The sequence below is a fragment of the Platichthys flesus genome, chromosome 3 (genome assembly GCF_949316205.1).
Source record: "Platichthys flesus chromosome 3, fPlaFle2.1, whole genome shotgun sequence".
NCBI classification, from domain to species: domain Eukaryota; kingdom Metazoa; phylum Chordata; class Actinopteri; order Pleuronectiformes; family Pleuronectidae; genus Platichthys; species Platichthys flesus.
In genome coordinates, this window is record NC_084947.1 from 3613964 (window position 1) to 3758142 (window position 144179).

At 43.0% G+C, this 144179-nt stretch overlaps 4 protein-coding genes across 6 annotated transcripts in view; 1 reads left to right on the forward strand and 3 right to left on the reverse strand.

The window, feature by feature from the left end:
* The first annotated feature begins 7629 nt into the window (after positions 1 to 7629).
* On the forward strand, positions 7630 to 9766 carry si:dkey-1k23.3 (heat shock protein beta-1). Its single transcript, XM_062380581.1, has 4 exons — positions 7630 to 7996; positions 8370 to 8433; positions 8594 to 8714; positions 9473 to 9766. Exons 1-4 carry the CDS (start codon positions 7630 to 7632, stop codon positions 9764 to 9766), a joined length of 846 nt encoding a protein of 281 aa, XP_062236565.1.
* A 1015-nt stretch (positions 9767 to 10781) lies between these two features.
* hspb8 (heat shock protein b8) lies at positions 10782 to 20744 on the reverse strand. Its single transcript, XM_062381428.1, has 3 exons — positions 20288 to 20744; positions 16577 to 16640; positions 10782 to 12777 (listed from the first exon to the last, which is right to left on the reverse strand). Exons 1-3 carry the CDS (start codon positions 20742 to 20744, stop codon positions 12603 to 12605), a joined length of 696 nt encoding a protein of 231 aa, XP_062237412.1. The 3' UTR covers positions 10782 to 12602.
* A 905-nt stretch (positions 20745 to 21649) lies between these two features.
* Positions 21650 to 73192, reverse strand: srrm4 (serine/arginine repetitive matrix 4). Its single transcript, XM_062381429.1, has 13 exons — positions 72291 to 73192; positions 39045 to 39179; positions 31930 to 32013; positions 31720 to 31800; positions 31604 to 31630; positions 31410 to 31460; positions 30328 to 30411; positions 29665 to 29809; positions 26304 to 26626; positions 25802 to 26068; positions 25330 to 25419; positions 25067 to 25225; positions 21650 to 24509 (listed from the first exon to the last, which is right to left on the reverse strand). The coding sequence occupies exons 1-13, from the start codon at positions 72500 to 72502 to the stop codon at positions 24215 to 24217; spliced, it is 1953 nt and encodes a 650-aa protein (XP_062237413.1). The 5' UTR covers positions 72503 to 73192; the 3' UTR covers positions 21650 to 24214.
* Positions 73193 to 136906: 63714 nt separating this feature from the next.
* Positions 136907 to 144179, reverse strand: part of suds3 (SDS3 homolog, SIN3A corepressor complex component) — an 8439-nt gene continuing 1166 nt past the window's right edge. For all 3 annotated transcript variants that reach the window (XM_062381760.1, XM_062381759.1, XM_062381761.1), the window contains exons 2-12: positions 143454 to 143523; positions 142457 to 142512; positions 141701 to 141772; positions 140907 to 140926; positions 140621 to 140777; positions 140278 to 140373; positions 139843 to 139904; positions 139717 to 139753; positions 139513 to 139618; positions 138595 to 138679; positions 136907 to 137846 (exon numbers count right to left, since the gene is read on the reverse strand). In XM_062381760.1, the coding sequence (XP_062237744.1) occupies positions 137748 to 137846; positions 138595 to 138679; positions 139513 to 139618; positions 139717 to 139753; positions 139843 to 139904; positions 140278 to 140373; positions 140621 to 140777; positions 140907 to 140926; positions 141701 to 141772; positions 142457 to 142512; positions 143454 to 143523 (860 nt within the window). In that variant the 3' untranslated portion in view covers positions 136907 to 137747. The remainder of the gene's footprint in view (positions 137847 to 138594; positions 138680 to 139512; positions 139619 to 139716; positions 139754 to 139842; positions 139905 to 140277; positions 140374 to 140620; positions 140778 to 140906; positions 140927 to 141700; positions 141773 to 142456; positions 142513 to 143453; positions 143524 to 144179) is intronic.

Genomic DNA, 144179 nt, shown 5'->3' on the forward strand with positions numbered 1-144179 from the left:
ATCTTAACAGCGATTACACCAATTAAGACACGGGGGGGGGGGGTCTCCTCATCATGTCTTCTCTCATGGGATCAGATACATGTTCATAAACAGTAGAGAGGGATTTCCTTTGTCCAGGGTGTGATTCTCAACATGTCACGACCACGTCCAAATTAGGAGGAGCAGGAGGAGGAGGAGGAGCAGGCGGAGCAGGAGGAGCAGGAGGAGCAGGAGGAGCAGGAGGAGGAGGAGGAGGAGCAGGAGGAGCAGGAGGAGCAGGAGGAGCAGGAGGAAGCTGTGGCGTGGACCAGGCGGTGTGGGACGCTCCGTGTCAACATCGCCGGAGACAAATGGAGACGAGTGCGACGACACAAGCTGCTGCAGTCATAAATGACAAAGTACCAGAACTCTCTCATTAAGCTCCGCGGCGTCAACCGGGACAGAAACAGAAGGAAACAGAGAAACCAAGCAGAACTCTCACGGTGGATAACTGCATCAGATCGGTTCACTCAGCATCCGTTTGCCAAGTTAACACATGGTTTACAGAACCAGCACGGAGAAGCTCCCCCTGATGGAAATGAAATCACGGTGCTGGTGCAGGAACTAATGTGTGATTCAGACTCTCAATCAAAAACAATAGCAAAAGACCCAGTTTGATGATGGGGTGGAGAAGTGAAGGATCATGGGAACACAGATCCTGCTCCTTGGAGTTTTATTCACATTATGAAGCAGAAGGTTATGAATAAGTGTGATTCATTTCAAAGGACAGAGTCAAACAGTGGAAGAGACACAAAGTTAAACCAGTTAACTTCGTGTTTCTCCTCCATCATACGCCATTTTGACAGGAAGTCAGGGAAAATGGATATGACACTATTAAAAGGAGCCTAAAATGAATTAAGGGATTCATTTCTGGGTTTAAACATTTTGGATAAGGCAAAAACAGGTTAGTTAACAACATAATATAATATAACATAATACCAATTATCAAAATGCCTTTATTATTGATAGTTATAATAATTATTCACGTAATAACTCAAAGACTTTGCTGTCAGGGAACATTTCTAATACTTATAATAATAAAAATTAATTTGGCATTTTGATGAATATAGTTTTCCTGCTACTTACCAAGAATATTAACAATACCTATTTCAAGTATTCATATTTTCTAAGCTTTACTGAAGTACTCACTGGGAATATATAATCCCCCCCCACCCCTGTGCAGCTTGTGGCCCCTTCATGGCCCCTGATTTAAAACCAATCGTGGATCTGCTGTTTCTAGTATTGAACTATTTTTCCTTTTATGAAAGTGGTCTGATTATCCACAGAAACACAGACATAGTCTCAGGATAAAAATGAATTTCCTTTTATTCCCAGTGAACTGAGGTGAAGCAGAAATGAACCCTGCAGAAATCCTCTCAGTAGAATGAGAACACCAGATAAAATGTATTTAGAGATCTGGGGGGAAGTGACTCCTGCTGCTGAACATCTAATAATCAAGTGGTTCATATTCCCCATTTATGAAATTTGATGTTGCTAGAAAACACGTGGTGGGGTGGGGGGGCAACCTTTCCCCATAACACCTGTATGCATAATGCAGCACTCTGGGCTCTATCAGAGGCTGTCAGAAATGTCAGCCGCTTCGAAGTACCCTTGGCTGCCCCCAGAGGAAGTTGTCTCTACAACCTGCAGTGGGGTTAGGGGGTTGGACACACATTCACACACATTCACACACACAGACACACACTGGACCAAATGCCACAGCCTCCTCGGTGCCGGGTCTCCGCTGCCTGCAGGACTCGAACCCTCTGAAAGCCGAGCGTCGTCGTGTTATTGTACAAATGTGATTTTTTTCATAAATAGCCTGTGCTCGACTCCACATATTTATACATCAACACAGCTCCATGCAGGATTAGTCATTTTTTTGAATATTTGATAAACACCCACAGATGTGACTCTCTGCTTCCTCCAGGAAATTATATCGTCTGTTTTTTGTCTCTCCTGCCTGCGTCTTAACAAATTGGCAAACTCTGAAAAGAAAGTGCAATGAAACAAAGATTATGAAAAAAAAAAGTTGAGTTGTTTGGAATCTCACAGCACTCCCCCCCCCGCTGAAGACTCAATCCCCATGTGACCCTCTGCAGAGGAAGCTGGGCAGCAGGCCAACAGCGGGAAGAGCCTCTAATGTGACATTATGGAAATGACAGATAATCAGGCAATTAATCTCCAGGTAATTAACTGCAACGAGTCAAAGAAAAAAAAGAACTCCTTAAGCAAGACAAACTGATGTTTTGTTCGGTGGAAATGAGAGCATAGGGTGTGTGGGGGGGGGGTCCACACCTGACTTCCTGCTGTGGAATCTGGAAGATCGCTGTGAACGGAGGATCTTTGCTGTGGTCAGACGGACGAGAGGCACGAGGTGGACGTGCTTCAGGATCTTTAGTTTGAAGATGATTTAATATATTTATGTTTCTACCATCTAACCTTGTTTTAATTTATGAAAGTAGCGTTATCTTCAATAGCAAACAGGCTAAAGCTGAACTTTTATTTTGCAGTAAAATCAGATTATTCGATTGATTCAAACCTCAGAGAACAGATCTTAGAACATTCGCAGTTCGATTCCCTTTTGTGGCCGTTTTAAAAGAATCCTTTAAACTGCACTGACCCTGTGGTCGATCCCCGATGTCTTGAGGAGCCAAACTCAAATCTGCTTACATTCATTTCTAATTCTAATGGAGAGTAAAAGTACCAAATGTATCAGGCAGAAGTCAATGGAGGGGTTCAGTTGTAAAACGTGGTGTATTGGGTTTTAATGATTTAATCAGTATAAACATGAAATACGTGCATTGCAGAGGTTTTACATTAAGATCCAGAGTATTGATGGTAGATATAATTAAAAGTGCTTCTCCCTTCAGGTTATAACATCTTTTTAGATTCAAGGCAAAGCTGCACTGAACTGGATGAGGACCCGGCAGAGCTCCAGACTTCAGGCTTAAACATCCAAAGGATAAGATGGTGGAAACGCCAGGGTCGTCATATTTCACCGTGAGGCTTCTCTGAGCGAGTCCTGCCTCTTCCTCCTCCTCCTCCTCCTCCTCCTCCTCCTCCTCCTCGTCATTCCCTTGTTTCGACACGCTTGTGTTGATGGATGAGCTCATTTGCGGAAAATCTCTTTCAAGTCAAACTGGGACAGTGGTGTTGCCCCTCTGCTCCACCAGCAGACAGAGGGAATAGAGACCTCGCCGTGTGAAGCACTGTACGCGCCCGTGTGAAAACACACAACCAAAGGAAATAAATACACACCCCGTTCACACATGTAATGGAAAATGGTTTGTTTCAGAAATGGTCTCTTAGCGTGTGTACGTCCTGCAGCGGCGGGGAGCAACACACCATCACCAATGTTGTTAGTATTGCATTTGTGTTAACAGCCCCGGAGAGAGCTGAATCAAAAACATCGTAAATGTAATAACATCGCACAGGAAACCACGGAGGATGAGATTGCCTCGTTTTCCCTCCTCGGTGATTTACAGCAGATTCTGGTCCTCGTTCTGGTTCCTCACAGAGACAATGGGTTCGGGCCAAACCAATTCAAACACCTCCCTTCAAGCAATTGCATTGTTTTGTGTTAAATCTGACTTTGATTCTTTTCCCGACTCGTTCCCGGCTTCGATAACTCGCCCGCCACAGAAAACGTTTCCTCAGATCGGCCCGTCGGTTCTGAGGCGTCGGTCTCGAGCCGCGTCTCTATTCGCCGGCCAGCTGGCCCGCCTCACAATAACTATGATGAATCCAGTGTCCACAGGAACAAACCAGCCGTTTGACACTTCATCCCCCTTGATGCATTGCTCTTATCCCCATGGATCCATTCCATGGCTGTTTGGAGCCCTGTGATTGGCTGTCGCAGAGCCCTCCCCCAAGCACAGGTGACTTAATCATGTTACAAATGGCATTGGAGGGGGAGGCGGGGTCGGACATGCCATGTTACGGATTAGTAGAGGTATTAAATGAAAGTGGGTCACGTTTGTGTTACGAGTCTGCATTGTGTGTTTTTGAAACTTTTTCTTTGCGACGTGCTTGAGAGTGAAGGAGGATCAGCGTCCATTAAAAGTAGATGGTAGTGAGTTGTACTGGGAAGGGACCAGTCCGGCCCAGGAGGAGGGTGGGGGGAATGGAAGATAAGAACCCTGCAGTGAAATTAAAGGATTCACACACACAGACATGAAAAATAAAAAGCACTTGAGAAGAGCCTGAGCAGGGAGCAGACGCACCGGGGACCATGAAGACGTTCTGATCTTTAGCAGCTGCCAGATTTCCTTCAGATGAGGCGTTTTATATTTCGGCTAAGAAAATAAAAAGTTGGGGCGATGTTTGAAGTGAATCCTGATGCAAGACATCAAAAGAGATTCTGAAGATGTGTTTTCAGGGGCTGTGGGAAAGTAATATTCTGAAGTTTCATATTCCCTTTATACACACGGTGTGGAATACCTGTCCCACATGGTGTCTCCTGTTCACTGGTTTCCAGATGTGACGGGTTCGGGTGGATCTGCAGGGAGCTTCTCGGCCGCGCTGCCAGATGAAGTTCAGCTTCTGGCTTCAGGACTCTGCAGCACCGGCTCCTGCCTCAGACTTCCTCTACCTCTGTGGTTCTGCCTCTGAACACCACCGCAGTGGATTAGAAATGAAGCAATCAAGATGTGATAGAAACCAAACTCTCCGCTTTTATTCAAGGGGTTTAACAAAATATACTTATTTGAAAACCAGAAGAGGTGGCAGCAGTGGGAGGAAGTGAAGAGAGAGAACTAAATAAAAAAACACAAACACAGAGGAAAAAGTTAGTTTTGTAAAATATCAACATTAGTGTGGACGAGGTCGAATTTAATGTAATTCTCTAAATCAGAGATTATTCATTAGTATTATTATATTGTTATTATATTTCCAGGAGGATGATCGTCACTCGCTCTTTGAGATCGTACAACACCAACAGTCCCATCACGGTGAAACCAGCCACTGATTCAATCCCGAGCCCCAGTCTGTGATATTTGGTTCTATCAGAATCCCTTCGTGCTCTCAATCAAAACTCGCAGATTAAGATAATGTTGCAGAATCAATAACAATCTCCTCTCGGTCCATTAATCTAACTTTCCGTGCTCCGTCTCTTCAGCAGCTGAAAAGCTCTCAGCCACAGATTATATATCAGAAGCTCTCGAGCCAGTAAGTGAATAAGAATTACACATTTATATGATCTGTTTTATGAGGCAGGGGAAGGAAAGTAAATATAAATATGTAAACATCAGGAAACAGAGACACCAGAGTTAAAACTGAGCTGAGCGGGTTCGACTCCGACCTCTGACCTTTATAAACCAGACGACGAGAGGAACTGGTGTTTGACTGGAAACCAGCATGTGCACGACCAAATGGAAATCTCACTTCATCAGGACATTTCACTCACTGAGCATAAAGGAAAGATGAGATTTAGGAAACTGAAAAGTAAAAAATTTGATCAGGAACCAGACAACTCGCTGGTTTAACAATCTAATGTGATCATTTCTATTCTACAAGATCATCAGCAGCGTTTATCACCATTTCTCTTCACTTTCTATTTCTGGAAAGTCAATCGATCATTAAGAATTAATCTGCAGAGCATTTGTCATAAAAACACAATCCTTCATCCGTGCACACATCCATTAACAGTTGTTAGTAATGAATGACTCGATAAAACCAGGAACCGAAGCCCTGACACCATCGTTAAATCTCATAACACTATAGAGAATTAAAGAGGCATTCAAATCTAAAGCTCTGACAAATAGCATGAACTGAAAAGAGTAAATCCAAAAATATAAAGGAAATGAAAAGGGAAACAATCGAGAAAATAAAAAGAGATAATAAAAAAAACACATATCAAGTTGTAAAACAACAAATAGTACTATTGAATATCAAATAATTTAAATACAATTCAATTAAAAGCCAGACTGGAGAGATATGTCCCGAGTTTGCTTTTAAAAATATCAATATTCTCTGCAGCCCTCAGGTCTTCAGGGATGTTTCTCCACAGACTTGGACCACAGTCATCAAAAGCTGCCTGAGAGACGTAGTTGGTTCTGTGGTTTGATGAAAAGGCCAAAGATCAGAGGACCTGAAGGTTCCCCGGATAAAAGCACATCTGATAAATTACCAAAAACCATTAAGAGCTTCACAAACCAGTGAGAGGAGCTTAAAATCAATTTTGAAGCAGACGAGTGGAGAGAACACAGACCTGCTGGGATGTTCTTCTCTCTGGACTCAGTCTGCATAGCTTGGATATATTCTTCATAAACAAAATGAAACAGGAAGTGAAAACATGAAACACACAGACCAACCAATATATCAATATATTTCTATTTTCTTAAATTGAGGTTTTTGGCTGTATTGTTTTCTTTACTTTTATAGTCCTTTATAATTAAGTTCATGATTAAACGTAAAAATGTAAGGCCTTGGTTTTATTTATTTGTCACAAGGGTGATAATGACATCTCAGGATTCAAATTATGAATATATTTCTTAATAAATAATATACTTTTACCCTTATTTTCACATTCACACATTCACATTTCAATACCCTGAGTGGAGCTACTGGGGATCAAACGACCGACCTTCTGTTCAGTGGACGACCCTCTCTGCCTCCCGAGCCACAGCTGCCCTCTGTTTTCTAGTGTGACGCACAAAACAGTGTTTATAGTTTCACGTTGTGCGTCTGCACCACTGACCAGGACTTCAGGTTCCTCCTGATTGAGCTGTAGAGCTTTCTCCACCATCCACAGCATGAAGCCTCGATGCTCTGTGGGCATATGAGCCTCTAACATGAGCGCAGGGGGGGGGGGGGGGGGGGGGGGGGGTATATCTAATGATGGTTGAAACCGAGGATACAGTTTTTCCAGTTTAACCTCCCCCAGCGTCTCCTCCAGACAGAATCTGCAGCTGAGGCCTGACACAGTGTCGGAAACATCTGTTCAATCTGTTGTTTCGTGCTCCAGTGGACGGTGCGCCAAGATCTCAGGGCACAGCGCTCTAAAAACACAACACTCACAAGTCTGTCACACTTGATAAAAGAGGGAACAACAATAAAAGTGTTGGGGGGGGGGGGGAGCTTTGTGCACATGTGTCACTGAAATGTCTGCGATAACAACCAGAGAGAGAGAGGAGTTTTCTCTCTCTCTCTCTCCCTGCAGGCCGAGGTTTTTAAATGCTCCAGAGAAACTGCTGTGTCCTGTGAGGGGTGAGGCGTGGGCTGGGGGGGTGGCGGTGGTGGTGAGGGGGGGGGATCACCAGCTCATGACAGGACGGAGGAGCCTGGTCACCACTGACAGAATAGAGTTCACTGGGATGTGAGAAGCCTTCAGGCAGCAGATGCAAAAGTTCAAACAGGAGCTGCAACCAACTGCTCGCTATTTGCCATCGCGGCCTCAAAAGTTATAAATACAAGTAATTAGTCCCCCCCCCATCACCTCCCGTCCACACACCCTTCTCACGGGGTCGCCGTTTAATTTGTGCCAAAACAGACAGCAGCGTTATATAAAGCCCCTCGCCGCACTTCCTTTAGCATTCCCTCACTGGCTACGTCGCCACAATAGAGCAGCCATTTTTCATCCTCTTCCAATTTGTCCTTTCTCCTGTAAACATGAGCGACCAGGCCAGAACAGAGCCGTCATGTGGGCCGCATGGTAGCGGGGGCCCCTGGTACCCCCTGAGAAAATGGTGGCGGCCCAGCCGGCCTTTCAATCAGGAGGTTGGCCTGCCGCCCTTCCTGGAGCCGGGGGACCCGTGGTGGATGAACGTGGACTGGCTCCAGAGGAGCTTGGCAGCCGCGGCTTGGCCGGCGTACGCAGCCGCTCCACTGTTTGTGCCTTACATCTCCGGGTCGATGCCTCTTCCCGGCCAGAAGACGAGCCAGGAGCAGAGCACGTGGAGGGTGAGCCTGGACGTGGCTCACTTCGCCCCCCCCGAGGTTTCTCTCCGTGTCAAAGATGGATTCCTGGAGGTTGGAGGTACAGAACGTTGGCTCGCCGCTCTGTTAATTAAAGTTCACTTTATTAAAATTGTTAATTGCTTTTACACGGAGGAGGAGTTTCTGCTGTTGGATAAAAATATGAAACATCCTTATCTCATATTATTATCCCAAAGAGAAACAGAGTTATCGAGATGGAGTTCTCTCCCAGTTCACAGAATAAACCTCCTCAAAACAGACGGAGAGGAAGCTGAATGTGAGGAAATTAGAGAGCTGCTTAAATAATGTGCTCTGGGAAATTAAAATCACAGCTCTGTGGCAGAAATTAATTTGTGTGTTGAGTGGTTTTCTCTGTGAGGCTTGATTCCTCTGTGTCCTCACATTCCCCCCCACTAACGGTAATCCGTCCCCAGGGAGACACGAGGAGCGGCGGGACGAGCACGGGTTTATTGCCAGATGTTTTACACGGAAATACAGGTAAACACCGATATTAACCTGCATACTTGAAGCTGCAGCATCTCACCTCTGGCTGCTCACTGGGCTGAGAAATGACATATCACATACATCAGTTTCACTGTTCACAGTAACCAGCACACAGTCTGTGGTGGATTTGTTAACATGACCCTGTCACCTTCAGGCTCCCGGCTGAAATTGATGCAACTCAAATCACGTCCACACTTTCTCTTGATGGCATCCTGACGGTGGAGGCTCCGGCCCCTGAGGCCGCGGCTCCTGCAGCCATTATCATCCCCATAAAGGTGAGGAGGGGTCTTATTCACATTAATACTAACAAACTGAGATTTTAATATGCGCTTATTAGCTTTCTTGCTGACATGGGACGAATACATAATACGACAACCAGCAGCTTCTTCTTCACATCCTCGTCTGAGCTGCGTTGTTCATGTGTGAAAGTCAACGTCCACAGGAAGTTAGGATCAAATTCTCCGGACATCCTCCGTGGGTCGTGTCTGTAAACGGCTTTAGCTTAGCATAGCATAAAGACTGGAAACTTGAGAAACACATAAAGCTAACAGTCTTTCAGCTCACTAATTATTGATTCATAATGGTTTTGTAAATGATGAATTATATCAGATTTGATGTGTTTTCAAAACCAGGCCTTTTATTTCCACCGGCCTCGGCTGCACAACCAGATAAATGCTGTATTTTTGTAGAAATGTCAAGACGATTCTTTTTACAGGAGATTTTTAATAACAAGCTCTGAACAAAAAGCCCTGATTGCATCCAGGTCCCCTCTCCTCCAGGCTCCACTTATGAGCCGAGCTGACATTCACACTCAGTATTGAGGTGGAGCATGAAAGCTGAGCAATCTCACATTTAATCATAACCACTCATTTCACCGCTGACATTTTCTCCATATGAATAAATGCAGGTGGAGGTGGAGGCTGCTGAAGAGGAGAAGGAAAAACACGAGGAGGAAGAACCCCCTGAAGCAGAGGCAGACAGCAGCAGAGAACCAGAGGCCCCGGAGTCCCTGGCTGCACCGGATCCTGTGAAGGAGGAGGAAGAGGAGGAGGATTCTCCAGCAGAGGTCCCTGGGGACCAGGCCCACCCTGCCAGTGCCACAGCGGGGCCTCAGCAGGGCGACGAGAGGAAGGAACAGGAGGAGGAGACCCAGGAACAGCCAGCTGGAGAGTCCCACCCTTCAGCGCCTGCAGATGGCAGCGGCACAGAGAGTCTTCAGGACTCCTCTAAGCAGGATGAAGCCCTGGGAAGCCAAGAAGGCCCCGACACAGACGCGCCCAAACAGCCGGAACACAAAGACCCAGCCGTGGGGGAGAGATCCAGGTAATGCCGGGCTCAGCAGAGGAGATCACCCAGCCCGAGGAGCCGGGGCTGGGCACAAGTCCACTGAGCGAGGCCCCGAGCCAGGATCCGGAGGCTCCCGACACAAAACCAGAGCACACCGAGTAGACACACACACAACACAGCAATGCACAAATGCTGCCCACACTAACACAACACTGACACAACACTGACACAGCCTGCACAGCTCGCCTGTAGCATCAGGTCTGAGGACGCTTTTTTAGTCACAACAGCCAGATAACTGCCGTCTTTGGAGCTCCAATAAAGCAACAGCATGTGAAAATGTGTTTGTGTGTCTTTCTGTCTTCATGCATAAACATCTGCATCCTCTGAATTCCCACGTGAGCTGCAGGAGAGCGACGGCACGAGGGAGCACCATGTTCACAATTACCTGAGTTTAAACAGAAGAGTTATCATGTTGTTTCAGCTGAGAGCTTCTGACGTCCATCAGATGCTCTACGTGTGCACAGCTGTTTCCGTGCGTTAGTCACTTCTACATGAGCAACATGCCAGAGGAGCAATGGCAAGGTTCCAATTATGCCAATTATGTCCACACGTATGTTCTAATACCAATAAATCCAGTTTGTGTGAGCTGCTGGCTCGACAACAGAAAGACACGCCTTCGCACGGCCACAACAGAAAGTTTGGAAACTTTCTTTTTAAATTCAAAGTGATCATCCCTTCTGATTCCAGCACACAGAGGAGATTACGTTATTTTGCATCACACACACACAGACACACACACACAGACACACAACATGCAATGGAACTGCCCCAATTTTTTTTTGCAGTTGCGTTCCAAAGCTCTGGCAAGTTTGTTTCGGCCCATTCTGCAAAAACACGGCATCAAACCCGCCGCTAATCCGCTGCTCAAATCCTTCTGTTATCCAACAACAGGAGCGCAGCCGCCCCGGATCCCTGGAACCGGGCCTGCGAGTGGCAACGGCTCTCAATTTGAAAAAAAACTAAACAAAAGACAAACAGATGTTGAGACACATGGAGACGCTGGCTGTTCATTTTTTATTTCATCAGCCAATACAAAGACATCAACAGATGATAAAAGAAGGCAGGAAGAATAAAAACGTCTCTTTGGCAAAACACGTCCGCTCCGACAACCATGCAACCATCTCTCTGAATTCTCACATAGAAAAAGAAAAAAAGAAAAATCCAAACATATTGCAAAAAAACACCTGCCACAGTGGTTTGATATCTATAATGAATCGGTACATATTAAAGTATATTTACAATACACTTTGGGAGAAAACAGTATCAACGCACACAGGTCACCTTCTGCTCCTCAAGCCACAGAACTCCTCATCAGTGGAAGTGACTAAAGGGTGAAACCGTGATCGGAGTAAATAAAAGAAACATTTGATATTTGGATCTTCAGTCTCCAGAGAAAACATGAAACGTGACGTTAATGCTGAGAATCATGTTCACCAACCCAGCTGGTCTGTGATCGTCTCGTGACAGAGGAAGTCGTGGGAATAAAACAGAACAAAGGAGCTAAAGTTATCGAGTACTGTTCAGGGAAACAGAATTTAAAATAATCTGATTTTAAAGCAACACTGAGCATCTTTTACTGAGCAACAGCGCCCCCTGTGGTTCAATCCTGCTGGACTCCCTGTAAGTACATTTTCCGTGGATTAGATGATCACAAACCAGTCCACGTACATTGAACGTGGAGGTTTTTTCTTGCCCCCCCGAGACAGATTCTTTAGAAAAGAGACTGTTCTCATAAGAAAAATTACAACTTTGGACATTTGTTCTTAAACCTAAAACAAAAAACACATTGGGTCGTTTGTCATCGTTTCGTGACGAATGGCAGAACCCTGACCTTCCAGCAAGAAGTTTCAACTTAAAGCAACACTATGCATCTTTTACTGAGCAGCAGCGCCCTCTACAGCCACACATGGGCATTAACTCTGTGGGGCTCTGTGTCCGATCAATTCAGTGGTTTTCATGTAGAGAAAACACTGAGTCCATCAATGTGTTGACTTTGTCGTCCCACTGAACTGAACTGAAACACAACTGAACGATGGATACTACCCATGATCCTCTGCTTCCTGGTGCGGCTGTTATAAATTCATCAAACTCTGTTTAGAATTCTTCATATTTTAAAAGGTTTCCTGCTGAATATTGGAGATAAACTCCGGTTGTTTTAATAGTTCAGCTTCACTCTTCAACCTGCTGGAGCTGATTCTGAAGCTGTGACTCAGTGAGTTCCTCTCACAGGAGATCGAACCCACTCACCAGAGTTACACAGAGACAACGAGGAAGTCAATGAACAATTAAACTAATTCTGAAGCTGCTGTTTTCAGGTGGAAAGAAGTTGCATAGTGCTGCTGTAAGCAGATTAAAAGAAATGTCATGAATTTCTATTTGATGAATATTTGTTTTAATCGTGTATCAAAGTAAAATAAAAGTCTTTGGGTTTTAATCTGCTTGTCGAACAGAATTAAAGGTTTGAACCTTAGATACTTTTCTATTTTGATTTTATGCATAAAACCATTAACTGGGGAAAAAAAACAGCAGATTAATCAATAATGAAAATGATTGTTTTAGCTGCAGCTCTAAAGTTTCATTTTGGGTTTCTTCTCCATTAGCTAGAAGATGAGGCTCTTCTTTGATAAAATGTTTTCTACATTGAACTCTTGCAGCTTTAACACGAACAATCGAACTTTACTTTATCCACGTAAAGTACATTTTGCACATTTTACATCCAGGTTTGTAACAACATGAAGCTGAAGGCCACAAATTTCATATCAAACTTGAAACCGATTGTGCAAGTGGATCCGTCGTGTCAGTCAAAACGTTGGGGCTCAGACCACGGTGGCCTCCTGAGGCCTGGGGACCTCCTCCTCCAGCGTGTCGCCGCCCTGGGGGCCCTCCCCACAGAAGAGGTGATAGGGCGGCGTCTGTCTGGCTTCGATGATGAGGACGCCCTCGGGGGACAGAGAGGCGAAGACCGCCTGAGGGTCCACGTCTCCCGGGATCCTGGTCAAACAGAGGAGGAGGGAGAAGAGGAGTTTAGGAGTTATGAGACGCCAGAAGTTTTCATGGTGGAACGACTTTAATCTGCTGTGTGTATTCAGAATGTGGGAGGAACCAGATAAGAGCAATGATGAGAAGGAAGCAGCCTCGAGGAAACAGTTAAATTCCTCCTTGGAGGTCATGAAATAAGTCTGTGTGATATTTCTCTATAAGAGCTGCTGTGCAAACACTGTTAAATACTGGGATTTGTCTTTATTGACACTTTGTCAATAGCCATAAACAGCCTCCAGCCGGATTATTCCTGCGCTGTACGTCTGTGAGACAGAAAAGAAATGACTTGGCTTCGGATTTAGACTTGTTATTAAAACTGTTCATCCTGTCCCTCTCGTTCTTAACTCACAAAAAAATAAATAAAACATCTCTCAGGCGCAGGACTGAGCTGAAGCCATCAGGAGTTTTCATTAAAACTCCTGCAGCTCTGCGACGAGGACGAGGGAAAGAAAACACACATCGATGGAGATGTGAGGTTCACACAAAAATAGAGATTCCAATTAATGCGAGTGTCTGTCTGCAGAACTTTGAAAACTTGGTATGAGGCTAATCTGCTGCTCTCATCTGTCACAGAGGCAACACCTCCTCTGGTGTCAGGGAAACTTCAAACTTTTTGACATTTCTCCGGCTGAAAATGTTTTTTATTTCCAGTATTTTCCAGTGAGATAATTGTCTCCTGGAACCTTAAGGAAAATACAGTTTGTGAGGATTTGATTTAATTATTAATAACTGTATCAGAGACGAGAAGGAAAGATGGACGACATGACAGCTCCTGGAGAGTGAAGGCTAATCCAATGGCTGACTGGAATGTTGGTCATAAACCTGGCCTCATCCATGTTAGCGGATATGGACCCATAAAATTAAATAAATAAATAAATAAAAGTAGTCGTTAAAGGCATTTTTCCCCAAAAATGTTTTTCTGACATGTTTGTTCCAGTGTTCATGTCTCTGATAAGTTTGGTTTTAATAAGTTACTTGAAGCATTAAAAACTCAGAGCATCATGTAATGTGTGATAGCCCCCCCGACTGCTACTGTGCAGACTGTGGCTCACAATACCCAAGATGGTGGCGTCCTGGGATATTTTATCTGCATCTCTGAATAGTGGCAGAATGTGTCGTCCATCTTTATTTGGAGGTTTATGAAGAATATACACGTTAGAACCCAGGATATTCTACGATCTAAAATTACAGATGGTTATTTGATTTTCAAGTTCATATTGAGCTTAGTTTAAAAATAAAAACATATGAAGAATTGCAATGAGTCCACACACATACACACACCTACACACACACGCACAGTTCCTTGTCAGACAACGTGACCAAATATGGCTACAGTGGGTTTTCTGTGTGAGCAGCCAAGTGTCTCGTGGAGTTAATATAAACACCAGGCTGCTCAGAGCAGGAGACTGTGGGTCTACCCCACATTTAATTAGAGCCGACTCTCCACTGGTTTCCCACTCCACTGAGAGGCACAAATCAAATGGGACTGAAGTCCTCAGCATGACACACCGGGGGGGTCAGGTCCTCGTGTGTGTGGTCAGATATCACGTACAGCGTCTCAGTGAGTTCTAAATGTCCCCGCAAGCAAAACGACCTTCAGAGTCAAGGTCAAGAAGAAGAGAGGGGAACAACTGAGGAATCACTTGGGACAGAAAAATCAAACAGTGATTCACCCCAATCCTAAAATAGCTAGATGTGCTGTAGTGGGTATAGATGGGGGGGGGGGGGGGGGGGGGGGGACTATTACACAAATAAAAGCTGCAGCAATAATAGAAATAGAACTCAAGGATTATAGTAAATCCAATTTAGATAAAACCAGACCAATACAATACATCCAAAGAGGTATGGTTGTTTCGAAGCCACTGCGTGAGTTAGGGTCAGTAGATGTCCCTTCTGCTAACATGGAGGAGGTGGTGTTGTTTAACCTAAACTCCAGCCAGCCACCAGGGGGCGATGCAGATAATTTGCTTTCCCTTTCGGGAGCTGTGTCATGTCGTCATCTTTATTTACAGTCCATGAGCCATGAGCTAGTACATCTAATAATAATAATGCACTCTTCAATCTAGAATAAATCTTGAGCTATTACTGGAAGTTGGTGTAAGTCAGTATTCATCTAGAATGTTCCCCCCCCCCTCCCCCTCCCCAATTGCTGCGAAGCAAAGTTGCTCCTTGTGACAAAGTCAAATACCTCAGCCGGCCCATTACCTGGGCCTCCAGCAGGAACCTTATCAGTTCGGCTCGAGGACTTTATTTACCTCTCGCCAGCGCACATTTTATCTGAGACATCGATTTTGCACGGCGGCCAAAACACTGTCCAATATGTTTTTCCCTGCAGAGACGGTGAGGCCAAGACAGACAGGGCAGTGAGGACAGAGTGTGTGTGTCTGTGTGTGTGTGTTCCCGTCACACACATGACACCACAGACCTGCAGAAGAGCGACGTGACCTTGGGTCAGAGAAGTTACACTTTGACCCCAAAACTGATTTATCAACAACATATTTGGTTAATAAATGACATATTTCTCAGTTGGAGCTCAACATAAACACTGGAGCCTGCTTTTAGAAACTTTCCCCTGAATCCTCTGTTTCCTCTGCTGCTGTTGAACCTGTTGTTGCTGTGGTGGGAATATTTATTCATAAGGTACTGATGGTATTTGTGTTTAATATATACACCTTATAATTAAACAACTGTGTGTGTGCGTTATGCATTATTGAGATTATTATCAATGTAAAACTGAACCCATAAATCTATAATTTGTTTTTACATGTATCTGCTGGTGGCTGCTGATTGTGATGATTCTTTATAAAGTGACAAACAGATAAAGTTTATTGCTGATATCTGCAAAAACAGAACAGAAAAGCAAAGCTCGGCCACATCACCCATGGAAAACAATGCCTGCTCCTACACTCTTTATCTCCCTCTCTCTCATAGTCGGTGGATTTGTGTATTGAGGGCAGTTATTTATACATGACCCCTCCCTCCACCTCCACCCCCCTCCCCCCCTTCCTCTTTACTCTGTCTGTGGTTTAAGGTTTTGTTTTGCTCAGGAGCACCAGCCTCATCCGGAGCCTTTTCCCAATTAAAAGGATGTGATATGACCAGCGCAGCGCTGACTAATTAGCCAATAGGAAATGAGTGACGCACCAGTGAGACGCCGATTCACACCAGCGATTAAGCGGCTGTCTGAAGTCCTCCCACTGCCCAATTCGAGCGGGCGGAGGCGGAGGGGAGAGTCGGGGAAGTTCTGTGCAAACTTCTGTGGCCCGTGGGGCTCGGGCGACTTAACGAGACGAGAGGCGAACTCATCTCCTCCTGGATTCTGGTGATAGAAAGTTAAAGTTTCTCCAGTGGTTACTGTCTGAGGCCGGCAGGTGTTGATTGGACGAGTGAGACGAGTCTGAAGCTGCTGAAAGGATCTCTTTAAAGTGAGAGATGTAGGCGCAGTATTGACCTCAACAATCTTTAGAGATAAATTAGTTCTGTTAGGTGAGTTCACTTGATTCTGGTCTTTGTGAAGTCACATGTTCTTCTTCCAATTTAGACTTATTCTTGTTTTTCAGTCGATCTTTCCTCTGGTGTGTTACAAAGGTTTTTTGAAGCTTTCAAAGTTCTGCAAAGTTATAAAGCCCGAACACAGGAGAGGAGAACAACACTGCCTCCTTTAACTTCAAGTTTTATTTATAACCCTTATTATTAGATCTGGAATGTGGTCGTGCACAGATGATAACTCATAACTTCAGATGATACTCACTGTATCTTCTTTGTGAAATTCTTTGTCACTATTCCTCCTTCTTCCTGCTTCTCTTCATGTTTCCCTGTTTGGAAACAAAACACACAAAGTTAGGAAGAGAGTGAGGAACTAGACGTGACATGATGAAGTTTGACATTGTACAAATACTTTACTTCATATAATTATGGCTGAGTAATAAAACATTAATTATCTGAATAACAGTTTCATCGATAGCAATATAACAAAGGTTCAATATACATCATGAAAAAACAATGTTTATCCACTTTAAAATTTACTTCAATGGGTGACACTCACAGCTAAAGTTATCAACTGTATTAATATACCATGTTAGAGCTCATGCATTATTAGAAAGGAGGAATAACACATCATTCATTGAGCTGAAGTTTATAAAATCTGTTTATTTAGTGTTTGTCTCAGCTCATGAAGAAGAGTTTGAACCAACCCTTCACTCAGGAGCAAAAGTTTATAAACCTCAGCAGTGCTTTCAATTGGAGCCTTAAAGGGTGTGTGTTGCCATGAACATGTTGAAATGATTAAGCTTTATTCCCCTCAGTGTTTCTCCTGCAGAAAACACTCTGATCCGAGGCAGTTCTCCCTGGAAACACCCCCCCCCCGTCTCCCCCGGGCTCTGTTTATGGTCGTTCCATCTCTCGGACTCGCTCGCAGCTGCTCCGCTGCTGTTAAATGTCAACCCCACTGCCGGCAGCGTGGCCTGACCCCCCCCCCCCCCCCCCCCCCCCCCAGTGACATCCCTGCCTGCCGGACAGAGCTGGACTCCACCAGAGCTCCAGGGAGGACGCAGCTCAGATCACCGGTGAAGTCATGAGATCAAAATGAAAACCTGATCATGATCTGCTCCCTCGGATGTTCGGTGAATAACGGAGGTTCAGTTAGAGATCAGGCAGACGAGGCCGCTCCTTCTTTTCTAGTCTCTTACGACACAGATGCCAAATTCCAGATGCTCTGTGTAATACTGTGTGTTCTGGAAGGGGGGGGGGGGGGGGGCTCAACGTGATGGATGAGCTGTTCTGTCCGGTTGAGTCTCAAGGACGAACCTGAAGTTTTCAGATGAGCAGACGGGTCGAGAAGTTTATCTGGTATTTGTTACTGTGACGAGGGGAGAGGCGTGTCCTCCGCTTCCTCCAATCAGAGTCCAGCTTTAACAGTGGTCATTACTTATCTGATTCATTTGGTTCAGTTAAAGCAACGATATGAAGCTTTATCACCTTTAAACAGCACTTTGATTTAAATAAGTTTGAGGTTTGAGTGACTGTGAGTGTGGAGAATGTTTCTTCTTTCTTCTACATGTCAAACAGAAAAATAGAAAACGGATTTGCTTGTTTCAGAAATAGAAATGAACTCGTTCTGTCTCAGTGTAACTCTGGTGAGTGGGTTCGATCTCCTGTGAGAAGAACCGACTGAGAGTCACAGCTTCAACTGTCAGAGGGAACAAACCTCACGTTGATTACCATGACTCAGCCTCGCTAACGTTACAGTTAACTCCGGTGGCAACACACTCTCCACATGGCTCTGGCAGCATGTAACACAAACCTACAGTTAGCTAGTAGCTACCTGAAGCTCGCGTCAACGCAACAACACAACATCTAAAGCTGCATGATGGAAACCGAAGCTGTATGTCACGTGAAAGGATTGTGAAACCAGGACGTGCAGCTAATGTCCAGGCAAAAGATGCTTGTTTGTGTATTTGCAGGCGTTTTTGTGTTCTCGTCTAAACGGAGATGTTTTGTAAATCGAAAGCCGTGTAAATAGATTTATTTCAAAACGTAGGGGAACATTTACGTTGAAAAAAGCGTGAGAATGTTTTTGTTGATTCACGACTAAAGCTGAGGGTCATCTGAAAGGATTCAGGCCTTAAAGAGGAACTTAACAACAATTTAAGCTCGATGACATCGTCTTCAGATGTTTAAAACTCAAAGTGTACTGGTTGTGTTTCACTATTTGTCATTTTCAGGGACGATCCAGTCGCACAACGATGGTCACAGTAGACCGTCTCTCAGTAAGCAGTCAACAACACGGCTGCATGTTTCTCTGTGGGTTCGTGTGCCGAGCGGCTCCATCGAGCTGGTGTCACGCTCCCTGTCACACTTTTAGAAACAAGGGTCGAGTCTCTGCGGCCGGCCGGCTCAACATGGCGCTGACTGAACCACACAACTGGCATACCAACGATGTGTTTATAAAAAACCCTGCGTCCTCTGTGCCCTCCACAGCCCCGGGGATCCCTGCGCCTCGGCCTTCAAAGCACCGAGGAATGTGGAGCCGTGAGGAAGCAGTTTCTACAACCTACTCCCAGGACAAGAGGCCGAGTTCGGATGTGACACCGGCCCTGAAGGGAGCTCGCTGCACCCGGGTCGCCGGGTCGCGTCCTATTTCCAGAACATTCTGCTGGGTGTTTAATGACCGGCGGGCGACTCCTCTTATTGTAAACAGAGCCTGTTGTCACGGGCCTGGCCTTAAATCTAAATCGAGCCCATGGACGTCTGAGGGAATGATTCTCCTGGAATTTGAAACAGGTGTCTAAGCTGGAGGATCTGCCTGCCAACCGGCCCCGGGCCCCGGAGTCCGTCCAGCTCGTCCACATCGAGACGCGTTCGAGCCGAGAGCACGTGACACCACAGAGGGTTCATCTCACAGCTCCACGTGAAAGAGAGGCTGCTTTCTGAGGACTGTTTTAAACTCTGTTGTGATTTTATAAGTATTTTACTTGGATTAACAAAGTTCTTTTGTCTCACATGATGCTTTATCTTATCCTGCTTAAAACGTTTACTCCAAATGTGACTATCTGATCAAAAATGACTTAAAATACAGAAGGTACTGAAGGGATAAATGGAAGTTAGTGAAGAGTTTTCGTGAAACATTTCCATTGTAATTAATGTGTTATAAAAAACTGGCAGTGATTCCTAAGATGTCGTATCAAACTCTTATGACAATGAAATGTAATTGAGGGATGATATTTAACAGTTTAACCAATAACTTTACAGTAAATAACCAAAATAAAAAGAAAGCATAAATATAGATAGATATATAGAACTTGAATTAAGAAAATTAAACGTATTTCTTGTTGAGTTATATGAAAATTTAAATGCACATCCTCTCTGCACTGTTTATTCTGTCTATTCAGTTTTCATAGTGCGTAAATACATCGTGAAAGGATATGTGTATAAAATATGACTATTTATATATAGAGAAAACAATTCAGGCTATCTATCTCTCTCTCTATATATAGATTAAAGATACTGACTCTAAAGAACTATAGCAGAACATCCAACAAACTATCTCTATTTTCAAGGAAGTCAATTGAAATAATATAAACCTTCTGCATCGTTTATAAAGTCGAATTAAAGTTTTAATATCGTAAACAATGATATTGAACTGGTTCCATACATCCAGGTCTAAAAGGTCATGGTTAAAGATATTGAGCTTAAAACAGAATAGCAGATTAAATCTAATAAAAACAAACCATTTGCCTTTACTTATAGACTCATTTTCTATAAACTATATAATATAAAGTGTAAACTCTCCAGTCTGAGGCGGTGACCTCGGAGTCTCAGTTTAACAGCAGTTTTAAAGGGACTTGGAGCAGCAGGTGTTTTTCACAGAGTTCTATAAATAAAGTCTTTCTCAGTTTGACTCCGAGCTCCAGACTTTAATCACCGACGCCTCCTGAAGAACAAAGTCACGGGATCAACTCACCTGACACTTCCACGAACCCATCCCTCGTTTTCACGTTTAATTCCTCTGGTTTGAAGCTGTGCACGTTTACGCACACTTTCCACGGCTCCCCCCCGGGGCTGCCGGCCCCCCCACCGGCCGTGCCCGTGCCGGTGGGGGAGCTCCGCGGGGAGGCCTCTCCGTACCGGCTCGTGTAGACCGCGGGGCCTCCGCTGGAATGACGCACGGGGAAACCGGAGCGTAACGTGGAGCTGAAGGGCGACGAGCTCAGGCGGGTGCCGAGCCGGCCCGGTCGAGCCCAGCCCGGCCAGTCCATCCCCAGGTCCTCGGGGAACGGGGGGATCCCGAAGTCATCCTCCATGAACCGGGAGGCGAGCTGCTCCCGGAATGGAGACTGCTCCCGGAACGGAGACTCTCCAAACGGATCCCGGGGAAACCTCTGTCGGCTCCCCAGCGTGTAGAAGTCTCCCTCTGCCATGAGTTCAACACCAGCAGGAAAACAAGTTCTTCTCTTTCTTTATGTTAACAAAACAAACCTTCAACTCAAACTGTTCCCTTTTCTGTGGAATCACAAACTCCCTGCGCCTGTTAGTCTCTGTTGGATGAGGCGCATCACCGTTACGCACCAGTCTCCTGCTGATCCAACAACACGCTCCCCAGTGCACACGAAGTTTCTGACACTCTCATGTGAACTGGTCTATTTTCTCCTGGCGGAAGGTTTTATACTGGGCCCAGCTTCCCACAGGGTGAGGCGGTGCACTGTGTGGAAAGATCTGGGAGGGTCTGGAGCTGCTGGAACCCTCCACCTCAAATTCAAAATAAACTTTTTCAAACCTTTACAGAATCAAAAACTGAATAAAACATTGATTTCTTCCATTTTAATAAGAACTTTTCTTGTGTTTCTTTGCATAAAAACATGATGTAAACTTTTTAAATTATGATTAAAGGTCTTGTTGATTTTAGTTTTGCAGTGTAGAAGCAAGAGACCAGCCTCCCTCAGACCAAATAAAGTCACCGTGCACATGACCCGCGCGCACAGACGCAGCTCAGTGACTCACTTCGTCTTTAATAGAAAATAACATGTCAGAGCTTCCTGTCAAACGATGATGTCATAAAACTAAACAGCAAACATATCGGGTTTGTGGGCGTGGCCTCTGTTTGCTGAGGTAAACAAGTAAACAGAGAGTTTTCTTCACTGAACCACAGACTGTTTATAAAAAGGAGACCACTGACATGACATGGGCACTTCAGGAGCCAATCAGATTACAGCTGCATGGGGCTAGTACCCCCCCCCCCCCCCCGCCCCCCCTTGGATCCGCCCCTGGTTTTTCCATCTGTTTCCACAACACAACACACGAAGGAGGATTTTTCATTTTATCCAGAACATGAGTTTATTGATCTTATTCTGAACACGCACGTGGAGGAGCATCATGGGGGACAATTCAATTTTCCGGGCGACACATTGTTACGACGTGAAGTTCACACTGACACCAGGAAACATGTGACAGCGTGAGAAACATTTGCTTTCTGCTTTTCCTCGCATTGGGAATAAGGGGGAGAGGAGGGATCATTTAACACTGAAACACTGGATCACTATTGCTGTATCACTGCTGTTATCATACGTTTTAAAAACAACAGAAGACGTGATCAGAGGGATCTTATACACCAACACATCTACGGTCCGCTGTTCGATGCCCAACTCCGCTGGGCAACGCGTCAAACATGTACACAGCCAACGACGCCGTGAATCACATTCGGCAAAATCAAATCATCACAGCTTTTTGTATAGTTTTTACAGTGCAGATGCGTATTTACATCATGGTAATATTCAAAAATCATTACGCACAACAGGTGATGTAAACTTTACATTGTGAGGTGGGAGAGTTATGAACACGACCAATCATCACCCGCCGGCTCCTCTTCTTGAGGAGTTCAGGGTCTGTGGAGAACGTTTGTGCCGAGTTCCTCTTCCGGCGTCTGATCTCCCTCATTCACCCAATTCAGTTGACATTCAGGGAAATAAGCTGAGAGGAGTGAAGTGCATAGAGAGCAGTCAGTTGGGCCTGGAGCGCAGAGCACGCACGGCCCCGATGATGGATTTGAAACGATTGAGAAATATTAACTCTCTCTATTATACAGAAAGGCAGTTTTCTAACTTTTTTTTTTTTGCAGATTCAAACCCTGGAGTCAAAGCACCCCACTGAAAATTAACTTTAAAGAATAAGTTTGACATTTAGGGGAAATATTGAAGTTGATTTGCTTTCGTGGAGAATTAGATGAGGAGATTGTGATAAATAAGAAGGCAACAAATCAAAGCCGATCAAAAGCTAAATAACGAACATGTTGAGATCCCTGACAAAGCCAGATACACAGCAGAACTTGTCAAATGCCTAATGATTGCATAAGAACTGTTATTACTTTTGGGCCTCAATAGTCAATAAGTGGAACATTTGATAAAGTTCCTGAAACTTTGTCTCTTTGCTACTTGCCAAATCTTTAAGAGAGAACGAAGATTGATTGGTTGGTTCCATGTTGCGAACAATGATTAATTAAAAGATGGAAGGATAGAAGGATTAATTAAGAACAACCCTTTGAACCACGTGTGTGATACAGTGACCAAACTTTTGGCCATTAGCAAAAAGTGGATTTGGAGATGCCATGAATGGGTTTTTCATTTTCGATCATGTGATATGTGATCATTAAAATAAAGCCCCTAACATCTCATAGTTCCATCAACACCAAAACTGATCAGACATTAAATTGTGGTTTAACAGGTTCATCCCACAGCTGACAAATCCTTCTAGAAACTCGGCGTCTCCAAACTAAATGCTAAGCTAAGCTAACGGGTTTGGTTTTATTCTTCTTGTCTGAATCTCGGCGAGAAAGCAAATACAAATATTTCCCAAAATGTCAAACTTTATATAATTTGAACATCTGCTCACTGGGAAGTTTTCCATGCACACTCGGTGCCGAAGAGAGAATAATTCACAACGAACCCCCAAGAAATAAATAACAGCAGTGTCATAAAAACCATAAACTGCCAGTGTTGCATAGAAAGATTGACAACTACTGAGAGAGACAGCAAACCAATAATAATAAATAAGTAATAAATATTGAAATATTAAATTTGACTTTCCATTTGTGATAAAACTCAAAAACACGGTTAAGTAGCTGAAAGAAAATGATTCAAGTAATATTTTAAAAGTTCAGGTTCATTTTCAACACGTTGTTGCTGCAAATACACAAAATTCCAAAGGTTTTGATGGTTTCCCCCAAAATAACTCCGTCCTCGTCTGCAGAAAGTTTTAATCGCTTGATCGGAAAAGATAAAATCATTTTAGACGTGAGCTGACAGCCGACTTGTGTTTCATTCTTCAGAGGGAAACTCGTCTGTTCTCCACCGTGTGAAGCGCAGACATCACAGCAATAAACCTTTCTCCTTATTCCTGATAACGATTCCTCTGAACCAGTTGAATCAAATGTTCCTTCAACACTTCACGGTGTAAAGTCTGGGGCAGTAAAAGTCTCCCGTCCTGTCACAAGTCTCATTTGTTCAGGATTTGTGGGATTCAGGGCCATTTATGTGCCATTTAAAAATAAATATAAAGAATTCATTTTAAAGAATAATCTAACAGGACGTGCACAGACATTAAAAGGAGAAGATGGACTTTGTTTATGTGCAGATTCTATGGTTAACATGTAAGAGATGAACAGTTGCAGGCTAATGTGAGGCGACGGGAACAAAACAGACGAGAACACATTCACTCTCTAGCGCCCTCTGTGGGCAGCGTGAAGCAGGACGGCCTCCGTGATCGCTGTGGTCTTGCTGGGACACTTCCAGAGCCCGGAGACGCACACAGCTGATCGCTCCATCCTCCACTGTCCTCGCCCTCAAGTGGAAAACCCCCCCGACGAGTGCTTCAGGGCCTTCTCGTTTTCTGGGATTCCCTAGCGCCTGGTCCTGCTGCGCTTTTTCAACGAACCGCAACTCCGGCTGCGACTGCGGCTCCCGAAGATCGAGTTAAAGGAGGAACTGCGACTGTAGCTCCTGTAGGAGGAGTCGCTCCAGCTCCGGCTCCTGCTCCGGCTCCGGCTCCGACTCCGGCTCCTGCTCCGGCTGATGCCGTGGATCGGGCTGCGGCTGCGGCTGCGGGTGAAGAGGCTGCTCCAGGACGACACGCTGGTGGAGCGGCTGCTGGACGAGGGACTGGGTCGGAAGTATGGGATGGGCCGTTTCCTGGCACTGTGGAGAAAAGGCCAGGAGGAGTGAGTTAGTGCTGTGAAACCGACCGACTGCAGTGTCACAGAATCGAAGATCAGGAAGATGCATCCATCAACATGTGTTTTCTAAAGAGGAGGTAATGTTTCTTCATGGAAATCTATAAATATATGAGTTTGTGTAATTTTCTAAAAACAAATTCCCTGAAAGGCCGAAAGATTTTCAAGGTCATTCGCTCACAAAACGCAACAGTTAACGAGTTAAAGTCCAATATTCTCTGAATTTAAAAACTGTTGTAATCTTTCCATATGAAACTTTGCAGAAGAATTAATTTGATCTTGTCATTTTTTTTTCTTCACCATTTCAGATTCCCTGTGTTTTTCTCCAGCTCTAAATCTGATGGTTATCTCGTCCTCGGGGCTAAACGCCGTTTCTCAGCACACCACTCATGAATAGGAGGGAGAGATTTCAGGCTGGGGACCCAGTGGGGGAGGTGGGTGTGACCAGCGATGCATCTTTTCTGCCTTTAGGCTTTAAAACATATATTGTAGCTTTAAATAACAGGGCTGGGAAAGCTGTACCTTGTGATTCGACGTGCTTCCAGATGGCTTGGCGAGTCTCTCCGTCTTTTCTTCATGGGCGAGTAGGATTTGCGTCTTCGTCTCTTCCCACTCACCTTACGTCCTGACGTCTTCACATCTGTCGCTCTGTGGCTCGGCGCTCTCTTTCTGTCTCGCAGTCTGGGAATCAGACGACACGGTGTGAAAAGTTAATCACCAGAGGATAAATATCTTCTTCTTCTCCAGTGAGGAGGACACGTTAGAGGCTGGATCATGTAGTTCACCTTCTGGAGTAGCTTCCTCTGGAGCTCAGGCTGGCCACACTGCCTCTTCGCCTCAGGTCGGCCGAGTAGCTTGGAGACCGCGAGTACGAGCTGGAAACAAGACACGTGAGAATTATCTGCATGGAAATGAGCAAAGCAGCAGCAGGTTTGATTCCACATATTGACGCACGTTCCCAGGTCGACTACAAACCAGGCTGGACACGCAACAGAGGCTGTGCAGATCATAGACTGTAAATAAAGATGGAGGACATGAAAGTGAAGCCAAAAGTGTCTCAATCGCCCCCTAGTGGCTGGCTGCAGTATAAGTCATTAACCCCACCTCCTCCATGTTAGTGGACATGGACCAAACTAAAAATATGGTTTCTGTAGATTTAGAACCCAGTCTCCAGCATAAAATGGCCACGTTCCATTCTGCACAACCCGAAGGTTTTGAGAGTTATTACATTGAACCAATAGGAAGTAGCTAACCCACCTGCAAGATGACAGTGACGGACTTCTCGAGTAGCGTCCGGAGTATCTGGAACTCCCCAACGACATGCTCCTGCTCCTGCTCCTGCTCCTGCTCCTACTACGGCTCCTGCTCCTGCTCCTGCCCCTGCTCCTGCTCCTGCTCCTGCTCCTGCTGCTGGACCTGCACGTTTTCCGTCGCTTTCGAGATGACCGGCTCTTCTTCCGCGAACAGCTGGACGTCTTCTGAGGTGTCGCAGCCTCCACCTGACACCCCAAGGTTATCTGCTCCCTGCACAAAGAGAACCCCAACAAAAAGAACAACACATTAAGACGCCTCACTGCCTCGAGTGATAAAGCCCCCAGTCTTGGGTTGGTGTTAAGAAACGCTCTCTCCTCTATTTTCTCGCTCACAGGATGAATATTTCAAAAGAGGAACCGGAGCGTGGAGACAGAAGATAAACAGCCGGCAGTTTTCCTCGGAAGCGTTCATTCACATGGATTATTTATTATGAACACAACATTACCTCTTGCTGTTTCCACTGAACACGGTTGTGGACAAGCTGTCCTCCCTGTACGGTTTGCATAGCGACGTGTAGCTGGTCACAGAGTTTCCTGAATCGGAGGCGTTGTCTCGTTCTGTGAACCTCAGCTTCTCCGGAGAGGCCAGACGCCGGCAGTGGCTCCTCGTGTTGTCGGCGACGCTCGACCGCGAGGCGTCGGTTTTGCTCGACGGCGGCGAGGACGTGTCATTCCCGGAGTCGTAATCGTGCGGAGCGTCCACCTGGCTGGATATTTGCAGAGACCCTTTTCCCTGTAAGAGCTCGCTTCCAGGTTGTGACGACAAAATCTGCAAACAGACAAAGAGGCTGCAGCTTAAAACTGAGCGCGCGGTGAGGACAGCAACCTGCTACCTGCTCTGATGCACTGTGAATACTCTAGCACAAAGGCACATAGTCCCTGGAGAACACAGAGATTGCTTTGGTTTAATCTCGCTGGACAGAAAACTTTGAAAGATAAAGACATCATGCAAATTTGAAAGCATGCGATTAACCTCCAAGGGAAGCTCGGCTAACGTCAGAGAGAAAAGCTCAACGAGAAAACAAATCCAGGAAAAAGTTAAATCTACGCTAGAAGTGATTGTACGAAAAGGAACAACAGAAAGATCAGAGAAGAAAGAAAAAACTATGTGTGGGTAAATCTACTCTATCGGCTCTAAGTCGAGTGAAGAGGAAAAGTAAGAAGGAAAGTAAACAATAGCCCCGTTGAAAGCCTCATTTAAAGAACATCGAACAAACATCACACAAATGTATTATTTTTTATGTAGAAATGAAAAAGGTTTGCAGACAAAGAGAGATCCCATCAGTCTAACTAAGAAAGCCCTCAGAACGGGACAGGTGATCTTTCTCCTGTGAAAGTTAATAATTAGCCTGCACCGACCTACAAGTAAATCCCTGAATCTGCGGATAGCATCCACTTACCAATCAAGATTTCCTCCTTAAGTAGGTAAGGTGTAAGAAAAAGGGAAGAGCGGGCAACATAAGTGCATCATTAGAGTTGTAAATTGCAAGAAAAAGACAATAACCCTCTCTTCAAACCCAGACGTTTATCGGCATGTTCCTTTTCCTCTCCTTAAAAAGGTTGTTTTGGGGAGCGAGACAGTTATTTTTCTGTACCGCAAACGTCCACAGATGGCGCTAGAACCTCCGAGGATCATATCCGACTAATCTTACAGAATTATGATCTCTCTTCACTATGTTGATTACGAGACATTCGGAGGTTAATCCGGTCCGTCCTCCCCGAGGTGTCCCACTATCTGGACTTCAGTGGACACAACAGAGACACCCTGAGGGAAATTAAACAAATCTCTGTGCTGCTGCCGTCGTCTTTTGGCAGTCGCCTCTACCCACAGTCTGTTTGTGCTCGAGAGTTCAAAAGATTTCACTCACAGAAAAGATATATTTTATAAACACAGACAATTCTTCAATGTCACATCCAGTTATTTTGGAAAAGACTCGTCTCTGCTTGATTTATTTATTTAATTTTGCAAATGATTCTTTGTGCTTTCTTTCCCTTTTGTTGCAACGACAAAATAAATTCACAACTCACATTAACAGAATAGAGTTCAAATATTTAAAAAAAATCATGTTTTGTAGGTTCTTTCTATTCCGTCATACCTACCTGTCCCTCTATGGTTTGCTTTTTGTTAGGGGGGGAAAGAAATTAGGATTACAGGAAAAGTTCATCCTGCATTACTCTTTTGTAATTACATGCTTTAAATAAATGCATATTCACACAAGCGACCGATACAGTGAAAGCTGACCCTCCACTATGCGACTGCTTGGTTCTCCTGGAAGTCTTTGGGGTGTTGAATACCAAACCATGATTCAAAATATGGATTAATTTATTGAATTTCAATTAAAACCCTGTGGTGTGTAATTAAAAACATCTGTCTATGCAATTAGCATAATTTAATGATTGCTGGAGAGAAATTAAATACTTTTATGCTCCAATAGGTTTGAGACACTGAGTTTAAGGCGGTAGCCGTGTTTACGAGGCTCTTTGGTAGAACATCACTTTAGAAATAAAACTAATAAATGGGTAAAATCAACTTAATAAACGGCACAATGTAAAAAATGCACAGTGTGTCGTCTGGAAGCTGTCAATCACACTTAAGATGTTGTTTGTCTCTGTCGGCTGGAAACACAACACACAACAGACGCAGTGACCTGAGAGGACGGAGAGCAGCCAAATCAAAAAGAAAATATATATTTATTTATTTGCCTGATGTCAAAACAAGTTCCAGGAGAAAATATCAATATGTGAGTATTTAGACGTCATAAAACAGAATAAGATAAAATTATGATCCGGGTGCACAGCAGGATTTTTATTAACCTCTTTAAACTGGAGCTGGAGCTCAAAGTGTTGTTATCAAGAAATGTAATTGAGGCTTGATATTCAACGTTTTAACCATTAATTTTGTTCAGATCACTATAAATATAATGAAAACATGTAGATTCAAAACAAACCTAACATGAATTAGGAGTTGTGCATCTTTCTTGCATTGTTTATTGTGTAGAATAAAAGTTTGTATAGCTTCAAACATGAACAGGGATACCTTTATGTCTATAGAGGTCTCATATCAGCTGATTTGTATCGACCAAATCCTAAATGAGGCCAGTAAAGTAAATCAAAAGTGTTTAAAGGTTTTTAAAGTTGTTTTTGTCCGAAGGGGGGAAATAAAAGCAAAATATTCATCTTTATGTCCTGTGTATGATTACATTAAATGTAAGTATTTGCACTCTGAGGAACTTTACATGTCCAACAAGAAACAAGTGTCAATTAAAAACAAAAACATCACTTCCTGTGCAGCAGGACAGTTCCTCACCAGTGTAATATCCAATGTTACATCCTGTAGGAATCAAACAAACCGGTTTCCTTCTCCACACACTGACCATAACACTGGCACGTAACAGAATATCAGTAACTTAGCTGTTATAATTTTTAATGGAAAAAGCATGTGGAGGGAGAAGCGGCTCTTGAAACTAAAATAATCACCGTTGCTGTTAATTTCCATTTGGATTTGATGCTTTTATTTTCAGGAGGTGAAGTAAAGTTCACTTTGCTGTGGTCCAGAGGACGTCTCATTAGAGTTACAACAAAATAAAGAATTCATCAAACGAGGTCAGAGTCGGGACATTAGCTGTATCTTTAAATTCTGTATATAATCGTCTGTTAGAGGATCGAATGTTAATTATTAAGGCAAGATTTCACTTATTTACTTTCCAGACCTGACTACGTCTCTGTGGGGATTTTATTTGCGACCGACATCAAGTTTTTTGACTTGGCCCGTGACAGAAATCAAACAGGGTCCTGAAAGTGACTTACTGTGCTGGTGGAGAGGATGGAGCGATACTTTGGAGCCGTTTTACACACTGATTTGGTTTCTGGTCTCCACTTCACGTCCTTGTCCTGTCTGACAGCTGCCAGGTCTCCTTGAGCCTGATGCACCACAGACTTCTGCAGATGGTGTCTGTGGGGAAACGCTGCGTTTAGTTTTCAATGCCGAGTTGCGGCACTTACTCAAATTGAATGTCAAGGAAGCACCAACAATATTTTCTTCTATGGTGGTGTTTTGACATGCTGGAAGCAACCTCCCTAAGTGCTATTGTCACTATTTTAATTGTGGTTTCTTCTGATGAATAGAAAAACTCCAGGCAGATTTTAAAATGGTTATTTACAGATCTTCACCCAGTTGAGTATAATAGAAAAACGTCTTCCACATAATCACACGTCTCAAATTGTTCTCTCTATAGCTCAATAATTGAGAGCATCAATCTGGAGAGTGATTTTGGGGCCATTTCCTGTGAAGCGCTGATAAGAGCTGATGATCAGGAAGTCACCTCTGCCTTATCAGTCATCGCTGTGGCGTGACCAGGAACACCACAGACACCCCCGGCAGGACTGATAAGATAAACCCAGGGAGTCGTGGCATGAGGAGGAGGGGGAGGGACGGGGGGACGGGGGGACGGGGGGGGACGGGTCTCTTACCTGTACTCTGCGGATGAGTGGCAGGAGGAACTGTACGACTCTGACCTCCGATAACGCCGCGTCCTCCGGGAGTGAGTCCGGGAGCTGAGGGAGGTGATGAGAAGAGCAGAGGGGGGGAAGGCACAAGTGGATTAAAGAGCTACGAGGACTGAGATAAGTTGACTGACAGAAAAAACACGTCAATAATAGTTTAAAATCGGTTAATCTATCCTGTTATTTACCACAAACAGCTTCTTAAATATGAAAACTAGCTGCTTCGATTTGCTGTAAATTTATTACATTTTGGAACTAATTCAAACATAAAACAAAAAATAGCTCAGGTTTGTTCAAACTCATTTTAGAAACTGTGTTACATCCTTTTTACCCATGATCCCTGGGTTGAATAACGTCCAACAGTGTCCTTTATGTGAAAGTATTTAATTTCCTGTGGATGAGCTTTAACCACATATTCATTTTTAGTGAATATTCAGAAATGGCAACTCTTTGAAATTATTAAGCCCCCTGCTTTTTGCTGCTGATGCCGTGTATACATGTTCAGATCTTCAGACGTTTGCTGTCCAAGATGACTAAAGCTAAATCAGACCAAACAGATGTAAAACATGTAGAATTCAAATAGGTTTCATCATAAACTCTTATTTTCTCAATCAGCATCTTTCGTGACAGGTCCTGAAATGTGGAGTAAAGGTCTAAAAAGAACATGAAAGCTCGTCAGAGATGTTGAGGAGGAGAAGAAAGAAAAAGAAGAAGCAGCCGAGGGAACTAAAGAAGAAAGAGGAGAACGTTGAAGTTGCAGCAGCGGTTTGTGTTGAACTGAGCAGCGACTCATCCACAGTCGAATTATAAAAATGCTGCAAGACCACAGGAGGAAATTGGATTATTTTACCCTCTCACTCCCTTTTCTCCCTATTTTTGTGAACTAACATTTTCAATCTGTTTTACTCTTTGCCAGGGTTTTTTCACTTATAGCTCAAAAAAGCACAAAACTAAAAGCTGCATGTTTCTAAATGCACGCAACATAGGTTTTTGAGACGTGACGATGGGGGGTGGGGGGTGGGGGGGGCAGCAGCCGCACGCACACTGACCTTTTCTTGTGCTTGCGTTTGTCCCTCCTCTTGTGTTTTAAACTTGAAGAGCTGGTGAGATGAGAGAGAACAGAGTCGTGAGCGAGGAGCATTAAAACCGACGAAGCCTGAAACAGACATCTTGCTGGAGGGAGAAGCTGAACGCCACGCGGCATCAATACGTGCAACTAGATCTTTCCAATAATGACACGTACCTGTGTTTGGATTTCTTGGAGGTGTATCTGAAAAGTGGAAGAACATGATTTGGGTCAGCTAAATATAAATGTTTTGCCATTTTTCTGTGAAAATTGTCACAGTGAGCAAGAGGTACCTGTGCCGCTTGCTTTTCTTGGAGCTCTTCTTCTTCTTCTTTTTCTTCTTCCTCACTGGCGACAGGCTGTAAGAAGGAGACCTGGAGCGGGAGACAGAATAAAGATGAATTCCTCCTCCACATCTCCTCAGTTTATTTATGTCAGGACGCATAACAAAAGACATCCGACAATACACCTCACTGCAGAGTCGTCTTATTTTGGGAACTGACCTTTTCCTCTTCCTCTTGCGCTCGGACTTTCTCTTCTTCTTCTTGGCCTTGTGCCGAGGGGAGAGCTCCTCGTCGAAGGAGGGGCTGCGAGCGGGGGACAGAGCACACGGGACACTTCTGATTAAATACAAGCGACGGAACATCAATCAATCAATCAAATTTTATTTGTATAGCCCATATTCACAAATTACAATTCATCTCATAGGGCTTTAACAGGGTGTGACATCCTCTGTCCTTAACCCTAAGCAAGAGTAAGAAAAAAAAACTACAAAAAACCCTTTTAACAGGGTAAAAATATGTAGAAACCTCAGAGAGAGCCACATGTGAGGGATCACATTGTCGGGCGGAGAAGCAATGAACAGAAAGAACTGAATATTACTGTCGTTATTAACATTTTATTTTAAATTCTATATATTTGGTTAAATTTGTGTTTTTGTTGAAACAGTCAAACATTAACCCTCAGTTACATTTCTTTGTCAAAAGGGTTTTAGAACATCCTAGAAATCATTGCCAACTTTTTTCAAAGCATATTTATCGCTCGATATATATCTTGGTATAAGACCTTGTCCTATCTGCCATGCACAGATAGTGAGATAGCAAGAAAGAAACATTATCAAAACTTATAAAACTAGAAATATCAAAGAACACGAAATCGAACTGTGGCTTTTAAAAATCAATCCCTTCTTCCTGTGCTCGTCAAGTGAAAGTACGAGTTTCAATGAAGGAGCTGAAAGTATTTGAAAAAGTACAACTGATCTGCTTTCGTCAGAAAAGTCCCAGTGAAACCAGCTGTGAACTTTTGTCATCTTACGCTGTGAGCACAACCCATTCAAATGAAACAATTTAACACAAGACTAATAAAATACTTGTGTTAACAGTAAAGAATGAAACCACCCACAGGTTCCATTAACAGCTGCAGTAACTCATGACCCTGCAGCGTGAGAACACAGCTTTCTTCACCTGCGTTTACTTATTCATAAAAAAAAACTGTTGCTTCGTGCATTTCATGACAGATATGAAACTCACTCTATAAAACTCCACACAGCCTCATCTGCTGGAGTTCTCCTCACGTATGTTTCCTCCTGAATTCTTCACAAACAAACCCCAACAGAATGGGAGGAGTACAATAATCCACATGACTCATCGTGGAGGCTTTTGCACGACAGCACACAAACACCTCCTGATTCCCTCTCACAACAACAATCGTGAGGGAGATTATCTGCGAGCCGAACGTCCCACATGAGATGATCCCCTCGCAGCAGAATGATAGAAATCCCATCCAGATTGGGACAAAGCACCGAGCAGATCTCGTGCCAGCGAGCGGAGCTGAAGTCAAAGTGGATTTCACATCCGGGCGGGAGGGGTTTGTTACATTGCATCCTCGGCCGGGTGGAGCTAACTTCACTGCAGCAGTGTCGGTGAGCACCAGGGCTACATCCATACTTCTACATGTTCATCATACTTCTACATGTTCATCATACTTCTACATGTTCATCATACTTCTACATGTTCATCATACTTCTACATGTTCATCATACTTCTACATGTTCATCATACTTCTACCTGTTCATCATACTTCAACATGTTCATCCATACTTCTACATGTTCATCATACTTCTACATGTTCATCATACTTCTACATGTTCATCCATACTTCTACATGTTCACCATACTTCTACATGTTCATCATAAATCTACCTGTTCATCATACTTCAACATGTTCATCCATACTTCTACATGTTAATCATACTTCTACATGTTCATCATACTTCTACATGTTCATCCATAATTATACATGTTCATCGTACTTCTACATCTTCACCATACTTATACATATTCATCCGTACTTCTACATGTTCACCATACTTCTACATGTTCATCGTACTTCTACATCTTCACCATACTTATACATATTCATCCGTACTTCTACATGTTCACCATACTTCTACATGTTCATCGTACTTCTACATCTTCACCATACTTATACATATTCATCCGTACTTCTACATGTTCACCATACTTCTACATGTTCATCATACTCCTACATGTTCATCATACTTCTACATGTTCATCATACTTCTACATGTTAATCATACTTCTACATGTTCATCATACTTCTACATGTTCATCATACTTCTACATGTTCATCCATAATTATACATGTTCATCGTACTTCTACATCTTCACCATACTTATACATATTCATCCGTACTTCTACATGTTCACCATACTTCTACATGTTCATCGTACTTCTACATCTTCACCATACTTATACATATTCATCCGTACTTCTACATGTTCATCATACTTCTACTTGTTCATTTGAAACCAGATTAAAACCGATTCAGAGCCAAAGCCCTCCTGTGGAAAGAGATGGTAGTAGTTTGAAAATGATGAAGTAAGGATGTAGCTTATATTTTCTTAAGGAAAGTGCTGAGGGCGGAAGTTTTTAATCTTAAACACTCCAGCAGTTTAAATCATCAGGGAGTTTACCACACAAGACCCGGCTGACCTGGGAAACTCCTTCCTGTCATTCAAGCTTCAGCCTCCCTGACGCAGGAGCTGTGTTCTACAAGATCAGGCCACGATTAATCAAAGAATGTCACTTCAGGGATTTTATTGGACTTGACAAAGCTCCTCCTGAGCCACACAGGACGTTACACAGCTGACTTCATAGAATCAGTGGTTCTCTTCATGAATGCTTAATTCACTGATTGAGGATCCTTTTGGCAATATACCCCCGTAGCCGGTTTAATATTTACACCTGGCTCCAGCTATCACAATCCCTTAGACTGGATACATAAACGGACGACATGACAACTCCCAAAAGTGAAGCCAAATTATCTTGATCGCCCCCTGGAGGCTGGCTGCAGCCTCCAGGCTGCAGCCAGCCTCACTAGAAGCCTCCTGCACTAGAAGATGCAGGAGGCTGGTCATGCACCCAGCCTCCTGCATGTTCAACATTTTTCTTGAAATTCTGTTGTGTTTATGTTCGAAAAGTTGCCAATGAGCGAGTGGGCATGTTGATGAAGTTCTGCACATGTGACGGACGCCAAAATGGGATAATACAAATATGTCAGGATGAAAAAGATGATCCATTCATCGCACAGACAAAGATGTGGATTGGAAACACAACAAATTGTCAAGATCAGATTTTCAGGAGTTTTAATAATAAAGAGATAGAGGAAACGGGTGGGAGCTGAACAGATTGAAACAACAGGGGCAGATAAATTGATATGGAGAAGATGTGGAGGACAAACAGGGAGGAAACTGTACAAACGCACAGACCCACAAGCCTCCATGACTTTACTTCAAACTGAACATGGTGACACTCAAAGAACACTGCACTGAGACCTTCCTGTCTTCCCCCCCGTTCCCCCTCTTGACAGCGTGAATTCATCATTACTGAGAAAGGAAAGTTGTCAGCCTCCGTCGGGTGACAGCTTGATTGCCGACCATGAGGTCCACTTCATTTGCTCTTTGAAAATAACGTATGCAGAGAAAAAGGGAGAAGAAAGGCCTGTGAAGCGCCACAGGCCACGGGCTCGGTGAACGGAACCTTTCAAGTACAGACGGAGGGAAATTCATCAGGAGAAAAGGCAGGAAGCAGAAAGAGAGAGAGCGTCGAGCGACACAGAGAGAGGAGAGGAGACGGAGTGAAGATGCCTTTGATTGTAATTCACTGGAGCAGCCTCACCTTGGCTTTAATAACAGGACAACTTGAAAAGGCCGTGTGGTGTAGGTTAAACCGGAATTGAAATGAATATCATGAGGGAGTGCGCACATCATTAACGAAGGGGTAGTTAATGAGGCGGAGGCGTGGAGACATTAGACACTTAGTTATTACACTGACAAGCTCATGTGCTCACACACAGACAGAGAACTATAGAAGCTGATGAAATGAAGAAATGGAGCTGATGGAAATAACCAACGTGGGATAAATCAACAGAATATGAGATATTGAGGTTTAGTACTCAGGATGCAAAGATAAAAATGAAAGGTTTCCATATTAATGAGAAAAGTGAGTAAATCAGCAGCCTCGTTAACACTAACTGATGCTGACTTTAATTAAGAAAAAGAAATGTCCATTTAAAAAGGTGTAACCATTACTGTCCACATTGTCCCAAGGAGGATGTGATGATGTAAATTATTAATAATGAGGCAAAAGCATGAGTTTATCCATGTTCCCGGGGGGAAGTCATCAGACAGAGGCCTCTAGCTTCTCAACAAGTCATTTACAATTAACTAATTTTCAGAACATGAGTCCCAGCTGAAACTCTGGGGCTGGAAACATCAAATTCCCTCCAACAGCAGCTACGACACCTCTCTTCAGAACCTTCACGCTCACTGGGGGAGTTATTTCCATCAAACTGTGGGAAACGCTCCTCCACCTAACACCAGCAGTGGGTCGTGTGCCCAGGTGAGTGTGATCACAACCGACCCCGACAGTGACAAACTGCCCTGCTTGACGAATGCGACCACAGAGCTCCTCTGGAGGCGGAGGACTGACTCGTGGTAATGAATGGCCCCGCTCGGCGCAGTCGGCAGTTTGGGAGCATTAGGAGCTGGAATGCATTAGAGCTGATTAGACAGAGCGAGCCCGAGTACCCTCTCCTGGTAATGAGAATGCTTTGTCACTCATTAACACCTCCACCATTCTGGCCTTGCTGGAGAAAAAAAAAAGCGAGCGCGAGCCCCCCCACACACACACATTTGCATTTTTCCTCTTTTCTTTCCAGCAGAAACTGTTTCTTTTGATGAGGTAGAGAGAATGAAAGGGAGAATGAGCGAGCAGTCAATTGCCGGCAACACTGGGAACTGGTGATTGTGCTGGGAACAATGGCCAATGAAAGAAAAGGATTTGGGGACATCTGATGAGTATATGCTTGATGCTGAACGCAGCCTGTTTTCCTCAAGAGCACGTCGGCTCATTCTCCTTTTTTTTTTTTTACGCAATCAAGCATTAAAACCATAAATGAATGCGTGTAACTACATCAAGAATATGTCGGCATTTAAAAAAACAACCTCTTTCTCTGTGTCGTGCTCTGGTCCCTCTTTGTTGTCGCTGTTGTTGTGTTTTGTGCGCTCGTGATCAGATGGATTTTCAATGTCTTTCTCTTGTAATTAAATATGTAACACGTACGTCCCAAAAGTCGCTGGCTGCAGCTAACGCACTTCTTCCTGAGGCGAGCCGGTGTCAGCGCCGTGTGGTTTCATGTTGTGATTAACATCGGTTGCTCTGCTAAATCGGGGCGGCTGCCGGCCAATTAGCAAGATAACAATCCACAGAACAAACTTCTTTTCTAAACACAGGATTTCTCTCAGGCAGCGACTTGCTGTGTTTTGTAATTGAGACAAAGATTTTGATTTGAAAAAAATGAATCTTTCACTGAATGGAAACAAACACATTGTGTTGTCAAGCGTCTCTTCTTTTCTTGCTGTTCACCTCCAGCGAGGAGCTTCTGCTTCTGTTCCCATTGATTTGTTTGTTCGTCAGCAGAACTGAACAAAAAGTACAGAACAGATGTCCTCGGAACTTGGTGGAAGGACGTGACGTGAGCCAATGAAGACCTGGACAAAGGGACGAATCCAGGATCTTTTGCTTCTTCCACTTCTACAGGGTTGAAAAATCCACTAGAGATGTTCCAGCATCGGAACTACCTCCACTACAGCTGAAAATACCAGGCTAGGAATCGGCAAGTGCACAAATCCAAGTGACAATCTGATACTATACTTCTACCTCCCAATTATTAGATCTCCTTTGCTGCTTCAAAACAGCATTAACACTGTTCTTCCACTGGCAAGGACTGTTTGTAGAGCGGCTGAGTCGTGATCTCTAGCAGGGTAGCGTTAGCCAGAACTAGTTAAAATATCAGCAATTTGATCAAATTTCACACTGAACAGTCCCACAAGTAAAATGGCCACATTTACCAACTGCAAGAAGTGGTACTAGTGTTTGCAATGACAACAACGCTGCCATGACCTAGCAACGCAAATTGCAGTGTAAGTAAAGAGCATCTCTGGTTACTTAAGATTAAATGAATCCACTTTCATGAAAGATACTTCTTGAGCAAAAGAAGCAGAGTTGGACCATAAGACAGTTAAGACGGCATAATTAGTAAGTATGGGGATAGCATAATTAATTTAATCCGTATTAATATATAAGTTCACTTTACTGAGGCTTCTGAATCCACAGTGCCTCTGTTTCATTAAGACTTTGTGTATCTCGCTGCCACTTGGAGAAGCTGAACACACAAATCCTCTTCAACTCACAGGAAACGCTCCGTTTCAAAAGCAAACACTATAAATCTCTCTCACCAGGCTTTTCATCTGATGTCTTTTCTTACATGGTGCAATAGGAATAAGAAAGATCCAGAAACATCGTTATGAAAAATGATAATCAGAAGCCGAGGCGTTCTCACCCGCTCGCTGTTAACTTAAAAAAAAAAGCTCATCCTAACGGAAGCGATTCAACTTCATGATCCTCTCTAACGCTTCAAAAGCAGCTTCGGTCGTGTTTAACATATCGCTGGCTGCTCCTCGGATGTGTTCCTGCAAACGGCTTTGAAGGCGTCGGATTAATTAAGAAGCTTTTTTTTTTTAAAGAAAATCTGCCTCCATCTCCAAACCTCGGAATAAAACGACTGGAAACTATTCCCAGTGTGTGAAAGAGACTTCAGGTGAGAGGTGTCGGTGGAAGAGAGGAATCCGAACGACACGGTGCCGAATTCCTCACAACATCTTTGTGCTTCTCCACCGGGCTCGGGCCTGATAACACTGTTTACATTCGCCACGCCAGAATATAGAGATTAGCTCCGTTCCTCCCAGCGAGTGGACCCCCCCCCCCCCGGAGGCGTCTTCAGGTGAACTGTGACAAGACTTTATCGTCGGCGCTGTAATCTACAAAAACACCTTCAGAAACAAAATAAAAACTTCAACAGATTCTTCATCAGAAAGGTTCCGCTCTGATCTACAGCGCTGCAACTTTAGAGCATATTGATTTCTGCACGTTCCCCTTGTAAACCTTTTGTTTCTTTGTGTTGTGAAAAAAAAATGTGTTGATGGATTTGGAGTGTCGCTGCTCAGTGTTTGTGACAGCGTAAAGACCGGCTCACCTCCTGGCCCTGCGCCGGCTGTGGTGTTTGCGTGCTTTTCCCTTGATGCAGCCGTTTCTGCCGACCGCCTCCACCGTGGTGTCGGCTGCTTTCCTCTCATCGGCCTGAAGTGGCTGGCAGAGTGTTGTCTGGAAGCTGTGAGGAGAGAAAAACACAAGAAACCGATTTAGTTTGAGTGTTCGACTCTTCAAGGCAACTTTTTCCACGCAATTATCGCCTCCATCTTATAATAGGAAGACGGTCGAAGTCCTGTGGGGGGGGGGGGATTAACATGCTAGGTTAGCTTTAATTCCCTCTGGTCGACTGGGTGTGTGTTTCATTCCCCTCCATTTCCCCCTGCCAGCCGTTCTCCAGGGGAAATTGCAGGCCAGCCATTCACCATTCAAATCAAGGGTGTCAATTGAAATGTTGTTATTTTACATGCTTCAGTTACCCTGACATTTTGGAAAGTGGTGGTTTCTATCTGGGGTCAGGCAGATGCAGCCAAAGGAGATGCACAGTTATAAGAGAAGTTCCATAACAAGAATCTATATATCTTTAGTTTAGACAACATATATATACTGACGTGTAGAAGCTAAATTAACAGGGAGGAGAGATCGGACCACGCCCCAACAGTAAACAGTAAAATAATGTAAATGATGTTTGATATTTTTGAGATTTTATATTTAAACTGAGGCAGACTACATCAGAATAAAGCTAATATAAGTCTGGTGTTTACTTATTCCACCGCTTCCACTTGAACCTGCCGGAAAAAAAAAAAAATCTCCATCCACAATGGAAGGAACAGAGCAGACGACTAAACAGACAGAACGCTTCTCTGCTTATTATCCTCTGTTTTAGTCATGGGAGATTTGAGCATAATTACAGCTTCTCGTCGTCTTCGAGTGGCTCCTGTCTGATTGTAATGAGGAGATAATCAGAGCCAGAGATTAGGCCGTCAACGCCGCCGCCGCCTCCCCCTCCTCCTCCTCCTCCCCCCCCCCAGCGAGGGGCAGGCAGGAGCCGTCCCTTTCCATCTTTCTCACCTTCGTTTTCCTCTGCTTCCCCTGGCAGGGAGCTAATAATATAAAACGGCAGACCAGGTACTCCGACATGACTGAGTGTTTGAAAGGTGACAGGGGAGATAAAGATGGCCTCCAGAAGGATAATTAGTCCGATCAGGGAGTATGATGGGAAAGGAACCTCTGAGTAACCTGATGACTTGTACAAAGTTCTCCCATTGTGTTTTCGAGAAGTGCTCGAGACGACAAACTAAGACATTCGATTTTCTCATCACACTGAACTGGATCGTTAAAACTGAATTCTGACACTGATAGAACATGAGTTTTTAATTTCTGAACTCGTCTTATGTCAAGACTGTTTGTTTTGGAGCCCAAAAAGATTATCCAATTCAACACTTAGTCAATCAAGGGGAAATTTAATACAAATAAATTAATGTAATTAACGATAATTGTTTAAGTCGTTTGTCTCTTTGCTTTATTGACTGTATTGTTTTTCCCAGTCATTGAGATTGAATTAGTTTGAAGTTAATTAATTGATTTGATTGAAAAAAACTGCAGAAAAGCAGCTTGATGGATCTCTGTCCTGTTTTCAATATCAAAAGGGGCATTTTAAACTTCAGCTAAAAATCATCTGGATTGCCCCCTAGTGGTGGGATTCAGATGGGAAATGGACTGAATAAAAAAATTATATATTTTTCCCAAACATTCTTATTTTCTGACTCCAAATGAGGTAAATCTTCTTTCAGGGCTCTATTTTGTACGTTGTATTTTGTTTATATTTTGTTAATACTAAACAAAAAGCTGAAAATATGAAACCACTAAACATATAGAAACAAGATTCTCTGAAATATTAAAATACTCATTAGGTTACCGACCCAGTTGGTGTTTATTGCAACAGTAAAGGCTTTTTCTAGTTTGCTGTTGACCCTCACTGCTCTAATGGTAATTTATCTAACCTTAATTATACATGTGGTGTACGGCAGGTTGAAAGAGAACAAAGATATTGATATTCCAGCTAGTGGAAACACAAGTGCCCTTCTTCCTGCGTGGATCTGAACAATATACACAATTTGCTCGGCTCAGGAGAACAAAAGCATGAAACATCAGCACTGGAGGACGTCCACTCTGTGTCCCTGAAAAGGAACGAGCAGAGGAAAGCGGCGCCCGGCTCCTTTCACCGGCACGCTCACCAGTTCTTTGTTATTTGCTGTCACTATAAGAGCCGCGGCTGATGAGTTCTAAATGAAATCGATTTCGTTATCACGGATGCACATTCCCTCCCATCTGTCCCCTGCAATTTCTGGGCTGCAAACTTTCCACGCTAATAGCACCTGGATTTAGGGAGGGCTGTTTGTATCTGTCAGATAGAACTCCTCTCTCTCACACATGCATATGCTCCCACTCCCAGGTTTGTTGTTTTGGAGTCGTGATAGTTCATAACCAGGCAGCGGCTGAGAGGATTTAAAGGGACAATTAAAAAAAACTAAAACTGGCAAAAGGTTAAAGGTTCAGCGTGTAGAATTCAGGGACATCTAGTGGAGAAGTAGCATGTTTCAGCTGATCACCCCTCACCTCCCCCTCTCCTTTTAAACACAAAAGAGAACCTGTGGTAGCTTCAGTTGTCATAAAAACTCAAAAGGTTTAGTTTGTCCAGTTTGGGCTACTGTAAAAAAACATGGCAGCCTCCGTAGAGAGGACCCACTCCAAACGTTAATATTAAGTATTTAAATATGAAGTATTTAAATATAAAGGAGTAAATGTATGGTAAAGAAAACAACAATTGAAAACATCAAAAGATAGATTATTCTATATTCAATTTTCCGCTAATAGATCCCTTTCACCTAAATCTTACACACTAGACCTTTAAGTGAGAGCAATCGATGATGAAGACTAACGTGGAAACTACTACTCTGAAATCCTGCCTGGTTTGTGTGCAATAAAACAAGGTAAAATGAAATCATGAACCAGGATCTCCTCCATTTCAATCCCTCCTGAAACACGACACGATGGCAGCGGCAATCCTCCCTCTCGACCTCTTCACCTCTCTCTCTCTCTCATCATGTGAGCATGAACATGTATGACTTAGCACAGCTCCCTCTGTGATGAGTAATCCTGTCACTGGAGGCTGAGACAAGCGACTGTGACAAGCTCTGGTTTCTGTCTTTGTCACAGAGCGACTCCCTGCTCTCGACGCAGGGCTCCTCTGCTCCGTCATGCACCGCTACCGTCACCCGACTGGTGGACGGGTAACGTTCACTGCACAAAGAAAATACGATTCTAACAATGTTTTTGTTTTCCAATCCAGGAATTATGATTCTCTTACACAAGCCTGACTCAAACACTTGGGAAGGAACCAAACCACAGACTGTAAATGAAGATGGACGACATGACAGCTCCTAGAAATAAAAGTGAAAACATCTTGATCATCTCCCAGCACATGTTCCCACCTCCATGTTAACAGATGGTACATGGGCCACATTTTTCAAAAGGGTTTATTTTTTAATTATCCTATAAAAACTCTGGCTTCAACTCTGGCTTCAAATGACTTCACCAGAACAAGATGGCAGCATGTGAGATATTTTGGCTTTATGTTCTCTACGGTAGGAGGCATGTCGGCCATCTTTACACACAAACAATGATCCTACTAACAACAACAAGTGATGGGCTTATTCCTCTGGTATATGGACCTCGTTTGTTGTCTGTCAACAATTAAAAAACCATGAACGACAGTCATTCAAAACTGCTTTAGAGATGAAATGAAGGGAAATTAATCCACAACCAGTTGGATAATTAATAAATTAAAAATTCCAAACATCCATTCAAGCTTCTCCTTGTGATGATTCTGATCCGATTCTTCTATTTGGACAAAACAAGCTATTTAAAAACAAAACCTCAAACTTTGATGAGTGTTTTTTAGACATTCTCCGTTTGTTGACAAACACGATTAATGGATGAAAATGAAAACTAATTGCCAGATCAATCAAAAAAGAAACAATAATTGTTATTCAAAGCCATAAATTAGCTGCACAGCAACAGAATGTTCAGGGGGCGGGATTGATCTATACATGTGTGCAGGAATGAATTTGTGTCACGTTATTTAACAGGTTGATTTAATCTCCCAAAAAAATCTGTTAAAAGTGAAATGAAAAACTGATTTTCTTTTTTTAACAAACCAGCTGCTCGTCTGATGAACCTCCAGCTCTGTGCTGTGATATCCATTAAAACATCTTTCAGGAGTCTGAGCCACAGGAGGATCATCACAGTTTGTGTACAGTTTCATTGTCCACACCCCATTTACCATGTAAAATTGAGATAAACTGCAGCGACAGTGTCTGCCAGGAGCCGCTCAGCAACCTGCCAGCTGCCGTACAGAACACCGGCTCGCTGTGGGAGAGAGCTCATGAGTCACAACATCAGCTGACACTGTACAGGTGTGCAGGAAGCAAGCAGGCAGCCGTGAAACCGAGCAGCGGAACACTGCGCCGGTGTTTGCATAAAAAAAAAAACGTGTGGAAATCAAATCAGTGATTAACACAAAGTGGGGAGTGTGTGCAGGATCTGTGGGGACAAACACACACACATACATAAGAACTCCAGCGCAACCTTTTCCTTCCAACCCCTTAATGTCTACAGATACCCCGCTGTGACAGAATGAGATCAGACCAGAGAGAGTTAAGAGGCGCTCGAGGGGCATTTGTGCATTTCCTGGCCAGTGATCTCTTCTCCTCCTGGAGGCAGTAACAAACACACACAGCTGTGTTGTACTCTCACAGCACAACCTTTGCTTCTTGGGTCCATTCAGTTTACTTCATTTAATTTAGCTTGATAATATGATTATTTAAATACTAATGAATTAAATACGGTAGAATGCTTGAAATTGATTATACTACACTGGTATGAGATGATGCTGGTTGTTACATCACAGTTTCAAACATCTGTTTCTGCACGTCCAGATTAAAATATAAACCCAGAGTTTAATTGACCCAAATCTGGGATTGACCATTGTTTGAAACATGTTGTATAATGTAAGAACACAAGTCATCAACATATATATCAGGGGTCCAGTCATGATCATGTGATCGTGTCTGCTTTATGTGGATAAACCCCCAGAAACTGTCATTAAGTATAGTTTCAGTGGAAAGCTGATAAATAATAAATAACTTAATAACAATAAAATACATATAAGGGTTCCAGCCTGAAAACAACAATATCTGTGGACCCGTTGATCCCTTGCTGTTGCCGTGTCATCCTCACACGTGCTACTTCCTGCTGAGGGCAGAACGAGAAGACTCACGCCTATTAGACCAAGTGAATAACAACCAGTGGAAAATGAGCTAGAGGACATTCGTAGAAGGATCAATACCTCTGACCCTACAGCAACAACAGGAAAACAACACCAGGGGATTGATGGATGTTACGTTTTAACAAGAGGATGCAAGAGTTAAAGATTTAAAGATTTAACGGCAAAAGACAATTTACTGTTCAATATTATTTTCCCAGATTTTATTAAGCAAATTTAAAAGTATAGGCGGGTTTTAAATTCAGATGAAAGTTTGACCACTTTCATTCAAGTAGTGATTTAATCATGGGTGACAATAAGTGAAGAGCTCTTAAAGGAAAGTTTACTTTAAACATAAATTGGAAAAAAAGATTTCCTCCGAGTGTCGTTACTTGTTACGATGGTCCTCACCATAACAATCCAAAACATCGTGATTATTCAAAGTGGATGGATGCCAAATTGTCCAAATTAGCACTTAAGGGGCTCTGTTCTCAGTCACAAGCTGGTAAACACGTCAAGAATATCCAGGCAGATAATGAAGAGCGGGGAAGGACTAGCATGACATTCATCCTCTCAGGAATCAGGGGGAATTTGTGTAAGTGACAGCAAAGTGTGCGGAGCAGGGAGGCTTTTCTATCATTTATTTTTTCATCCCATTCCTGCAGATGATTTAAGAGTTCCCCAGCCACTCGTGAGGTTCAGGGAGGCTAATACACTTTTCATTATCCCTGTCAGAGCGACCAGGAACAATCGATTGTCGTTATTATGGGAGTGATGATAGTTGAGATAATTACCGAGAAAAGAGATGATCTACTACCACAATTAAAAACACCAAACAAGGTGGTCCCAAGGCCCCACTGCTTTCATTTACACCGAGGTTGTTTATTCAAGTTTCAGACCCGAGTCAAGAACAACTTCATCACCTCCCAGAGGACGCGAGCGAGCAATTAAACCCACACCAAGCGAATCCAGCACATCCCTCACAATCCCTCACCCTTCGAGGAGCTCAGAACCTGCTCAAACTTTCCAATGCAAAGTGGATTTGTTTAGGTGAAGTGTTATTGATTAAATGTGAAGAGATTGTGCTGCAATCATTCAGACCCCGCTCAAACACAGGCTCGCAATCAAGTAGTTCCAGTCAATTAGGCAAATGAGCCAAAGATCCAAGCACTTGATCACCAAAGCTGCCTTTACAGCTCGAGTTAAATATCACTTGCTGCTGAGAGATTCAGAAACATGAAATGACATTTGGAAATTGAGGAAGTACGAGTTGAGGTTCTTAATGAGCTGGCTTTTTTTTTATTATGGTATTAAAGTCCGGAGCACGCTGTCACGATGAAACAAATCCAGTTTGCATCTCTGCTCTCGTTGCATGTGATCTGAGGATTTAACATGTCCTCTGGAACGGGGCTGCGTTTCTCTTCTTACGGGTAAAACGTGCACAGATGGGTTATAGATTTTTTTTGGTACTATTCTCTGCAGCCAGAATAAATTGTGAGGATGAATGCAAATCCTTTTGGGCGGTGGAGATCAGACCCAAATTGGTCGCCTCCTCCTTCTTTACAATGTATGATGGGAATGCAGAATGATAGAAGGGAACATGAAAGATGTAATGGCTGCTCAGGCCCGGTTAGGAAGTGTCAGGGGCTTCGGGCTATTTTCCATCTTTGCAAGTTTGCTTCAGAAGTGACATGCACCTTCAGCCGATGGAACTTTTATCTGTATTATTATCAAGGTTCGTGATTCATCTGTGATGAGTTATATACCAAAGTATAGCTTTGAGGTAATTTCATTAAATAAAATTCAATAAAAAACTCAGTGGAGATTTTGGGAACCAGCCACAAAACAATCTGAATATAAAGTACCTATCGACTAGCTCAAGCAAATGCAATAATGCAAAGCTGCTTTTGTTGAATCAGTATTAATAGTTTAGTAAATATCTTTTAGTAGGGTTGTCCTATCCAAACGAAAAAATGCAATGGCTTGTTCAATTCTAAGCTAACAGACAGCCTATATCGTATCAAAGCCTCAGTCAAGATTGGTTTTATTTTGAAATCTCTGGCTTAATTTGCTGGTGATACTTTATGCTGGAAATTAAATTCACGATTTTTACTTGTCATAGAGTTTATTTTACTTGAATCAAATATTTGCATACTTCTTCCTGCATTGTATATAAATGCAAAGTGGATGTGTTCTCCCTATGCAGAGTTAATGATTTGGCTCATCGGGGAAACAACTGGCCCTGATTATTCCAATCAGACCGACTACATCGTCTTTGAATATGAAATAACCTGAACGTCCTCTCCTCACTATCGACTAATCAGCAGTGGCGAGGCCTTTGCCCTTCCAGCGGCCGAGTGCACTGCAATGCCAGAGTGACTTTGAAGACAAGGGAGGTTGGTTCATTCAATTATTGTGTCCTGATGATAAAATGGGAAGGTGGAGGAGGGGGGGGGGGGGTTAAAAAAAACATAATGGCTTGATTAATTTCCTTATCACGGTGAGCACAAAGAGTAATTACAACGAAATCCATCGCTAGGTGAACGACGCATCAATCAAATTAAAGCAGTCTCCACTCGGCAGAAATCACTTTCAAACAGACCAAACGAGTCGATTTGGCTAAGAGCTCCGCCCTCGGGTCAGGGAAGTGATGCCTGCGAACTGTTCACGCCAGCCAAAGGTTACCACTGTGATTAGAAAGCTCCGAACACGTCGGAAATATTAATAGAAATTCTGTAGGAGCAATTACAGCGTCCAAGGGAAATGTTTTTTTGCCTAAAGCCTCGACTGACGCTCGTGACTGGCTTCTTCAAACCAGCAGGGAAACCGTGTGAATGTGGAGCTGCCTTCAAAACTCAATGCATAATAACACAAGAGGAACTCTGTGACCTTCAATCACATTCCACGACCACTTCGCACACAAAGACACGTTCACAAGGTTCACAACTTCCTGAGAGCAACGATTACATGACACTGAATTAATGGTGTAGTTACATGAGGCCAATATTTCACCTCTGTAAGGAGGAGCTTTGTGTCGGCTGGAGGAACGAGGCCGAACCGGTTCACAGAGACTTCACCAACAAGATCAGGGACAAACGACTCTGTGCCCAAGAAGAATATAAAATATAAAATCTGAATTATAAAACGACATGTGAGGGGCGACTCTTTAAATACTGGACAAAGTTAATATTAATCACTATCGGTCAATCAAAAAACTACACACACACACACACACACACATACACACAGGGTGAGTGAGTTTGCTGTATAGTGCATTACAGTGTCACAGCCTTGGCAACATTGACAGACGTTGGCCACAGAATGTGACCATTACAATTAGAGAGTTATTACTTTATTAATATCTACGAGAGCCAGAACCAATTCAACCAGTGGATATGAGCCTGTTACTTATGTTTCACAGAATAAACGACACAGAAAAGATGTTTATTCTCTTATTTCAAGTTCTATTTATTCGGTTGTATTTGTGCGTTTGTTGTTGTTGAGTAAGAAGACAGTTGTACTGAGGATTGTGGTTATGTTTATGAATATGTTGATGTCACATTGATGGGTTCTTTGCTGCTGTGCTTTCCTATTTATTTCTTGTACAGCCCCAAGTCATGTATGATTTCCTCTTGCCTGCTGTCTCTTCAATGTGGGAGGTGAAATTCAGTTTCCCCCTAGATGGATTCGTATAGATATTTAAAATAAAGTTTATATTTTTGGATTGATGCACATATTAAACAACCGTCAGAATATCAGAACATATATTGTATCAGCTATGGGAATATAACCGTCTGCCTGGTAAACTTTTGCTTGTGTGAGTTCAAGTATAAAATATAAACCTGGGCCCCAGATATGGAGAAAACAGGAGAAAAGAAAGCATTCATAAATAGATCTTCTCTCTACTGCAGCTCGATGGAAACACAAAGCCTGTGGTCACATTTTGAAGGTCTTACACTGCTGCAAATTTATAATCCACTCTTTTGGGTTAGACTTAAAAGAAAAGAAGAAAGAAGAAATTCTTTAAAACACATAACAAAAAATAAACATTAGCAGAGTAAAAAGTCAGAACATCTCATTAAAATTAGATGCTCCTTTCCAGAGTTATGGAAATGATAGCTGTGATGTCAACTGCAGGATGAACCCTTCTGGAAAATAAATAAAAAAAAGTTTAGCCAGTGAATCACAGCCTGAAAAGGCTTCATTGGACATTTTCGGGTCAACCTGCTGGATTCTTTTGCCCGGCAGCTCTTTCTATTTGTCGTCTCTCTCTGGAGAGTAGAACAATCAAATCACGGTGCTATAGTGCTAAGAAACACGAGGACTGATGGTGTTATGGTTCATTTAGCGATCCACTACAGGTTGAGTGGGAACCATGAGGAGTGGGCACAATTGAATAACATCTTAGAAAATGTCTTATTCGATGGGGGACATTTTAAATGTGGCCACACGTGTGTCATTGCCTCGTGGATGCTCATATTCTCCCGGAGTGAGTTCAGGACAGAGTTCAGGCTGCGGCACGTTCCTGTGAGTCGGAGGCTGAAGCTCGGAGAAACCGTGGCACCGCTCCCAATGGCCGCTGCTCTACATTTCACCGCTGGTACAAGCTGCCACTGACCGGAGAAGCTGAATGTTTGGCAAAGTTTATTTCCGAGTGGAGCAGCAGTTAAGTTCCAATGAGCGGACAAAGGGATTTCTTTTTTTTACACACACACATAAAAACAAAGCACGCCAGCAAACAGCTGTATGCACGACGGAGCACGCCTGATTCTTAATTAGCCCAAAGCTGCTGCCATCATCATCATCATCATCATCATCATCATCATCAGCGTTATGCCCTTTGTGGATGCTCTTCCAGAGGCATTTAGAAGAATAGCCCCTGCACCACGTGATCCTCTCGCACCAGACTGTTAACATCTAAACTGGGAGGATTTTTCTCTTTCACGCATCATGAATCTTACGTGTGCATCAATTACTCGCCTCTGAAATGGAGTTAGAAGTGATTAGAGGGTTTTTTTTTGTCATGCGAGGGCAGGAGGGAGGGAAGCGGGCATAGTTGGGTTTAATTAGCAGCTTGTGAGGCACACTTCCTCATTGCACTTCTTCCTGTGTGAAGGAGATTACTGAAGAGCCTTTCTGCAGATGCTAATGCATGTGGAGTGCAGGCGAGCAGCAATCATTGTGCGCCCTGTGTTTAATTAGCACGACCATGACACCGGAGAGGAGCGGCGTGCCAGGAGCAGAGCCTCTGGTTGGTTGGTTGGCATTGAGTTTTGAACAAAAGAGACAAAGAGAGAGTCTTGGAACTTTTCAGAGAAAGAGTCGGATCATGGGAAAAGTCTGCACTGTGAGCAGGGATTCGTTTTCCCCCGGCAAGGTCTAATTTGCTCACTCAGACATGCAGCTGACAGATGAGTTCCGGATTGGAAGATTTTCCACTTGCTCCATTTTAAAATGTGAAATTTTTGGCCCCACGTGAACTCTATTTCTTAAGCAAATATTACCCATCACCTCTCGCTGCACACCTCTCCCAATTACTACAGAGAACAGACAGGACATTAAACTGCCATCTGGTGGGAAACTTAATCAGCCAATTAAAGAAGTAATATCTACCAGCAACTGCAAAGAAAACCGTAAACAACTTGTTTTCCATGACACTGAAGCTAATTTAAAATCTGCTTTGACAGACCAGCAGCCTCAGCTCCGTGCATTAGAACCTCCAGAGCTGCCTCTCCTCATTTCTGCCTCTAATTATCCTCCATCACGTTTCCTTGTAGTCGCTCCGTGGGAATAATTCTCAGCATTAACTGAAGGGTTCCTCCGCACACCTGTCTGGATGCACTGCCCCTCGATGGGCAGACTGGGACCCGGCATTTTGCTATTTCAATCCGGCTCCACCGTCTTAACGAGCTGCTGCGGCGCCCACACTAATTTGTGTCAGTAAACATATCAGGTTTGCAGCCGGCCATGACAGGCAGAATGAAACTCAATGGACCCATCGACACTTTTTGTGCGGGAGAGAGAGCAAGAGGCAACTCCGACAAGATCTGGATTCGATGGTAATTAGAGGAACGGGTTCAGAAAGGGCCAACGTGTTCAATTACGCTTGAGCTCCCATTTCTCTTTTTCTTTTTCTGCAACAGCATCGTCTGCAGCGACGCCCCCTTCACATGTAAAATACCCTGGTGAATTATTCAACAAGGTCTCTGACTATGACCAGATCGTTCCCTCTGTCAGGAGAAGAGAAATTGGACCAATATTTTCCGTCCTGTGGAGGTGGAGGTGTCGTGGTGTGGAGGCAGCAACAAGATGGGGGCCAGTCTCATAAAAGTTATCAAACAACATCGGGATTCTCTGATAATGTTGTGCCTTCATTTTCTGCATCTTCTCGCTCCTGCCTGTTTTTCCACAGTCCACAGTAATATCATTTCAATCAGGCATGTGTTTCATATATTACCTCTCGGACAGAAAATATCTAAAAGCAAATTTGAGGACTGGATTCACCTAATTCAATTTATTATAAATTATATCCCTAAAAATGAGCTGCTTGCCTGCGATGTGAGAAAATGCTGAGAAAACTTTTTAAAGCCAGGAAACAAGATTTGCTCCAAAAAACTAGAGTTATACCCACAGCACCTTCTACAGGAGGAACACTAAAGCTGCACAGTATAAGACACGAATGAAGTTCTAAACCTTAAATTAAGGGACATCTGTCTTTCTCTCCCTGCTCCCCTTATTAAAGTTTTCACACTGTGCGCTCTCTCTCCTTGCATATTGCTTTTTTGGCGTGAAGACAGGAGCAGGTAAACTCAAACCCATGATCCTCCCTTCTGCCACCTACCAGGTGTGGCGTGCCGGCAGATGGAGGCGCAGCGTCAGAACATATCCAGCAGATCAGGCGCTACCGTTTGGAATCTATAAATGTACCAGGAGGGCACCGAGTGCAGCTTCCTGCCGTCTTACTAACTAACTAAATAACGTTCCACTTTAAATCATACGCTCGTGTCAGATCTCTGGGCTTGTTCCCCTTTGTTTATGTTCTGCTTTCACCTTCTGTCTCCGTCTATTTGAGTCACTTCCAAAAAGATGAGTGTTGTGTTTTTGCGATGATCACAACCTGACGGCTGCTCCACGGGCCTCGGGTGTCACGTCCTCTGTGTAATCTCTCCATTTTTCCATTTCTCTCTCTCCAGCCCTACTGGGTTCCATTCTTTGTCCCTCGCATTGTACTTCTCCCTCCAGTGTCCTTAGAGAAGCAATTGTGGACGATGTCTGGAGCAGAAATCTCCCAGCAGTCTTTGCATCATCTCCTCCAGTGTCTGGCAGCCCACAATGTCCTCTCCTCACACACAGGGAATGATCCTCACTGTCACCGCTGACACTGATTTGCGGAACGACCATGCTGCCCACTCGACATGACCGTGCGTGTGCATATAGACGCATGTGGGAGTGTGTGCAGGCGTCTGTAACATGTCACTGTTGGCTGTTTAGGACGCTTGTATTAGCTTTGAAGACCTAGCTTTCACATGGGAAAATAATCCTCTTAGATACGGAGCAGGGCATTCAGAATGTGATGACTCCACCGGCCTCCATCCACCTCCCCGCTCGATGCTAATCAGAGAGGGAGATAAGAACTGCTCGTACAGTGAATTACAATCAGAGGCCTCGTGGCTCTGTGGTTTAAGAGCGGCCACATTTTTTAGTTTTCGGTCATCGCAACTGTTTATGAACAAGAACAAGAAAGTCTGCACTATCTGTGAACTTTAACCTCTTCCCTCTGTTTCCGTTTGTCAGTGCTCAGACAAAAACCTGTACCTGGGCCTGAAGATCGGTTCTGAGATCAAACAGGTTGATTTCATTTGATAATGGATCCGTCAATTATGCTCCAAAACTCAAAGGGTTTTACGTGTCCATTAAAGGTCAAGGGAAATTGATTCACTAGATCTATTATAGAACCAAAGAGACAAACAAACAACGATGAAAACTCTTTGGTGGAGGAAATAAACATTGTGGAGAGAGAAGGTGACAAACAACAATGGAGGGAGCACCAACGTTTTTTTATAAACTGGGAACAATGGTGGGGGAGGAACGAGGAAAGATCGCCAGTGCATCTCAAGAGGGCACAATAACAGCAAATTGAACATTAATAGAATATAAATATTTGAAGATCTCCCTGTCACCATTAAACCAAACAAGTACAGAGAAAAAACAAGGGTTATATGTATCTTAAATGAACAATGCTCCACATACTGTACTTGCTCCTCGGGGGGGGTTCTAACCTGCTCCTGGGTGCTGGAGGTGACCTCGGCTCATGTTGGTACACATCATTATCATTTCCCTATGGGGGGGAAGTGGGGATCAATGAGAGGGTGACCTTCCCCCCCCCCACCCACGCACACCTTCGTCAAAGTCGGATCACAAATTGGTTCATCCCACCTCCACTCCCGTCTGTGTTATTTACAGGGCTATCCGGGGGAGTCCATTACCGTTTTTATGGAGAGGAGGTTCATTGAATTTGCCGGTGACCCAATAAGAAGTTGGGGAAGGATGTACGACGACGGGGCTCAAGGGCAAGTGAATTATTCCATTAGCCTTAATGCAGGGGAAGGAATGAGTCGTTGAGGTCCTGACGACATAACCTCAGTTCCCCGGGAGGAAACAATGAGAGTAAATATGAGGTGACAAAAGGCTCTTTCATGCTTATTCATGGAGGTTTTAATTGATTTCAGTGTCATATTCCTCTGTAAATATGTCCAGTTGTAGTTTTTTTAATAGACTTAATGTCTTGCATATTTTATCTCCTCTGGATTAGGTCATGTTTGATATTTAATTCATTTTACACGCTGCCAAATTCACACAACTGTTTTAAAATATCTATTATTGATGCCACTTTGTTCCATTGTAAAGACTGAACCACTTTAAACCAGCTGATCTGTCCTGACATCCCGTTAATTGCACGCTGGAGACGAACAGGAAACTGTAAATGACATTTAAGCAATCGCAGCCACATGGCTTAAAATAATTGGCTTAATTAAAGAGTCGTCTTATATTTGGCTTAAACCTTATTAAAGGATAATCCTGCTCAAAGTCAAAGGTGGCGTTTTAAGCATTCACCAGGCAGCACAGTCAGGCCATGTGTGTGTTGTACTGTATTAATGTGGATATAATGAGCGACATGAAACTTTAAAGGGACGTGCACACGTGGTCTTGTATCGTAGCTTATTAACTAACTGAAGGAGGGTTCTCAGCTCTCTGAAACATCCTTGAACACTGAAAAGCTCGTATTTAAACAGTTTCTTCACACACTCCATTGCTGGTTCTTATTTCCAATGTTTCCAAATTGTGACAGCCACAATCTTTTAAAAGAAGGTATTTAGGTTGTGAATTTCTGCCTCTGTTCTTTCTGCTTTATTTCACAAGAACCATATTCATTGTTTAAAATTACGTTTTTGCTTTGTTGTGGGTGAGATAGCTCACCTCTTGTGAGACACCCACATTTTAAAACAACGATAGATGCAAAGCTAAATGTTAAGGGGTCAAAGAGTCCTCCACCTCAGAGGACGTGGCCTCTGCATGCAGGAGCTTTAAAAGAGCAGCTTGACATTTTGAGTAATGCACTTGTTTGTTTTCTTGCAGGAAGTTAGAAGCAGCTGAGGGGATTGGTACCACTCTCGTGTTTTTCTGTAATATATAAAGCAACTGCCAGTGGAAGATTGACTTCGCATAAAAACAGGAAATAGGTGGAAACAGCTAATGCCAAGTTCAGACTGTACACGACAAAATTAAAAGTTTAAAAGGACAAGTTGAGCTGTTTCTATGGACAGCTCTGCAGTCTATAAAGTGAAAAAAAATATAAAGTCTTTCTTTATTCTCTTTTATTATGACCAGATAATAAAAAGGTAGCCAGCTGAGATACAATATTCCTAACGCAGAAACTCTCAAGGTGAAAACAGATTTCATCAAGGCAGCAGGACGCACAATGTATCAGCATATTGAATCCTGATCTATTTTGAGAGCTCCCTGAAAGCGTCACGTCTTCATAACATAAGTAAACAGGCGGAATATTATAAATTTTCGCACTTAATATCTTTTCAAATGTGCAGGAAATATCGGGAAATAAGATATATTCAAAAATAATCCCTTAAGGCGTTAGAGAGACATCTGGCGCAAAGCCTGTCAGCTGCTTCAAACGCCGTCAGACGTCTTGACGCCGTGTTTCTTTGTCACCTCGCTGGCAAACGCTTTCATTCCCTGAGTGACTGAAGAGCAGCGACGCCTCAGAAGTGTCTGTAGATGTGAACTTGTATCACTCTCCTTTATCACAGAAATCCTATAAGCACATTTTCCAGAGGAGGAATAACAGCGGAGGGGAAGGGACACCTTGAAAGTGACTCAGGAGTCCACTCTGTGTTCTCAGGGGGAAACTATAGTGGAGTCCAAGATTAAAGGAAGGTGAGTCTGATCCCACAGTGACTTTGAGCAGAAGCAGATAATGAGGAACAAAAGAGGCCTCATGAAAAGTGAATTAAGCGGTAGTCAAAAGTTAACCTCTGTTTCTCTGGATATAAACATTAAAATCCATACGTTTTTACTAAAGACTGCATTTAAAGATGGATGACGGGTCTGCACTTCCTCCCACTGAACAGAACTAAAGCCAAATACCCCCAGTGCAACCATCTAGCTGTTTGGATATCATTGCCGATCGTGATGTCGCAGTATCAGAACCACGCCGCGTAAAAACTGAAACTTGAAATACTTAAACAGACATCCCAGATAACCTTAAAATGACGAATCACAGATGTTAGGAGATTTTAGAAGAATGAAGGTAGCCACCAGGGGGCGCTCGAGATGTCTTGTCTTTGTTTTTGGGGAGCTGTCAGGTCTTCCATCTTTATTTAAGGTTGTAGATTAAAAATAACCTGTAGTATCTATGTTTTCATAAACACAAGTAAACAAGTCAAGTGATAATCTTATAGAACGAGTTCCTACACAGTGTTGACTTTATTACTATTTCATTTAAATGTACAGTATTAAAGATAAAGATAAAGTTTTCAGATGAAGGCTCGGTGACAGGACGGGTCATAGAAGGTCCGAGTTTAAAGCTCACGCAAATTGTGTCAGTAGTTAACAATTAGGACGTGGAAATTGATTCGTTCACACTTTTAGAAGATTGGGATTCTTTCATTTTTGTGCCCGTTTCAGCTTTAACAAGACTTTTGGATCGCAGCGTGCGGCGTGAGTAACAACGTCTCCTCCTGCCACTTTGATGCTCTCCCTGCTTGAAGCCTTTGTCGTGCACACACCTGCTCTTGTTAGAAGAAATCTGGTTATGTGTACACACACGGGTGGAGGAAGAGCAACTGTATCCTGACATCCACACGCCTGCCTCCGTTTCTCAGCAGCACCTTGTATCGTGCTTCACACCAACGAGAGGAGAATTAACACTCTGCCACACAACACATTCACATTCATTTAAAACTATTCCTCATTATGTTTATTTAAATAGATTGTGTTGCTTGGTGTGTCTCCTGTAATGTGTTTTCTGTTGACTGATTCATAATCCATTTCAAACACTGTATTAACAGTTCTATTTACATTGTACTATATAAATCACGGTACCTGTCACTTATCTAAATACAGGCAGAATAAATTCAGGATCCTTGGCAGATTCACACAAAATGTAAATCTCGATAAATCTTTGAAATATTTGCGGAACCATCTCACGTCCCGAGCGATATCGAACCTGTGGGACCGGGGGGGAAGGGGGCTTTGGGCTGGGATTAGCACTGATAGCTCAGGCGGTCATCCACCACCATGACCTCCAGGTTAAGACGGCCCGTTGCAAACTGGCTTTTAAATTTGACTCCTTCCAATCTGACATACTCAACCTTGGCGGCTGTCAATCACCGCGCCCGTCTGGCAGCCGGGCTTGGAAGAGCGTCCTGTCGCCTCGGAGTTTATGAGAATATAGATGGGCTGTCGGAGAGATTATTCCTCCTCTCCAATACCATATTAGCGGCTAATCTCCCGCCTCTCGCAGCCCATTCTCCATGTCAGGTGGAGAGAGGGATGGCGGAGGAGGAGAAGAAGTAAATATATCAGTCACTCCACTCACCGAGAGGAGGGGACGGTCAATAAGACGACTGCCCCTCTTCACTGAGACGTCACAACCAACGGCCCTGACCTAAAACCAACTTTCACAAAAATCTGAATGTTCTTATAACGATGATTTCAATCGCATAAATAAACACACACACATGCAGTTGTTTTAAAATCATGTGCAGTATCTGTATTTCAAAGAAATCCCTCCTCAGGTTGAATAATGAGGCAAATGTTCAGGAATTCAAATGGATCATAAAAACACAGCCTCACTCTCTGACTTTGATTTTGACAATGGCCCAGTGCATTGAGTTTGCCCTTCAGGCCATCATGACAAGGATTGTGTCACCAGTCAGACTGTACTTGTTTACACAAATCATCCCTTGATTGCAACCCCCCCCCCCCCACACACACACACACACCTTGGCAGAGTGTATCAAACAGAATAACGACTTCCTGTCATCAAGCTGTAGCTGGCAGCTCAATACCCATCACATGATATAATGCACTGAGCTCCATTCCACTGCAGTAAGTTCTGAAATCATACCCAGATATAAACAATGTGGGGTTAATGTGGAAGTTGATTAGATGAGGCAGCTGTTCCGCAAACCGCAGTGTATCAGACATTGTGATTTCTGCAAATATGGTTATTTTTCTTTTTAAAACATGTGAATCCTTTGCTCTCGACGCGACGCAGAAAAGGGAAGAACCGGAAAAAGTCAAACCTCTAGCACAATAGTAATAATTAAGGAGTCTTCCAGAGGAATAGGGAGTCGTTGAGATGAGGACAAAAGGGAAGTCGTGCATCGCCCGGGTCGGATCAAAGGGAAATCGTTCAGTTTTGAGCCTCACGTTGTCGTCAGATCTGGTGTTTTATTGCCACGGGATTTTCTTAAACTGTCTTCGGAGTGGAGAGAGTGCTGAGACAAAGCAGTTCCATTTCTCCAACCAGGACCGAGCCCAAGTTTAAATTGAACGCCCCAAAATAACTGTTTAATTACGTGGCGATCAGAGACGCTTTCATGTTTTCCAAAGCAATCATACCCGAGTGTGATAACCAATTCTTTCATTGATGCTAAATGGAAGAAGAAGAAGAAGAAGAAAAAAAAGATAGGAAGGCACTAAAATTAGCTCGTATTCCAGAGACATTAATTACATTTCTTATAACTAGGTGGAATATCCCCAGATCACCCCCGATCCCTCACAGATAAATTTAATTAGTGGACAGACTCGACATGCGGATCCTTCTGGGGCTGGAAGACGTCTTAGTCTTAATGTTTTGATGACGCGGTCAAAGACAGTTTTCCACCACACAACACAGGAGAGCTGTATTGTGTTGCATTATTATTAATTTAGTATAACAGTATTACAGTTGCAATGATTCATTTATTTTCAACGACTCTTTAAAAAACTCATGAATTATTCCATGTGATTATCAATCACTAACAAACTCTCAGAATGTTTTCAATCCTGAATATTCCACACACTCAAACACGTCCCGGTGACTTCCACGTGAACCGAGGGTTGTCGGAGCAAATCTGTCACCGAGCGAACGAGCCTGTGATTCACTTCTTGAACCCGGCCCATAGCTAATGAATCACCGGCACTGGGTATATGACAGATTACCTCTCCGGTATGACGAATAGGACCAAACTCTCAGGGCTGAAAAGTTAATTAAAATTGGACTTCGGAGGACTTGCCGTTGCTAATGACACTTAAACGTGGCTGATTCATTGATTATTTATGGATTTACAAGACAAACATGACAATATGTGTGCGATAGATTGACGGCACTCCACAAACAAGGTCTCATGTTGTGGGAATCTGAGTAGAGTAACACAGGATATAGGATTACCTAAGAAAACTTTTTAATGCTACCATTTTAATTGAAATGCATACATCAGCATGTATTTGGTCATAAATTTAAGTATTGAACAAGATTTTATTGCAATTATCTTCAGTCAGACAAAAGCAATGGATCACCCAACATTGGGTTTTGCTCTCCATAGCATCATGTCACTAGTAAATCAAATAAGAACAGGCTCAACTCATTGTACTGTTAACTAACTTTAACGAACAAGTACTCACTACAACAGGGAAAACCATAACACCATGAATTAAATGGAAAAATGAATAATTCATATAACCCTCCGCTCATCACCCCTCCCGCCTGACTGGTTCATCATCAAACCTCTTTATCTACTCCCCTGGAGGATTCATCACGAGTGCCGGTGGTAAACTGCATCTGCAAAGTCATTTCCACACTCAGCCTCCACAGCAGCCGAGCTGATTACAGTGACCACGTTCAACATATGTCTAATGACTGAGCAGCTCACACGGCTGCTTCCCCAAAACTTAATTAAGGAAAGAAATGAGCCATTCCCAGAAGCCGGAGCAACAGAACCAGTCCTGCCAGTTTGCTGATGTGATGTGAAAACTTTAAGTTTCTCTGTAGTCTGCAAATATTAAAAAACTGCAGGGACGATACTTGTGGTCATTATAGTTTCTGAGATCATCCACTCATGAAAGACAGAGAGGTTTGTTGTTGGGTCTTTTCAAAGATTGTGACATGTTATCAAACCTCCTCAGAAGAAGAGCTCCAAGTTTGCTGAAAGGATCATAACTCCTTCCTCCGCTCGCTGTGATCCGGCCTGACAGGACAGGAGATTTGGACTCTACTTCCTTCTCTCTCTGGGAACAACGACAAACCTGTCAGCTCCATTTGTCATAATCAGCTCTCAGTGGGATGCGTCGGACCACCGGGATGTCACTGGGAATAACACTCACGCTGGGAAGTGGCTCAGTGGGAAGATGAGTCGTTGAACAATGAGTCTGTGGCCTCTGCACGGCTCTCTGCCCGGCTGCACTCTCTCTCCTCGACCTTGATGTTACCCTTCACTTGGCAGCATCTTCCCCACCCCCCTGGGATCAGCTTGTTTCTTGGCAGTACCTGATCTAGGTTTGTCCGACGTGGCTCTGCAGAGTTGAAATTTGACTTAAAGCTCAATATCTTTTCTCCGAATGCGACAGCAGAGACACCAGCTCGTTGTGAAAGCTGCAACATTTAAGAAATTAATCCCTGAAATTCTGCACATGCAAAACGAAAATTTTTGTTCGCGCACCCTGGATCAGTTTGATTCATCACAGACCAAAATGATAATGTAGACATAAAAGACTTAGAATGTTGTTAGAGTGTGTTCAGACAAACTATTGCAGCAAAAACAAAAGCGCTCATTGGCGGATGCAGATCTGTCCGGCGAGGGTTGGCGAGGGTTGTGCTTCTGATTTTGTTGTTGTGGGAATGAAAGTTGCACAGAGCTTTTTTTGGGGAGGGTGAGGTGCACAGCCCCCCCCCCCTCCCCTGCCAGGAAAATGCTATATTGACACACGGCCTAACACGGCTAATAAGCTCCGATAGCCTCTCCAGGGTCAGATCTCTGCAGCACTCGCGGCCGGCGCTGTCAGGACCACTCGCTGATGACTAACTGCACAAAGTCATGGGCAGTGGTGAAGTTCTACCAAAGTGGAACATCAGCGCTTAAGTTTTTTGTGCAGATTTATTCACAAGTGCTTTTAAAAAAGACAGATTTCCCGTTTTTTAAATGTGAGGCTGCAACTAAAACTCTGAATTTTCATGTATTTAATGATTCTGCTCGGCAAACCTGGGAACAACAGGAGTCTTTTTACATGTAACTGAACTGATTCAGCCAAACAGGAGCTATTTACTGTGACGGATTAACTGAAGTGACAGAAAACAGACTGAACCGGGGGTAATGGACATACCTTCCCTCTGTGATCGTGTTAAACTGTGAAGGGTGCTCCACTACCCATGACACTGTGTCCCTGTTACATTAAAATCTTCCTTGAGCGGCAATAACTACACTAATGAATGGCTGTGATACCCTGGGAGTGTCCTACAGTGGGAGACGCTAGTATTGAACAAACAGCCCGGCCAACCCCCTTCGATGTAATACAGTCGTTTTACTGCAGAAAGGCAGTTAAATTATATTATTGCTTTAAAAAGAGAATGCATAGGAAATTAATTCTCAAAACCTGTGGGTCCGTTTTTATGATCACATCAGAACAGTAAAGCACAAAGCAACAAATCTGATTCATGATTAATAAGTGAATATTGAAAATAGGAATAATAACACAATAAAGCTAAATGTGAGGATTACTGAACCGAAATCGTGTGAAGTTTAGAAGTATAAATATGAAATGTAGACATTTTGCGGATGCTTGAAATGTTTCCAGTGATTGATGGAAAAGCTGTTTGATCGTGACAGTGTTCTCTGATGCAACAGCCCCACAAGCCTTTGCAAGAGAGAAACACAAAGTAAACCTGGAGTGAACCTTAAAGGTGTCGCAGTTCTGGAATGACACAATGACATTTCGTGTCAAGAAGCTGAAGGTGAGAGCAGAGCGGAGGAAAGGGAAAGGGGAGTGATGCCGCCAGCCAATTAGTTCCTCAGCTCCCGTCTCCCATCGCATTTGTGACATCAACATTGCCGCAGCTTGGGCCCTTAACTCTGCATCAGTTATGCAAATGGTGGCAATTTCGCATGAATGGCAGATTGTCTTTTCCTGAAATGAGGATGGGCAGGAAGCGAGAATGAGAAATGGAGGGAGGAGGCTGCTGCGACGCGGGAGCCAGTCAACCTTGAAATGATATAATTTGAGTGATGAGGAGTTGACTTTGATATGTTTGCATTTTAAATAATGGAAACTAAGACCGCTTCAGGGGTCCGGTTATGAATAAGTAGCATACTTGGCAGAAGGGAGGGGGGGGGGGGGGGGGGCAGTATACCAACAAGGCTGCCAGTCAGTCACTTAAAGGCAAAAGCCGAGGCTGAAGTTTATTGTCTAAATGTGTGCTGGTTTGTGTTTATGTGGACCTACAGTAAACAAGATGCTCCAGGGAGGTTTCTCTGACTGCAGAGTTAATTCAGGTGCCGGGGGGGGGGGGGGGACTTCAGCCTATTACGTTGGACTTTTTTTGATTTTCCAATATGCCAACTCTAGGGTATGTATGCATACTTAATGAGGCCTGGCTCTCAGCCTACTGTCATTCTGAGGGATCGTACTACCTCGTGGCGCTTTCTAGTTGGATTTGGCAATAACTATCTGTCTACCCCCCACACCCCAGAGCACCACTGATCTTGTTATGATTATGACTTTTCAAGCCAATACATATTCAGAACCCATCACATTATACTATATATGCTGAGGTGGTTACACAGCTGGGAGTTGTCACAAGACTTTGTGGTTATTTTATGTTGTATGTCCACTTCAGTTAATAGCAAGATAACCATACAACATATAACTCAGTAGAGGAAAGCAAACCATTTTTGGATGGATGCTAGTAAGAACAAGAAGTACACAAGTATGTATGGCGCTATAAATAAACAGTAAAGCTGGGCATGCAGTGTGATTTTAGAGATGTTGTTTCTAAAATCCCAACTCTCAATGTTTCAGTAGATGCAAATGGCTGCTGACACCGTACAGTGTTCGATCGTCAAGGTACAACCTGACTACTCACATTACACTGTACGCAACCCGACAGCCCCTCCGGACCCGTCTGGCTGTTGTCAAAGAAGAAGAAGTCCATGTGTATTTCCTTTCACAATGCTAACAAGAGAGAAACGCACTGCACCGTCCATCTGTGTCCATCTGTGTTCCCCAAACACAACTTTAAAAAAACATTTTCTGTATAGGAGAAGAAGAAAACATCTCTCACAAGTACAACTCTCTGAAAACTAGGCTTCAACTGAGAGAGCTTGAGGATTGTCGAACACATTTTCGGGACAAATCCAAAACAGCAGTAACCGTCATATATCAATGGTTGGGTATTACTATATTTGGTAATATGATCCCCTTTCTGCTAAAGTATTAACTGCTGAACTGAAGAATCATGTACTGGTACAAAATGTCTTTTGATAAGCCATCCAAAATGTATACGCTTGCAGAGCTAGTTAACTTGTAAAAAGTTAGCAAGCCAGCTAGCTTGGGGAGCTGCAAAGCGTGTTAGCAGTTAGCCTGAGAGCAACAACAGTTTGAACTGACCAAGCTCCTCAAGCCACATTTAGTACAGAAAAGATTTGTATTCATTTTCAAATCTAAAGGGTGTTTTTCTTTGAGCAACAAATAATTGCAAAAAAATAAGCCTGTAAAGTCAAACTCATCAATTTTAGCATTTATGTGAAAAGACGATCCAAATAGGCTTCAAGGAACAATAACAACCTATCATTATTATATATTAAATTAGAAAAACAAAGACCCTCGTCTGACTTGCTGATGATTCCCACGTGTTTTAGTTTTTCCTTCAGCGCAGCTCGTCGATCTGTTGAACTTGAGAGTCGGCTCGTATCTGTTCCCGTGTCCGGAGACGACCCCTGGTTTGTGGAGATCAAACAGGTCGTAATGAGGGAGCCGTCCCAGTCCAGCCACCACTCACTGGTAATGAATCGAATAGGTCATCTCTTACTGCCTGAAAGATTTACCAGCGTCACTGTCATGTCGAGTCGGCAGAGGACAAAGGACTTTCACCTTCTCTCTCATCATCTTTTATGAGTTTATTCAAAGCTGTACATTAGGTGCCTTCATGTAATTCAATTCCCTTTGGTAAAGGATTTCTATTCACGGGCTGGAATGTGATATTCAGTCAAATGTAATAACCTCGGCTGCTCCAGCGTCCTGATATGTACAGTCTGAAAACGTAACCTTCTTAATTCTTTATTTCCTTCCCTCCTTCCTTTGGTCGATCACTCTTTCCCTTCTCTCTCACAGACAGATATACAGTAACAGTCATGCTGCACTGCTCTTATATTGATTCCCCCCCTGCCTTCTTATAGAAAATAATAACAATTTCTCCTTTTCTTTATCATCTCTCTCTTTCCCTCGTTCTTGTTTCCCGGAATACAGAAGCCAATTATATAGAGCTGTTTGCTGGATACACTCCGTACACTCGCGTCAGCTTTAACCTTGTTGTTAGGCCCTGGTCTCTTCAGTTTCGAAAAAGAAAAGTAGCCGATATCTTCTTCTTCTTCTTCTTCAGTCTTTGAACAAGGTTAAACTATGCAGCAGCCGAGAGAAAGAGCATCTCATTGAAGTATTCGAGGCAACATCTGTCTGTGTGTGTTACTCACAAACCCAAATAAAGTCTGAGGGCCAGAGCATGATAGGGCCAGAGCTCGTACAGATAAGAAACCCCCTAATGGTGTATGAAAGATTACAGCTCGTGGGTCTGCATCATCCAAAGCACTGGAAACAAATATAAGTCTTTCCATTTCAGAGATGGTTTATAAGCACTGATAATGATTCACGCCCTTTGTGTTTCAATCTGTTTTATTTGTTCTTGTAGAGTGTGAATTTGGCAGAATGACAAGCACACACGCACACACACACACACACACACCCTGCGTGAACAAATAACACAATTTACTATGTTAATGGACTTAAATGCCACGAGTCCTTTTTAAATGTCAGTGCCCTCGAAATTTAAATAAAGTCAGTGCAACCGGGTGCAAAATGGACAAATACTGTGAACAAGAAGAAAACAGCAGATTCAAAATGAATAAGACAGTAACTTTCAGGTAGCGCTGTTGTGACATTGGAATTAAGTAGATTCAGGCGTAAGAACTCCGGCCCAGACAAAGTCATTTCCCTCTTCTCACAACATGTATCTTCTAGTATGACTTATCACATTCTTCCCCTCATGTTAATGTTCAATCAGCATTAGTAAGAACATGTTTGCGTTGAACAGGGCTTTAATAAAAATATAGTTTCCCCCTGTTTTCTTGGTGTCATTGTCAATGTTCAGCATTGGAAAGTCGATGTATTTCAGAATAAAAGTCGATGTATTTCTAAGCATTAAAAAGCTTAGAAAACATGATACATAATAAAATGTTTTATTGACGGTCATGTTTGGGATCTTTTTTACAACTTAGTCCTGAGCCATATGATCTGAATATTTAGTCGTTAGTACAAATCAGAATAACATTTACAAAAGCAATGAATTATACAGTAAATAAAAGTATTTCTTTGTGTGTGTGAACTGGAATGCTTGTTTTAATGACTTCATTTTTATGCTTTGAAATACTTGTGTTCAACGTGACAATGTGGAGAAATGCTCTTTACACTGAATAAATTAGTCCATTTAGTGTTTCACCGATCTTCTACTGTCTGAATAAAGGACTTAAGATTAATGTAGATATTATATATATAGTAGCTTTATTAAATAAAATACAAATGATGAATAAATCCTGCTTCATTCACCAGGCATCAGAGATATAAGTTGGTAATGCTATTCATTCATATTTCATTAACGTACAATGTCGGTTCAGAACAGGGAAGAAAACAATCTACAGAATCCAGAGGAGAATAATTGTCCATAATTCCATAAATAGCTGTTATATAACAATGTCCCGCTCCTCGAACCAGGAAACAAACCAACCGATTGAACTTTTTTACAAAAGCACACTGATATGTTCCACGACAGCAGGTGCAGACAGACTTTGAATCAGTATGAAAGAGGATGGTATCAGAACAGTAATGGTGATGCTCTCGCCACACAAGGGACTGAAAGAAATATTTTTCAGAATAAACAAAGAATCTCTGAGGTGGAATTTTCCCACTGTTGCCTCGCTCACCCTCCGAGCCTCGGCCTCTCTTTCTAAATTTACATTTCTATTTAATAGATGGAGACGTTAATCGTTAGGAACATAAAAGGAGGCTGTAACGCAGGAGGTTGTTTTTTTATTGGTCTATTTTACATTTTATTACATATTGCAGAGCTGTGTAGTGGCAAACACTAAATAAGTGTGAACTTCAAGAATCTGTATATAAAGGTAAATAATGTAGAATTAAAAATGCAATGTCTGAGTTAGACAATGAAAGACTGAGATGAAATTCTATTTAAATAAAAGGTAAGGAAATAAATCCATAAGAACATAACTAGAGCAGCAGTTCTAGGTCTGCAACATGAACAAGAAAAGGGTCTGCTCCTCTGACTGTCCTCACACTCGACCTTCAGATTCCCCTTATCAAGTGTTTTAGCCAGAAACTACAATTTCTAGCCTGCATGAAATGCTACAAATGAAAAGGAGAGGAGCCGGCGTTTGCAGGAGGAAGGAAGTGTGTGTGGTACCCCCCCCCCCCCCCCCCCCCCAAGGTGGACGACCACAGGATGGAAGCTGTGATCCCTGAGGGGAGATTTCACAGCAGCTTTGATGGAAAGGGTTAACGCTCAGCTCCTCGCTCTCATCCTCCAAAATGCTGCTGCTGCTGTTCGGCTCTGGAGGACTTATCATGTTGAAACCACCCCCTGCCCCCCCCCCCCCCCCCCGTATGGCTTTATGTGTGTTCGTCTCCATATGTAGTGTATGTGAATTCCCATATACAGTACATTCACGTGTTTGCACCTATATGAGTCTAGGTGGACACCTCCACATGCCAGCAATACACACACATGTATTTATTGATTGATTTGTTCGCAAAATCCCGTTTTAACTCACTTCCTCCAAGTACGTTGTTTCTTTGTGAGTGAGATTACGCAAAAACCACTGAACTGATTTCCAGAGAACTTGGTGGGTTAGGGAAGAACCCCTTAACATCTTGATGCAGCCTGATTGAGTTTAAGGGATCTGTCAGGCCTTGGCGGAGGCAGCGCTCTACTGAGTCCCAGTTCTACGATATATTCGCTGCCGAAACCAAGATATATTAATATTGGCCGTCTTATAGAGACAAAGTTTGATGGGGAAAAAAGTGTCTTTACAAGTGTCTCTAAAGACTTTACAGTGTAAACATGAAACGTCTTTCTTTGTGCTCCAGCTTCTCCTTTTACATTTAGCTTGTTTCCAAGTCGACAGCTCATAATCAACTCTTCAGAATGTCTCGCTAATGTTGTCTTGGTCGCTCACGATCGCGTCCAACTGCTTTTAATCTGCCAGATGTTCCAGAGCTATCTTTGTCACTCTGTCGCCACATTCTGTTTTGTGTTCTTCAGAGTTTATCTCGTTTTATTTCTATTTATGTTTTTTCTCTCGGCTGCAGCCTCGTATTATCCTTCACGCTGCCTGGCATGATGAACGATGAACGGTATGAAACTGCACACAGATTTGTGTAAGTTGATTCTATTTAGGCATGTTTCTCTATGTGGCTGGAATTGGACGCCTTGAGGGGTTTTGATGCACGGAACCACAGCATCCCGTAACAATACAGAGAATGTGTGTATGTATACGTGGGTGTAAACAGGATCCAGAGCGGTTCCATCGTCTGATTCATAACCACAAACAAACCTCACATCTTTTTATGTGAATAAAGTGAGATTGGTCTGGATTCAAATATCAAAGAGTTTTTTGAGCTCCCACTGGGACTCACTGCTTTCAGGCACAGTCAGTTTCCCTTCGTGCTCAGGCTACATTAAGAATTTATCACAAGTTTACAATCGAGTGCAGCATCATGTCTCCCAGAAATCTATGGATGTTTCGATCCAGCTGAACTAATGTCTCAGCTTGTGATAATGTGACGCAGTGACATTTGGAAAAGTAAAATCTTCCAAAGCAGGAGATATCACCATTTGATTGTTGAGTGGTTGGAATTAATCAGTAACACTTTAAACCTCACCCCTGTCTGATATATTATATATATTATACTTTGTGCTATAGTCCAGGTAATGTCTTTGTTATTATTATAAAAAAAATGGCATTTTTAAAAGCACATTATGAAACTTCTGCATCAAGTGGGTCTCTCAATCAAAACCAATAACAAAAGACCTGGTTTGATGACGTGGGGAAGCAGTGTGGGATCGAAATCTAGTTTTGTAATACAAAGAGCGGTATGAAAAAAGAATTCAAGTTGGTTCTCTTGTATCTTGCTGGTAGAAAGTAATATGAGCCTTCAGTGTTCACTGGAACAGTGAGCGCAGCCACTGCAGGTTGCCATCATGGTGACTGCATGACAGTTTAATTTCCCACTAACACAATACAGCACAGCTAGACTACAGTCAATTTTTTGGAATTACACATTTTCCTCTCACAAATTATTCATCAAAACAATCCACTGCTCAATTTAAAACACTGCTTCAGGCTCACGTAGCCTGGTACGACCAGTAGCCTCCCAGGTGATTGGTTAAACATAACAGCTTTTTAATACAGTTATCGTCGTATGATTGTCCCATTTGGACTCTCGTGATTGCTGTCTCCTTTTCCACAATACCAACTTCTAACTATGTTATTGAATAACTCGTTGAAAACCTTTCGAAACAATTCTTATTATTATTCAGAGTCAACTAGAAGAGAGATGATGGTATGCATTGGGCCGAAAAATGGGTTGCTGCAGGTGACTATGCTCATGCAGTACGTGGCCTTCACCATTTGATCGATGACAGATTCAATGCCATGGGGTTGAAGTACTAAACCACATGTGATGTTACCACCAGTAGCTACAAATGTCGTCCCATCGACCAGGACTTAAATCTTCCAGAGTGTATCAGTAGCAGGTTTTAATCTGGTTCGACACGATGGATTTGCCGTGCAGTAAATCCATATCAAATATAAATCCAGTCCACTAATTAACATCGCCGCTTCAGCTTCAATGCTTCTCTCATGCAAACCCTGCATCCTGCTATAAGCCCTATAGGTGCTTAGCCACAGAGTCAGTAGTTGGATTCAAACGGACTGGCAAGTGTGGGAATCAATATCACATGTGAGCCTGTTTGGGTGATAAGTCAGATTCCTGCAGGCAGAGTCCCCATCGTCTCCGTACTCTCCTGTCGGCGTGCCTCGGCAGCTGCACGCAGTCATATGACACCGACACATTCAACGCACACGGAAAGATACCGAGGACGGAGAGAGATACTGATGTAAGGAGAGGGAGAGAAGTTGGGTACAGATAACTCAGCGATGAACAGAGCAGACGTGCAGACAGAGAGATGTATAACAGCTGACAAAGCCCTCGTCCATCACTAAATGATGTTTGTCATTCTTTCCGAGGAGGAGGAGGAGGAGGGAGGAGAAGGAGATGCATCGTCCCAGTGGGAGCTCTGACTGTGACTCCATGATGTCTTTGAGACCAGAGTATATATCCTCCATTCATTCATTCCCACTCTCCTGTGTGTGATCGCTCATGTGTGTATGTGAGGGAACTGATGTGTGCTATCGTGCGTTACAGGCCAAGGTGATCAGGACAGAAAGTTAAACCCAAGACAGAATGTTGACAGAAAAACAAAACCATCTTCTTAAAGGATGAGGATATGAAAGGTTATATAGGAAATACATGTGAGCCTGAGACACCATGACTGTGGAGAGGAAGCGAATGAAATGCACAAAGCAAAGCAGCAGCAGGTTTAAAAGGTTTGTACATTTATAAACAAATATTACACTCTAAAGATCATCCATATTAAATATCAGATATGAGCACAGATTTTGCAAATGTGGTGAGAAACCATAAGACAAGTAGATGAAGCTACTTTGCCCGGAAACAGGGACAAACAGACGCTTCTGCCTCTTTCTTAAGAGCGACATTATCACAACCTCCTCAACTGTCACGATCTTTGTTGTTGCACAAAAGTTTTGTGACTGGACATTTCAGATCCATAACATACTCAACACTTTCCTTTTTTAATGCATAACTGAAGCTTGTATATCCCCACTAATGATGTCAGAGTACAAGCCTCCAAACTTCATCCACAGAACTGCATCTGCCTCCACACACACACACACACACACACACACAATTTGCCTCCTCCCTTGCAGTGCACTTTCTGCAGCCTGCCATCTGCCACAGAGTTGGACAAGACCCCAATTACATGGCAGCAAAACACACACACACACACACAACTCTACACACACCGCTGCATATTTAATGAGGAGCCCCCCCATGAACAAAACAGCTTGCAGGGTTATAATGGCTTCGAGCGAGGCCCCACCCCGCTGCACCGAGCAAGTGAACTCCTCCCCTCCTCTGAGTGACTGGCCCGAAGAGGAGGAGACAGGGAGGACAGAGGGAGAACAACAAACTCTAATTACTCCTCTGTGGCTCACGGGCCCCTCCAGCACTTTCGATTCAGGAGCAGGAGCGAGGGAGAAGGAGAAGGAGAAGGAGGAGAGTGGAGAGGAGAGGAGAGGAGAGGCGACGCCGGTACAAATGGAAAAAGGACTTGTGCTGATTGAACATGAAACATCTCCCTGTGGCTCTCCGTCTGTCTGCTCTCTTCTCTGCCTCTCTGCTCGTTGGACATAATGCCCCCCCTCGCTTGCACTGCAATTGTTCATCACCCCCTCAGTTATCCACAGTGAATAACAATGTTTCCTCTTGCAGAGAGAGAGCGAGAGAGAGAGAAGCAAAGGACCGAGCCTAAGGCCATGCATTCTGATGGTCTAAGCATTCCCCATCCACTTTCTGCTCCGGCAGAATCAACAGCGCATCGAGGAATGGAGGGGAGGGAGGGAGTGAGGGAGGGAGGAATGGCTGAACCTTCTCCTGCATCCGTATTCTCTGGGTGTTGTGTTTGTTTGTTGTGTTTTACTCATTATTTACAATCTGTATCACCCAAAAGTCCCGGTGCGTCTCTCTCCCTCCTGCAAATACACAAAGAGGGAGAGCAAGAGGAGGGGGGGGGTCTGTTGTCTTTCACAAACGGACCCGGGCGAATTATCCACATTACGTCTGCTCTCTGGGGACGTTCGCTCTTGCCAGCTTCTGCCACGGCGCCGTCATCACCGTCCTCACTGTCAGCCGGACCGTCCCCCGTGGAGAGGCCGAGCCACTTGAGGATAGCTAAAGCTGAAGAGACAGCTGCCCCCCCGCCGCTCCAGAGTATCCAGTTATTTTTAAAGAAGGCTGCTCAGTTCATGGCAGCCAGCCACATTACATTTAATTTAATCATTTTTTTTTTATTGGTTCATTTGCTGTGTTTAAATTTTTAGCCACTTTTCCCCCAAACTGATTTTAATGGTTGGCTGACAGTAGAGAATTGGGGCTGTAGTTACTGGGTTAGATGAAACAAAGACATATTCCTTCATATTCCGGAAACAAAAAGTGTTTTTCATTATATCCCACCAGCTAATAAAAACCATTACAACCAGGCTATTTGCAGCATTACGGCCCAGCTGTAACCGAAGCCATTAAAGACACATTATCTGCTTCAGCGTGTCTTTCTGCCGCCTGTGCTGATGTCGGATGAAATGGACCATTCTTATCCTCATTAACATAGCTAATTTCACATAAGAGAAGGTTGATAGCGGGTGTCAGAACCATTCAAAGGTCACCCAGGCAAGCCTCTGCATTCCGATATGTTAGTATGCCCAGTACAAATGTGCGTGTCTGCGAGTGTGGTCAAGTGAATCTTCCACCAGTCTGAATATTAAGATTTTTCTCGAATAAGAAGCGGTGTCACTGATGGGGATGTGAAGACAAACGGAGCCGGGGCGTGATCCCAAAACAGAACCAGTCGTCAATGGCAGCAAACGATGGTGGATCATTTGGACGGGAGCAAAGAGGAGGAGAAGAGGGATGAGGAGTGGAAAGGGCAACAAATGTTCATCCGTCCCCGTCCTCCCGTCCGGGGGTGATATAGCTAACCTTTGGACGGGGCAGGTGAAGAAGGTGAGGGGCTCCTTCATCATGGACAGCGGCACAAAGCCGTGTCACAGGGAGAAGAGGGAGCATGTCTGACTTTAGAGGCATGAAGACGCTGTGTGACCTTTAAAGGGAACAATTAACTGAACGTCACATTTCTCACGCCGGCTGTGTTTGGCTACATGTCACGTGTCCGACCGCAGACACACAAACGTAGAGGGAACATGTGAATGTGTACAAACGTTCATGCATCTGGGCCAAGACTGGACTAAAGCTGGAAACGAACAATTCACTGTAGATATGAAAAGACACTGAAGAGAAGTTAATGTGCTTTGACTTGCTCAACTGACCTTTTAGTAAATATCATCAACTTCCTCTTATTAAAAGATCGGATCTGGACTTCTCTAAGAATGATTCATGTTGAATTCGAGAACCTCTGGGCTGTGACAGTCTGAAGCAGATACAACAGTTAACATGATGGAGAAGGAAGGTTTGTAGGTTCTGGCCAATCACAGCTGGACAATAGAGGGCACCCGGGTGCCGCCCCACCACCCTCTACGTCAATCTTCACTGAATAAGCCCAATATACAGTATATATTAATTTAAAATGAGAAAGATAAATATATAGTACAGTGTATAATCTACAAATAAAAAATGCAGTTACAAATGTTCTACCTTGTCTAAAGTTACTGGAAGGTTTTCCATTTCCCGCCTGAGAGCTTTTTTTTTCCTGCTCCCGAAGAGCATTGAATGCTAGCACCCAACAGGTGGCAGTAAAGAGGACTCGTCCCACGAACTGAGCTGTATGCAGCAGAAAGGTCACAACACATTTACAGATATATTCTTAGTAAAAGGATTCAGAATGATTTCCTGAACTTGATCGAAGATGGAGACCGGAGTTGCCGAGAGTCTGAACTGACAAAAAACGCAGGAATAGAAATCTGATGTTCGAGAAGAACATTGCAAGAGAAGGTCAGAGTCAACGATTTTCATCCTGATCATTGGACATCATGACCATTTTAACTGTCACAAACACAAGTCACTGTTGTAATATCTTTATACTCTTTTTCTAGATTGTTTTGCATATGCATATACTGGTCTAGCTCCCCCTCTGAAGTAAAACGCTCAAGTCACCACTGATTCTATAAAAACAGCCTCATTCTCATCAATCCCTCCACAACCTCTGTTCCTCAGTTGAGTTTCGAGCTCAGAAACAAAAGCTTGTCAACCCTCGACAACACAGCTGGATATTCAAGTCAAGTAAAAACCCAGAGAAGGTAGAGAACTCACTTGGCCACCCTGGTCCGTGCGGTGATGCTGGCCACGATGACGCTCTCCGGTCTCGGGGTGGCCACCGCCTTGAAAGTGCCCCTCCAAAACTTCTCAAAGAGCTGCTTCTCCTCCAGCTGGTAGAGGCCGGCCGAGCTGCCCTGCGATCCCAGGGAGGGAGCGGGGCCACAGGGGCCACAGGGGCCGAGCGGCAGCGAACACGGGAGCTCCATTTGTAGTTCTCCAAACCAAACCGGCTTCAGATCGAGTCTCTACTCACTCATGGACAAGATAAGAAAATCCCCCAGCTCCACAGTCCCGGTGGTTGTTACACAGGAGCTGTCCAAGTACTGAATGAAGCCGTGTGGCGAGCAGCGTCTCTTTGTGCTGCTGCGTCCTGACCGAGCCGCGGGTCAATGTGTCAGCGCGTCTGTCTGCTCTTCACTGGGGCGAGGGACAAAAGCTGACCCTCTGCCACTGGAGCCTGGGTATTGTTCTCCAGGATGAGGGAAGGAGGGGTAAGGGGAGATTGTGCTACTCTCTCTCTCTCTCCGCCTCTCCTCCTCTCACATCTGCTGCTCTTTGGGATGGGGTCTGGGTTGGGGCGCCGGGGGTCTGAGCGCTTCTTCTCCTCCTCCTCCTCCTCCTCCTCCTCCTCCTCTTCCTCCTCCTTCCCCCCCCCCAGCCTGTGCGCTCTCCGTCGGCAGCTTCACACAGAATCAGGCATCACCCGGGGGAGACGAAGCATGGTTTCAGTCCTGGACAGTGGGAGACCAAGTGGTGTCCTGGTGGTTGGAGTGCAGTGGGGTGTGTGTTTGTGGGGATGAGTCCACGTCCACGTGCGGCTGGTCGAGCACGGAGCAGGTGCTGAGGGACGAGTGGTGGCGTGTCTGAGGAGGATTGTGCGTCGGAGGGTGTGTGAGTGTGTGAGTCTGGGAATCGAGTGAGGAGCTCAGCTGAGAGCGGCTTGTTTTGTGTCTCTCAGCCTCTGACGTCAAAGTCGGGGGCTGGACGCAGGGGAGAGGGACACCTCCTGTCATCCTCGCTCGCTCTCTCTCTTCATGTCTCTCTGTTACACTTGTCTCACTCGACTGTTGACTCAAGGTTCAATTCTCCTCCTGTGGCTCCATTAGTTCCTCTTTCTTTCTCTTTTATTCTATTTTCTTTCATCAATCCATGTTTCTTTCTTTCATGATTTTTTTTGTTTTACATTTTCCTTTGTCTTTCCCTCCCCCTTTCTTTTTATAAAAAATATTCCTTCTTTCGTGACTTTGATTTTAATGATTCTCTACTCTTTCTTCCTGTTTCTTTCATTTTTAAATGTTTCTTTCTTTTTTTATTCATTTTCCATTTTCAATGTTTTCTTTCTTTCTATCTTTCTTTCTTTTCCACCCTTTAGTTCTGCCTTCTCTTTCTTCCATCCATCCATATTTTTACTTTTATCATTCCTTTGTCACTGAGTAGTAGAGTTGAAGTGATTTATAAATGGATCAATGTGTTTTTCTCTGATTTCAGTTTCTCCAATGTGATGATTTGCTGCTTTTCTCTGTTTTATATCATTTCAAACTGAACATCTTTAGATCCCAATGACTGGATAATGGTTTTGAAAAGTTCTATAACTCCCTGTAATATATAATTTTAGTTTTTTGACAAACAGCTTTGTCACATAATTCCCTTTTTTCTCTCTGTTATATTGAACCTTCTTTCACGACCACATCACTATTGTTGATGGTGAACCAATCAGATTTTCTGTTAGGACCAATAAACATTTTTGTCACTATCACTGTGTATGATGACATCACATCTCTTTACACCTGTAGCTGCACAACGGCTGAAAGGAAATTAAGATCTTTATTTGTGATGCTATTCTTTTTCTTTTTCTATCCCCTGAATACATTGATACGTCTCCTCTACATGTAGCCTGCAGGATGTTGTAAAGTCTTTCTTGCACTCTTGTCCTCTTGTCTCACACTCACACGCACACGCACACTCACAAACACACACACACTCACACACACTCACAAACACACTCACACTCACACACACACACTCCATCAGTGTGCTGGACAAAAGGCCGAGTAAATCAGCATAACAAAAGGCCCGGCTCTGTAAGGACCTACCGGAGCATGTGGCTGACACAGCCCTCCCCCGGGGGGTTTTCAGTTCTTCTCCTGTCTTCAGATACTTTTCTTACTCTGCTGCTACACTTCTAGTCTCCTCCCCAGCTCTACCTCCTCTATCTCTCTGCTCTTCTTCTCGCCGTCTCTAATGCTCCATATCATCCGCTGCTCTAACGTGAGGGACCACACTTAGAAATCTTGTGAGGGATTATTGATGTGGGTAAAGCTACTAGAATGTTTAGGCTACATCAGAAACGTCTGTGTGATTCTTTAAAGAATAAAATGCTATATATAGACGCCTGGCGTTGCTTATAAGCTGTCACGTGAAGCCGCTGACTCAGATACTGGATATCAGAAAGACACCGTGTAGAACAACCTCACTTTTGGGACACTAACATCTTTTCTGAAGAGGCAGAGGATTGCTGCTAAACTAACTTCAAGGACTTTATGAATTCATTCATGCTTAAAAAACACTAATCTGTGTTATTCTCGTATGTTTTTGGCTCTGTGTGAATGACTTCAACAAAGGGTTGTACATTTTCAGTTTGCACACATCTGCTGCTTCAAGATTATGGCAATTTTAGAAGCAGTTCTTTTCCTCGTTGATTTGAAACTAGTTTTTATAAGTATATGTTATATATTCCACACCTCTCACAGGCTACTTCAACACCTGCTCCAGCACCTGCCAGGCCTGCAGGGGCTGTCCACCCAGCGGTGAGCTTTCTAAAGGACACAATACGTCCACACAACAGCCTGTGCAAAGGACGCCCCTGACTCGCACCCCCGCAGGTCATAAGACTCCTGGATTAATAGTGTAATCAACCGACAGTAAATAAACTACTTTTATAATCAAACATAAACATAAGCAACACACACACGCACACACACACACACACACACACACACACACACACACACACACACACACACACACACACAAGTTAGCAACCTTCACTATTATTATGACATATTTACTTGTTATTATTAGGTCTTTGTTATGAGTATTCCTATTTTACTCGATTTTTGTCAAACATTTAGTCTATTACTGCATTATTACTAATTTATGGGTAATATTAGATCTTTTATTACTTACTTAACTATTTTGATGTGTAAGTTTTCACACAATTACACTAGTATAGCCTGTGTGAATAGTTACGTGAAATTAACCTCTGTTACCAAATCGATGGCCAAATTGTGAAAATGTGACTGTGTTATTTTTAGTTTTGTAGGAACCGGAGAAAACTTAAGCTATTTTATGTACTGGGGATGTGATTCTTTCTGATGGGGCAGCATGAAAACAACAGCCTGACATAAAGAAGAATAAGAAAGACCAACACAGTAGACAGCAACTCTTGGAATTGAGGCAATTGTGGGAGCCAGGACAAAAATCACAACTTCACATTTCCAATTTTCACCCTATTCTACTGCCTCCATGTCCTTGGAATTCCAATGGTACTGGTGCTCAAACATCTGGTATTGTGACATCCTAAATGCAGATTATAAATAATCACATTACATTAACCGGAGATATTGGTATAAATGAGATCTGTGCAGGATTCTATCTGCATCCAGGATTAACATGGATAATCACATGATATTCCCTCGCTGCAATGTAAACAAGGTGCAGTAAACAAAAGTTTTCACACACTGTACCGACCACGCTGTAATGTGAACTTCTCTCTTTTCCCCTGATGAGTAGTTGTAGGCATGGGCGGGAATTAATATCTCCGCCTGCTAATAGATATGCACAGAGACCTAGCGCGGTACCTGGTCGGGATTGATAATGCATATATTAGCTGATAACACGAAACCTTGATGTATGACAATGCCAGCCACTTATGATAAGTGGCTGCTTCATCAGTGTGCTTTGCATAAAGATGTAGCAGAGGAGCTCTCGAATCAAACCACAACGCAGCTCCGGCAAAACACGGAATATGTTTCGTTTATGGTGGTGAATGTCAAACAGACGCTTCTGCTGTGAGACGAAGCCGAGGTTATATTGGAGGGCTGTGCCGGGGGCGCCGGGGTGGACTTCCTCCTGCTGAGTGGTTTTATGAAGTGCCTTTGCCAGCAGAGGTTTTATATGGAAAGTTGAGCTGAAGGACACAACGCTGCCGCGGAAAAAGTAATTAAACTGCGGAGTGACAACCATTTCATGTGTTGGCCTTGGTATTTTCATGGAGAGAATTGCACTTAGGGACAGTAATTAGTTTTGAAGTGATACACAGCTACATGTAGTATAATAGACTTAACGCTGTTCGTCAATTGGTCCAGAACTGACATTTACTTAATTTCCCTTCGGGGATGAATAAAGTAATCTATCTATCTATTTATACGCTCACGGTAAAGACAACACATCAATACAACATCAACACATAACTTAATCTCAGACTGAGGTACTTTGAATCTCGCTCCACAACAAATGAAAAACTTGTTCAAAAAGAAAATGAACTGACTTCTCAAGAAAGCTGGAAGAAGAGGATCTGAGGGGGCTGCAGCACCCCCTACTGACACGGGGTGTAACTGCAGGAAAAATAATTTCCACTTTTAAATTCATAGCACAGCACCAATGAATGCCAAGTTGAAACACAACGTCCTCTGGGTAAGCTGATATAAATTAGCTGCAGACTAGAATGGCTCAGACTCAGTAGAGCTCCCAGGCCCAACAGTTCATTCAAATTCAATCTTTGGCCTGTAACCAGCTTGTGTTCTCAAAGAAGTTCGGATAAATGATCGCACACACGGTAGCGTCCTCCATTTTCTCAGCAAAACAACAAAGCATTACAGAGTTACTCTACTGATGACGAACAAACAAATAGTTACAGACATATTTATATATCCCTATACCTTCAAACAAGTTTCAATAAAAGCAGTTGAGTAGTTATTGCGTAAAATAAACAAACAGACAAATAGCAATAAAAACAAAACCTCCTCGGAGCCGGTAATGAGCGTGAAGTGCATCCTTTCAAACTAAATAACAAATGAGTGGGTTTTTTGTAAAGCAGCAGGGGGAATATATGAAAAGTTATTGGCGAGGCTTGATGGCTTTTCAGCGTCAGATCTCCACCTGACAGTAATTGTTTTTGTTAGAGGAGCTGCATTCACCTTTATGGATTTTTTTATAAAAGTCACAATCTCGCAATCTATACAAAAAGAAAGGGAAAAAGGCAAATTGTTCAGAGACATAATGTTCCTTTCTTTTTTCTTTTTTTACCAATGAGAGTTAAAGTCGATAAGTTTCTTTTTGTGCCGCTTCTGCACACTGATGAATAATAAAAGTTATTCTTGGTCTCTGGTGAACTGACTGAAAAGTTTTACGTCATCCTTTATTTCAAATAGAGAGAAAACAGAGGAGTATTTTCTTTTCAATGCATTTGTTCATTTCTTTTTCATTTCCACTTTGAGCACGCACACCTCCGCATAACTTCAATAGAAGTCAACCACTGGTATTATCTGGGGATGAGCTGTCACTGCAGCATTCAGAGCAGCCAAGCTTACTTTTAAAAAAAGTTTTCATTATAGAAATAATGTGTTTTTCTCTCTCTCTGTGTGCTATGTCACGATTTCAGGGTGTATGAACTTTAGAGTTCCGTTAATTAGCCGTGAAAACTCAAACAAATGTGAAACTTGGAGAAATGGTCAGTAAACAACTTCTGGTTCCTGAACATGTGTGATTCATCTTTTTGTCAGAGCATCTTTTTATATATTTATTCTCTCTGGTTGGATCCTGTGGGTTCTTCTATCGGAGCCGATGTTTCCTTATAGAAAGTCGAACACATACACATCTCGGCTTTAGCTGCACCCACATTATATTTTGCCTCATCATGCATCATGAAAAGGTGTGAAACAGATCATCAAGCTGCAGTTCTTACTTCCTCAGAACAGATTGTACCTGGAGGGATAATATCAGATAAGACTCAATCGTCCGTTCACACAGAAGTTTGTCTTTCATTCACATGCTGCAACAATTACAGCCTCCAGATCAGGAGGAGGGCAAGAGAGAGATTTATGACATGTAGAAAGGTGAAAAAAGGGGGACATTGAATTGATGTTTGCAGACTGTTTTGACAAGTATTCATTTTTGTGAGGATCAATGTCCAACAGCAGATGTTTACTGACTAAATGTCAGAGGCGATTATTGGGAAAAAGAAGAATTAGGTTGAAATGATGCAGGTGTATCGAAAAAATAAAGAGAAGAGAAACAAACACGCATTTTATTTTAAACTCTCTCAGTGATGTTTCAGGGTCTACAACATATATGTAAAGATGGGCAGCTGCCAAAAGTGAAGTCAAAACATCCTGATCGCCCCCTGGTGGCTGGTGGTAGTATATGTTGTAAACATGTACTTTGGGTCCATGCTTTCAGATGGAGCACTAACCAAACTAGAAAAATATATAAAAAATATACGACATGAACGACCTTGAACAACATTTTTGACCTTCTAAAAATGAAGCCGAAAAACATCATGATTGCCCCTGGTGGTCATTTTATGTAGTTCTAATCCCACTGATGTATCTTCCAGTGCTCATTTTCAAGTAAGCGCAGTTTAAATTAGTTACTTGATTGACAGCTGAGACTGAATAATGATTCATTGAGTGAGATTATTGACAGGACCTTAATTCACCTGTCAATCATGACAAAAAATTATTTATTGTAAGTATTTTTACTTAAGTTTGGTTCATGTCCCATCCAATAACATTGTGGAGGCAGGTTCTATGACCTGTACCAAAGCCAGCCACCAGGAGGTGATCTAGATTATTTGGTTTCACTTCTCGGGAGCTGTCATGTCCTCCATCTTTATATGTCCTGATTTTTTTTTTTTACTATTTTCAGTCTCGGATTGACCTCAAGTCAAACAGTATTTGGATCATCCTCTGTTGTATCTGAAAGTAAATACACACATTACACTGTTTGATGAAAGCCGAACAACAGGAGAGTGTTTCATGCACACAGCAGCAGCCACTCAGGGTGTGTGTGTGTGTGGGGGGCCTGGTGTGTTGTTAAACTGAACCCTGCATCATCCAGACACCCACAAATAACAGCACCACTATCTCAATGATGGATTTGTCTTCACGGAGAAGCAGAGCAGATTGATTGGAGATGTAGTGAGATGTTGCTTTACTGAATATTTCTATTAGCATATCATTCAGGGTGTAAATGGATTCCCATCTCCCTATCAGCGCTGTCACAGAGAGAGAGAAGGCTGGACTCGTGTAGGAAAGTGTCTCAGCAGTCAGTCTCTCTGGGTAATTACCCATCATCCTGCAGCTCATAACTCCTCTTCCTCCATCGAGTTGCAGAGATACAATAAAGATGATTCCTCACAACCAGCCTGAATCTAATGTGGCTTAATGCATGTTCAGGTTAATAGAAATATGAAAAGTAGTTTGTTTACCACAGAACGAGTGAAAAGCATCAGAGTGGTGATAAATATCATGGATGCACTGTAGATACACAATCAGGCAATGCTAACTTGTTTTTTATACCTTAATATTTCCTGAGGACATTATCGTAACATGATTAAATGACAAACTACTGTTTAATCTACACAAGCTGTAGATGGTGTCTCCCTCCTCACCCCCCTACTGACACGTGCAAGACTTAAAACTTACTTTGTGTTTGTTGGATTCGCTGTAGAGTTTATGAGACACGAAAAATTATCGTGATTTAATCATCCTCGAGGTAAACATTTGAAATAATCGTGATATTGATGTGAAGTCATATCACTCAGCCCAAATATGATTTCCTGATTTCATTGTGTCATAATTTGTTTGATCTAAATAAGCTTTCGTCTATCGTCAAATACCTGGAATAATCCATAGTTAAACTACGCATGATATTATTTTCTCTCTTCTTCATATGATGGGGAATCATTTTCTGATCAATATAAACTCAATATATTGATCAGACGATTACCAGATAACCTTGAACATAATATTACCTCCAAGATGGATGAAAATCCATCGATGTGTTGAGTTATTTTTCTCACTCACACACAGATTTGGCCAAAATAACACTGCCCGCCTGCTGAGCTGGAAGCTGATCATTGTTGTTTTTGTTTATTGTGGCAGATAAAAAACAAAGTTCTGATTTACATGTATTAATCAAAATTGTTATAGTGGCTTAGAGGTTTGAGTAAACCATGTTTTTATACCAAGTAATTGTGCACAGAGGCACCGCAATCATGATGAACTTGTGCAACAGCGCAGCTCAATTTACAACTTTAGTACAAAGCAGCCATAACTAACTTATTTTAATTTGTGCCATGGCACTAGAACAGGTAGGTGAAGACGAGAGGGGGGGACCGTGTGAAGGAGAGATCAGCTGAACGAGGAAAGGGTACAAGGACTCTCCCGTCTTTCAACATTAAAATCACGAGTCCACATCGGGGAAAATAAACCACAGGGTATAAGACCCGACTGTGTGTATCAGACTTTCTTTCCATGGGTCCCAAGGACACAGGATAACGCTCATCCATGATGATTGTCATGCTGAGCTACACAACGCTGCACCGAGCCCCTGAAGACAAGCTGCCGGTCGGCTCCTGAGCCGCCATCTGACAGGACAGCGCTCGTGTTGTGAGGCTCACGAAGAATTAACGGACTTCAGGGACAAATAGGAGGGGGTCACTTCTGTCTTTGTGTTGTTGTACATATAATATTCAGTGTTTGTGCAAAAACAAAACTGCTGGATTTTTCTCATGTTATTAATGCGTTTATACTTTATTACAGAGCATCCAAGAGATTTAGATATGACTGGATAACACTTTAGTGGTTCCTGTAACGCTACACACCCAGCACGCTCATTAGCATGGTTAAAGAACTAGCCTGTATGAAAGAGTGCAGGGATGCGGTCGATGTGATTGTTGTGTAGCTCGACCTGTGACGCGGCCTTCCAGCCCCTCAAGGCTAACTGCATTATCTATAAATACAGTGGGTAATTAAGACGAGCTGGTAGGTGATGCCTCATGTCTGCTGCTGATGCAGAGAGAGACTCCGTGTCACTAATTATCCTGTTAACTGGTTGGAAAGGGAAGGCTTTGAATATAAAAAGTCATTATTTTTTTAGGCTTTAACAAGGTTTTTAAATTATTATGTTCACTCCTGCAGCTTTGGTTAATTGACTGAACAACATGGGTTCAGTCAACCGGTTACAGGTCAACTAACAGTCGGTGAATAAGAAATTAATTGACAGATCTTTGTGGTTACATGAGCCCATCAACGGAAAATAGAAATAAACACTGACCCATAATCTAATGCCAGCAAAACAAGGTCTGCAGCTACATTTAAATTCTCAGGGGTTAATTGAAGAGTTATTCAACTCATGACCTGACTGTATTTGTTTTGGAGATTGGGGAGTTTCTTGTTCAGTATTTCAAAATTAACTTTTTCCAATTATGTTTCAGGAAATATCTGCTTTATTTAAAAAAAGCAGTATCAATGGATCCTTGTGTAACGTTTGTATACATTTTGTTTTTTATATCTGATGATGGACTGTTTATCGAGATCCACTTCAAATCATCAGACAGGCTGAGACACACACAGTCGCCCAATTGTCTTCTGCCACTAAGCATCATATCTGTGCACTGATTCATACTCTGCCTATCAACCCCAGTGATTCACATAAACGAGATAAAATTAAACACACTGCATAAAAAGGACAATTTAATGAGCTTTAGGCACGGGTAGATAATCCCTGTTCTGCAGCACGCAGCCCATTTAAGTCTACTGCTCCTAAACTTGTCAGAGAAATCCACAGCTGCACGGCAAAGAATTTCACACAACAAACACACATGTCTTCTGTGGAGCTCGGTTTCATAACGTCTCTTTGTTTAGCTTGTTTAAAAATTGCTATCCACACAGAGGAGAATGTGTGGATGAAGATGAAGATGAAGACGGAGACGGGGTGACAGTGATGGTTGGAACAGAGGCAGAGCGATGCATTCAGGGTAAACAGAGCGGCAGACAGAGACGTGGGGTGGCGGGGGAGAACAGATACCTCCAGGCTACACCTTCTTCCTCTCATTCATGTGGCATTCAGACTCTGTTTTGTTTGCCACTGTCTTTATAAAAGGCGAAAAATCAATATGGCCGCTGCTCTGACCCCGGCTCGGGAGAAACCCATCAGTGGATTCACTTACAAGACATGCTGCTCAGGAAGTGAACAGCACGGTGGAGCAACACAAGAAGTTTTCAGATGGGATAGATTAACTGTTGGAGTGAATTGCATTAGATTGTGTAGCCAGAGACTGAGCCGTACACAGGAGTGTCAACATGAAATCTGCAAACAGAACCTGTAACTCACTCCTCAAGGGTCTGATCTGGATCGAGACTCAGTTCACAAAGCAACTTAAATGGATTTTCTGATTGGTCAGATTATATCACGTCTCTATCATAGGGTCACATTCATGTGGGACGTATTTAAAGACCTATTTTACATTACATTACATGTCATTTAGCTGACGCTTTTGTACAAAGCGACTTACATTTTTAGAACACTCAGCATTTCTGAGGGGCCATTTTAGGGGTTCAGTATCTTGCCAAGGACACTTAGGCATGCAGATTGGAAAGAGTGGGATTCGAACCGGCAACCTTCTTGTTGCAGAACACCCGCTCTATCCTCTAGGCCACGCTCTCCCCATATTTGATGTGAGTTCCCATCATGGAGGCTGAGGAGCTGAAAAAGGAGTTGACTGCAGTCATGTAGGAGTAGTTTGACAAAAACCTAGTCACAATACGACAAATCTATGTAACCACCTTGAAGAAGAAGCATCCGAACAACCTCACTCATCTGTATCAACGAAGTTACCTAAACCTAAACAGTTTTCTCTGACTGATGCATTAGAGCAGCTGTAGAAAAAGAATAAAAGCAGAACATATCTGGACATACATAACATAACAGGGATATCTGGACCTCATGGGGCAGAATCGCGGTCTTGATGAGGAAAAAACCTAATTACTGAGGTCCTGGTTGAGGTTGGAGGTAAGGTGTGAATTGTGGTTAGGTTAAGGTTAGTGTTAGGCATTGAGTGGTTTTGGTTAAGGTTAAGAATATGGTGTCCAGACTGAATGGAGGTCAATGGAAATTCCAAATAGGGATAGCTGTACAAACCATATTGTGTGCGTGTGTGTGTGTGTGTGTGTGTGTGTGTGTGTGTGTGTGTGTGTGTGTGTGTGTGTGTGTGTGTGTGTGTGTGTGTGTTATGTCCAGCACCTTCCCGAGATGACATCTGACAGCACAAGGTAAACGTGCCCCCCCCTTCCCGACGAGCAGTCGAGCACAACAGCCTTCGTCTCCAGGACACTGAGCAGCTTGAACAGTTTGAACAGTTTGATGGCCTCAGCTCCTTTCTGCCAATCTGTGATCCCCAAAATATACCTCTGACATAGATCCACTCCCAATACATCCGATGGAATCTGTGGTTTATTCTATCTGTAAAAAAAACGGACTCTTATGCAAGTGCTCCACATTAGAAAGCGCTCAGAGGGCTCGAGTGACCATTGTGCCAGTTCTGTGCACCGAGGGAGGAGAAGAGAAAGGAGGAAGACGATGATGACTTGACTGAATCCACTCTAATTGATGGGTCCCTTTGGCCTGAGGCATGTCTGTGTGTGTTTCTCTGTGTGTGTTTCTGTGTGTGCGTTCGGGCTTTCAGTCAAGTGCGTGCCCATTCTGTGGAGTCTAAATCATTGTAATGGAGCTCTTACGCCAGAAGAACTCACTGGGAGAGGACACTCAGAGAAGATGGCCCCGTAAGAAAAATCATTTCACAGGCACATTCTTTTTTTATATGTGGTTTCTTTTCAAGATGCATCACTGGCAATGAGGTATTCCCTCTCTGCTCAGATGGCCTCTAGCGGCTAGACATCACTAATGGACGGCTTGACAGAGAGTTCCTCACGTCTGTTGCTGCAGTGCGCTGGGGAGAGATCTGATCAAGAAGCTCACTGGTGTTCTTGAGCTGAGTTAAACTGGTCCTCTGCTTATAATGGTATTTGATTTCATTACTTAACACAAGCAACACAAAGGGGTTTAAGTATTGAAGGCTACAGCAGAATAATTGCATATATATTCAGTGTAAAAGGCAAATTATGATGATATACCAATATAATTTCATATTGATGTATATGAGACCTTTACCACAGCTGCCAAAATGAATATGGAAAAAAAAGGCAATAGTGTTAGTTTTATTCCACGTAAACTGTTAGAAATTTCATGTACTTGTGGTACCATCACATTATTTTAATGGTAACTCACACTGTCACACTACATAATTATAATTTCATTTTTTGATTAGCACCCTCTCAGAGACACATTAAATATGATTAGTATGATAAAAAATTACTACTTAGTAATATGAGAAACACAAAACAGCGAATGCCTTTCACACCGAAGCTAATTCAGACGTAGTGTGAAAAGCAACATACAGTAAACTGAAGGCTTGACTCCTGTCATCGGGAAACATTGTAATTTTGTGTGAGAGGTTGTTGTTGTTTTTTTTGGTCTCGCAAACATGTCACAATAATATAATTCAAAACACCATCACAAACTGCAGCTTCAGAAATTAAAGTGTAGTGGAATCAGCAACTCGAGGCCTTTGCCAACTGGGAGAGACAAAACAATCGCATTCAATCATGATGGAGTTTTGTATTTTTCTCCTCACTGCTACTTGAGGCGTTGAGGTTAAGTCAGATTAAATGTTGCAGCAGTGAAGCGAAGTCGAAGGAGGAAAAAGCGGAGGCATCAGAACTGTGGTTTAATATTTGTGTAACTTACGAGTCCCTCAGGAATCACTGGCTGTTGCTCCTGGACTGTGATGAATGAAACTTTTGGTTTGCTTTTCAAAAAGTCTCTTTTTTAAAACAAGATGTATTAAGTTCGGTGATTACAAATTACAATCTTACATAAACGGGTAAACAAACACACAAACACACACTCTCTGTTTGAACGCTTTCACTTTACACACAAGAAAATCGGTTTCCTCTGCATAGAAAGTCTCTGTCTCGCAATCTGGCTTTTGTCTCCCCCTTCTGGCAAAGAGAGTAATGACATAAACATCATTGACGACCTTTTATCACCTTTCTAGCAAGAAAGATAGAAGTCTGTGTTTGTCGTTGCTGTTGATTGCTAATTCTTTAGATTGTAATCTTTCCTCTAAATGCCAAGTTATCAGAGTATCAGAAACTTTTTTCTCGGGTGCTTCATGGTCCGTCTCCAACTCTGATTGGCAAACCAGTCATCAGAACTGGTTTTTCAGCGAAGGAATATTTGACGTACATTATTGTAATATTTTCCTAACTTCTATCAAGTTAGCGAAATGTCACTTAAGCCCTTTTAACTCTGAGCCCTTGCTTTGTTTAATACTTTAATAAGAATACCCGACAATTTATATTTCAAACCACTAATCCTTACGTCGGATCTTTCTCAAGCGAACAAAGACAGAAATTAACCAATGAACAACTCATAAATTTAATTTTCGGAGTAAGACAAATTTGGTGAATGCGAAAGGGTTCGTCGTAGATTCCATTAGGCCCAGTGTTCTAATCTTTTTGGAGAGATGCAGGAAGTGCTCTATCGTATCAAGGCCAGAGACTGAACTCCACTCGCTGGTTGTGCCGCGGATTGATTCACGTTTGCTGTGATTGGCTCGAAGGACGCGAGTGGGTTCCTGCTGTGCCTCACATTGACACTGCATCGGTTGCCATGGGATTAATGATACGCTGTCGCCTGGAAGAGAAAAAAAAATTGGGGAAAGAAAAACCTCTAATGCTATTGTTGCATGCTGTTCATTATAATTAGCTTTAGATTGCCTCCTTATTCTCCGAGGGCAGAAAGGAGCTGGAGTGTTTCTGAGCTGCCTCGGAGTTTCACTTCACTGACGGATAGCTCTGTTGTTCACGTCAGTGGATGTCAAAGCAGCGATTCTTAAGAAATGTATAGCAAAGTGTTGCAACAACAAACGCACAATAAACCGTGCGTTTATTGCATCAAATATATTGTGACGGTGACTCAGAATGACACAGAAGCCACTTTCTTCCCAGCAAAGTAATAACACAAATTATTAATGAACGCAGACTGCTGCTGGAAGACAACGGTAGGTGATATGCTGCCCTGTCAGAGTCGCTGAACCTGCAGTGCTGTAAAAACACATCACAGGTACCAAGGCACTATAAGCAGGGGAAGGTGATTGCTTGTCTATTAACAGAAGCCTCCATTCTCCCGAACCCTCGCCCCTTGTTATCTGAAACCACTGATACAACCCTCGTTAGGTTCTGTTTTAAAGAGCATGAAAGGTTCTTGAAAGTGTGAAATAGCAGCATGAAGGAAAAACAACAACAATTTCTAAAGCACCATGTAAACAGGCACTTGAGGTTTTAAAAGGGTAGTTATTGTCACTGGCTACATGGCATTGATTGGTCATTACTGGCAAACCATGGAGAGGCACTTATCTACCAGCAACTTTCAAATTATTCCAATCTGCAGAAATAACCGCCGGTGCCTTCTGAGCTTTTTTATCCAAACATACTGATAACCCGCCTGCCTGCTCTGTTTATTCTAATCTACAAGGAAGATTGCGCTACTTGACGTCTAAATACAGATATGAAGAATAGCAGGGAGCCTATTCTTCTCCTGGTTAGCTGTCTGCATATAAATATTGTTATTCCAGGCATTCATCTTGTTTTACAGAGACCGGGCTGGGAGCGAAAAAACACACCCAACAAAAGATGATGTTTGTTGTTGTAAATTGTGCTGGATACGACTGTGCACCGCCGAGGGAAAGAAAATCCATGGAGTAATTAGTTCTGGGATGCATTAAGGCATCAAGTGATCTATACCTCCTAACCTATTTATCGGCAACTTGTTGAAACTCCCAACAGCGTCTGGAACCGTCGGCCCCCTCTGCCGCTCAGCCTTCGTTTGCAGCGACTTTACCTCTGAGTGCAACCAACAATTACTTTTAATATCGATAAATCTGACACTTGAGTTTTTTTAAATCAATACTTTAGTCGATTGGAATGTGGAGAAAAGTCCCCGGTCAGAAGATAAGGGAGCACAGAGCCGTGTCCAATAAACACTTCATAACTGACGAATACTTCATTTCAGACAGAGAGAAGCATTTATTAGCTTTGGTGCCGTGTTCTATGAAAAAACTGTGTCAGACAAAGTTGTTTGAATTTCTCTACAGTTTCAATTTTAATTTCTTCTCCATAGAAACGCTCCCTGTGGCTCGTGTGAACTCTCTCAGAGTCGATCTTTAAGCAAAAAGTATTTAAAATGGCCAGAACATAATTGTTACATATCCAGTGGATTCCTGTGTTTCTGTGCGATGCAACTTTAACGTTATTAAAAACATAAAAAATCTTTAAATTGGAATACAGAGCAGAGAGAAACAAAGAGACAGTACTAGCTGTCAGTCACATGGTATGCATCTATTTGACTCTAGGACCATCATTTATAAAATCAAAATCTTTTTCTCTGTGGTTTTTGGATGTGAGGTTCAAAGATTGAATAACTTGACAGATTTCTTTAACAAAAAATGTGTCTGTTCATTTCTTCTGTTTGCTCTGTAGAATTTCTATTTTGTTCTTAATGTGATTCATATAACGTTTCAATATTTATCTTAAATCCTTTGTATCTTTTATCTATTTGAACTACTCTGGTGTTCTTGCTCGTTGAGTTTACAGTTTAAATAGATTTTCTGTACGGAGACATAACGATGCTGCAGATTTTCCAACAAAAGCAAACATTTGACTGCAGCTACAAAAGCAGCAAGCTGTTCCCCCCCCCCTCTTCAATTTGGCCACAGACCCAGCGATGTGAGAGAATGCGAAGCGTCTTTATCGGGAGCCTTAATGGTCCCTGTATTATATGAGGTACAGGTAGAGCTCTATAGTGGCTCCCTGAAGCGAGCCCCCGACTGTGGTGAACCAAAATGGCTTTGAAGTGTCTGGAGTAATTGTTCCCTGCCTCACACTGAGAAGCAAAGCAAACATTTGTAAGACAAAAGATTTGTCCCCCCGGAAGGTGTCTCCGGGCTGTCGTCTCTGCACATCCCGTGTGTTTCTTAAGATCCGGAAAAATCTAGGAATGATCCTGGATGGCGTGGCCTCGAGGTTGATGCCAGCCGCACATGAATCAACCCCCGGAAAGTGAGCAGGCGCACCGGAGCTCCTGCCGGATAATCTACTATTCATCAAACGACTTGTTTATGACGAGTTTTCTGGCCCAGCTTGTCCTCACACAGCGAGGCAGAAATTAATGAGTGAGTCCTTTTTACTTTCTGGGCCCTTATCGTCCCAGAGACGTGCCGCATTAAAAAGACGACTCAGCAGGAATATGAAAAATATACAAAAAACACCAACTAACAAGATGTTTGTTTTTTAACCGAAATAAACTATTGAGATGATATTTGCCGTTTAATGTATGAAAAACATAATTCCAAAGAAAACGAGTTGTTCCCAACTAAATGGCCAGCAACGCTAATAATTTATCTTTAAGGGAATTCAGCATTAAACATATTATGGACTATTAATCTCAACAGTGGAAACAGATACATGACGATTATTCATTTCATTTTCAACCAGTACAACAACATTCAGTTGTGTTGTGTGTAAACTTTTGAATTTCACTTTTTTACTTTCTGTTCCCATAGAAGATTTTTTCTCCACCAGTAGCCTAATCTATCTTCGGGACAAATCTAATCGATATCTACCAGTAAATCATCCTGATTTATTTGTTGTTCCTTTTTGGATTTCACTTTTCTACATTCATCTTCTTGGGTGTTTTTCCTATTTTCATTTTTCTTTTTCATCATTAAATTCTATCACTGCTTTTAGTCAATACTCCAGTCGGGTTTATCTCTGCACCGAAAAACCCTGCAACTGAATTCAAATGGAACTCTTCTTTAACTTTTCCCACAAGTTTATACAGCTTGGGTTTATTTGAATTAGATTGTTACAGAAACAGCTCTTTCTGCATTTGACAAGTTTTAAGACAAAAGTTACAGCAGAAGATGAATTATGCAAATCCATTTAATTTAAGACTCATAACACAATCACTATAAAACACAACAACCATCGTCAAATCAAAGCTTGTGTAAAATAAGAAATAAATGAATATCTTCATTAAAAACAGTTTGACGGTTCACTGCCTTGGAAAAGAGAGAACAGAACCACTTTCATTCCCACTCGTTCCTGCTCTGTGTAACTTTATTGACAAGTGCTCTTGACTGACGGTCGCAGATTGAATTGCCCGAACCAGGCCCAGCAAGTTCAAGAACCGTCAAACAACTTTCAGCATTCCACACCGCAAAAAAGCAACACAACGCAAATCAGCTGAAATCTCAGTCAAACTATTTCTCTCCCAACACTGCCAACATCAAACTCTCCCTCCGGCACGCGAATAGAAATGTGTCCATTGTGTCTTTGACGTGTCGGAGAATGTGAACTGGCAGCGTGGATGAGGTGAAAGAGTCAAACTCTACTCTAGAGGTTTCAGCATCGTCATTATCATTCAATTCACGCCTTACATCTCTGTCTGCATCATCTGAACCTTTTATATTCTGTGTTTCATGAAATAATAATAGTGCCCAGGTTCAGAGAGGAGGATAATTGTGTTGCTGGTGGGGGTCATGGGGGGGTTTTGATGTTTGCTATGAACCTACTTCAGCACTGGGATCCATCTGGACCTGAAGTGTCGTCCTCGGTTAAGGAACGAGTGTAAAAACTTCATAAAAAGTTGTATATATAGATTTGCTTCGATGCAGGGACCCTTTGAAAAACTTCTTCTTATAGATAAATAACTTAAACTCGGTATCTTTGAAACTATCAAGAAACTATCTCAGACTGAGCTTTACACAAAACTGCATCAATTCATAAATCAACTGCACCCATCTCTACTTGGAGGATAAAAAACAAGTTATTAGGGCTCATTACAGCAGCTTAAAAAACAGACGGATAAAAACAACAAGCAATTAGCAGATCTCCTGCACAGACAACACTGGTGGAACTAAGCACATTTGCTCGAGCCCTGTGGTTAAGTGCAGCTTTACTCCTCTATCCTGTTTAATTCATGCACAGGCAACTAACTAAAATAAACTTTTTACACCTTTGAGTGTAGTTAAAGCTTTGTAGATTCATGTCATCAATTAAAAATTATTACGTGTTATTATTATAGACTAAAATACCCGACCTTTATGTCTTTAAATATATTTTTCATAATGAGTTGTTTCTTTTTGAACAAGTTATATTTCTTCTACTCTGGAGAAATTATACAGCTCAGTATTGTTTTGTATAATCACTTGGTCACATGACACGAAAGTTGTTGAAATATATATTTGTTTAAATTGACATTCAAATGAATTACACAATTTTGTAAAGAAGCGATGTGGGTAGCTATTCTGCATTTGTTGAGAGTCAGTGGGTCACATTACTTAGAAGCTATTGAAAGAAATCATAATCATAATATTAAAATGCATATGAAATAGAGGACACACTAATAATCAATAAATAAGGTCTTCTTTGTCCAGGGTAACAATAGTATGTTAATTTTTAACTAAATTCACACAGTTTGCAATATCCGAGTAAAGGAAACTATACCTAACTAACTAACTAACTAACTAACTAACTAGTTAGCTAACAGCATCACACAGATATGAACATGCAAAGACAGATGAAGGATAATTAACTCACCTGGTTTGAAATGTTCCCTGTCCTCTGTAACGTCTTGATGCTACTTCTCACTTTCCAGCGCTGCTAGCTGCTAGCTGCTAGCTAACCCCCTATGTGGTGTCATGACGATGCTAACCTGCTAGCATCACATGCTATTGGTTTTGAGGCTATTAGAGAAGCTAGCTTCATTAACTCCTTCATTAACTCCTTAATTGACTCCATGATGTTTTCACCTGTCAGTCAGACATGGGGCTCACCGTTCATTATTGACTTTTAATGGAAGTTACCTGCGGATGACGTACATGAGAGTGCAGTACCATCTTTGACCACACAAAGTTGCACTGGAAAACCGTTAGAATTCAGGGGAGGCGCTGTTTCACCAGAGGAGGGTTGTGAATATTAATGCCAGTTTGATTTAGCTCGAAAAAAATAAGTGTTTTTACCCAAACACTTCAGCTTAAAACAAACTTCATCTCTTGTTTGCGTAGAGGTAGATAGATAGATAGATAGATAGATAGATAGATAGATAGATAGATAGATAGATAGATAGATAGATAGATAGATAGATAGATAGATAGATAGATAGATAGATAGATAGAGTGTATTTAATTCCTTCCAAAGCTTTCCTGTACATCTCAACCCCTCTGAGGGTTTTTTATGTTTGGGACTCCTCTTGTTTATTTGTCCTTAGAACTACCACAGAGATGTTTCCTTGGCTTGGAGCCTGTTGAATTGGCAGTTCATTGTTTTTCCACTCTAAATCCCCGATAATGGAAAATAAACATTTACCAGTTTGCTTTGAGATTCTCCCACTTGCAGCAGGTGGAAAGAGACTCTGGAGCCTGAAAACGTTTTATGAACTGTGTTGATGCTGGTTTCGACTTTAATTAGAAATCCTCCACGCTGACCAGCACCGAGGACATTTTAGTTCATAATCCTGGTGACCTGTAATTGTAAACTGTTTTTAATTCAACAATTGTCTCTTTCATATAGTTTCCTTCTCTTACATTTTCACATAAACAAATATCTTAGTTTTTTGGTAGAATAGGAAGTTAGAATTGGTTGTTTTTACTCCCCACCCAGGTAAAAGAATCCTCCCGAGCTTTACTCAGTGAGAAGCCGATGACTATGAGCACGTTCAGGCGGCTAACCCTGAACCCTGAATCATTCCAGTGACTCTGAGCTGGAATTACAACAGAAAAACATCCACGTTTTAAAAGTCAGACACAGATTAGGCAAATACTCGCATCCACAATCCCCACAATCCCCCTCCCCCACTACTACCTTTGCCAGCGGTATGCATCACATTTGTGTCCCGCATTATACAATCCCACCTTTTAATATTCATAAGGAATCCTCACAGTTGCTGCTTGGAAATAACTCAATATGGACTCCAGCCGGTGTATAATTCTGAGTCTAGAAATGCAATTAACACAGGGGCCAGCCCTATTATTTCTTGGCAATCGTGAAGTATTTCTCCGAAAATTAGAAGATGGGCTGATACGAGGGGCCGTGCGATATCCAGTGTGTATTAGGTGCAGTATTTACTGCTTGCATCTGTGGGAAGAGGAGGAGGAGGAGGGAGACATTCCTGGTGCAATCAGTGGGGGGAGATTCATCTTCCTCCCTGAAAGGTCATATGATTGTCACTGAGGAGGAAATCATTGTCGAGGTATCAGTCATTATTATTGAGTCTTAATTAAACTGAGCAGTGGTGATGATGAGAACCTGCTGAGAATACAAATGTTCTTTATAAACGTAGGTGGACTGTACATTTCATTTTGCAGCAATATTTTTACTCCAGGGTAAAATTACTAGTTGTTTTCTTGAATCCAGTTTTGCTTACTACTGTTTGGGATATTGAGGGTTAGTTAATCAGAAACCAATTTGTCCATATGAGTGAGTGTGGATAGTTGTTTGACTCTATATGTGTGTTCTCACCTCACTGGATGATTTCAGGAGATTATCCAGAGTTCATGGGGCTCAAGTTTGAAAAGCTTTGTTACGAGAAACCACTGAGGAGGATAGACTGACAAATCTCTGGCTCTAACATACAGAGCATTGACTGACCTGCTTCTAGCTTGTATGAGTTTGTCTGAGGGACAACCGGGCGTCCCCTCGCACTCCATTAATAATGAAAGAGGACGTTGCATTTGAAGTTTTGGCTCCAGCTCTGAGGAACACACTTCAAACATCCGGTGGTAAATGTGACTATGGCCCAAATAACACAAAACAAACTCGGGTCACCTTTGGTTGACATGTGGTATTGCTCTGGCGTACTTGTGGCACAGATCTGATAAACCGGAGCGGACTGACAAAGTTCCATCAGTCCATGTGGGATATTTCCCAAATCTGGGCCAAAACATGTTCTTTATGTGGGGGTGGACTTCGGATCTCTGTTGGTAGACGCCTTTAATAAGCTGCTAAACACTCATTTATTTAAACTGGCCTTCAACTGGCTTTTATTGTTAGATTTTTAATAGTGTCCTTTTGTGAAACAGTTTGTGACTTTGTTCTGTGAAAGGTGTTCTACTTAATAAACTTCAATTACTAAACTACACTAATGTGAAACAATTAATGATACACGTAGCATGTGTAGTTCAGGGACGTCTCGTACATTAAAGATTTCTGGACCTGTGCGTTTTCTTGTATTGCTCAGGCTGCTGGTGAGTTCCAGAATCAGACGACACACACACACACACACACACACACTCTGATAATGAATCACTCGGCCGGATCACCAGCAGCAAACAACAGCCGGCCTCCTTCACACTCACTTTGCTCAAGCTAAGGGCAGAGTTGACGAGGCGGGGTCAACATCAAGATCAATCACAGGACAGCGGCCGATCGATCCGGCCCCCCCCCCTCCTCCACAGACACACTAACTCATACCGGAGTATGGATCCGCTGTCCTCAGTGGGATTTGTGGTCTCCTCTTTCTGTCTTCCTCACCTACTGTAATCAGTGAAAGCACGAGGACAGTGCATTTGTCACGAGCGCGGCCAGATGGCGAGCGGCTTTCTTCCATTTCCACCTTAATAAGTATCGACTGGATTCGGCTTCTCTGCTCATTTTTCTTGTTTTTCCGTTTCACTGATGAAGCTCATGAAGTGATATAAACACACATGCACAGCGATGATGTAAACAAAAGATATACATCATCATATATTATATATCCACATTCATTTAAAAGTGTATACACTTCATTTCACAGTATGAAGATGTGACTGGAGATTTGTTTCGGAGTCTCTGCTTCTGCTTCTCGTGGGATTCGCTGAGGTTTAGATACAAAGATGACAAAATCAACATTCAGGGGGAAATCAAAGTCATGAATAAAAGAAAATACATGATGAATAAAAGTGTTTTGATTAGATATTCTATTATTTTACACATGTATTATGACATGAGGACAGTTTATAGGCTACATTTGTTTACTTAGTCTTCTTTCATTTCGTTTGCCGACGTTGATTTGCCAAAAACAAGCAATTTCCAGGTAGAATTTGTCTTTTGTATTTGTTATGTTTTTTTTTTACCTTTAACTGACAATAAAACAGTTGGCTGACTTCTTATTATGTTCACTTCTTCCAAAGCAGGAGGTGGGTGTGCGTGCGTCACTTCCTGTTTATCAGAAGTGTTTGTCCTCAGCTTGTCTAATTAATTTAATTTGCACACAGAACACCAGCTGCCACAGTCAATATCCAAACTGCACATGGAATAAAACTCCAGCGTAGACTCAGGGACACTGCGGAGAACTAACTGACATGTGAGTATCTGTTCCCACTGCTTCTAATGATTTACTCCAGGTTCTCCCCCCAGACACAGATTAGTTTCTCCATGCTCGTCCCCCGACCGCTGTGAGCTTGAGAGGGCGGTGTGATGTCTGCGGCTCCTGAAAAGATTCGGCAAACATTACAAACGCCACTGATATTTATTTCCTTCTACAAGAAGCACCCAGGGAGCGGAATAAGCCGTTGATTATTCTTGAAGTGGACTCTGGAGTTAGTTGCATCTTCGGCGGGAGTTCATCGGGAGGAGATAAGACGTCCGACAGCATCGTCTCCTGGAGGACGTCCCTATCGCTGGAGTCGAATCTCAAAATCGGAGGAGCAAGCTGACTGGGAAAAACCTGGAAGGAGAAATAAATATAATTACCTGGCCCATGTCCCTGTGCACCTCCAAGGTTTCTCATTTGATCTCTATCACTTCTCATTAACTCTCAAAATATGTTTCAGAGTCTTAAGGTGGCGAGGGAGCCGCCCTCTGGTGTCTCCACGTCCAGTGTTGTCCCTGGGATTTATGCTGAAACAAGAAGAAAGTGATCCAGTGCTGCAGCGTTGGTCTCTGCTGTGTTATGTTGAGCGTCACATCTCCGTCAGTCAGTTCTGCTCCACAAGCACCAGAGCTGCACAAGTGGGGAAGAAGTCTTCTGTGAGAAAGACGTGATAATGCTGAACGAGAACACAGATGTTACAAAACACCATCCAGGCGTGACATGAACATCTTAATGACCTTGACAAAAGAATTGATGTAAATAAGATAATGTGTGTGTTTGCTGTGAATTCGGCTTTTGTGCTTGTGTGTGTGTGTTATTGTGTTTGTATGCACAAGAAGATGTACAGCTGCATTAGAGTTCAGGGAGCGTGCAGCAGTGTGGACATGTCTATTTGTATTTCAGCAGGGAAAAGCGACATGTGTCAGCCTCGCCCGTCACCTCTGGCTCAGACCTCTTGACCCCCCCCGGTTCTCTGACTGACAGCTCACATCTGTCAGATACGCACTAATGCACTGTTCTATATGCAGACTGCAAAAAGACATGCAACCATAGGGTAGCTACAGTAAAACGACACAAACCTGATTAGCTGCATACAAAAGCAAAAGCAAAATGAGAGAACAACATTCAGGAGTAGGGTTTGACTGAAATGTTAATTTCAATGTAAAAGTACTCATTTTTTGTTGCAGCAATGCTTTATATCAATCAATCAATCAATCAAATTTTATTTGTATAGCCCATATTCACAAATCACAATTGTCTCATGGGGCTTTAACATGGTGTGACATCCATCCTTATATGGAGCTGAATAACAGAGCTTTTATTTTGAGAAGCTGTGAACTTGGGTGTGAAGATTTTGCTCAACAAACCTCATGCAACGTATTTCCTTACTTGTTGAATAAAGTGCACAGGAACAAAAGCTGTATATTTCGTTATTATCATTATGGTTTCACCAGCAGCCTCACCACTTTCAGGCTCCTCACTCGTTAACGTCCTCGTCTTTCAAACAGTTTCTCTGTGGAGGTGAAGACTGCAGCTGCCTCCTCTTCGTTTTCTTCTCCTGCTGCTTGATGCTTTTTCAACTTCCTGCCAATCGTCTGAAAGTCCAAAAATATCACTTCACACTTCAAACGAAATGAGCCATGTTTCAGTTTGATCAAGATCCATCATTTTCGTTATGTTATGTTTTATTTTACATAGTTTTATTTGATGTGTTTTTGAATATCAAACATCAGTAGGTTGCTGTGAACGCTGTGTTGCTGCTTCTTGGCCAGGGTTCTGTGAAAAAATTGAAATCTTGTAATTTCAACTGGATTCACCTGGTTTAATAAAGCTCCATAAATAATATTCACATGGACTTTTAACCCAGATCATCTGAAACAGTGTATTCTGCTAAACTATTCTCTGTATAAAAGCATAAACAAGTGTCAGTGTGAGACTGTTGACTTTCTTAAAAACATGAAATAGCTTGAAACACCATTCATGTGTTTAGTCTTCTTCTCTGTATTTTTATGATAAATTGTGAAAATGCTCTAATCTGCTGTGACACTGACACATTGAGCTCTTTGCCGCTGGTCAGGATTGTTCAGCAGAGCCAGAGGAGGAACAGACCACTCGCTACAGAAGATGTTGGTTCACACATTTGGTGTTTTTAAATCTAAAAAGCTACATTTAAAAATCATTTGATTGGTAAAAACAACACTTTAGAGTCCCAAAACAAGAAGAAGCCAGAAATAGCCGAATCAAATCTGTTTTGAAGCGGGGGGGGGGGGGGGGGGGGGGGGAATAAAGCTGCTTGCCTTCGCACCGAGTGTGTGAGATTGTGTAACAATGTGTTTGGGCTGATGGGGGTGGTTGTGTCCTGAGTAACAAACAGTCACACACACACACACACACTGCAACACACACACACAAAGCTGCATTAGACTCTTTGCTGAAACTAATCCTGTTACAGTGTCTGGAAACGTGTCTGCACTCGCACACTGTAACCTTGATTCCACTCAGACGCAGTCGGCCCGGTTATAAAAATCCCTGTTCTTTTTTTAGCTCTCTCTTTACCCCCCCCCCCCCCCCCTCTCTCTCACTCTCTCTCTCGCTCTCTCTCTCTCTCTAAAATGTTATCTACAAGTGGCAAACGGTTCTCGTCGCTGCGTTTTCTTATCAATGGCTGTCCAGAGCACCGACCCCCCCCCACTCCCTTCCCCTACACCCCCTCAAACCCCCCCCCATGGCCCCGGGAGCAAGTGCAGTGGATGACTTACACATTTGCACGCCCCCTCGTACAGGAGTCACACAGGAACGCAGCCGGCGTCCATGTTTTTATTCTTCCGAGCGGCTCAGGGTTGAAATTAGGAGCTGGGAGGATTTCGTGGTGAAATGTTTTTTCGTCTCAGTTCTCAGCTCAACCCTTCCTCTAAACACGTTTGATATTTACCATATGGATAATGATATCTATATTTACCTGTGCCACGGAGGTTATGTTTTCATCAGTGTTTGTTTCTTGGCAAATTATTACACAAAACTCCCGGACGGTGAATCTTGGAGACAGGACGTGTTAAGAACCAGATTTTGGTTCAGATCCCAATCATTCACGGCTCTTGATGAAAAAAATGAAATTTGGGTCTGGTGAATTTAAATGTGAGTTCATAAGGGGACTCGGCTCTACAGAGTGATATTCCAGTGGAGTGTGCACCTGTGCCCCATTTTTTTGCCTCAATTTGTTTTTTTGCCAACCTGCTCCGAGCTGCATTAGCTCCCAGCACCAGAGGGAAAAGTCTCAAATGTCCTCGACACTAATCAGTCGACGCTGGAGAAGTTTCTGTGACAGGAGAGTAGCAGAATATGTTTCAGGTCTGTGGCGTCTAGTTTGACTTATACGTGACACTGAAATGTACATTTTTATGAAGCGAATGCACCGATGGCATCAAAATTAATGTTCTACTGCACATTTCCTTTGAAACCTGCTCATAAGATGTTATGTGGAACCATTCATCGCTTGCGGTGGCAATGAAAATCTGCATTTGAAAGAAAAGAGCAAGGTTTGAAGCATGTCACCGTATAATCAGGCAGAAGGTTTGAGAGTAAGAGGGAGGGCAGGAAATGAGAAGCAGCAGCAGAACCCTGTGTGAGAGTGTGTGTGTGTGTGTGTGTGCAGGTCATTATTTGTGTATGCACATGGAGATGTACAGCTGCATTAGAGTTCAGGGAGCGTGCAGCAGTGTGGACATGTCTATTTGTATTTCAGCAGGGAAAAGCGACATGTGTCAGCCTCGTCCGTCACCTCTGGCTCAGACCTCTTGATCCCTCGCCCCCCCCCCCCCCCCCCCCCCCCCGCCGGTTCTCTGACTGACAGCTCACATCTGTCAGATACACACTAATGCACTGTACTATATGCAGACTGCAGGCATAGTATGGTAGCTACAGTAAAACGACACAATCCTGATTAGCTCCATAAGGTTTGGAAAAGTACAAGTTTGTCATCCGACCAAAGAGCCTTTTCGTTTGCAGAGCAGAGAATAACAGGAGCACAGAAATTATGAATAGACCATAAACTGCAAAGAGATGACTTCATATAATGTGTGTTATATATTTATATCATGGCCTCCAGTGTTAGTGTTCAATTGAATTTGATCTCATCTGAGTCCAGTATTGAATTCTGCCATAATCTTGCCAATCAAGCCAATTTAAATCCACTGAATCTGATTAAATCTTTTAATTTTGTTTTTCTTAGTCTTAATGAACTAAAAATCAAAGACTTAACTGAGATAAATTATTGCTTGTCTGGACTCAAAGGGCAGAATAATCAATGTTTTCAGTGAAAGTCTGATTCATGTTCACAGATATTAAATATCTCGGGGTCCTCGGGTCCCATTTCAGAAATATTACACTGATCCATCCACCATTGATCATCATGGTCAATCTAGAATATCTCCAATTAACCTAGACCCAATCTGCATGTTTTCAGACTGTGGCAGGAAGTTAGAGTCACTGGAAAAAAAAAAAGGAAACTGGGATTCGAACCCAGAACCTTCTTGCTGTTCTCGTTTATACCGCAGGGAATAATTCCTGGATCTTGACGAACAAAAGCAAACATATGTAGAGGAACATATATCTATCATCTATCTTTATCATTTTCAAACGTACTGTTCAAGGTGTCCCCTCCGTGTACAAGTGATTGATTCCCGCACGTCCCCGGCCACCGTCGTCTCTTCTGTTACGTTCGCTCAGGATGAATCTCACTCCGGGCAGCGGCGCTGGATGCTGATGGATGTCGGGGGGGATGGCGGACGACAGCCCGAGTGGCCCTTCAGCGAGATGAGTCAGGGAACCCGGCCGTCTCCTCCCAAATAATGACATTTGATTTTGCCTGGCACTCTTTCTTTCACCGCGGCAGGTGCAGAGGATAAAATCAATAGCCCTCTCTTGTTCTCACTTGCTCTCTCACCCCCCCCCCCCCCACCCACCTCCTCCACCAACTGCCCCCTCGCCCCCTGACTGTCCTCCATCTCCTTCCTCCTCGCCGTCCCCTCCTCGCTCCGTCATCCTCCACCTCCAGCAGAACGTATCTGTGAAAAACTAACGATGATGGACACGGCTCCCCGATGTGGGAACTCCGCAATCAGCCAATCAGCTGATGGCCTTAATTCTCTGAGACTCGAACGCCCCTCGAGATCATCAACAGTGTGGAGACGGAGCCGCACAGATAAACACTGCGAACAAAGAGCGGGCGATTAATTCTGTTTGTTAATGTCCCGATGAATCAGTCTGATGCCAGGAGATCCAGGTCATGACCTTCGCTGGGCGTCTTCCTTGGTTTCCACTCGGATGAGTTTGAGGATTTTACTAAAAGTCCAAAACCCACGAACACTCACTTTCATCTGGGTTTTGTCTGAACTGGATTAAATCGACATTCACTCCTGATTCAAGCGATTCTCAGAAGAAACAGGTTTTTAAATCGGTTCCTGCTCCAATGATTGAAACCTGGCACATGACAAATTCTTCTTTATATTTATTTGAGCATTGAAATCGTGGACGTTGGTGCAAAAGTCCATCATGCAACAAGATTCTCGGTTTCCAGCACATTTGTGACATCGATTAGAAAGTGAAGCAAACTTCTCAACTGGCAACAGAAAAAGGAATCAATCACTTCTATATTTGTGGGTTTACCTGCTTTTAAAAAACGTGCGTATACAAAGTAATTTTTATGTGAAGGAGGTAAAAGATGAGTATTTAGATCCCGACACGTCTCAGTGTGATTTCCTCCTCAGAGCATCGTTCACCACTGACACTGACGCAGATACCTGGAGGTGACTCGCACCTCAGCAGAGACACAGTCTTCATTTATCAGGGAATTGATATTTAGACGACACGTGAAGCATTCAGTCATCGTGACAAGCTCATTACGCGTTTAACAAATAGTAAACAAGAGGAGAGAGGAGCATTTCAAAGAATCCTGCCCACAAACAGACAAACAAATGGGGTTGAGAACATATCCTCGTTGGCAGAGGCAGTTGAACATACAAATATGTTTGACTCCTTCCTGTAGAAATTTATAGAATTGCTCTCCAACCTGAGCTACAGGCGATTTATCAAGTTTAATCTATTGTAATAAATTGTATTTTCCTTGATAACATTTTTGAACTGTTATTTCAATGGATGGAACCATCTCCCCCCCCCCCCCCCCCCCGAGTATGATCACATGAGCATCACTTCAGGATGAGCAGCAGAAGAGATATTTTCAAACAGCTCCGTCTCAGTGAGGTGCTTCTGTCTGGAGAGGGCTTCATCTGACAGCTGGCTTTGTTCGGCCCTAATCTCTGATACCAGACTCTCTTACGAGGAGCATGAGTGGTTCTGGGTCCAAACCCATGAAAGAGCTGCTGCAGCCGGGGGGGGGGAGAGGAGCTCGAGTCCCGGGCAGAACAACAATCCAGAGCTCCACCCCCCCGTCGCCACAGAGCAGCCGCAGCATCACAGCCAGATGTCTGGCTTTACTCACTCCCTCCTTTCTCTCTTTCTCTGTCATGCATCCTCAATCTCATTGTTCCATTTTGTCTTTAATCTCCATGTTTATCACCAGCTGACACAAACACACACAGACACACAAACACACACCGCTGGCAGGCGATGGCGTTGGCCCTGCGATCGCCCATGGGAGGAAGCAGGAATATGTCTGTGTGACGCCACACAGGAGTAATGGCAGCTAATCAGAGGCATCTGCTCCTTCGCGGCGCCAACAGCATCGCAACACAACACGAGCCAAACTGGTGGACCAGTCGAAAACAAATAAAGACTCCACCAGACAGGGCTCACGAAAATGGAACCAGCACACGGCCATTTTTGGCTTTTCCCTCGCTGGCATCGCTTCTCTTCTGCCAACCATCAATTCTCAAAAAACGAAAACAAGGAGCCTCAGGCAGGATGTTGTTTCTCTCCGTGACACTGAAAACACGTGTCCACTTACTGGGGACTTGTGTTTGGAGAATGTTGTTGTCACCGAGCTGTTTGTGAGTCGCACCTCTGCCACCGCACAACAACAGGCTGCCTGCGATCAAGTGGAAATGAGAAGTGAGGGACGGATGAAGAGGGTCAGGACTCACTCAGGAGTTTTGTCTTGTCACACTTGATCAGCAGCAGCAGGAGATTCTCAGACGTGTGTTCACAACAACACAGATCATCTCTGGATCAGGCAGGTGAATGGAACAGCAGCAGCAGAGGGAGGATGGAACATTTCATTCTGCTGCTGAGGTCACATGGTTTTTTTGGCTGTTGTCATTCGTCCCTGAGGTGAATAAAGACAAGTGAGATGAATCCTGTTGAAAGAGTCTTTAGACATTTTATGACGGTAGTTAAGTCACAAACGCTTTGACTCGAGTAATTGGTGATTTGATTTAAATGAGTAATTCTAGATTTGGAGCAGGCTCTTCAATAAAAGGGATTCTGCAGGAGGAACTAACCCCCTGGTTTGTTCATGGGGATGAGCTGCACATTCCAAGTTACATGTCAACATACATGAGAATTACATCCAAAGACATTTATACCCAGCTTTCAATTACTTCATATGGAGAAGACGTACACAAATTAGTATTCTTTTGGTTTTCCCAGGTTAGAAATGTTATCAACGCAGCCACTTGCTTAAAGGAAGAGTCTCCAGAAAAGGTCCGAGCACATTTGTGTTCTCACATAGTGCTTCTCCTGTACATTTCAGGACAACAGACCATGTGACTAAAAGTAACAGTCAGTCCTGCCACAAACCAGAAGCAAAAAAACAGGATTTCTCCAAACTGTAAAGCTTCAAAGTTCATACCTTCAACGCTGTTTGTTTCGATTTTCCCGACAAAAACACAAATGTAACTTTGAAAAGTAAAAAAACAGCAGCTCCATGCAATGTCACCAGCAGAGGTGAACCACGGCTTGAAGCTGGGATCAGGAGAACAAGTGCAGGCTGCAAGGGGAGCTGTGTCTCTACAAGCGACCAGCGTTTGAAGCGTGCTCCGGGGGGGGGCATCTGTGACACACGACTGTCCTGCAGCTCCAGATGAAAACAGCAGCCACCGGATGATCGTTCATCTCTGTGATCTGCAGGGGGAGCTGCAGGCGGGGGGGGGGGACCCAGCTCGAACAACAAGCTAAATTCAGAAGAGGAGGGCGAAGTGGAGAAGAAACCAACGCCACCAAGACTTGGGTTCCCTGAGCTTCCAGTGTAAAAGCATTGGGTTTAATGAGCTAATAATTCATTAAGCCGTGCTGCAGCGTCACATCCATCGCGGAGCACAGATGGTGGTGAGCAGGGAACAGTGTCTTCCCTGCAGTTTTATGTTTTAATCTGGTAGGAAACCAATTACGCCTGACAGATTTAATATCGCAGGGCTGAGTCGGGCCGAGGCACGGTGCGTTTTGACGTGTCACATTTGTCATCGCATCCAAACTGTTCCCCACACAACAGTCAATGTTTCCAGAGCTCAGGATATTGGATGCTGCATTCTCTTTAAACTGTGAGGTTGAGATTTTTATATCTATATACAGACAGACCAGTGTTTTCTGCTGTGGTTAAAGTTTTCAGGTTTACACAATTAGTTTTGTTGATTGAATAAATGTAACGTCAGAGAATCAAAGAACCTTCAGCCACATCAGATAAAGATGGACCAAGTGAAACCAGATCGTCTTCATCTCCCCCTGGTGGCTGGCTGTAGATTAGATCATAAACCCACCTCCTCCACGTTAGTAAATGGATCAAACAACATGTCATATACATTCAGAAAGTTTGGTTTTACATACATACTACTATTTGATACTATAAAAACGTGGTGAAACATCATGATGACAGCACAGACTTTGACTTACGATTGGTCGGGGACGCTGGTTGTTACGGCTAAAGCTCAAACGCCCAAGATGGCAGTTATGGCATCAAGGATATTGTAGCCTGATTCTGGATCGTGAGGCGGAGACACGTCGACTCATCTTAACGATACAAGCAACAGGTGACAAACAACTCATGTAAACATAGACAACAAACAATCAAACGACAAATAAATGACGAGAATCGTTTTCAGCCTTCAGCCTCCACTCACTCACAGACTTTAGCCCTGGACAAGCAGCAGCATCACAGTCATTGTGAAGTGAACCTCTGCTGCAGAGTGTGGGGGGGATAACAAAGTTTGTGCATCATATAAGTTTGTGTATCTTAAGTATATTTCGATGTGCCATCATTAATTAACTATCCACAATCTGTCTTTAGGCTCAACTCAGAGGTTTTAGTTCACAAATGATAACTGAACTGATCCTAAACCAGTTTTCCCCAAACGTTAACCATGGTTGCCACTTAGAGAAAATGTGAAAAGAGATTTTATAACCATTAAACCCTTTGATTCCTGCGCCTGGTGGTTTATCACCATTGTCCTGCTGCATTGTGCTGACACGCTGGGACGATATTAAAGTCTTACGAGTCCTGCTCTTTGCTCCCTCTAACACAGATGTGTACTCACACACACACTTATCATAAAAGCTGCGACTCAGCACTTTAACCTGTAGTTATTGTTTCATTCGTGAGCTTAAAGATAAACTCTCAAACTCACACTGCTTAGGAAAATAAACACTTTAATAAAGCTCATATCTTTCCATCGGTCCCTGAGTGGCTGATAGCGACGGTGGAAAGCATCAGCTGCTAACTGGGTGAACTGGCTCTGAGGCTCTCAGACATATCATCATGGTAATAGCTCATATACTTCACAGTTTGAGGCGTCAGGAGAGACACTGCATTATTATTACGTTGCATTAGATGGTAGTGGTGTTTGGAATGAATATGAAGAAAGCAGACGGGCAAACACTCACTCCTGTTTCACTTCAACAGGCAATCTGCTGAGATGCACACGTTGGGAGAATTTTGCATTAACCCGCTTCTTCACTTAGTTAAAGTTTGAAGTTCAAGGTGAATCTCTCTTTATGAGACGCTGCTGAAAACAAGTTTAAGTGTTTAAGCTGGAGAATCACACATCGTACAGGAAACTCTTACTGCCTCCCTGTTCACTCATCTAACACGGTGTGGAGGTGTTGGACGTGGCTAATGCTTGGAAATCTGCTCTGTAGGTTACATTTAAAACAACAATTTGAGGCAGAAAGATCTCTGTCCAGTGATTTAGGGCATTTTCACACATGAAATATATGAACTATAGGTCTGAACCAAGCTTCATGTATATATTATATAGTTTTTTTGTTTTTATGGTGATTGTGTGTTGTCAGTTCATTTTGTTTTGTTGCCACTGTAAGAACACTGGTTTACTACCAGCATCACCAACTACAGATGCTTGACACCAGTTTGAATTCGACAAATGAACGTCCTCATCGTTTAAATGTTTTGTGATCCACTTCCTCTTCTTTTTATTCTTCTGTTGTTTAATGTTGTTTTAATCGCCTGCAAACGAACCAAACCATGTTTCAATTTCATCCGGACCGAGGGTTGGGCTGAACATTGGTCCGTTTCACACCTGATATCCTAGTTCAGTCGAAACTGAAAAGTCTGAAGGTCCCGACCAGACAATGTAGGTGTGAAAAGTTACTTCAGTTTCTTTAGTAATCTGCTTTGTACTTGAAAACTTGTGGACACCAGGCGTAAACACAGCAGTAGTTACATGGATGAGGCGGTGGTCTAGTGGCAGAGACTTGGACTATGGACAGAGAAGGTCTCTGGTTCGACTCCACAGAGAGACAACAAAAGACGAACCTGGATTCATCTGTCCAAAAATCCAAGAGTCTCCCTACCCTGTCTAGTGCCCCTGAGCAAGGCACCTTACTCCCCCAACATCTGCTCCCCGAGGGCTGTACATGGTCGCTCACTGCTCTGTGTGTCCTGCACCAGATGGGTCAAAAGCAGAGGTTACATTTCCCTACCTGCATGAGTGTGCCTTTGTATGTCTGTGCATGTGTTTGGGACTAAGAAATGCATCTTAATCTTAATATCAGAAAGTATATGTTTGTATTTGCTAAAGAGAATCTCCACATTGTTATGTGAGGACATGTGGTCAACTTCCCAAATACATGTGTACTGAAAGAAAGAAAGAATTCATGCTGAATGATTTTTGCAAATCAGCGACCGTCAATGTATCCATGAAGCAATAAATTAGAGAAAGAAATGTATAATGATTAAATGATTAGGAATTAAAGAACTAAGTGATCACTTTGTGACCCCCAGAGAATTAAAGGGTCCTGACCCTCATGTTCAACATTCCCCTTGATGGACGACAAAAATGGAAACACAAAGGCAAAGTGTTCTGAAGCCACAGTCCTTGAATAATTCTAAATTCAGCCACAATTTCCGAGCTCCTGTCTGCAAAATTGCTTGAGGTACATTTAATAAGCAGCATGGTCGTGATTAGTAACAGCAGTAAATTTCATGGATGGCCCTATCAGAGTAATTGCTTGGAAAGAACAAGGAGGCTATTTCCCAGAAGTGGACGGCAGTAAATTTCCACTGAAGGATTACGGCCTCGTACGGGAAGACAAGTCTTAAGTGAAGCTTTGGTGAGGACCTGAACCAGAAGCTGTGAAAAGCAATGACGGAAAATTATATTTCTTTTCTGCAAACCTTTTTTTCGATTAATTATTCGATTTGTGGAGTGGCCATTTTAAAAATGCTCTGGATCGACTGCAGGTTTATTCCTTGCGATTAGTGAGTCACACAGTTCCACAAAACACTGGTGCAGAGTGAAGTGACACAACTTTGTGTTAGTCCTGGTTTATCTGCAGTGAAGATTTTACAGTTAATAACTGAATTTGGTATTTTTCTCATACATTTCATGTTGTAAATTTCAGAAGTCTGTAAAGCAACCGACAGTCTTCAGACCTGACAGTTTTTCAAAATAAAAGCATTACAGAAACAAAAATGAATGTTGTGTTTTTACTTCATAAACAGAACACCGGAAACACTCTTGAATGTGTGTGTAAGTCCGATATGGTGAATTAAATTATCAGAATGATCAGAAGGGACGTATATTATTGTCTGGAGTTTATCTGAGGACGCAGAAGAAGACATGTTCAAAAGGGACACAGACTAACAACATGATAAGATATTTATTCCACAACTAGATCGATTTCTGTTTTTTTGCTAAGAGGTGCAGCACAAATAGATAAATCATTGGTTTAAAAGTGATAAATGTGAAAGATGAATACAGTGCCTCATGCTCGCCTCTCAACTTAAGGTCAGACCCGACTCTCCTAACAGGGCTTATGATTTAAATTAAGTGTAGTGATTCTGTCCAGGCCATCAAACTCGTCAATATGGTCACCATCAAGGACGAGACAGTGTTTACGATCTCTCCGCCCCTTTACCTCCTCCTCCTCCTCCTCCCTCCTCCGTCTCCTTCAGTTGATGCAAAAAGATCATTCATCTGAGCGTGTGCACTTTTGACTGAGCTGCAAATAGGCCCTAACTGCTTCCCTGCAGTTCCTGCCACAGATGATTATCATTGCAATGATTAAAGCAGTGAGTAATGCGTCCCCCAGGGGGCGGCGCTGCCCGTCTCCTCCATCACTGCCACTGACCTCCTCGCTGTCCCGGTCCTGTCCAGTGGACAGAGGGACGAGGGAGAGCCACCGTTGCTCCCCTTGCCAAGAGGTGGTTCACTCTTACGTGGCGCTGAGTGTATCAGGGCCGGCTTCTGGATTTGTTTCATCTTCCTCACGGTCCGGTATTACTTGATACATAAAACCATTTTTTTTCTTTCTCTGGCTTTCGTATTGTCTGATTTGATCCAATTAATTTAAATGGTGTCATGCTCAGCCTCCGTATCCCAGTTCCAGTGGCTCACACGAAATGTTTCCAGAGCGTCACCCGCTGACTAACTTCTGTCTCATTAACAGAAGACTTGAGAAGTTTATCATTACTCAGCGCCATAATTAATCACCCCCCCCCCTCCAAATTTATGGAGTGTAAAAAATCGCTCATATGAATTGACTCATTTTTTATTTCTGCAACGTAATCGTCTCATAATGGACTCAGAAGCTGGAGGCGTGGATGCTCATTTCATATCAATTAATGCTATTCAGGGAGAATCCAATAATGGATTGCTGCTACGCTAACAACCCGCCCATGTAGTTTTCACTTTCAGTGCAATTAAGGGTTTGTGAGTGTAGATCTCATCATTTTAATCAGGGATTCTCACATTGATTATTAGCTCCAATATGTATTTATACAACTTTAATTCTGCTTCTTGAAAATAGAGAACGACAACAAGATTACACTCAGGAGGAAAAAGGAGGAAACTGCACTTTAGACCAGGTGGAGACGATCTTCCAAATCAATGTCGGATCCATTTAAGATCTAAATTCCATGGCGCTCTCCGAGAGCTGTTACTCTCCAAAGGCTCACGGCCCATCTTACCATGATTTCGGGGGAAAACATCCTGAATCCACCCATTGGTCTGGAATCCTCTGGGTACTTTCTCGGGTCAACTCCTTAGAAATTAGTGTTTTTGCATAAAATATGTATTTAAATAGCACTTTTCTCAAGGTGATGACCACTCAATCCACTTTATAGTGCTGTTTAGCCATTCAGCCATTCACCCACATTCACAAGTGCATCTATTTGCAGCACTGTCTCCATCATAAACTGCAGACTCAGCCATCAGTGGCAAGTTGGATCTCAGTATGTTGCCCAAGGAAACTTCGGCAGGCAGAATGGGGGAGAAGGGGATTAAACTGTGAACCTCCTGGTAAGTGGACAGAAATAAATCAGCTTTAATTAGCTCTTTAAAATTCGCCCTGTGAGTTGATCAATTCTACCAGCTATCGGCTTATTTCTAAGCAATAAATAAATATAAATTTGAAAATGTAGTAAAAGTCATGAGGGTAAGTTTTTACATCACTGGGCAAAGAAAAGCAGTCTCTACAGTTGGAGCTCAATAAAGAAAATATGGAAATAAACAGCAACAAGATCTCCGTTCCTCCTTTTAGTTTTATATAAATGAAACTTTAAACTTGCATCAGAAAGCCGTCATCCACGACATCATCATGACATCATCTGCTCTTTCGTGAGGAGCCGTCCAATGAGAGCTGTGGAACACAATGCACACTTTGTCATGCGTGGCTGCTATTGAAGATTGGCCTTGAATTCAAAACTGTTCAGGACGTGAACTCCACAGTCTGCAGCAAAACTTTTTTTTAATAATAATCGATAAATTCTCCAGAACAAATGTCTTGGACTCGTCATCGACAGCTCGCTCCCATTGTTGCGGTCTAACTCCTGGAGAGTGGAGAGTTCCATTCATCATCAAGTTGGTTACGTTTCAAACGGCCTTGATGTTTTCTCTGTGTGGATCAGTCAACCTGATGAAAAGGTGAAACTCTCCAGTTCCTCAAGCTGAATGAGAAACACAACAACATGATTCCTCTGGTGTCAGCTGGCGTCACTTCTCCTCCGAGCCTCGATCAGCGGACAGAGGATGGATGACAGATGGTCGACCTGTAATGATTTTCTACTGGAGCCTGCACCTGCCTTTATGTGTGACCCCCGACCGACGTTTTCACCCCCCCCCACTCTCATGACCCACGTTCCCTCTGATGTGTTTCGTCACTTTTACTGTGATTCCGACATGACAGCGATTTACAAGGTGAAAGGTCAATGGAACGAGCCTTGGCCTTGATTTCTTCTGGTGCTTGTTGGAGATTTACAACCACAATTAGCCCCCCCCCCCCCCCATCTCTGATCGATGAGCGACATTGACCCTGAATGCAGAGGTCGGTCTTTACAGATTGGCATCGTAACACATGCACACACCACAGAGAAAGAAAGAGAGAGAGAGATATTAAAGAACATGAGCAGGCGACTTTTTCTGCTCGTCACAAACTTTCCATCAGGGCGGATCGGACGTGATGACGGAGCGAAGTGCAACACGGCCTCAGATTTGTGGAGGAAACCTTGTTCAGCAGACTGTCTCAAAGTCACGGGCGGAGACCCTGAAGGACAGATTTAACACCTAGGAAGAAGAATGGGCATCTCTGGTGCATTCACTAACCGGGTGATGAATGAATTACAGCTCCTAAATTTAGCCAGGCACTCTACCTTGAAATTGGGCTAGACTTCCATTTTCCAGGCACAGACAGGCTTCAGGTGACGTCACGAGCCGCGACCTCTATTTCTGCATTAAAGGGAAAAGAGAGATTGATGTCCGACCAAACATTTCATGGTAGCCTGGATAATATGTATTATATGGCGTGTTGCACAGACGTGTGTCCGACTGGTCAGGGCCTCGTCCAGGCAGCGTCATGTTGTCTGAGAGGAGATCAAGCATCAGATGCCAGTAATGTGTGCAAATAGAGTTTCGGGCGTGCAAGCATTTCTTCCGGGCCGTGCCGCTCTGGAAGTAATCGTGTGAATGACCTCATTTAATAACGGGTCGTACGTCTCTATGATATGACCCATAGGGGCATTTCCTGTATTAGTGTGAGGAGGCATACCACAGATAAGATGCTACTAATCACTGGTGGAATATAAACTTGTGATTGTATGTAATGAGAAGACTATGGTAAAGGTTTCAGGAGGTTGAGGCTCAGAAACAATTGGTTAGGTTCAAAGAAATGTGCTTTTCTATTTAAATAATGCAGATGTGCCACACTTTCTCTACCACTCATTACTCACACACAGTGTATCAGTATCTTGCCCAAGGACACTTCAGCATGTGGAATTGAGAAGCCGGGGATCGAACCACAGACCCTCCGGTTATTGTGCAACCTGCTCTTCTTCTTTTTCAGTTCACACATCGATAACAATCGAGCCATTTTGAGATGAACTCCAGAGAATGTCCGACCACATTTTTTTCATACTTCCCCCTGAAAGAACGTGTGGAGACTATCCAGAGTTCAGGTTCCTGTCTTAAAGCAGCTTGTTCCTCTTCTTTCGACAGAAATGTTCCTCTGCAAGTTCATGTTCAATATCTCAAGCAGCTCAGCTCATCAGGAAAGCTTCCTTCATTGATTCCTCCTTTCCTAGAGGAGAATCCCAGGCTGAGGAGGCCACCTTGAGACCACTTCTCTTAAATCCATCCCACTGTAAATCCTCTGAGGAGAACATCTGGATGATTGACTGCAGCGGAGAGGGGCGGATGGGTCATCTTCTGAAGGAAAGGACAAATTAATTACCGTGTTAAAACCACAGTGGTGAGAGAACCTGATTAGGAGGATCCACTGTGGTCACGCAGGAGAGAGGACACGGAAAACTAAAAGTCATTTGAAATGCTGATTGGCACTTAACGGTGAGGGACGTGTGACAAACGCTGGAGGCCATTGAGGACTCGGCCACCGAAAAAAAATCTATTTTCACACAGAGCCAGAGATCAACACAAAATGGCTGGTTTAACTTGTATTTGTGATTTTGTTCGTGGTTTTAATGAATTAAAATAGAAAAGCTTGAAATACATCGGTTGCTCGTGTGTTGAGGTTCTATCTCCACATGAAGGACGTGAATCCCACGGTTCTGCAGGATGAACGAGCACCGCTCACCCATGATAACAAGTAAACATGTAAAAAAACAACAACAACAACAACCGCAGCAGTTGTTATGCATCGTCTCCCATCGTGTTTCCTTTGTGCAACAATTCATGAATTCAGTCGGCCTGACATCTATTATACTGGGCTAACGTGGCAATATTCAGATGCAAATACATTGTAATTTTCATGCTCCGCCCTGAGGCTGTGAGACAAAAACAAGGGGAGCCGACAGAGCAAAGGTTCTCCGCTGCTAAATGTTTCCATTCATTTGATCCCGTTTCCATTAAAGTCAGTCTGCGGAGCAATTAGACGAAAGGGGCACAATCCCAAAGATGTGCGCTGAGGAAATAATAAGTAATAAGTGCGTAACGCTGGGATTTCATAAACACCTACATGTTATTTTAAGGCAATTATATTTAGCTAAAAAACAGGAACAGATGGGAATTGAAAAACTTCAGCTCAGATTTTTTGCTTCACTTCCCTTTATAAAAACACAACGTGGCCCCTGAGGCTTTCAGGACTGTAGTTATTTTTGCAAAGTTGAAAAGGATTAAATACAAAGATTTAGAGGCAGATTATGATGACACATCTTATTTATCTGGATCATGTGAATAATGGAGATCTTAGGAGTCAAGGCCGGGGGTGTATGCATTTAAACCTGGTTGGTTAAATAACAGAAAATCGTCCCAAAATAATCTACACTATTAATCTGTCAATCTTCAAAGAGGGAGATAAAAACTGATTTTCAACCGTGTTTGGAAACTCAAGACCTTTCTGTTGAAGCCTCCATCGAGACGCGAGTCCTGCATTTATCACTTTTATGTTATTTGGACATTCATGGTTCCCAGAGGATGAATCCCACCGACTCCTGTGAATCTGTCGTTTGTGGTTTTGAGTTAAAATTTACCGTTAAAAAACGATTGCCATGAAATCTGGATCCCACATTCATGTTGCCTCTCAGGACGAGCTGTAAAAACAAGTTCTGACATTTGTGTTTCTCGGAGGATGAATCCTTCTGACTCGAGTGAATCTCTGACTTTTGTTCCAACTTTCCAACAGTTCCCTGGAAAACGGCAGAAGACATTATCCAGAGGAGGCCAATGTTTTGACAGCGTCTGTCATATATATATTTGCTCGTAAATTTTCGAAATGTTTGCTTATGTTGCTATCAGAAACATACAGACACACAGCGCGAGCTTTACCTCCGGAATCCAATTTGTTGTTTATCTCAGTATAAATGTGTTTTTCCTTCTGAAACGGACAAAGAGACAAACCGTGAAAGAGAATCTCGGCCAGCACTTAAAAAAAAGAAAACTTCTTCTTTCACACATTTATTGCTTCACTTTCTGCTTCTTCTGTCTGGTGAAAAAAAGAATGCCAACCCTTTCTGTCTCCTCACCGCTCGTTGGTGTGTCAAGCATTCAGACCTGGAGATAAAGAGAAAAAACACGGCTGTCTATGAATCAGCAATGTGTCAGTGTGCGAGTGGACGAGACAGCCTCGTCATGCTTGGTTAGCTTTTCACTCTCGTACTCAGTAGGGCAGAAGGTTAAACCCACAGGCTTTAAATCACGTTGGAAGGGTCTTTCTGCCTCAGTGCGGCTTCGTCTTTGTCTTACAAACTTTTTAGTTTTTCGTCCTTGAAAAAGAAAATACAGAATTATTTGTCACAGTCAAATAAAACAAAAAATGACAAAAGGGGGGGAGCAGCTCCCGGCTGTGAATCCCTGACTGTGGGCACATCACCGAACAAATGTATAATGATGATTTGGTGCTTTGGGATGTGCCATACTCGATTAGGCCCTACGTGTCTGCCTGGGTATTACGAGCTGACATTAAGAACGCTGTTCTCCGTCTCTATCACTGCACCCGCACAGCCGTGACTCATCGGCACCCCCACAATGCATTGTGCCCGAGCCCCGAAACGCTGCTCCCAGGAAAATCCCTCCACCGGCCACGAGCGACAGGATTTATCCCGTTCGTGGCCTCGAAGCTCGAGTCGCAGCGTTGAGAGGATGTGCACTGTCAGTCGAGGGCGAGAGGACGGCTCCTCTTGTGCTTGGCAGCCGTTCTGAGGGGGAATGTGCTTTGCTATGACACGTTCATGCTTGATTAGGTTGCTGTGTTCTCCACAGATGTGTGTTCTGAGTCCTGATTTAGTGTTGAAGCCTCCACAGGGCGCCTTTCATAAGCTCTTTATATGTTGCCAAGACGGTTTTAAGACACGGAGGTGCAGAACATGCTTTGGCAGAGGAACCGTGAGCAGGAGCTGTGGCCGACGGAGTGCACACGGTGGAAGTGTTTGGTACTTCTGACCGTGTGATGGGATTAGCTCCCTCCACAGGACCTCTTTGAAATGTTGGGGGAAAAAAATTAAAACCAGAGGCTGAGAAAACGGCTCAAAAAACAATGATTCTGAAATGTTAAATCAAAATGATTGATGCGATGTGTCACGAGTACAAGCAGTGAAACCACAGCTTAGCGGAGGCAGAGGAGGCTTAGACGAGTATTTCTTCCTCTCATTTCGATGCTTAATGCAGCAGTGATGTGATTCATCTCCATGTACAAGACGGGTGACACGCAGCTGAGAAAACATGAATAATATAACAAATGTGGATGTTTCCCTGCAGGGCATCAGGGGTGAAGGGTTCGATGAGTGTGTCTGATGTCAGTCTTCACAGACTCGTCATGCCAACCCAACTGACCCCACATGGTTTACGACCAATGAGATCCCTCCTCGTCATAAAGACTGAGGATCTTGTGGTGCTGCTGGTCTGATGATTGTTGTGAATTTCATTTCATTTCATTCTCTCAAGGTCAAGACAGGATTGGAACCAAGCCGTCTGAACTAAGTGTTGTCAGATATGTCTAAAGGCAGACAAGTTAAAGAAATGGAGATGAGGTGCAGGACCAGAAGAGAATGCTCGATACGAAGGCCGCCATCTTGTGCCGAAGATATCATTTGGAGCCCGAGTCTCTACAGTAGCCACAGAGGGATAGGTGCTCGACCAATCACCATCTCAGCTGTCAATCAAGATGATTCATCCATGTAACTAATTTTAATTAAAACTAAACTTGTAAAGATAAATCAGTGTGATAAGAACAGAGAAAAAGGTATTTTGACTCTTTAGTTTGGCCCATGTCCAATCTGCTAACATGGAGGAGACAGGCTGGCCACCAGGGGGTGATCAAGACACTGTGGCTTCTTCATATTCAGTCTTTGGGCAGGACCTTCAAACAGCCTCGGCTCGAAAAAACAGACAGAACTAGATGTGTGTTGAAAAAAAAAGAACTGGATAGAAAAGTCCTGCTCATCATCTCTACCCCCCCACAGCTGGAAGACCTCCTGTCAGATTCCCTGTCAGGGAAAAGCCTGATCCCCCATAGTTCAACTCCCGACAAGCAGTTTGTCTGAAACGTACTGAAGCACAAGAAAACTCTGACATTATATTCATGTTAGCTGTTTTCTGTTTTAAAGCTTTTTATTTTTTCCCGAACCAATCAAAAAAGAAAGTGACAGGTCGAACCCGCCGCTGTTGTTTTCAATCGACAGAGAAGATGCAGTAGTTGTTTGTGGTGTTTTTTGTCCTGAATATAAAGATAGTCAAAAGATCTTGATCGCCCCCTGGTGGCTGGCCTTGTCATATGTCAGAAAACCCTGTGTCCTCTCAGCTAGCACATGGGCCATTGACCAAACTTTTCCCATACACATGTTCTTAAAAATGGATGTAGACTGTGGAACCAGAAAGTGAAGCCAATGGGAAAGTGTCTGCATTCTCTTGATTGACCAGCAGAGGTCAATCAACATCATCGGTGCAAGATGGTGGAAACTGTATTCTGGATATTTTGGTTGAATTTTTTTCCAGTGGAAGGAAGTGGGGATTCGTCATTGTCCCAGTCTGGGATTAATGTTGTTTGAACCTTCCTCTGGTAAATGAAAGTGAGACCATTGATTTGTTTGTTTTACCCAATTACCCAGACAAACAAAACCAACTGGCACACAATCAACTTTCTCCTCCTGGGAGATCGATTTTATTCTGGATCGGACAAACATGCATGCTGGGTTCTTCTTTCAAAAGGACATTACACCTCCCTGTAAGCGTGAGAGTTTACTAACTGTACCGTAGTCCTTCTGAATCAGGTCTGTCCTGGGTTCTGGGTGCACACAGCTACACACAGACAGGTTTGAAGCAGCTAATTTAAATGCTCACTCGCTCTGTTTCATCTAAAAAACAGATGCTCTGTGTGATTTGACAAATGGACGACAAAATTATCTGAAGGGTGGGACTTGGCCATGAATCACGGAAATGTTGAACAAAGGATACAACTGACTATTTTGAGATGGACAGAGATATTTCTGCAATTATTACAAAGCATACACAACTTTTCAAAATAAAAGCTCTGTTACTCAGCTCTTTATAAAAAGCATCACTGCAACAAAATTAATGTTGGATGCATGGATGGAGGATGGATGTATAGATGATGGATGGATAGATAGATAAGACTGACAGACAGATGGATGGATAGATAGTTGGATTGATGGATAGTTGGATGGATGGATGGATGGATAGATAGATAGATAGATAGATAGATAGATAGATAGATAGATAGATAGATGGATAGATGGATAGATAGATAGTTGGATGGATGGATGGATGGATGGATAGTTGGATGGATGGATGGATAGATAGACAAGACTGACAGACAGATAGATAGATCGATAGATAGATAGATAGATAGATAGATAGATAGATAGATAGATAGATAGATAGATAGATAGATAGATAGTTGGATGAATGGATGGATGGATAGTTGGATGTATGGATGGATAGATACATAAGACTGACAGACAGATAGATAGATAGATAGATAGATAGATAGATAGATAGATAGATAGATAGATAGATAGATAGATAGATAGATAGATAGATAGATAGATAGATAGATAGATAGATAGATAGATAGATAGATAGATGGATGGATGGATTTTTTTTCCTGCGACTTGTTTTTGACAAAGCTTTTACTTTGGTGAAGAATCTCAAAAGCCTCCATGTTGAGCCGTCACTTATGGAACCAGCGGAGAACACGTGGCACTTAGCCCATCAAGGCCGCTCGTGGCTCTCAGCCCCTTTAATGGTTTGACATCCTCTCAGATCACCATTATCAACTTTTTAAACTTGCAGTCATTATTTCCATCAGCGTTTTTTCCTTCTTTTCTTTTTTCTGGCAGACGCCCAGAAAGACGGGACAAGGAAAGTGGACGATTTCTGCCTCCAGAAAGAATCGCCTGTCAATCACTTTCTAATGTTTATTCATCCGGCCGAATGGAACTTTCAGAGGGGGAAGGGAAGTGAGACGTGATGAGACGCGGCTTTGGGCCGTCGCCGCTTGTGTTCGAAAGATGGATGGTGACGGAAAACCAGAAGAATCTGTCCTGCTTGATTTGACATATTGACTCATTCTGTGACGGTAGTTTATGATCCGTGGATTAAGATGAACGACGCGACTGACGGCTCGCAAACCCAAAAGCTGTTGATGGCACAGAGTGGTCAAACTAAAACACGGACAGTTTCAAAAGATGTCTGTTCCGCTGTGTTCCAACAGCACAGTAAAATATCATATCATAATTATATTCATATCAATATCCAATATTGAATGACATTGATTTAAAAATAAAAATCAGGTCTTCCTTTCATTCAGCGTTTCTAATTACAGCGTGGAGTTGTTTGCATAAAGAACATTTACACAAACATCCGAGCGTGTGATGATTTAGTTACGACTCTGCTTTCATCAGCTCCCAGTAATGTGTTCCTGTGACTGCGGTGCACAAGGCCACGAGATCCCCCCCCCCCCCGATTTACATGTTAATACATTCTGCAAGTTAGAACTTCTGAATGTAGATTACAGATTTTTCTTTTATCCTTCAGAGAGCGAGGCGGCTCTTCACTCCAGCCGCAGTAAACACATCTCTTTGGTCACACTCGGAGTCACAGAGGCAAAGCGGAGGCTTGAAAGTGGAGCGCAAAAAGGATTCCAGAACATCCTTCACAAACAACCCCCGCCCCCCCCTCCGGACCCGAGGCTCCAGCCCCCACTGAGAACCTTGTTAGGAAGGAGACGTGAGCGGTCCAGCTGCGAACCTGTGATACAGGCGCTCAGCTAATTCCTCACTTCAGCTCCAACTGTGTGACCAGCGGAGACTGAAAGGAAAACAGGGATCCCATAAATACTTCAGTTTGTCGGAGGCGTCGGAGTCGGAGTCTAACTCGAGGCCTCCGCCTGGTTCAGCCGCCAATGAAAGAACAGGATTTAGAGAGGCCTCGTGTTTTTTCTTTGACACAAATGGTTCCAAACAGGTGAGTGGGTGGAAACTGTTTGTTCACAAAGAGTGAAACTAGAATCTGGCCGTTAAACAAACAAAAGGCAAACCCAACCTCTCCTTATTTAACCCAACGGGAGCCTCAAGACACTCGTTGTTGCTCCTATTAAGGAACTACTGCACTTAAATGTTTTTTTTTTACTGTGAACTAAATTATATGACTGTTCTTTTATGAAAAACACATTAATGATGGTTTTAATATCAGGTTTATTACCACATTTATAAAAGAATATGCATATTGATGGGTTGAACACGGCTCAAAACGCCCCCTGGTGTTTCAAACCCTCTAGGACCTTGCAGGGGCCGAGGCTTATATAGAGTTTGGCTCTACGTCATGACATTTAGATATATTGGAGTCATCGGGTATCGCCGCCTGGTGGTTGGTTTGCAGTATAGGTCATAAAACCTGCTTCCTCCATGTTAGTGGATGGGACATGGACCAAACTAAACTCTTCTAATTAGTTATTTGTTGCTATAAAAACAGGGACATCATTGGTGCAGGACAACAACATTCATTCTGTGAAAGTAAGAGGACGTAGAAGCATCCATATCAACTCCAGGACACGTGGAACCACCTTGATGAATCATACAGAGGAAGAAATAATAATAAGCTGAATATCGTTTTCTTCTTTCTTCATAAATCTGTGAGATAGAAATCGTCCTCTCTCATTCTCCCTCTCATGTTTTTGTCATGCAGTTAATTTGATTGGTTTCCTGTACCGCTCCCTGCTCGATGAGTCAGGTATTCATGAGCGTTCAGTGACCTCATTGTATTTGACACACATCTGAAGTCGTGTTCTTGCCTCACTTGTTCTCTCATTGAAATTTCACTGTGCACACTCCTCCTGTTCTTTCCTCCTTTGTGATTCTCATATCTTTACGTAGAGAGCATGTTGCGCTCGGCTGCCGCCGGTTGTGATTACAATCCAACCTGCGCCTCAGACACTACAAGTGTTGAGTAACAGCTACTTCCAGTTTATTGCTGTGATGCACGATGGCGTCCGACAACCGCTGAGAATTGTTTTTCCACAGGAGGATATTTTCCTCAACTCAATCGATGATCGTTTGTCTCCAGCGCCGCTTGTGACCTCGGCTGAAGGTTCCGTCGGTCTGGTTCAACATGTGAAGAGATCCCGTCCCTCGCTCGCCTTCAGAGGCCTGGCAGAGAACCGCCGGAGCAGGAATACACAGAGGAAAGGAATATTTGTGTTTAAATGAGAGCAGTGGGAGAATGAAAAGATGTTTCATTCCCTCTGGGGTGAACTAAAGGGCAAAAGCTCAATCGCACAAGGACCCAGGCAAGTGCTCCTCAGGGTAGTTAAACTGTGCTCTGAGGGAAATCAACCGATTGGCTGAATTTAACGAGTTTGTCCTTAAGATATTTATAATCATGAGATCGGGGAAATCTTTTAGGAAATATGCTTATGGCTGCGATAAAAACTAACCATGGAGTAAGAAAAACCTCTTCTGCGTTGACAGAGATGGAAAGTGCTGGGTTTTAGAGGGAAATGTTAAATTAAAATACCAGATAAATAAAAAGTTGAAATGTTTTCGGAGTCTCTGAGTGACGGGCAGGAAACGGAGCTCGTTTCTTTTCTTGTTGAAAAACATAAACACAGACGTTGACCCTTTTTTTTTTTCTCTGGCAGCTTCACAGTTTGTTTTTTTTTAAACAACAAATCTTTTCAGGGCAGCGTGAGTTTAATTTTCAGGTGAAATTGCCGTTTGGATTCCAACAGTTTGATTGAAAAACAAAAAAAAACAGAAGGAAGGAGGTTCCACTGATCAATTCTGCAGGGGACAGATTGTTTTATTAAACCATGTCAGTTGCTCGTGAGGATTCTGGTGCGTTTGCTGAATAATAAAAAAACAGTTTGATAGAATCAATTGATTTTTAGATTGAGCATCTGGAGCAGATTAAACATTTTAAAGCAAGACACTGAACCAGTCCAGGTTATTTCTTTGGATTCTTTTAGGTTTTAGATTGCAGATAACTATAGTGATGTAAAGTTAATAAAAAATGTTATTTACAGATATATATATTAAAATAAAAAGGTGAAGTAAAATTATGTAAAGCCCTAATGACAGAGACATGTAGTTGAGGCTTGATATTTTATTATTTTAGCCGTGAATCAATAAACATTTTGGCAGCAGGTCGGTTTGAATTGATTAAAAATAAAAAACCTGGCTCACTAATGAGTTTTTACATAAAGGAAAATAAAAAACACATCAACCTTATACTAAAAACATGGGCTGTTTGACGCTGTGTTTAAAAGTAAATATAGAAAATGCTCCTTCATTTTTTATTTGAGTAATAAGCGATTTTACAGCATGAACGTGGAAATATGAATAATCAAATTCTGCTTTGTCACATCTTAACAATCCTGAGTGAAACGTCCATGAAAGGAGAATCTCTCCCAGTCTCAGAAACCTGGTTCAATAAAGTCTCCTTAAAAAATCTCTAATTATACACTTAATTTATGAAACGTATGGATAAACAATAATTTTAAAAGCCCAGGTGGGGCGAGACTTCAAAAAAACAATAATTAAACCAATAATTTGAAAGTTTTTAAAGGAGGCAGAACTTTGATGAAACAAAGAAAATAAGTCGACAGATAAGGTCAAAGCAGCAGCTTAAATTTGGCTCAAAATGCAATTAGTGGATTTGTTCATGGGGATAAAGTTAACTATCATAAACTTTTAATCAAACTTCTTTGCTTGAATTGAAGCTGCTCCACTGAAGAGACGTGGCAGAGAGTTTCTAAAGTATTGAGAACTTCCATTCTCACTACTTTCCGAGTAGTGTAGCGTCGTGCAGAATCGACCGGGCCTGTGAAGCTGTCGCCCCAAATTATAACATTTATGGAAACCGGCCCCCTTCTCCTCGTCTCTCTCAAAAGGCTTTTCACACCAAGTAAGAGATGTGTTTCGAAACCCAGAGACTAAGTCACCTCACCACATTAAAGCTCCAGTCACACCCGCTGCTGTCCGTCACCTGCTCCCAGTGTCACCAGCAGACCCCCATGTGACACCAGGCGGCCATTAGAGGTGTGAGGGAGCAGAGTGAGGAAAACATCCAACCCGTCAGATGGATTTCACTCACCAGTCGACTACTCGCTTCATTAAAAGTAGAGAAAGACAGAAAGATTGTTTCATAACAACAAGATATACTGACTTTATTATGACCCCCCCCCCCCCCCCCCCCCCCATGGTCTCATCTTTTTTAATGATAAGTGGTTTCTGATTGTTGACATTAAAAGCTTTTTAATTTGCTTTTAAAATCACTGGCTCATTAGAAGCTACGTCAGGACGCTGAGCTGCCATCGCAGAGGAGAACCTTCAAATGGCTCAATTACAATCTGTGGATGCCCCCCCCCCAAAAAAAAGGAAACAGTGACCCTGTCTTTATAAGTGAGAAAAACCCAGACAGCCTCAGTGAGTGAAATCTGTATCCTGCTCTGGATCTTTCCACCTGTTTTGAACGTAACAAGCTTTAAACTGAACTTGGAAACCCGATGGCTCAGCAGAGGGGAACAGGATTTCTGCTCTGGGGCTTGACAACGTCTCGTCTTAGGGACTTTATCAGGGGAGAGTTCTCTGTGAGGCCAGAAGCCGTTAATACCTGCGAGGGAGCAGAGTCCAGAAAACATCTTTATTTTTACCCAGCTCACACTTGGTGGGCCGTGATCGGGAAGACATGACATGTGTGGGTTAAAAACAGTAGAGAAAATACACACAGTAAAAACAACACACAGCTTCTACACAGTGATTAAAGATGCAATTTTCATCTACGTGATTTTCTATTTTTGTAGATAGGGGTTTGTTCCCTCTCTTCATTCAAGAGCGTGGTCGGTATTTATAAATTTCATATTCAGATTTTGAATGGGTCGACACAGGGGAAGTGTCCCGCCCTCGTTATGGGTGCGTTAGCTTTACTTATGTCAGAGTCCCGTACGGGTGGTTACTCTAACCAGACACATGTACTCCCACCCTCCACACCAGCTTCCAGTAGGTGCGCTTAGATCTCACAGTAACTTTTTGTAACATTATGAGAATGCTGTCCTTTAACCATCAGGGTAAGAGAGAGAAAGCTGCATCGTTCCTGGAGGAGAGAGCGTCCATCCTGCCTCGGTAACGTCGCTGAGAGAAAGTGGAGCAGTGAGTTTTCAGGAGGAGGGAAGAGGAAACACAGGGAGAGCGGTGCCAGAAGGTTCTCCACAGGATGAATGATGAGCCCGGCTGATCCCGGTCGGTGATCAGAGGCTTCAGGTGAGTGTCAGGCTGCTGCACGGGCAAATCAATGATCCCTTCAGACAGCCTCTCACATCATAAAGCTTCAGGTGGATACCTCACCGACTTAATCGTGTCCAAGTTCCCGACTTTAATAACAAAAGAAGATGTCTCTCTCGGCTCCTGCTGTGTCATAATTGACGGATTCCAAAGCAGCTCTGAGCTCCGTACATGTTGTTTAGCTCCGCCTCTACCGAGCCACATGCAAAACTCTGATGGAAACCAGTAATCCACATGTAGGGGACATTTTAATCCTGGAGATGTGATTATATGAGACAGTTCATAGTAAATCTGTGAGAGAAGCTTATTATGACCCAAAAACAGACAGAATCTCTTTTTGTGCCTGAACCAAAATGATCTGTTGTTTGTTCCATGAAGACGAAGGTCCAGTGAAGCTGCTCGGGGTCAGAGGTCAGGGACAAACAACGTGTGGTCGTTGGAAGTCGGAGGATTTGTTGTTTCATGTTTCCTTTCAGAATCATGGAGTTGAATACAAATTTATTTAGTGGCAGAAAACATCTTAGTTTCCCCCCTGAATGAAATATGAATCCATAATCTTCCCGTTTTCATAAATCTTAAAAGGTGTAAAGACATCATCACGTTCCACTGGGGAGACTCTGTTTGTTAAAGCCTCTCTGCATTCCAGGGTTCTGTGCTCATCACGTCGCATGTAAGATTCATTTACTCCAAACTCATTATGAATACAAATCATGTGACAGATAACCTGAGGATAATGAAGATAATGGAGGAGGAATTAGCCCAAAGCAGCGGCTGATGATGAAATTCTAATGGAGCGACGTGTCTGCACAGTGGAGCTCGGAGTCTAATGTGTTTAACAGATTCACATTACGAGGTTCAAAATATATAAGAATCACTGCAGACGTGTTGATTAATACGACTGTTGTGTTCAAGTGTAAAAGTCAAACCAGGTGATACAACAGAAAAGAGCCTTCACCTCCGAGTCAGTGTATTTAAATGTGAAGATAAAAAGTGACAGAAATAAAGGAAATAAAAAGGTCTGAGGTTTATTAGACGTCACTTACGAAGCATTTTCAATACTGCTCTTTTTAATAAAGCAAAAAAAAAAAAAGAGAGTTGCGATTGATGAGCTCTGATTTGCACCTCGAACATGTCTCAGGGCTCCGGCTCAACATCTGGCTGCTGCTGCCGTGAAGCCGATCTGATGGATCCTGTGGAGAGACGTGGAGGCAGCCGAGCACTTCCAGCGTCTCCTGAGAGAAAACCCTTGTGACTGTCCAAGGTGCCGCAATTACTGTGAGAGCTTCGAGAGAGAGAGGGAGAGGGAGAGGGAGAGGGAGAGAGAGAGGGAGAGGGAGAGGGAGAGGGAGAGGGAGAGAGAGAGGGAGAGGGAGAGGGAGAGAGAGAGGGATATGTGACTCTCTCCTAGCTTCCTGACTCATGAGCCGGAATATGTATATTGTATATTTCTGGAGTTTGGCTTTCACATACGAAGAGAAGAACAACAACAGGTCCAAGTCTGCAGCTTCATCCCATCGACGTTATCTTCACCGAGTGGACTGGACGACTTTAACTAGTGGAATGAGTTCACTAATGAGGCAGTGAGGAGTTTCATCAGTCAACATCAAACCTGAAATAAAAACTCCAGAGGTGAGAGCAGGAATCTGAGACAAGAACTGAAGCTCGAGGCAAAAGGATTGAGTTTTCAGGGGAGAGGGGCTGACATTAAAAAAAAGAAATTAAGACATATTACTCTGAAAATGAAAAATGACACTGTTGAATAAAGATAAGAGAGAAATTGCACAGAGTGTGACTCATACGGACAAATGTGAGAGTCAAACGTGGCCCAGATATTAAATCCTGTCCGAGCTACTGTACAGAGAACGTCAGGTGAGCAGGGGAAAGACTGATTTCTGATGTATTTCCATTAGAACATAAACCTGAGCAGGATCTACTGCAGTGAGGCCGATCAACACTGGTCTACAACACAACCAGACTGGGAGGCAAATGGTCCCAGACGCCGTCGACTAGCATATTCAACAATTCAAAGGAGCATTGATTGACATGAAGAAAGAGGGGGGTGCTCCGTCTTTAAGTGGAATGAGAAAACGATCGGGTCACATTTCTCTGAGAAAATGTCAAGCCGCCGATTTTCCAACAGAGATCAGCGTCGGCACTCAGAGAGACAAGCGAGGATTAAAGTCATTTATCACATCATGTGTTCGCGGAGTAGTCGTTCCCTCTGGAGGGGGGGGGGGGGGGCTGCGTAGTAGGTGGGCTTCAGAGGGCTAATGGTCCTCATCAAACATGAAACGTTATGTGCTCTCATCTCGTAACGGCATAAATCCACCAGAATTATATTATACACGATATATTTCTGGAGACCATTATGAATTCATGTGTTTTACATATCTGCTCCTCACACTGATGCTCTGTATTTCAGCTTTTAACCTTTTTGTTGGATGTCCGACACAAAATGGAAAGGAGGAAAATTTTCCAGGTCCTGACAATAAACTCGCTCAAAACAATCGTCAGTCAGTGACATTTCATTCCGTTTGTATACCATCAAATAACTAATTAAAAAACAAACCATTAGAGATGAACACTTCAACACACATCAGTAGGATAATTGCGTAGAATGTCCGAAACAATCTTTGATAAAACCAATTATTTGATATCTACTTTTTACTTTTATTTGTGTGGTCCACGTCCCATCCACTAACAAGGAGCAGGCATGGTTTATGGCCTTCAACAATTTATCAATATTTTTTACATTTATCCATAACTTGAAAAACCTTCTTGCTATTTGTTACTATTGCTTTTCATCAGTTGCTCAATAACAACACTTGCAGCTCATTATGTGGATGTTACCTTTATCACAACTACCCTGGGGTTTATTAAGCCTATCAATGGTTGGAAATCACTGGTCTACTTTACATATATATATGTAGATAAACACACTGTGTAAGTGCTGTGACCATCGACACGAGAGGAATTCTCAAGAGTAAAACTAATTATTCTGAAAGTAACGTCACTTATCGTTTTCCACTAGACTCTTCAGTGATAATCCAGCTTGACGGCTAAATGAGGACTTTGAAAGAAAGAAGAATCTTCATCTTAATCTGGAGGCCGAGGCAAATGGAACAAAAAGCCTAATGGTGCTGACGCAGACTTTGCTTTTCACTGAAAGGTGAGAAATGTTCCAATAAGGCGGCAGCTGTGATTAGCAGGACCTCAGATCAGCTGGAGCCAAGACAAAGACCTGTTCTACGACTGTGTGTTTGTGTGTGTGTGTGTGTCTGTGTGTAGCTGTGTTGTCAACTTGTTTACCGTGATTGGAGTTTCTGTCTGATAACATCTAACTCTCCTCTGATGGTCACCTTGTTATAAAGGTTTCTGGAGAGTTTACAAGAAATGTAAAATGTTCTGAATTAAAACTTGAGTTTCGGCCCCAAAGAGGAAACGTGATGAAAAGTCATTGTGTTGATATAATGCTTTACAATTTTTCTATCCCACTGTATTTTCAGTCGAGCTTCAATCAAATGCAACAGAACTGGACCAGCTTCTACTCAACGGCTCCTCTTGACACAAAGTTTTATTTCTAACGTCAACACATCTGCACGACTGCAAAGAGATCAAGGGAGAAGAACCTTTATTTAATACAGAGAATGTTTTATTCTGAAGGGCCGACGAGGTCGAGCTGAACCACTCTCTGGTACTAAATTTCCATTTTTCTTAAACATCTCCATCAAAGTTTCTGCAGGAACTTTGACATCACTCCCTCGGTTCCAGATGTCTCTGCGTCACTATGATCTAATTTCTCCTGAAAGTAAGACACAGTCGGAGGCTGTTTGCTCCACCAAATTAAAAGCTCCTCTGGCTTCTTGCCAGGTTACTTTGAACAAGCGAGTGTTCGTCTTCCTCTGTAGAAGCGCAGACCTTGATCCGTCCTTCCCACATAATTAACCCTATTTCAAAGGAACGTTTTCTTTTCCACAAGGCACAGCCCTGATGCTGCACTCAGCCGCTGACAGGATCCCATCAAGTAGATTCAGACGTCGTCCTCCACTCCTCAGAAATGAGATGAAAATTGATGTTCTGACAATTTCCCCGACCATTTTCCGAAGGGGCTGTATGTGAGAATGCAAATGTCCGTCCCCACGTTTCCAACAGGAGAATATCATCACATGTAATCACGGTGCCTCGGCATCACCACACACGACAGGCCATGTTTTGTGAAATTGCAATTTCCCAGTAGCTGTTTTTAAATCAGAGCAACAGATTACAGATAGGACTCCAACTTTTGAATACTCTGCACATCTCTGTTGTGTCCCACTGCAGCAGACAAGATGTCGAGGAGAGAGACACCCCTGACATCCCGCACGATAAACACAAGGTAAGTGCCTCTGCTGCATATAAATAGCATCATTTCATGCCAACCGTCATTACACACCAGCGTCATTAAACATTGCTCAGTCAGTCAGAGCTCCGCAGAGAGCCTCCGGTCAGGGTCCGTAATGCCACGGCAGTTATTCTCTGCAGCCTGCAGCTGTCCGGGCTCTAGTTGTCCATCCCTGCATCCTCGGCTGGCCATAATGTAGGTTTATAGATATTGAACAAACAACTGGACAATGTTTAGTTTGTCCTACAAAAGAACTTGAACAGCGGCATCGTGTGCAAACGCTGTAACCTCAGTTTATCTGTGCTACGAGGGGGGGGGGGGGGGGGCAGTATACGAGACGCGTAAACACACGTCTGGTTTTATCTCTCTACACGTGTAGTCGTGTGATGGGGAAACAAACTCGATGTGAGGATACACATAGAGGGTAGTGTGAGACCTGAGGAAACAACAGGTCACTGATATCAGACTATGGGTGAAGAGGAGAAGAATTACATAACCCTTTCTAGCCAGTGTCGTTAATTTAGCAGATTTTATGATCTATCGTTACACAACTAAACAAAAAATAACAAACTTGAGTGTGTTCTTGAAAACCTTTTCCATGTTTACGATATGCTAGAGACCAGTTTTCCCTTTTGGCTGGTTCAAACTGTAGAATATATAGAAAATTAAAGGACATGTCTTATCTGAGGTGGACTTTGTTTTTATTTTCCCATCCACGAACATGGATGAGTTTTATGACCTAAGCTGCAGCCAGCCACTAGAGGGGGCTCACCGGGATTTGGCTTCACTCATGAAGAGCAATCATGTCGTCCATATTTATAGTTGGACTGTGGTTTAAACTGGTATTTGTGCTGGTTTCCAGCCTATATTGGTTGTTTTGAGTTGAATTTGTTTTTATACAGAACCATTAGCTGATTGGTGGAAGGAAGTGGAGTATTGTAAATAAAACAAGTAATTTAAGACAAAATAATTACCACAATATATTACAACCACAACACAAACACACACACACACACACACACACACACACACACACACACACACACTCAATGTGTTTTTGTCTTTTTTAACAATGTGCTAAATATTTAATGTTAGTTGCAGGGTGGATGAATTTGCCGTCTGCAGCAGCCATCAGCAGAATCGTTCTTAAACATGAACCCAATAAACCAAACCTGTGACCCCCCCCCCGACCTAATGCATGTTAGTTTGTTAGTTTATGATCTGCATGTTGCATGTGAGAGTGATGTGTTATCGACATGTTGACAGCTACAGCTTCTGTCAGAGTAGATTCTACATTTCATTCCTTAGACTTTGGTTTTGAACTGGCTGAAAAAAAAGATCTTTTCACGGTGAGTTTTCCTCTAAATCAGTGAAAATAAATCAAGTTGTTCTTTTCCTTACGCATGACATTGCTTGTTTGAGTGTTTATTCTGTGAGAGACTCTCAGCCCCTTTAAATGCTCAGTGATACGTTGTGTAGAGCTTATCTAGACAACTGCAAACTCCTCAGAGAACCGGCGGCTGTTTGAGTCCCTGTGTTACGAACCCGGGGAAAATCTCAGATTAAGCTGTGCAGCTTGATGTTCTTCCACTGTGAGAGGTTCCGGGATTGCATTTCACTCTCCAATGAATTGGACTTTTTCCTTTGCCATTACTCAAACCGTGGCAGATGGAAAGTGAAGTCATCAGCATGCGCCGCCTGCAACGCCGCAGCTTGGTTTATGTATTCTGAGGCGGAGGGTTGCTATAATCGAACCTAATGGAAACAGATGTTGTGTTCCATGGGACATGGCGTCTCTAGCACAGCGTGCTGGCTGCCACGCACTCACCAGAGACATCGCACCGCTTCTCATCTCCGCACACGGAAGAATCTTTTTCAGGAACAATGTCGTTAATAGCATCCTCACTCAAAAAACCGAGGTGAAGTCCACGACGAGAAACAATGCAGTTGATTCCGTGTACATGTTTCCTGTTTCTCTGCTCTTGACATGCAAGAACACACAGAAACCAAAGGAGCATCACCTCTCTCCACCGTGCAGACATAGCTGCACACATAACATTACCTCTGAAAGGCCAGGGGAGAGGCAAGACAATTTCCTGACTGCAAAAACAGTGGGTGCAAAAGCGGGGGTGGAGAGATAAAGACTATTATTATGCATAGCCGGTATGTCGTCTAGGAAACTCTAATTGGAAGTAATTTTGCACTCAGTCCTAATAAAGCTAACGCAAGCAGAGGTATCATATCATGGTCTGGCCCATTTCTCCTTTTATTAGCTTGAATCGAAATACCAAATTCACACAGGCTGTGCCATCAGTACATATCCAGCCCTGTGGATGCAGCAGTGCTTGATGGAGGAGAGAGCAACAACTGACCGACTGCGGTATCATAAAACTGATGACTTCCCCGACTCTGTCACAAACTACAAAGAAGGCAGGGAGGGCGAGATGGAATCCATTATCCCCTCCTCTCTACTCCAAATGAGGCATAGGCAGCCACTCAGAGCTCCTCAATGGCTTGTGAAGACGTCTCACAATCAATGGGCTTTAATCACGTCCATCCCCCCCCCCCCCAATAAAGAGGAGAAAATGTCTCAAGCCCAATTGAGGCTAATAACGATGGAAGGGAGCGAGCTCTTCATGAGGGCGGGAAGCCGGCAAACAGTGAAAGAAGTGAAGGGTCGTAAGTTCATCGCACTGCAATTATCCGCCCTGCACACATGGACGGCTTTAGCTACCGACTTTAATTGAGGATTATAGATTTTTGGCCACTTGGGGGCAGAAAATCCCAACAAATATCCGACAGACCCAAACAGCACTGACATATCATTGCCTTGTGGCTTTCACATCAGCTATATTAGACGCATTTACTTTCTTATTAGATCCGTTGTCATCGCCACAAATTCTTGAGAGATGTTAGCTGATAGATGTTTGACTTTTCTCATCGACTAGTTACTAACATGTTAGCTGTAACAAGTACAATTATGAATACAGCAAAACAAATTCTTGATTTATTTCTTGCACTGGACTTTCTTCCCAAGTTGCAAATTAGTCTGTATACTAGTTGGTGATGTGTAAATCCACCTCTACTTCCTCCTACAAGAGATGGAAACCATTTACAACCATCAACAACTCGCCATTTCCCTTTCATACTAAAGTAAATCAAGATTTCTGTCTACAACGAACATAAGAGTCCTATCTGCCGGTTCATGAAACCTTCAGAAAAGCAGTCACATTTTTAACATCTGTTCTGTAAAGAAGCAGCTGATAAAAGCTGCTGAGTGAGTCATTGTGCTCTCTGGTTGACCAACAATGTCAGAGGCTTCAAAGTCTTTCTGTTCTGCCCCGTCTGCTTCCTTGTCTGCTGACATAAACCGATGTATATGTATCTGTCTGACACCGGCTAACAGTATCAGCAGATGAGTACCACAAAACAACAATGAGCTAAAAGAGGCTAAACAAAAGCTAACACTAGAACTGCAGGGTTTCATTTGTGACCCTTCCTCTTTCGGTTTACTGATAAAATGGAATGGAGTTTAAAAAAACACTGTGTCCATTCGGCATCATATACATCAGAGGTATTGTTTTTTCGTTGTGTTGACCACAGGCCTTGTCACTGTCCATCGAATGGCTACTTATCAATAGAAACTCATGAATATGTAATGGAGTGTGGAAATCACTTGATTTGTGCCTCTGGGGCCACGGCTGGTTCACACCCGGGCGATACGAGGAAGAATTGATCTGAGGCAGGGATCCCACTCTCTCCTCATGATGATCACACCGAGAGAAACCAGAGAGACGACGAAGAGGGAGCGGATCCTACTCAACAACATCCTTCTGCCCGAGTCTTAAATTATAACTTAGCACAATCGGGCTCTTGGCGTGCTGCTGAGGCAAAGCTCAATTCTGTAATTCATTAAATCACAGTCGTCTCATTCATTTTTTAATCTGTTCTCCACAGTTGCCAAGGATGCAGTTGATTAGTATTCATATATCAGTTCAGAAATGAGGACGTGTCTGTCCCAGTGTCCCTGGCAGGTCTGCACTGCTCTGAGACACCACTGTAGAATTCACATTTTCTGGCATGTTTGGATGAAGCATCTCCATATAGTGCCACAGAATCCCGGTGCCGCTATATTTCGCTTTTTAATCTTGAGTCTTAACTGGCAACCGTGACATTTCTCCTTCTGTTTATATCCTCAGATAACTACATAGAACCAAACTTATCAGAAACATGAACACATGCATCAGTGTGAACAGCCTAAAACCAAAGGAACCATTTTAGAGACCAAATGTATTTTAACATGTACTTTTAATTCAGTCCATGTCTCACCCACTGACATGGAACTCAACATTTATGAAAATACTCTTTTGCTCACTTGTCAGATTTGAAGATTGACACCACCAGTTAGCTTAGCTTAGCATCAGGAAACAAGTGGAAACAGCTAGCGTTGCTCTCTCCAATGTAAACACAGCTGTAAGTGTGAAATGTAGGTTTTTAACAGATTAAAGTTACAGCGAGTTAATTAACGAGGGTTAGAGGTGTTGTTTTTATACTGAATCTGCAACAGCTTCTCCCCGTTTTAGCTCTATAGCTTCTGTTAGCGTACAGATGTGAGCGTCTCATTGCGGTTCGGTCTACGCAGCCCATGAGTAGGAGGTCTTTGTGGGTCAGGTAGACCTCGTCCTCCGCAGGATGCAGCACCTGAACAACAGGAGAAAGTTTTTATCCACTACTACTTCTGAGTTTATAACCTGTGAGAGAAACTTTGGGGTTATTTGAAGAGCACGAGAAAACATTTCCTGGGAACTGGGAAATTTGTTTAAAAACTGCTTCCACAATTTTCCCTAGAATAGAACACAGTCTAGAGACACTCTGCTATTTTAGATTGTTTAAGGGAGTATCTAAGTTTGAAAGGGTTTAAATAAAGTCTTTCATTTAAACACTTAAACTTTCCCATAATACCTAAGTCACTTGAGTATTCTTCTGTCCTTATGTAAGAGATAACTTAGATTTTTACAAGAAACCCATGGTTTTACGTTGATTCCCTTTCCCCTCACCTTTCTTTTTCCGAGGAGTATTTTTTTGCATATCCAAAATCTTATTATGCTTAATAATCGACCACGTTGAAATCCGATTTTGAATTATGTGCAAATTTATGCAATTAATATGCGTCACCATTGAAGTGCGTGGGCTCCAACACTGCAACAAGGTATTAAAACTATGTTGCAGCATTTTCCATACAACATTGGAGGAGATATTAATTTTGTAGACAGCATTTTCCATACGTCTCCCTGCCTCCCAGAACTCCGTCTGTTCAAGGTAGGGACGTCTCCGGAGGTGATGGAGCACCTGGAGGAGAAACCGTGAATACAGATCTCGCATGACAAACCTATTGTGAACAGCTGTTTACAGATGACTGCACAGTTCATCTTTCTATCCTCCAGCCTCTCCCCATGTTTCTCCTCCTCTCTGAACATAAACCAGGCAGAAAGCGGATACACCTCCTGAGGTTATGGGGGACTTTTGATTCCTTTGCTTTCCTTTGGGAGGGGGGGGGGGCAGACACAGAAGGCTTGCCAGACAACTTCCTCTTATCAGAGCAAATCTTATCAGAAGATGAGTGATCTCACGTTCCCAACTGGATCCCAAGGTCGGTGTGAAGGTCACTGCTCGGAGCTGAGAGGTTACTCCACACGTGCCGTTTGTTGAAAAGGCAAAATTACAGAATTCCTATGTTGTTGTGTGACAAGAAGAAGATAATGATGTGAAATGTGTATTCATATTCACCTCGAAGCGACAAAAGCCCAAGGTCGTAAGGTTGTACATGCATGTTGTGTCCTGCAGTGTGCGTTTAGAAGCACACCAGCATTAGTGCTGGTATTCATGCAAACAGAATATTATGTATTATATCACACTGACATTTTCCCGTCATGTGGTGTCAATCCTCTCGCTGCCTTCGTCCTTTTGATTGCTGAACTCGTCGTTACCCTCCGTTAAATTATTCGTGTCAAAGTGGCTCCATGTCATCTTTCATCACGTCTGAGTACGACGGCAGCTGATTAGTCCCACGTGCTAATTCCCATAAACCAAACACTAGATCGGTTGCGATGCTCGGGTCGTGGTATCCAGGAAGCTACATCTCCATCTTTCTCTCGTCTTGTCTTCTACACAGGAGTTGTTCCCTGAGGTATGAAAACGCCCGAGAGGGTGATCTTTAAAGAGATTATTGCCACTCTGGCACTTGCCTTCACCGTGGAGCTGGTAGTTCCTCCAGGAGTGCAAATAATGATGGAGAAAAACAGCCTCCTGGGGGTTCATGCTTTGAAATGAGCTGCCATTCCTTTGTCATTCCCTGTATAAATCACCTGCTCTGTATGTTGAGGACAGTCATACTGGCCTTGTCCACTGTCATGTCCTGTTCTCATCTGAGGGCGAATAACTATGCATGGGGGACGACAAGGGCACGGGACATGACAGGAAACAACGTCTGTAGTCGTCCTGAGGTGGATGAGTGTGCAGAGCACTGTGTGGAAGAAGGAATAAAAACCTTCTGAGGGCACAAAGCTTGAAGCAGAACAGCTCAGGAGGGGCAGCCCACGTTCAGAAAAAGAATGAAGGACTCACACGGCTATGCCTGGAGCGCTTGAGTGAGTATTCAGATTCTGTCCTCAGGTATAAGAAGCAATAACACAAATACTTCAACACACTTCCAGTAAAGAATAGGATGAGATCACAACATGTGAAATGTAAAAATAATAGAAAACCAGCATCTATGAGGATAACATGTTTTATATTATGTGAAATTCATCTTCATCCATCGGTATCTTTGTGCTGTTGTGGTTTTGAGCTTTTAAAGCAACACTATGTAACTCTTACTGAGCAACAGTGCCCCCTGCAGCCTCAACTGGTAATTTATTATAATTGTGCTCCAAATAATAAAAGGTGGGATATAAAGGATTTCAATCCTATACCATTTTTTTCTAATTCTGCTGATTCACGATCTGCTAGCTGTGTTTGAATGAACAGCCTTGGCTCTGTATGTGGGAAAGAAAGAAAGCTGGATGAGCCAATCAGCAAAAAGGGTTTACTGGCTTGTGGGGGTCCCTTTTGACTGAAGGCCTCCAAATTCTAAACCTTGTGACTCCTCCACAGCCGACACGTCATCCCAAAACCAAACATTCTCCTAATAGAACATTGGCCAAATCTCCGAATGGTTAAAGAACGGATCCCACACGAGAACTTGATCAAACAAAATCTGTGACTGACGGGTGGATGAGCGGGTTGGCAGTTAAATCAGCTGACGGTGTCCACAAAACTGTTGTCAACAGATAAAACATCTGAATTCTGGGATTCCTACTGGGAAACAAAGAAAACCACAAGAAGAAGAACACGTACAGGAAGTGAACAAGACACAGGTGCGTGTCATCAGGGAAAGAGGGAAACCAGACGAACACAGGAAGTGAAGTTCACAGAAGACAACGATTTAAAACAGGAAATAAGTGAATGTGATAAAAAATCACAGAGCAAATATCAAAGTTCCACGAGGATAAATCACACGTCGTTTTAAAATAAGCTGAACCAATGTGCTGCTCTTGTGACGTTCATTGGTGATTAAATACATTTTAAGAGATTACCTTGTTTGACACTGTGTGGATCTTGTGAACTGTGAATTTTCCATTGGTAAAGCAAGCTGTGATAATGCTGCTGCACCTTTTTTTAACTGTGGCAGCAGCTGCAGGAGGCGTGTAAAGTGCAAAATGCTCTCAGTGTTTAAAGGAGACTTTCTTCATTAAGCTATTCCCTTTGAATTAGCAGGAAAAAACACACACACAGCGAGATTTAATTTGTACAAGCTAAACTTCTCCTGAAGTCATTAGTGAGGAAAACACAACGTTTTCAAAGATGGCTCTTGAAAGAAGGCGTCCACGTGCTGCTTGCTTCGGTTTTGTTTGGACCTTTGAGAAGCGGAGGAGGAAGTGAATATGAGGACAGATCCTTCTCTGGCAACCAAAAAAAGGATCAACAATAATAAATAAAAAGTTGTTATTTGAAATACAGTGTTCCCACATCAGAGGCTCACACCCTGGCCTCGGAGACGGATGATTTATTTAACTCTGCTCTGCTTTATGCTACGTTGGGCTCGCTCAGTGCGTAAAACATCAAAAGATAAACTAAACCAAAAAAGTTCAGAGCGACTTAATAGTTGATCCGATGACCTGTATTCCTAATTAGCCGCTGCTGCTTTAACAGCATCAATGTTTAAAAGGATCAATATTTCCAAACGGCCCGGCGAGGCTGCGGCTCGACTCCGCAGCCCGGGGGTCAAATATCAAGAGTCAACTGAGGAGCTGCTGCTGTAAGCCAACTCCTCACCTAGAGTGAGGAGCTGCTGGAGACTGATAAACTCCAGGAACACTCACACACACACGGGCAGGGCCTAGCAGGGTTGTGAAGGAGACCACCAGAGGCAAATCCAACTCTGCCTGGACTCCACTCGGTTCCCGGCAGATAGCGCGGAGAGAGATGCAGCTCTCCGCCCTGCAGCCATGAGCTGGAGCACCAACATGCAGTGGAGCGAATGCTCAATTTAGGATGAAAGAGGGAGTTCAGTGCTGGAATCGCGGCTGGTGGGGGATTTATTTATTTTTTATTGATGCCCCCGGTGACTTTTTATGCACACAAGCAATAACCACCAAAAAGTATTACAGCTCCTGCAAGACTCCCCAACAAACCCCCCCCCGACCGCGGCCAGAGCTCTGTAATCACTTCTGCTCATGGGCGGATGGAGAGCTTCCTTTTGTTTGGAATGTCAGCAGGTGTTTTACTCACTCTGGTGGAAACTCATCGTGTATGAGGAAGAATTGATTCATCACCAGAGGACTGTCTGCAAGCTGGAGTGCTCCTCCTCGCTCCCTGGCTTATTCAGCATATTGATTCAAGACAGTGTAAACATGCAGCCTCAGTGAAAGATGGAGACTGAAACACTTCCCGAGAGCGAGTCGTGGGTCCCTTGAAAGGCATGGATGTGAGGGGGAGGGTGGGGGGGGGTCATGTACACAATCTAACTGTGTGTAAAAAAAACAATGATGTTAAGTGGGAGTCGTCTGAGCAGTAAAAATAGAGCATCAGTGGGAGGTGAGGGAGGAGGATACATGTCAAATGTGTTAATTCACGATTAAAGCCCAGGAACTACATTGTTATATCCAGGTGAACAAAAGAATGTCCACTAAACCCATTCAAAATGAAATACCATTGAATAAGAGCTATTTGTAAAGCCAACGAACCTGCAGAGACACTGAGCCCGAGGACACTCACCTCTGCTACATAGGTGCAAGACATCCAGTCTGAAAACAACAAAGTGACATCATTGTGTGTGTCTGTGGTTTGTCTAGCACCTCACTGAGGTTGTGTTTTTTCACTCCCGGAGGCTTCATGTCAGTCTGTGGTCATTTTGCTTGGGGGCGAGTGTTGTTTCACCTCGCGTGTCATCGTGTAAAAATAAGATCCTGGAGACGCCTGCTGCTGTGGCACCGAGGTGGTTGCACTTGGTGTTTATGTGTCAGTCTGTCTTTTCAACATTTATATTTACTGTAGTATCACTTTTAAAGATGCAGTGTAGCTTGGTGAGGCCATCTTGGAAAAGACTGACTCAATCTCGAGTCAGTCTCAGCTGTCAATCATGTTTGACCACAATTCTATGCATCAAATAAATTTAAACTTATCAGAAACCTAAAAGATTACTTATGAGTATACTTTGATCTATTAGTTTGTTTCCATCCGCTAACATAGAGGAGGCAGGGTTTATGACCTACACTGCAGCAGTCATGTCGTCTATATTAATATAGTCTAATGGCGCTAATTAATAAATTAATAGCACTTATGATCAGAACTAATAGATTTGTACTCTTCGTCTTGGGCGGCACGGTGGCGCTGCGGCTGCGGTGAGCCCTGCTGCCTCACAGTAAAAACGGTTCCGGAGTTAATTCCTGGTTCGCCCCGTGTTGCATGGTTTTCCTCCGGCTTCCTCCCACAGTCCAACGACCTGCAGACTGGTGTTAATGACAGATTCTTAATCAACCATCAGGGTGAATGGGAGAGTGAATGGTTGTTTGTCTCTATATGGGACAGACTGGTGACCTTTACAAATATGCACTGAAGTTCATACTTGTGAACATAACCTGATATTTTCTGGAGGGGCTGTATGTGAAAAGACAAATGTCAGAGTTGCTCTGGACATTTTCCAGAACTTGTCCTGCCAGCCCTCCTGAAAAATGTCTAGAGAACATCAGAGGGAGCTCGTGTGAGTACAGCAGGAAAATGTCCTGAGAATTCCCAGTGAGTAAGTGTTGAAGTTTCTAACACACGACAGATGCTAAAAGTAAAACAACAATAAGAACAAAAATATCTCAGTCACGGAGAAGCTAGCGACAAGATTCCAGATTGATCCAAATGGATTAAGTGCTTCCTTGTACAAGTACTTTGTGTATTTTCGGGAACAAATCACAAAACTAATACTGCGCCATCCAACAGTCCAACTCACCACAATGATAAAAGGCAGAAAACATTTTAATAAAATGGAACACAGTACAAATTAACAGTCCACGTGATGCTCCAAATGCAAACATTGTTGAAATCATCCAGATTGTTCACATATGGAGAGGATGACGAAATTACATAAAAATATTAACACAGAAATCTTCAAAATACATTTTTTTTCTCTAATAAGCATAACAGGGCTCCGCGTCTTAATGACAGTGCAAAAGTTCTAATGTTTGGAAAAGGGTTCGACTCGTGTAACGTCTTCACGTGAGGGGTTGATGATGTTCAAACCTGAAGCCTTTCCTCATCTCGTCATCACGTCCAGGCCTGATCGGTGTGTTTTTATATAAAAAACAATACAAATCCTGTCAACAAGGGTTCCTCCAGTTCGTGCTTTGTTACTCATCAGCAGGTCGACAGCTTGAAAGGCTTGAAAACTGTTTGTGTGGGTCTACATGAAGCTGTTCCAGAAAAATAACTTAATGATCAACGTTAATGAGGCTGCGGGAGAGAGAAAGGATTTGTGTCGACAGCATCAAAGCCACCATTTTGAGCCACAGCCACCTCCACACACGTGCCACATAGTGACAAATAATGCTGGAAAACAGCCACTTGTCTATAGGACGACTTTTACCGTGCGAGAGGTTGGTTTGTGTGAGAAAAACAAATCTGGTGACATATCCTTGGCCATGAAAGATTCTATGAGTGTGTGTGTAGATGGGTAGTGTATAGGATGAAGAAGCCTCATGTCAAACTCAACAGGGATGCACCAATGGGCAAAACGGTGGATGAACGAGCGGGGGGGATGAATGAATGAATGAACAGATGGGGGGAGGGGAGGGGAAGCGTCTCATGCGGCCGACCGTCGACGGATGACAAACGCTCCCCTCTGCAGCTGGCCCAGGTAGATCCTCATCTTCGTGCTGTCGCTCGTCTTCCTCACCCAAATCTGGAGAGCAAAGACAAAGACCATTTAGACACAAGCACATTCCAAAGCAGCTGCTGTCTCTGAGACAATACATCAGTATACACCAGCATCATCTACCAGAGGACAGGTAGTGAGAAGAAATCCAAACCCACGTCAACTACACACTCAGGGAGCTCCAGAAATACATTCACATCAGATTTCTGCAGAATGAGGAACTTTCCTTTTCAAGTCAATCGCTTCTCTTCAGTGTTCGTCTTGTGTTGATCAGTAATCGGCACATTGTGTTAAAACACAAACTAAATCTGGCCCAACATTCCCTTTAAATTCTATCAAGTCTCATAGCAGAGCTGATAAAAGAACACGGATCATGAGATCTTAACATAAAATACACACTAATGAGAAACTACACTGAACAATATGTATTTCATCCCCTTGCCACCCCTTGATAACAATAACTTTATATATCTATATTTATAGAGCACTTTTCGAAATCTACGCTACAGAGCTTTACAATGGCAGCATGATAAAAGAGACAGTTCATTAAATCATGAGCACAGCGATCACAAATATTATAAAGCCCAGTCTGCTCTGTTGTGGTTGGTCACCCTCTTCCTGCACTTGTAGGAAATGTCGGCCATAGTTCTTTAACTTTAGCGAACTTTCAAATTCGCAAAAAAATCTTTGCGTCACACTAGAGGAATGAAACACTTTCATCATGCGTCTCCTTTATGGAATAAACGTGTTTCATGTGACAGGAGCTGGAACTCACCTCATTGGTCCCGACTGAGCTGATGACACAGCTGATCTTCGTGTTGTCTTTTGATTCCAGGTAGATGGCCTGACTCTTGTGGTACCTATCAACACAAAGAAACACACACAAAAAAAAAAGAACAGCTTGAGTTTTCACGCTGAGGAACGATCGATGGACGAGAGCCGACAGGAGAGAGGTGCATTATACCTTACTTCACCCAGCTGAATAAACCACAGCCCCCTGAGATCGCTCTAAATGGATAATTGGACTGGAAATTCAAAACAAAAAGTCTCTTTTTAATGGCTCCAAACTGTCAGAGGACAAAACCAACCCAAGGGAGGCGACTGACAGTCAAAGCATTTGATCATTAAGCAGCCGCTGAAGAATAATGACGCACGTGTCTCTCTGTGGTTCTTTGAGGAGGTTTTTTCGGCTTCGTCTTCTTCAGCGATGAATAAAAGAGACTTTGCCTTTAAAAGAACCGTGCACGAACCTCACAGCTGGCGTCTCAACTTCTCCCGTCTCCATCAGTGACTAATAAGACACTACTCTATTATTTTTACCCAATTCAAATGTATTCACTTCTGATGCGGAGGTCTGCTCTCAAACAGAAAGTCATCGGAGGCTGTGTTTGGTCAAGGATTTTTCATTCTCTTTGCATTCGTCACCCACACCCTCTGCATATTCATTTCTATTGTGGCTTCAAGCACCAGCACTTGTTTCGAGGCTGTTGAGTAATAGCTCTTTCTGCAGCCTAGACAAAAAGAGGCAGCCATCAAAGTGCTGCTGTAAACTGTTACATGAGGACCAGCAGAGCTCCAGAGCCGTCAAAACCACTGCAACGTGGCCATCTAGTGGTGGCTTGAGCTGTGCATTGTCAGGGGGGGAAACACAAACAATGAGACAATGGTTCTAAGGGTGAAACTTTAAATGTACCATCTTTTGTCGTAGTAAAGCTTCCCCTCCTCGATGCGAGCCTCGTAGCGCTGGGTGGGGCTTTCAATGGGAACCGAGGGGACATGTTCTGGGGACGAGGGCGATACTGAAGAGGGAGAAACATCTGGTTAGTTCCAAACTTCTCTAAATGACATGATTTATTGAACTGGAGAATACATTTTGTAAGACGATGCGGGGACTCACCGAGTATTGACATACCGGGCCGCTTCGGCGATTTAAGCTGCAAAAGAGAAAGCGTTAAACAAATAATCAAAAGAAATGACATTGAGTAGGAACACTTTTAATATTAGTTGATCCGGACACACTAACCTTATTAAGTGTTCTGAGATCTTCCATGATCTGTTCATCTGTCAACAAATAATTTAGCTGAGGTTTGAAGAATTAAGGAGCATCGAAAAAGCTGTGAGTGCACTGAAAACAAAACTCTTCAGGGGGAATCATAAAAGTATCTGGACAAAGAAGAAATATTCTGACTGTAAATTTGCTACATATTTTACTCCTCAGATTTAAGATGGTAAGGCACTAGAATAGAAAAGAGGATGGAGTTTTCTGCATTTGCATTTTGAGAATAAAGTGGAAATGACAAGAATAGACTCAAAAACTGGATGAAAGAATATTTCTCCATTTCATAAATAACCAAATAAATCAGAGGAAGTCAAAATGTCAAGAATAAAGTGGACATATGGAGAATGAAGAATTTTCTTTGCCCTGAGCTCTTGTGTCTGTAAAGTCTGTGAAGGATATCTGGTGCAGGTTTTCTCCGTTTGTCTGGAATTGGGACTGGATCATTAGGTCGTCTCCTCAGCTTCCTGGTCATGATAGGTTTTACCTCCATTGAATCTATGAATGAAAAGAAATGTCAAAATAACGTCTGTGGTTTCTCAAAAAGCACATTGAAAAGGATTCACGGTAACATCTTCATTTACTGAATCTGATAAGTCCTTCTTGAGTCAGACAATTTAATATTTAAAGTGTCGAGAGAACAACTCACTTCCACCAGCCACATACAGCTTTATTCCCTTTATCTCCCTCTCTCTTCTTTCACTATGAGAGGTCATGATTAATCATCCCGCTCTGGCTCTCTTACCACCTGTCAGCTCCATTGTTAGTTTTTCATTCTCAATCATCTTCTTCTTCTCCTCCAGCTCCGCAATTAGGTTCTCCTTCAGTTCCACCTTTTTGTCGTCAAACTCCTTCACCGCTGCCTTCTTCTCCTTGATGTAATTCCTCTCCACCTGCTCTGTCTGCGGACGGATGACAGGAAGAAATCACAGAGAGAAGAAGCATGTTTTCCTCATAATGCCGAGAAAATACGAGAGGGAGTTTTGTTAAATCAGTCATGCAGACGCCGGCTGGAGATGAATATAACTCACCTCAAGTTGGAGGAACAGATCTGTAAAAGGGAAGGAAAAACAGAACTGGTCACGTAGAACAAAATCAGTTGAATGTCATGAACTTCACCACCGGTACATTATATCTGAGTCGACTCTGATTACCCTTCAAGACTAGAAAAGGCGAACGCTAAGTAAGCTTTAAGCAAACATCTGTGAACTTGAAATCAAAGCGTCAAGCCATTAGGGATGCATCTTATACTGTGTTTCAGCCTTTTATCTTTTCTAAGTCAAGTTCTCAGTTGATCATTATCTAAGTCGATTACCAGGGTCTGAGCTTCTCCTTATTATCTTTTTTGCAGCGTAAATTAAAAATTTAACAACATTTTGATCATCAGAAAAATTGGGCACAGTGAAATTTGACACACAGAAAGGATTCACTGCACTTTTCCAGTAATATTGCATGTTGTGTGAAGACAGACTATCCAGACTAAAAAATTACCAGCACTGTTTTCAAACTTCCCTGTTTCAGGCACTTGAAGACTCTGGAGTACATGTAAACATAGCCACACTGATATGTTATAAAACTAACATGTAGCCAGAATGCAAACACAAAACACCCCCTCCCTCCTACTCCTAACTTTGGGCTGGTTTCCTACTAATTCTCACGTCCAAAGTGTTGTTCTGCAGCACCAGCCAATGTTCTGCCCTCGCCAAACAAACCTAACTAAATTAGGAAGCCCTCCAGAATTGTTATTTTCTCCTCCAAGCACAGTTGGTGCTGATGCATCAAAATCAACACAGTGTGGTCTATTTCTGAATGTTGCTCAACTCACCTGCATTTCGGAGTCTCTCTTTGTACTGCTGGTCGAGCTTCTTCATCCTCTTCTGATACTCCTGCAGAGTACCTGAAAATAAAACATGTACATCAACTGTTAAAATGAAGTTGGCAGAGAACTGTCTAAGCTGAACATGTTTATCCAAATATATGTAATCCTGATGTCAAACCAACAGAATTATATCCTCCTTGGCAAGGGGAATACCTTCATGGTGTTATCAAATTATAACTTAGATGGGTCTGGTGAAAGTTAAGTGATTTAAACTTGAATACAAGCTATTTATTCAAATATGTCATAAATATTTTTCGATTTTGACATTGTTGATGCGCTACTCTAAGTATCCAACCACACACTTGACTTAATTCAACTCACATGACTCCTACATTTGGATAATAAAAAAAAAACTCAACCTGTGTACATTCAACACCAGCGTTGACTCATTTAGTTTGTATCAGTAAACAGTCTGGATGATTTCAAATGAGTTGTCGGTGTCAGAGCTCAGGTTGTCAGTTGTCGTTTGTTTCTCTGAGAATGTGTTGTAAGGTTGAATCACCTTTGGAACTGGCTTCCCAGCCTGAGGATGTAATCCCTGACCACCACCATAACAAGTATGAGAGGATTTGACTGTGTCCTTCAAACACCTCCAGTCAACTAATCCACGTCTTCTCACAAATCCCACAAAATAAATTGCACCAGTCACTCATATATGAAACTCCTCCTCCCACATTCAAAAAAATAAATCCGAGTGATTACCTTCTTGCAGCTGCTGCAGCTGTCGTTTCAAGGAGGCCAGTTTGTCTTGGTACATTCTGCAATTAAATGAAAGCAGAAGGAATATCACAACCAATAAAAGCAATACAAATCATAACGTTCATTCATGCACAGAGCAAAACACCATTAACAGGAATTCAGGAAACATTATACTGCAAATTTGATGAATTCTAAACAAGGAATTAAGTGAAACTGTCTAAGATATATTAATAAATAGATGGAACAATAAATATGATAAATAAAATGAAATTAGAGGGAGCCAATAGATGTTCATAGTCTTGAGTTTGCATTTAAAAAAGATGCACATTCTCTTCTGCCCTCAGGTCGTCAGTGAGCCTGCTCCAGAGACATTGACGGCCATAAAGACGACTCACTAATCTGTCCAGCTCTTAGTTATGCTGCTATAGGCTTTGACTGTCGGGGGGACACATGACACACAGAGTGTGTCATGTGTCCCCCCCCTCAGTGCTTGTTACTGACTTGACTTCTTCCCCAGATGCCTTGAGCTCTATCGTTAAATCCAGGATCGGGCGGCAGCCACATCGTGGATCTAGCTGAGCTTGGATTGTGATTACAACTAGTTTGCTTAGATGTACAACATGCCTGCCTACATACACTGCTATTATACCACTGAAATTACAAATGTCAAGGCTGCTCTCATCCTCTCTGTCAGACATTTTCTTTTTGTATAAACAACTCTCCATTTGTTAGACACTTAATGTTGTACATATTGTGTTGTTGATGTGCTCTGGAAGACACAACATTTGTTGTATTTCTGTCTGTCCCAGGAGTTAGATCCATCATCCATGTCGAGTGTTAAGGACAGTCTGTCTCACCCTATACACATTATTAGACTATGAGGCAAATTAAAAGGAAACTACTGGCAAACATAGGCTACTTTTAAAAACATCACCCTTTAAATGAATGTCTTTTATAAATTGTGTATAACCGCTGAGCAGTGCTGCTGAGAGCCACTTACTGTTCTTTGATTTCCACATAGTCATCCTCGTCGTGCTTGGCCAGGTCTGTTTCACTGGCATCCTCTGTGTCTGGAGGAAGAAGAACAGGACAGGGCTCGGATTACAAAAGGAACTTCTCAAACAAAGCCGGTTCTCTCCACGTGAGCATGACAGCCTGCAGCAGCGCCACGAGACAACTGTGCATCAGTCTAATTATTATAATAATTAACATCATCATTCGATTTCCCAACACTTAGAAGATGATGCAATTGAGTGAAGAGACAGACAGACAGTTGATGAAAGGACGTGCGTGGCACTGGGAGGGTAATGGTGAACACCCAGCCTGGGAATGCCCTCTGTGGTTTTTGCTGGATAAGGAGGAAGATCCGTGTTTGACGGGAAACATCTTGACTCTTCTCGGACGCCGGAGACGAAACAAAGTTGGGGATAGACGAGGCTCAGGTGAGATGATCCAGCATCCGGAGATCAGGGCTTTTACACGTTATCTAATGGCATCAGCGTGACGAGCGGAGTGTGAAGGATTTGCCGCATGATGAGATAAATCAGAAGCTAACTTGCTCGTGCTGTCAGTCCACCAGTAAATGCTAACGTGTTTCACCCGAGACCAGCGGCGAACTCCGGCAGCCAAGTTTACCAAGCACCGGCGAATCCTACTGTCAGTCCGCGTTACCTTCAGACAACCAGCCCGGCACATGAGAAGGGTAAGGCCCGGTCGGGTTGAGCTG

What these genes read in the sequence shown, in the direction of transcription:
- hspb8 (XM_062381428.1), bottom strand. Translation starts at nt 20,744, where the DNA reads ATGGCAGAGGGAGACTTCTACACGCTGGGGAGCCGACAGAGGTTTCCC. An exon ending in TGGGTTCGTGGAAGTGTCAG is followed by an intron (nt 16,641 to 20,287) that starts GTGAGTTGATCC and finishes GTTTCCAAACAG; the next exon opens with GGAAACATGAAGAGAAGCAG. An exon ending in AATTTCACAAAGAAGATACA is followed by an intron (nt 12,778 to 16,576) that starts GTGAGTATCATC and finishes CTGTTTGACCAG; the next exon opens with GATCCCGGGAGACGTGGACC.
- si:dkey-1k23.3 (XM_062380581.1), top strand. Translation starts at nt 7,630, where the DNA reads ATGAGCGACCAGGCCAGAACAGAGCCGTCATGTGGGCCGCATGGTAGC. An exon ending in TGTTTTACACGGAAATACAG is followed by an intron (nt 8,434 to 8,593) that starts GTAAACACCGAT and finishes TGTCACCTTCAG; the next exon opens with GCTCCCGGCTGAAATTGATG. An exon ending in CCATTATCATCCCCATAAAG is followed by an intron (nt 8,715 to 9,472) that starts GTGAGGAGGGGT and finishes GATCCTGTGAAG; the next exon opens with GAGGAGGAAGAGGAGGAGGA.
- srrm4 (XM_062381429.1), bottom strand. Translation starts at nt 72,502, where the DNA reads ATGGAGCTCCCGTGTTCGCTGCCGCTCGGCCCCTGTGGCCCCTGTGGC. An exon ending in GCACGGACCAGGGTGGCCAA is followed by an intron (nt 39,180 to 72,290) that starts GTGAGTTCTCTA and finishes CTCTCCTCACAG; the next exon opens with CTTCCAGACAACACTCTGCC. An exon ending in AAACGCAAGCACAAGAAAAG is followed by an intron (nt 30,412 to 31,409) that starts GTCAGTGTGCGT and finishes CACCTCCCTCAG; the next exon opens with CTCCCGGACTCACTCCCGGA.